At 43.6% G+C, this 116,233-nt stretch overlaps 2 protein-coding genes across 11 annotated transcripts; one reads left to right on the plus strand and one right to left on the minus strand.

The window, feature by feature from the left end:
• Window positions 1–22,113: 22,113 nt before the first annotated feature.
• BRCA1 (BRCA1 DNA repair associated) lies at window positions 22,114–77,128 on the minus strand. Of its 8 annotated transcripts, none has more exons than XM_019500302.2 (23): window positions 77,062–77,128; window positions 75,298–75,396; window positions 72,837–72,890; window positions 70,896–70,976; window positions 70,251–70,339; window positions 67,140–67,285; window positions 66,118–66,226; window positions 64,378–64,423; window positions 59,448–59,584; window positions 54,258–57,656; window positions 53,404–53,489; window positions 50,191–50,344; window positions 48,667–48,799; window positions 46,504–46,697; window positions 45,640–45,974; window positions 41,350–41,437; window positions 39,293–39,370; window positions 38,634–38,674; window positions 37,367–37,450; window positions 31,229–31,283; window positions 26,462–26,535; window positions 25,779–25,839; window positions 22,114–23,392 (listed from the first exon to the last, which is right to left on the minus strand). In XM_019500302.2, the coding sequence occupies exons 2-23, from the start codon at window positions 75,375–75,377 to the stop codon at window positions 23,283–23,285; spliced, it is 5,634 nt and encodes a 1,877-aa protein (XP_019355847.1). In that variant the 5' UTR covers window positions 75,378–75,396; window positions 77,062–77,128; the 3' UTR covers window positions 22,114–23,282. The 8 variants fall into 8 exon arrangements, with proteins under 8 accessions (XP_019355847.1, XP_019355852.1, XP_019355858.1 ...); XM_019500307.2 differs by having other exon boundaries at window positions 66,118–66,223; window positions 77,002–77,115; XM_019500313.2 differs by having other exon boundaries at window positions 50,191–50,341; window positions 77,002–77,115.
• A 116-nt stretch (window positions 77,129–77,244) lies between these two features.
• NBR1 (NBR1 autophagy cargo receptor) lies at window positions 77,245–113,252 on the plus strand. 3 transcript variants are annotated; one of them, XM_014609197.3, is made up of 23 exons: window positions 77,245–77,744; window positions 78,399–78,509; window positions 79,547–79,609; window positions 81,568–81,586; window positions 82,088–82,110; window positions 82,505–82,714; window positions 82,789–82,932; window positions 83,786–83,860; window positions 85,112–85,329; window positions 89,462–89,626; window positions 90,041–90,247; window positions 92,808–92,967; window positions 95,691–95,978; window positions 96,459–96,608; window positions 97,015–97,090; window positions 97,614–97,724; window positions 99,389–99,547; window positions 99,664–99,801; window positions 102,463–102,820; window positions 103,149–103,243; window positions 104,946–105,024; window positions 105,880–105,985; window positions 110,766–113,252. In XM_014609197.3, the coding sequence occupies exons 2-23, from the start codon at window positions 78,408–78,410 to the stop codon at window positions 110,940–110,942; spliced, it is 3,123 nt and encodes a 1,040-aa protein (XP_014464683.1). In that variant the 5' UTR covers window positions 77,245–77,744; window positions 78,399–78,407; the 3' UTR covers window positions 110,943–113,252. The 3 variants fall into 3 exon arrangements, with proteins under 3 accessions (XP_014464683.1, XP_019355887.1, XP_059582801.1); XM_019500342.2 differs by having other exon boundaries at window positions 77,551–77,724; XM_059726818.1 differs by lacking the exon at window positions 82,789–82,932 and having other exon boundaries at window positions 77,603–77,724.
• The last annotated feature ends 2,981 nt before the right edge of the window (window positions 113,253–116,233 follow it).

Consider the following 116,233-nt stretch of genomic DNA (forward strand, 5'->3'; position numbering starts at 1 on the left):
GGACTCAAGAAGATAAGCATGGTGCGATGGGAGGGTAGGCTGAAGGATAAAGGTGCCCAGGAGGACTGGAAGCTTCTAAAGTAGGAACTGACAACCCCCAGCATGCATGCCAGAGCAAGTGAGGCCATTTTGCTCAGCACGCCACAGATGGCCCAGGCTCTGAGTAGTTGCCGCTGGCCATGAGACCCAGGCTCTTTGCAGCAGGCCAGGAGACTGCAAGCTACAAGCAGCTCAGGCTCCAGGGCTGGCAGCAGCTGCCCAGAGCCTGGCCCAGCTGTGGCAGGCAGCTAGGAGGCTATAAACAGCTGCACGGGGTTCTGCAGCCAGCCCTGACACTGGCTCTGTGCGTGTGCCTCTGGATGCACAGCCAGGAAGGGACCTCAGGAAGTATAACCTGAGCCCCTCCTTGCTGTGTGCCTGGAGGCACGCATGCAGTGGCTGCCACCATGGAGCCAGTGCTGGGGCAGCAGAGGCCCATGCAGCTGTTTGCAGGCTGCTGGCCACCTGCTACAGGCAGAGACGACCCGATCAGGGTGCAGGGTTCCACACCTGGATGCAAGGAAACTGGCACCAGATTCGGGGGGCAGGGGTGCTGAGTGACCAGACATGCTGGATTCGGTGGCGGGGGGAAGGGAAGGGGGTGCTGAGCAGCCGGACATGAAGCCAGCTGCAGCGCAGTTGCTGTGGCTGCTCCACCCAGCTCTGCGGGGCACCCCAAAGCGTAGGACCCGGGGCAGTCACTTCGATTTGCCCCCTGTAGGGACAGTTCTGGCTACAGGGCTCAGCAGCCCTAGCCCTAGTTGTTCTCCTAGGTGAGGACTGGACTCTGGGCAGGAGAAGGATGGGGCAGGAGATCTCTGGCCTTGTGGCTCCTGGAAGAGGAGCTGTCCCAAAGCTGGGAGGGTCCAGCCCACTCTGCCCCCTGCCCTGAGGCTGCCAGGGCTGTGGACACACAGAGGACCTGGAGAACAGGTTGGTCCTTCCACTCCCTGCCACTTGCCCTGATGTTCCCCTTTCTGGAGCCAGTGAAGAGGGGTTTGGCCCAGACCTGGGGCTCCTTGCATGGGAGGGGGCAGTTGGATACATTCAGTCTGTCAACAAATGCACAAAAGCTGGGAAACAAGCAAGAAAAATTGGAAATCCTTGCTCAGTCAAGGAACTATGATGTGACTGGAATGAAACTTGGTGGGATAGCTCACATGGCTGGAGCACTGTCATGGGTGGGTACAAACTGTTAAGGAAGGAGAGGCAGGGGAGAAGAGGAGGAGGAGTTGCACTTTATGTAAAAGAGCTGTGTGGTTGCTCAGAGATCCAGTATGATAGGCCTACTCAAAGTCTGTGGGTTAAGGTTAAAGGGGAGAGCAACAAGGGTGATGTTGTGGTGGGTGTCTACTATAGACCACCACATCAGGAGGATGAGGAAGATGAGGCTTTCTTCAGACAACTGGCAGAAGTTTGCAGAACACAGGCGCTGGTTCTCATGTGGGACTTCAGTCACGCTGATATCTGCTCTCTATGTTAAGGAGCAATATATACATCTTCTATAATCAAGATGGGACCAGAGGAGGGGCAAATTGAGGTATTGTTGGTCAGAATACAAAGGGGTTGGGGGGAAAGGGACTTAGTAGTGGGGGTCTACCACAGACTGCCACACCAGGAGGATGAGCTTTATCTAGAATTCTCAAGCAGACTGGCCAAGTTCGCTGATGACACCAAACTTTGGGGTAAAGCATCCACACCTGAGGACAGGAGGGTGATCCAGGCAGATCTTGACAGGCTCATGAAATGGGCGGATGAGAACCTGATGGTGTTTAACACTGAAAAATGCAAGGTTCTCCACCTTGGGAGGAAAAACCTGCAGCATCCTTATAGGCTCGGCAGTGCTACACTGGTTAGCACTACGGATGAAAGGGACTCAGGGGTCATGATTGACCAAAAGATGAACATGAGCCTTCAATGTGATGCTGTGGCTAGTAAAGCTAGCAAAATGCTGGCTTGCATCCACAGATGCTTCTCAAGCAAATCCCAGGACATCATTCTCCTGTTGTACTCGGCCTTGGTGAGGCTGCAGCTGGAGTACTGGGTCCAGTTTTGGGCTCCACCATTCAAAAAGGATGTGGAGAAGCCACATGCATGATCAGAGGTCAGGAAAACAGACCTTACGATGACAGGCTGAGAGCCAAGGGACTCTTCAGCCTGGAAAAGCGCAGGCTCAGGGGCAATCTAGTGGCCATCTATAAATTTAACAGGAGTGTTCACCAGGATCTGGGGGAATGTCTGTTCACCAGAGCGCCCCAAGGGATGACAAGATCGAATGGTCACAAACTCCTCCATGACTGATTCAGGCTGGACATAAGGAAGAACTTCTTTACTGTCTGAGCCCCCAAGGTTTGGAATAGACTATTGCCGGAGGTGGTTCAAGCACCCACTTTGAATGCCTGCAAGACACATTTGGATGTTTATCTTGCTGGGATCCTATGATCCCTGCTGACTTCCTGCCCCTGGCGCAGGGGCTGGACTCAATGATCCTCCGGGGTCCCTTTGAGCCCTAATGTCTATGAAATCTATGAAATCTAAATCTAAGGCAGCTCTCAGAGGTCATACGGTCAAAGGACACGGTTGTCATTGGTGACTTAAACTACCCTGACATCTGCTGGGAGGAGCAGTCAGCCAGGTCTAACCATTCACATAGACTTCTAACATGCATACATACAGAACCTTCACCTAATGCAGGAGGTATACAGTCCCACTAGGGGAAATGCCTCACTGGACTTGGCGTTGGCTACAGGGGATGACCTGGTGGGGGATCTGCAGATACAAGGTAACCTAGGGGACAGCGACCATCAATTGATTGAATTTACGATCTAGTGAAGGGTGGGAAAGATAACCAGTAGGGCAGGAGTGCTAGACTTCAGAAAGGCCAATGTCAGCATGCTCAGGAGATTAGTTAGCGAGGAACTGATAATCAGGTGCATTGGTGAGATGGGAGTCCAGGAGGGGTGGTCGTTCCTAAAGGGAGTGAATCTTTGGGTGCAGAAGGAGACAATCCCATTGCACATGAAAGGGGGCAGAGGGGCCAAGAAACCCTCTTGACTGAACAAGGAAATCCAGGAAAGCCTAGGGGCGAAAAAAGAGGTATACAAGCTATGGAAGCAGCGAGTAGCTACCAAGGAGAAGTATACCTCCCTGACTGGCACTTGCAGGAAGTCAGTCAGAAAGGCCAAAGCTGCAATGGAACTCAGGCTGGCAACAAAAATTAAAGACCACAGAAAGTCCTTCTACAGGTATACAGAGAGCAAAAGGAAGGTGCAGGGTAACATAGGACACCTACAGGCAGACTAGGGCAATTAGTGACAGACAGGAGGGACAAAGCTGAGTTCCTCAATGAGTTTTTTGCTTCCATATTCCTGAACACGGATCAGGACAAATATCTCAATTGGATTCTAGATAAGCAGAGGAGGGAAACCAGCCCACCAACTGTTAGTGCCGACTTAGTGAAGGGACAGTTGGAGGGGCTGGATGTGTTTAAGTCAGCAGTCCCGGATGATCTTCTGGGGGATGTGAAGGGTTAACAAGAAAGGTTTCTACAAGTATGTCAGCAACAAAAGGAAGATCAGGGAAAGTGTGGGTCTCTTACTCAATGGGGGAGGCAAATTAGTGGCAGATGATGCAGAAAAGGGTGAAGTACTCAATGCCTTTTTATCTCAGTCTTCATGGGCAAGGTCAACTACCAGACTATTGCACTTGGCAGCACAGGCTGGGGAGAAGGTAAGTGGCAAATGAACAGGTTAGGGATTATTTGGAAAAAGTTGGACAAGTACAAGTCCATGGGGCTGGATGCAATGCACCCCAGGAGTGCTGAAGGAACTTGCCAATATGATTGCAGAGCCACTGGCCATTATCTTTTAAAACTTGTGGCAACTGGGAGAGGTGCCAAAAGACTGAAAAAGGGCAAATACAGTGCCCCTCTGTAAGAAAGGGAAGGAGCATCGGGGAACTACAGACTGTTCAGCCTCATCTCAGCCCCTGGCTAAATCATGAAGCAGGTCTTCAAGGAATCCATTTAAACACTTGGAAAAGAAAGTAATTGGGAACAGTCAGCATGGATTCACCAAGGGCAAGTTGTGCCTGACCATCCTGCCTGCCTTCTGCAATGAGATTATGACTGGCACTGTGGATGCGGAGAGAGCAGTGGGCATGATATACTGTGACTTTAGCAAGGCTTTTGATATGGTCTCCCACAACATTCTGGGCAAGCTAAGGCGTATAGGTTGGATAAATGGACTCTGAGGTGGATAGAAAACTGGTTGGATCTTCGGGCTCAGAGGGTAACAATCAATGGTTTAATGTCTAGTTAGCAGCTGGTATCGAGTGGAGTGCCCCTGGGGTCAGTCCTGGGGCTGGGTTTGTTCAGTATCTTCAACAACGATTTGGAAGATGGGATAGAGTGCACCCTCAGCAAGTTTGCAGATAACTCCAAGCTGGGGGGAAAAGTAGATATACTGGAGTGTGGGCTAGGATTCAGAGAGAACTCAACAAATTGGAGGATTAGACTAATAGAAATCTCATTAAGTTCAATAAGACAAGTGCAAGGTTCTGCACTGAGGATGGAGCAAATCCCATGCACCAGTATAGGCTGGGGACCAACTGGCTAAGCAGCTGCTCTGCAGAAAAGGATTTGGAGGCTACAGTGGACAATAAGATGGATTTACTGCTACCCTTCCCTTTCCTGCCACTTGAATTTTCCCAAAGGGGTCAAGGTGAGAACCTATGGATGTGTGGGTAATGCTGCCCATCTTTCTTGTATCTACCTGTCATTTCCTTCTACAGTCATCATCCATCAAGTCACTTCAGCCATTACCAGCTGATTCCACAAATATGCAGCATAGCAAGGATATCCAATCAATATCCTCATTTCCATAGTACAGAATAAAAACTTGATTCGCTGCCCTGACAAGGCGAAAAGATTCATCCCACTTAGAAAATAAAGTTGAAACCACAGTCTTAATTTATAACCCATTTAATGACCTGGGGTCATAAAGCCTACTTTACAGGCAAAAATATTGTAAAATGAAATTTGAAAGTAATAACCATCTGTGCAAATCTGCATGAACACCCATTGTTATGTTCTTATGGTTCATCTGCTTTCTACCTTTGACATTTACCTTGCAGTGCAACATTTCCCACAATAAAAGAGAAGATTTCAGATCCAGCTAACTATTAAATGAACTATTAATTCTGCCCCCTCAGTGGCTGCAGCTCTGCACATGTAGTTGGACACTGAACTTAACACGATATTGGCAGCTGACATGTGAGTAGATGTAAAAATCTAATTACAAAAAAAGCGACCACCAACAATTTATTGAAGGAAAAAAGAAAATGTGAGGCTGAATCCTGGCAGTTCATCAGGGTCCAGACAGACATTTCCTGCATGCAGGCAGTCAGCTGCTCCTGGAAGGAGACTACTTTCATCAGAAAAGTTGTACAAAAGAAGTCTTTCTGCCCCTTTGTGCCCTGCTTAGGAAGCAGAAGGGAACTTGGATTTATCTTAGCTTTCTGTTTGTGCAACATGTTTGGCTTTGTGTGCTGAACTGATGGACATTCCCACATCTGTGCCATGGTCTCTTCACCTCTGACACTTCTGCAGAAGCATCCGTATACAGAAACATTTCACACAGTTCCTTTTAACCCTGTGCACAGTAAGATGGACCTTTTGGTCTTCACAGGTGTCTACAGCAATGGTGTGAGCACCTGTATCTGATGTGGCAATCTATTTGGACAAGTCTTTTATTTGCCTAAAGACCTAATAGCAGAAAATAGAAGATGTTTTTGAAGTCTGTTGGCTGTTCAGTTGGTGTTAGACACCTGGATGAGACAAAGTGCGACCTCCTTTCCTCTGCAAACTCCTCTGCCAAAATGGTAACCATCCTGCCTGCAAAATGTTCATTCCCACACAAGCACAGGAGGTGATCACCTGAGATTATATCAGATCAAGTACACAAACATTTGCTCTTCTATTTTTGAAGTGATGTACATGCGACTGATCCACCCTGACAGTGACAACATCTCCGCAAAGTGGGCGTCATTGTTCAGTTCTGTCAATGGGAAAATGGAGGCAGAGAAGCTCTGCAGCCTGCTTAAGTGCCGTCTTAGTGCCTTTCAGGGTATTCTTCAGGGTGGGACAAGATACAATCTTAAAATAGGGTTCTGTCCAAACCTTGTTCCAGTCTAGGCAGAACATAATTAGCTTGTCTTTGTTCAGGTACCCAGTTGTAATGGCGATGGGCACTAATATAAGAACCTGGATAGGTAGGCAGGCATAGAGACTACCCTCTGATGTGCTGTGGAAGGGCTGGCTGAGGCATGAGGGTGTTACTGTGTGGGGCTACCCCTGCACTGAAACACCCTTGTGCCTCAGCCAGCTCTGTCAGTGTGTACACATGCATTGCTGTGAAGTAAATCACTCTGCCGTAAGATAATGTGTATTTACAAGTACTATCCTACAGTGGAGTTAATTGGTTTATTCCAGCCTAATAGAGCCACACATGTAGACATGAGACATTTAGTGCAAAGCTAATTAGTCTATTCCACAGTAAACACCCACTAACATGCAACTCCCTCATATAACACCAACCCTGAACTTTGATGTATGCATGGACAAATGCTCCTTGAATTGCTGGGACTGAAGCACTCATTGTATATACACAATGGAAACCTGCCCCTTCCCATACAAGGTTTATCATTAAGATTCATGTCACCCCTAGTCCTCCTCAGTTCAACTTATTTCACTTTTACCCTCACTCTTTGACCCCACAAGAGGGTACCAGACTATGCATTCCTAGGGACTGGAAGTTATGAGGTAGAGTATAGGCATCTGCTGAAGTCTGGGGGGTCATTCATTTCAAGAGGGTCATTTTATCAGCAAATAAACTGGCCTGCAATACAGTCTTCCCTGTGTTCAATTAGGAAGGCCAGCTTCTCTCTTGGCATTTACTGGTTGCATGCTGAGAGACAGCTGTAGAAATGTCACAGATTCAAGGTTTTGGCACTGGCCTTTAGACTCCATTGTTGAGTGATTCTTGGCCTTTCCTTTTTTCCAGTGAATAGTATTGTTGGCTGCTTTATCTTGAGGGGAATCTGTTATTGATTAGGCAAACACAACACATTTTCTAATATTAAAAAAACAAGCAAATGAGTGAGCCAGCCAGCTAGCCCCCAAAGTAAAGAACTCTAGCAAAAAGGTGCTGCAAGCACAACATTTACCCCCCTCTGTTCAGGCTTTCATGGTCACCAATAGGCAAAGCAACTCCATTTTTCCAGCTTGCATGTTTCCAGATGGTGGAGGCTGATGCATTACTTGCACACTTAACTGTACAACATAGTTGTAACACAACTCCAAGCTGTGCACCTTGTGCACAAGGTGCACAAGAAATAAAGAAATAAAGAAGCTTTATTTCACAAGGGTGCACCTTGTGAAATAAAGATTTCTTGGGCTGATACCAATGGCCGATTATTGAGCCATATCAGCCGATACTGATCTGATTGCAGATATGCAAGCCCGGCAGCATGGAGAGCAGTGTCCAGCTGGTAAGTCTGTTGGGGGAAGGGAGAGGGGGGAGGGAAGGGGCATGGGGGTGCGCAGATTGAGGCCGAGCACAGCCCTGGCCCAGCCCCCACCAGGAAGAGCCCGGTGCCACCCCTGGCCCTGAGCACGCAGCTGCAGCCCACCCTCACCCATGTAGAGATCCAGGGGGTACACATGCCTCCCCCGGGGGTGCATGCAGCAGCAGGAGCCATCCCCGGGGTGAGTCACTCACAGCTCCATCCCACACATGGATTTTTATTGGCAACATTATCAGCCACATGAGCCAAAAAACCCCGATTGCCGATAATCTCAATTTTCCTTTTATCGGTGCCAATACAATATGAACTGATGTATGAGTGCCCCTCTAAACACAATATTCCAGCAATGCATCTGAATCAAACTTTTGCTTACTTGCAAGCTGAAGCATTGGTTAGCCATCATGGATGTGTATGTCATATAATGAAAGTCAATAACAATGAATACAAACCCAATTATTTTATTTGCTCTCAGTACCTGAAGGGAAGCATGTAATTGCTTTTAAGTTGTGTTTGCCCAGTTTTGGACTAACATCCAAGAGTCTTGGTGGATTCATTGCAATTTAAAACATTAATAAAACAATACCAGGACTAGTTTAAATGTCTTCAAAAGCAGCATTTCTTTTGTTTCTTAATTGCTGCATTCCCATAGGTAATTCTTCATTATTCCTTTTTCTAATTTTAAAAAGAATGGTTGCAGCAGAGATTCAAGGATTTCCATAACAGTGAAAGACTTATAAAAGCCCTGAAATAAGCACAAGAGGGGACAGATGAAGTGATTACTGGGAGTCCCTAGTCACTGATCCACGTATAGGCAGCAGTTGTGTTGGTTGCTTCACCTTTGGAATGGGACAGGAGAGTGATTCGGCAGCTGCAATCATGACTGCGCAGTCCTTTTTAGAATTGCCTCTGCTTACTATACATGGGGAGGGGGCTAAAAAATGTTCTCCAAACATAGGCTGCCCCACCTTATTTTACCTGACTGGACAGCTACTTCTGGGGGAATCACTTAAATTGCAGTTGCAACACAAAAGTGTCCTTTGCATCCTGGAACATATGAACCCTGGTAGACGACCTGAACAGTGACAGACCTGAACATAGAACACCTATTGTCTCCCGAGAACTCTCGCAATACAACATTGATATCGCTGCTCTCCACAAGGCCAGATATGCAGACAAAGGCCATCTGATAGAGATAGGGGTTGGCTATATTTTCTTCTGGAAAGGGAAATCTGAAAAACGACAAGCAAACACACAGCATTGGTTTTGCCAAAAAAACACCAGATTATCAGCCAAATGACTGAATGCCCTGGTGGCATTAAAAAGTGCTTTTTGACTCTCTGCCTCCAACCAACAATTCATTTGCTACTATCACCACTCGATGCCATGGAAGAACAGAAAGAACAGTTTTATGCTGGCCTTGATGAAATCCTGACTACCATCCCGAAAGAGGATACAATCATCCTCCTTAGAGATTTCAAGGTGAGACTTGGCCAGGACTTTAACATATGGAAGGAGCACCACTGGAAAAGAAGGAGTAGGCAAAGCCAGTTCCAATGGCATCCTTTTACTCACTAAATGTGCAGAGCATGACCTTGTCATTATTAATACTATCTTCACACAACCTGACTGGTACAAAGCAACATAGCAACGCCCCTGCTCAAAACAACGGCACCTCCTTGACTGCATCATCATAAGAGTGTGTGAACTAAAACAGGGGTGGGTTCTCAACCTTTTTTTGCCTGAGGACTGGCCCGGTTCCCCCACCCTGCCCACACAGCCCTGGGTGCAGCGACTGGGGCTCAGTGGAGGAGAGCCCTGGGGCCCCACTCACCTGAGCAGCAGCAGCAGTGTGGACCCTCACCCATCTGCCTGCAGCACTGTGCACAAGATGGAGCCTGTGGGATCAGGCGGGGTAGGCCTGCCTGCCTCGGCCCCAAGGGCCAAGGTAGCTCCTCCCTGCGCTGGACTGGGCATGCTTCCAGTTGAGAACAGCTGATCTAAAAGACATTCTCATGCATGTTATGAGAAGAGCCAATGACTGCCGGATCGATCATCACTTAATGAGATCAAATCATGCCCATCAGAGTTGCATTGAAACATCAAAAGCAACCCAAATCAGTCTGAAGACAGTACAACAACAAATGCCTTCAGACCCCTAGACACCGCAAAGCTTTCCAAACACATCTCAGCAAGAAACTTGCCAATTTTAGGATTGAAAATTATAACACTTGTATTGAGGAAGATTGGCAAGCTCTAAAGAAGACCATCCATAAAGCTTGCATGGAATCAACTGGCTTCATCACCTGATGCCATCAGGACTGGTTTGGCAAAAACAACACAGAACAGGGGCTTTGATTGGAAGAGAAGAGCTTTCTGTGCTGGCAAAACCATCCTACGTCCAGTCAGAAGCAGGGAACTTTTTGACGGCTTAAAGCTGAAGACCAGAGGAAGATTCAAGAATTCAAAAACAAGTGGTGGGCAGAGAAGTTGAAAGAAATCCAACAATTTGTTGACAAATCATGACACGCAGAGCTTCTTCAGTGCAATCAAGGCTGTGTATGGACCAAGCTGTTGCAGAATCAACCTGCTTAGATCTGAAGATGGCAGTAGACTCCTCAAAGACAGCAAGTCCATCAAAAAATCACTAGAAGGAGCACTACTAAAAGTTCCTGAACCGAGACTTAACAGTGTTTGATAAAATCATAGAATACATTTCACAGCATCCAGTAAGGGAACTGCCTGCCAGTCCACCAACCTCTGAAGAAGTCTACCAGGTAATAAGACAAATGAAAAACAAAGCAGCTGAGGTCTTCAGTGTGATCACTGAAGGCCTCAGCTGCTTTGTTTTTCATCTGTCAGGACTTGAACAAAGCTCTTACTATATAAGGCTGAGGTAATCCCAACTCTTCTCTATGGCTGCAAAGCTTGGGTGACCTACAGGGACCACCTGAAAAGCCTAGAACACCATCCCCAGCACTACCTCTGGAAGACCCTTGGCATAAAGTGGGAGGATCATTGCACAAATGCCAGTGTCCTCACTGATGCCAACATGACCAGTATGGAAGCATCCATTATTCAACATCAGCTGCAATGGACAGGGCATTGAGTGCACATGCTTAATGTACATTTACCAAAACAACTGCTATACTCCCAACTCAGCCAAGGACAAAGGACATGTGGGGGCAAGAGGAAATGCTTCAAGGACACTCTCAAGGTGAACATTAAGTGTAGCGTTGACACCACAAATTGGGAAAACGTAGGCTGGGACAGGGCTACATGGTGACGTCTTGTGAAAGAAGGTACATATCTTACTTTGAGGAAAACAGCTTCTCCCTGGAGGCAGAAAATGACAGAAACAGAAGGAAAGGAAACAAGACCAAGAAATCCATGGTCTGACCCTCCCCTTAACTACCACCTGTGATGTTTGCCAGAGTCTGCAGCTCTAGGATTGGCCTTCTTAGCCATTAGCAAACTTATTTACAACCCTTTACTTGACCATTGGGAGCGATTATCCTCAACTGTGAGGAATCGCTGACAATGATATAAGCACAAGCTGAAGGTGCCATTTGGGAATACTTATCAAGTTGAGCCTCATTTCCAGCCTGATCTCTCTGAACTACTACACTGATATCTGGGGAACAGGACCTGCCCTCTGAGTTATCAGGAGATTTAGTCACTATGTATCTCCTTTTTTAAAACAAAAAATTAGCTGTGAACCAAATCATGGGGAAGTACTAAATGTTAAGCATTATCTTTGCGACAAATGTCAAGTGGAAAGGGTTTAAGAAGCTGGAGCTGGTGTTGGTAGTATCTGTGCCCAGGCAAAGCAAATTACAAATCACATAGCATGCCTCTATTCAGGCTTGAGGGACGCGAGATGTAGCATAAGCCAGACACCTCTGCAGCTGCTTCCAAATGCAAGAATGGGCAGGGACTTATCAAGTTGAGCCTCATTTCCAGCCTGATCTCTCTGAACTACTACACTAGCTGGTACTGCATATGAAAAAGACTTGGGGGTCACGATTGACCACAAGATGAACATGAGCCACCAATGCAACGCCACAGCCGGCAAAACAAACAAAACTCTGGCCTGCATCTTCCAATGCATCTCAAACAAGACTCAGGAAGTCATCCTCTCACTATACTCGGCCTTGGTGAGACCACAGCTGGAATACTGTGTCCAGTTCTGGGCTCCGCAGATCAGAAAGGATGCGGAGCAGCTTGAGAGAGTCCAGGGGAAAGCCACGTGAATGATTCAAGGACAAGAGGGCAGGCCTTATGAGGAGAGGCTGAGAGACAGCACTTTTCAGCCTGGAGAAGTGTAGGCTCAGGGATAACTTGGTGGCAGCCTATACGTATATAAGGGGCATGCACTAGGAACTGGGAGAACGTCTTTTCACCAGAGCGCTCCACAGGAAGACTAGGTCCAACGGTCACAAACTCCTGGAAGACCATTTTAGGCTGGACATGAGGAAAAACTTCTTTACTGTCCGAGTCCCCAGGGCCTGGAATAAGCTCCCCCCAGAGGTGATGCCAGGCACCTGCTCTGGATTCCTTTAAGAAACACTTGGAGGCTTATCTTGCTGGGATCATTTGACCCCTGCTGACTGCCTGCCCTTTGAGCAGGGGGCTGAACCCAATGATCTTGTGAGGTCCCTTCCAGCCCTAATGTCTATGAAATCTATGACTTGAGCATTATTGCATATTTTTGCACAGAGGATGCTGCGAGTTAGGTTAAATTGGGCCAAACTGGAATGTTCTCCTCCCTTGAGCTAATGTGTGTGTGAAGCTCTATGGACTCACTAGCACATTAGCAATCTGTCTACGATGTGTGCAAATAAGAATTAGTGAGGCAGGATTCAAGGCAAGCTTCACTCACAGCTCAGTTCCTTTTAGAAATTGATGCTTATGCTGATGAAAGGCACCTCAGTGCCCCTCTGCACCGGTTATGGCAAAGCAAGCTTCTCTATGCTGAATCAGTCTCTGGCTGCAGTACTTCTGTGACAAGATAAGAAGGAAACCTTCAGCTTTATGTTGGACTGACAGGGGAGCCAAGCTGGAAATGAACAGCCTGGAGTGCATACACCCTATGCCAAGGTGTTACAGCATCCAGTGAAGGATACAGATAAATTAAGACTGTAATATAGTGATCGAGGCACTTTGTTTCACTTTCACCTCACCTCTATCTCCAGTTAGCACTGACCACGGATCATTCTTTCTAATGTCAAACCCAGGGAGCAAGATGCTGGAAAATACTCAAGCTCCCATCGAATCCATTGAGAGGAACTGACCAAGTCCACTGAATTATGGCTTTTAAAGATCTTGAGAATACTCAGAACACAGGCCTTGATATCCTCCATGTAGCCATATCCAGTAAGATGGGCAGAACAGGATGGAAACAAAAAAAAAACCAGCTCTTGTGCTGTAACAAGAATGAAAATACCTCCCAACTCTGAAATTCCCAAGAGAAAAAGGAAGATGAATCATCTACAACCTGCTGCTTCACTTACTGAACAAGAAACTGTATGACACTAAAAAAAAGGGCAACTGGATTTAAATACACAGACACTTTTGAGTCATATTGCTGGTCTCTGGTAACAGACATTTTGGCTTAAGCTGAAATGCCAATGATGTTAAACAACCACATTTGGAGTAGCTGCTACGTTATGACTTGTTTAGGAGATGTGATTTATCCTAATTACCCCATCACCCTCCCATGGATTCTGACTGTTATGAAATATATATAACCTGCTCTAGTGCTGAACTGGAATACAAATTCCTAGCAGTTTCCAATGGCTTCTACAAGAAGCATGATAGCAGTCAACTTTTTTTTAATGCAGAACCAAAGAGGCTAAATTCAGAACTACTGTAAATAGAAGAAACCCCTCAGCAAAGACGTCTAGGCTAAAGGATAAGTTGGCCAGAGGACAGGGGGAGTGGTTTGTGTGAGCAGTATAATTCATTGGTTTAGTGGGCAGAGCAAATGCAACACACATCCCTTCCCTTTCTCAGAGGGATCTTGGGGCCATTGTCATGCATCAATGTTACATGCATATGATGGATGCACCAATCTCTGTTACCAGTGGCGTAACTAGGGTGGGGTGAAGAGGGCAACTGCACTGAGAGCTGACTTCAGGTGGGCAGGGGCAGGAAAAAACCAAAGGCTGCTATTGGCAGTTGTTGAGATTGCAGTGGCAATCATGGCAGCAACTGGAAGTTGCCACTGCCCAGCTGCATCCCTATGCTGATGGCCATTACAGAAGTTCACAAGATAACATGGAAGTACCTGTTTGCTGGAGGAAGTGTGCTTATGCAAGTTAATAACAAAACTCTACTCACATGGCCTCTCAATGGGGAGAGATTCAGAAGGACTCATACACACGCATTTGATGGCTTGCTGTTACACTGGCGATAATGAAGACAATCCTCTTGAGGCCTCACCAAGTCAAGCTGCATTGGCATTAAGAGCACATACATCCTGGAGATCTAAGCTTTCTGTCTGCAATAGGGAGATAGGAACACCGACGCTCAAATCTGGATGCTCAAAGTCTCCAGTAATGCTGCATGATAATAAAACAGACAGAGCAAGTTGTCTAAGGTCTGCATGCTTTTTTTAAACACCTGCGTAGAACCTCAGACCAAGTCATCTGTGCCCAACAGACACCATGACAACTTGTTGTTTTAGACGAGGGCTGTCCAACTGGTGGTCGGTGGGCCATGTAAGGCCTGCGAGGCATTAAATTGCAGGCCCCGGGCTTCCACCTGGCTGCAGCAGGGGCTCTCCCCACTCAGGCCTCCCCTTCCTGCCCTGAGCTTACTCATACCTTAGGGGCATGGCACAGCCTGCAGTGCCAGGAAAGGCTACAGCCTCAGGTGCCCAAGTGGCACAGTGCAACAAGGGAACTCATGGATGTGAAGCCAAGGGTGAGTCAAGGTGCCTGGGAGTGGGATGCAGCAGGGGGGCACTTGGGAGGATGATGCATTGGCAGCAGTGGAGGGGCTGCCAATACAGCAGGGGGGAGCAGAGGGGAGGGGGCACCTGGATGTGCAGTGTAATGGGGGCCATGGAGTGCAGCTGAGGGGTGCCTGGGCACAGGGTGCAGCAGAAAGGTACCTGGGAAACATGATATATTGGGGGGAAATGAGGGGTGGAAGAGGAGAACTACCTCCCATTTATGTGGCCCCTGCCAGCATGGCTCAAGGGGCATGTGGCCCCCTGCCATGTAAAATTTGGACAGCTCTATTTTAGGCCAGCGGAGTTCAACCTTTTCAAGTGGTGGACTGGATGCTTGTGACCCAGCTGCACCATGGGCCAACGCTCCCCTCTGGTACTAGAGGGGGGAAGAAAGATGGCTGCAACTGTCAGAGGGAGGGGAGGGGGTGAAGGAGAAAGGAAGAGAGCTTACCCTCCAGCTGCAGAGGGAATCAGTGGCAGAACAAGGCAGGGCAGGAAAGGGATGTACCAGGCTAAGACACTTGCTGCTGATTCCCCATGCTGCGGGCTGGATTCAGTCACTTTGGGGGCAAGATCGGGACCCTGGGCCATAGGTTGAGCATTGCTGTTCTGAATACACAACCCAGTTTTCTCTTGCATGTGCAATCAGGTTACCTCCTCAGGAAGTGCATACATGCACATGCTGCAGAAAAACCACATTCTCCAAATTCCTTATTCACCCTTCCCTAAAAAGACTACCATATTTCACAGTGTATAGGTTGACATGATATATATGTTGACCCCATTTTCTGATCCAGAAAGTTAGGAATTTCATAGATCTGGTGTAGTCAATCTAACTTTTTGGATCAGAAATATGGGGTCGACTTATACCAGTCCCTGCATGCCCTCACTGTGGGCCGAGCACCTGGGTGGGGTTGACACGTGTTGCAACACCACTCACAGAGGCTAAGGCTGGGCTTGGTGGGCATGGCCCCATCCCCTGCAAGTGGTGCTGCCTGGGCCATGCCAGCTGAGCGCCAAGCTTGGCCCCGTCTGTTACAAGTGGTGGTGTCAAATGCCAACCCTAGCCCCACTGCCCGTGAATACTGCTCGGAGAGGATGGGGCTGGATGCAGCGCTTGACGGGTGCGGCACAGACAGTGCCACTTACAGGGGATGGGACTGCACCAGCGGAGCACAGCCCTGTCCCCATTCCCTGCATCCCACCCAGGATCGGCTGCCATGACCCCATCCCCTGTGAGTGGCCCTGCTGAGCACCAAGTCCTGCCCCACCAGCTCAGTGCCAAGCCCAGCACTGCTCACAAGGGCTGGGGCTGGGCTCAGTGCTCAGCAGTGCCGCTCACAGCAGACAGAGCCAGGCTTCGCTGTTGCGCCCCCATCTCCTGCGAGTGGCATTGCCTGGGCCACACCAGTCAAGCCTGGCACTGCTCGCAGGGGATGGTGATACTGTGTGTAAGTTGAGGTTGAACTTTAAGAGTTAAAAATTGGGCTTCAAAACAACCTATACACCACAAAATACAGTATCTACTCAGCTCCTTAAATACAGTATTTGAACTCTAAGTCACCATTTTTCAGTAGGGATCCCACATGTATAATTCAAAGGTGATCAGATTTTTTTTTTCTTTTTAGAGGGGGAATGAATTTAAGACTTGGCAGAACACCACTCATCTTCCCAAACTACAAGAGCGCTGAAGATAAACACAGAATAAAAGGTAAAAAGAGATGGGGCAAAGAGCATGCTCTCCTAAGAGAACTCTATTTCGGGTCCCCTGATTTTTGCTTTGCTTCATTTTCTTGAGTTTATTTTATTTTATACAAAGTGTATCTGGAGTGAAGAAGCCCAAAATTAAACCTGGATAATTAAAGCAGTTTTATCAGCAGAGGTTGAACTCAGCTCAAGAGCTGACATGACATTTTGAGGTCTGAGGCCCCTTCCAGGCTCTGATAGCCATTAAGGCCTTGTAAAATGTTCTTGATTGCTAGAGGCAGCCAAGCAGTGCAACAGAGGCCAGATTCCTCGCAGGAAGTAATAACCTCATTAGAGGTAAAATCTGAAAGAGAATAGGTTTAAGATTGATTAGGTGGCATGGCTGTTGGTAGACTGTAGCAGGAGGGCAGAAGCTCTGCAGAACAGAAGGTACTAGAGGAAATTAAAGTCCAAGAATAAAAATGGTTATAAATGTTGCAATGAGAGAGGCAATCATGAGAAATAAAATGAAAATTAGAAGAAGTATGGTTTGGGCTTTCTGTGAAAGTCTAAGAACAAAGTGCACGAAAAGGGCAAAGTCACTGAAAAGCTCTAGCTTGGCAAAAATTCTGGTTCCTAATACGTCTAGAGCTCCTAAAGGGAAGGAGAGACCAAAAATGGCCCTACTCTCTTAGGGCCAGCATAGGATACCTAAGCAAATACCACATACAATCAAGGTATTTCAGTCTGGCCCTTTGATTATTAGTGCTGCAATGCAGGCTGAAGAATCTCTCAAGGTACTAGTAACCCACTTTGCTCCAGCATGTGCTTGTGTTCCCAAAAGAGACAAATAAAAGATTTACAAGCTGTAAACACCTGGGCATGTATCAATCAGATTGCATTAGCAAGCTGAAACACAAGCATAGACTATAACTTTGTTTCCTTCTAGTGGAAACTTTCTCTTCATTCTTTGCCTCAGGCATTTTGAGTTACTGTTTGTAGACTATACACATGCTTTTTGTGGCTTTGTGACAGTGCTGTGGTAGACAGCTCATTCTGAGAATGACAGGTGTGTGGGATGTTGGGTTAGGAAAGTTGTATGGCTGCACTCAGTAGACTTATGGCAGAACCTATTTCACCTTTGTACACGGAAGTGGCACTTTATATAGCCATGTAAACACATTTTTTGGCATTTATATGTAGTTTGGGATTCAGCATATTTATGCTTGCCCCACTTTTCGCTACTCAGTAGGCCACTGACGGTGTAGGTGCATGGGTGAAACAGAATTGCCCAACCAATTGCTAATTGCTGCTCATTCATTGGTGCTCATCAGGGAGCCACAGGTAGGCAACTTTTAGGCAATGTTTTTGGGCAGTGCCAAAACCATCTGCAACCCCTACTTGTAAGATGTTGGCATTAGGGGTGCACCAATAGAGATTTCGGGGGGTTGATACCGACAACCAATTTTTAAACAGCCACATCGGCTGATGCTGATCTGGTTTCCAATACAGCTGCGTCCAGCTGGTAAGTCTGTTGTGATGGAAGGGGAGAGGGGAGGGAAGGGGCAAAGGGGGAGGGCACATCAACATCCCCCCACAGTGGGGGGCAGAGTGGGGGTGGGGCTGGGGCTGCCCAGCCAGGGTGGGGCAGGGGACAGAGCTGTCCAGGGGGCGTGGGGAGGGGGAGCAGCTCCTGCTGCTGCACACACCTGGGCATGGGGGTGGGGGGGAAGTGCCCCCAAATCTGCATGGGTCAGGGCAGGGCGGGCAGCAGCTGCAGGCTGAGGCTGTGCCAAGCTGCACTTGGGGCAGATAGTGGTGGCGCTGGGAGGAGGGTTTAGGGGGGGATTACAGAGAAATTTGGGGTGGCTGCACCCCCACCCCCGTCACCCTCCCAGCACCACCACCTGCCATGAGCGCATGGCCCAGCCTCCCCACCCCACCTTCCCCCTCCATTCAACCCTGGCATCAGCCCACTCCACTCTTCCTACCTGCACCCCCTGGACGAGCCACCCCACTCTGCCTGGCTTAGCAGCGCTTACTCCAGTCCCAGTCCCACTTCTTCTCTTACTGGGGGGGGGGTGTGTGGTGGTGGTGGTGGTGCTGATCTTCCCTCCCTAATCCCCTTCCACCATATCAGATTTACCAGCTGCACACAGCTCTCCAAGCTGCCGGGCTGTGCTCCTCGCTGCCTGTGCACTGTGCTGCAGCTGTGCGCACACATGGGCATTTATCGGCCACATCAGGCCAATTTCCAATATGGTCAATTTTTTTTATATTGGCACCAATATGATATCAGCATGAGAGCGCTGGAGGGCAGGGGAGCCCCAAGGGGCCCAATCCTTGTTGCGGCAGTGCAGCCTGAGCCCCTTCCCCACCATGTGCTCCAAGGCATGTGGACCAGTGTGCCATGCTGTGGCACCTGCGCTGGGGGTGCCTACCTCTGTCTTAGGCTATGGGTACTAGTCCCCGTCACCCCTCCCCTCCACCTCCCTCCCTCCTGCCTGCCCTTCGGCCTTCTGATCCCTGCTGGGGCACCATGCAGCCTCCCTTCCCTGACTTCCTGACCAGACTGAGCCCACCCTGAGCTAAAGGATAACCTATAAGCTAAGTTAGCTAGCTATCACTGCGCTTAACGGTTAAATGATTAATTGTTTAACCTTTCACATCACTAATACAACCCTCATACTTTTCAGATCAATAACCCAGTGGTTAGAGTACTTACCTGAAGAATAGGAGACCCATGATCTAGATGTCCACCCCCCCCAGCAAAGGGAGAGTTTGAACATGTACCTGCCACTTCAGAGTAAAGTGCTCTAATGACCAGACATGGGCTGGGCATTAACAAGAGCACTCTCCAGCCTTCTTGCAAACAGCCCTGTAAGCATCCACAATAAAACATGCGACCAAGGAAGAGAGCCAGCCTGACAGAGGATGACTTAGTGAGATGGGAGGGGGCCCTGGGTTTTAGCTTGGGCCCGTGCACCCAGTGGGGCAGCAACTACCCCAGTGCTGTTTACCCATTTTATCCAACAAGTGTTAAATGTCAGATGCAGTTGACGAGCTTCAAAAGAGAACTGGAGGGTGCTCTGGTCAAAACTGGGCCCATGGGCTGGTGGTTCAAGTACTTTTGGTTAAGGAATGGCAGGGCTACTTTTCCCCCCTCCTTTCAGCCGCTGTGTACACAGCATCATCTGATTTGGCTGCTGGTGCAGATAGAATCCAAACAGTGCACAAGGGCCATTTTGGCTGTAACATGGCTACTAGCCATGTAAGTGCCACTTAGGCAAGTACAATTGAAATAGTTTATCCCTTGGACTAGGAACAGACATTACATTTGTCCCAGGACAAGTTGTGCCAGTTTGTTCTGGAACAGAAATATCCTGGGATTGGCCTGAACCCACATTGCCCTTCTAATCAGTGTTTTGTGAGCAACTGAATGCAGTGCCGCTTTTCTACCAGTGATTAAATGATGCAATGCTGGGATAACGGTTCAGACATACTTTGCAGTGGCCCAGGATAAACTGTTCATGCAAATGTGATATCTGTTTGTAGCCTTACAGGCCAGGGGATTCACACTCCCACACTTGCAATGCACTTCTCCCACAGGAGTTTTTCCTGAACTGTGAACACTTAAGTAGTGACAGCCATTTCAGAATTTCACAATTGGTTTGTGTTAAAATGAAGTTGAGGCCTGAAGAATCATAGTGAAGTAGGGCTGGAAGGGGACCTCTGCAGGTCATCTAGTACAACCCCTTGCCTTGGTGTGGGGAGGAGCAATGTTGTTTTCAAAAGCTTAAGTCCATTGACCATGTAACCTATTACAGTATAAAATAGTTTAAAATCTGACCAGTTTATACCTTCATTTCAATATTTTCTTTTGGTAATGATAACTAATTAAAATCCTTGGGAGGGGGTGAGCACAAATGTAATTAACTCCATATTCCTATTTTTTTTTTTTTAGTTTGTATCATTTCACTGGCATACAAACCAGCTGCTTTGCCAGTTGCTGTTAAGTGGAATTAGTTAGCTAGAAATCAGAGTCCCGGCCCAACAGTGCTCTGACCAAAATATAAATCAAACCTTTCTGATAAAGTTCCTCCCAGGAATAACATGTTTATCATTATAAACCCACTGGAAAAAGTTCAGCCCTGCAGCCAAACAGCATAAAGAGAGGAAAACCTCTCTGGGCTTCCCTAATTTTGCTCAGCATTTCAGTGCTAAGGGTAGAAGTATTTTAGAACTGGCCAAGATATTTTCACCCAATGTGTACACATCAGCATGAGAAGTTACAGGGGCAAACTATCCTGATAACTAATATTTAATCTCTGATTGTCCCAATGATGTTCCTAGTTCAGTGTCCTGCTGCAGAGCTCTGCTCTAGTCTGACAGCTATCTGCTCAGTTTAGTTATATGAATTTACTGTCCAAGGAGCTTGATTTTAGAAGCTGCTGCCTTTCAGGCCAGAATGCAACCCCCCTCCCACAGATAACAGTTTCAAGACACAGCATACTAGAGAACTGCAAGAAATGTGACCACACAGCAAATCTGGATCCAAGTTAAGGATGAATACCTCATGATGGGGAACACCGTGCCAAGTGCAAGTTATTGAAGCTATGCTATTTAACCGGATTTAAAGCTAGGTGAAGCAAGTTACTTTTTCTCCTTGGAGGCTCCTTCACATCTCTCTCAGTCTCATACCCTAACCTGGGAATCCTCAATCAGAATCAAAGTCCTGCATGATGTGGGGGCCCCCAATGCATGATGTGGCATTCCCCACTTTTAGAGGCTGCTCTCCCAGAACTCTCAGGACTAGACAAGCTGAGGACAGTGAGCATAGGGGAAACAGAACCAGCTCTCCTGCACAGCAGCTCAAGGTGCTGCCACCAGACTGACTTAACAGAATGAATTTATTGTTTCAATGACAAACAGAATCACGAGAAGAGAGAAAGCAATTTAAGTGAGTTTAAAGTTCTAAACCACCCAAAACGAGATAGTGTGCCCCAAAGAGCCACAGCAAAGCTACAGCTTCAGTTAAACTCTGTGGAAATGGAAATCAAACAATCCTTAACTAGATTCTTAAAATAATTGAACTTTTTCCACTTAAAGCTCAACTCAGATTACTATGCAAAGCTCACACACAGTACTGTGTTAGAAACAGGGTTTTCAGAGACCTGGTCATCCAATTAAGCAGCCTTTCAAGAAGGGAGTACAGCATTGTAGGTGTTGTGCCTATTGACAATCCTCTAGGATGAACTAGTACATTACCAGTTAGAAAGGACAGCTCTCGTATCCTTTCAGAGGGACAATTTCACAGTAGCAACTGCAAGAGAGGCTCAGCCTTTCCTTCTCATCTAACAGGCAACATTTAGCTCTGATAGCTCTAATCTTTGGAAGATAGATAAAAAAAGCCAATGTGGACTCTAGAGATAAGAGGAATGTCACCCTGAAGGTGAGGTTGTGCTGAGCAGCCTTGACAATTATGAAATACTGTTGGCACAAGCCTGGAAAAGAAAAAAAAGAAAAAAAAAAAAAGGCAGAGCAGTGATGTAAGCCAGCTGAGCAAATGCTCCCAGCACTCCTACTAGCAGCAACTCAAGTTAGACTACATCTGCCTTCATTTGGCAACTGTAAGACACTTGATAACACATCTGCTTCTCATTCTGACCGAGCTCACAATTGTGTCTATAGCTCAGAAATTCCAATTTACATTTATGAAATTTTCTTCAGCTGTCCCCCCTTTCCCTCCACATCGCCAAGAGATTAGACTTCAGAAACATTTCAATATGCATCTCAGTGTTGAGGCTGACTGGCTGATTCACACCAAGAAAGCTGCACAATTAAGTGGATACTTGCCAATCGTATTTATTTGCTTTAAGTATTCTAACATTTAGCAAAGACACTTTATACAAATATTCTAGGCCAACCTAACCTACTGCAGGCCATTGTATCAAACAGTTCTTCAAACTCAGTTATAAACTATTTTTGAAACTGCAACTTTATGAAAACAGTTTCTTTTTCTGTTCTGAAAGTACAAAATTGTTTATGAAGCTGGATTGTTTGCAACAAGCAGCAGCAATATATTATTTTGAATGAAAAGCAATATATTTTCTCTTGGTGGACTCTTATTCTGCAGACATGAAGTATTAGAATCAAAGAGAGGTTTTAGGATTTGTTTTAGGTAGCAGGGAAGTAAGAGCAAATCTATTTAATCAGCAGTGTCAGGATGCTATAAATACTCTACTGAACTAGGATTAACAGAGTAGTCACTAGCTTGAGGATGTTTTGTTGGGTTAAGGATGACTTGCTTTAATGTGTTGGTGACTTAGCCTAACTGGCTTTTTTTGGATGCTTACTTAGGGATGACAATTCAGGAGAGAAAAATATTCTGTGTTAAGTACCAACCTAGACCTCTTTAAATAGTTTTCAAACAGCTTTTTCAGAATTCAGGATTCAGAATTAAATAAGCTGAGATGTACTGAAATAATAGTTTTGTGATGGATGTGTTCATATAAGCAAATTCCTTTATACAGTGGGTATTTATGCAAACAAGAAAATCACTGAGAAACTGCACTTGTACAGCTGAGTTAATTCAAGCCCCAAGCTCCATATAACTCTTGTGAATGACTGTGGCTCCAAAAAGGTCCTGAGATAAATAGGCATGAATCAGCTGGGATGGTGAATAATGCACCAGCATTTCTATTTGGAGGTCTAGCTTTAAATCACATTAAATGTCAAATTTGTTTATTGCCTTTTTAAGATAAATTTTAAAGGACTATTTTAAAGCTGGAAGTTTTACATTTGTTAAAGAGTAACACTTAATTCTGCCTTTGCACAGTAAAAATGGTTTAAACAATTTTAAAGCTGATTTAAGTGAAACTGGATAATCTTGATATATTGATACAACATTATTAAAGATACATGGTACAAGGATTCTAAAAACCCCTGGTCCTTAAAATCCATGCTGAAATGCCTTCATTGACAGGGATGTCTGAGCAATGGGAACAGGACATCATCTTTATTCCTGGGACACAAGGTAGGCATCAAACTCCTGGCGCTCATAGCATGCAACACTGTCTAACACCCACTCTCTGGTCACCACAGTAGCACTGCACTTCTGCTGAATTGCTGAAAAACAAAACATGAATGATAAAACTAAAACACCTGCAGATGAATGTAACATTGAGACTGCGAGCTGTTGGTAAAGGCATCACCGTGATTCTTAGCAATGATTTCTTTCAGCATTAAAGGTCTTTAAAAATGATGTTCCAAACAATTACATGCTGGCTGCTACTCTACCTATTTTGACCGTGCACAAAAATTCAGGACCACTTAAATAGCTGGTATCTATGCAGAGCTTTACAAATGCCATGCAAGAGAAAAAACACAGCTAAAGAGAGCTTTTAGCAGTTTTTGATAAGCATTACTTAGGAGCCCCTGGGTCACAGAGCTTTAGTTCCTCTCTGCACACCCATTCAGTGCATGGCTGATTTTCTTAGACACAATGAAATTCAGAGAGAAGGATGATACTAAAGGACATTTGCAGCATTAAAAGACTCTGATTACATCTATTTTTCACTGTTTACAAAGGCTGAGGAGGAAGAACTTAGAGAGGTCTTATCCAAATCACTACCCAGCCTTCTAATGAATTCAATCCCTTTTTCTTTATAGTATCTTCCTATAACATGCAAACAGCTGTTATATTTGTACCTGTCTCCCATGCCACAACTGCGCTACTGGCTTCCACTGGTCTAACCAGCCCTCACCCTTGCCTCAACTCCCATAATCATCACTTAACAAAAAAGGAAGTCTAGAGCACTTGGTACATTCAAAGTTACCAGCTCTTCTGGACTACTTTAGTCCAATGACAACCTAGCTTCAGGGAATCACTAGTTCTGCCTTCCCACCAACTACAGGTAGATTGATGATTTTCGGAAGTGAGTTGGGGTAAAGACAAAAACTCATGCACATTTGAAAAAGCACCTAGCATGCTGGAGGTAGATGCCACTAGCATCAAATTAATTATTCTAATGAAAACAGAGGCGCTTGTGTGGTTCCCCAAGAACAGCTGAATTCTGGTCAGAAAGAAGTCACTGTAAAAAAGCGCAACAAATTTAGACTATCCTTCCCAGGGATCTTCAAAGGAAAGCATATCCAAGATGGCTAGGGCTGTGGAACCCCACAAGGGTCTTCTTGGCTTTAATGTAAAACAGTAGTTCTCAACCTTTCTTGACTCCAGGGACCCATTGGAAAATGATCTCTCAGCTTTTATTAATTTTTTTATTATGGAAAAATAACAGAGCATTTCTTCTGTTACAAAGAACTATAGAAAGATCACAACAGGTTAACACTGATTCCTATTTGAAAGCTCTAGGCTTCGCTTGTGAGTCATGTCTAGGTGTTTGTACACATTAAGGTGCTAGTAGTACTGTATGCAGGGGTTTGGGTTGTAGCCGTGTTGGTCTAAGGACATAGGCAGACAAAGTTTCTTGGGTGAATTTGATATCTTTTATTAGACCAACCCAAATGGTTGGAGAAGAGTTATTAAGCAAGCTTTCGGGTTCAAAAACCCTTCGTCAGGCTAAGGAAGCTTCAGCAGTTGGTGTGTGCTCTTCCTGGATGGAATGAAAAGTTTTCATTCCATCCAGGAAGAGCACACACCAACTGCTGAAGCTTCTTTAGCCTGACGAAGGGTTTTTGAACCCAAAAGCTTGCTTAATAACTATTCTCCAACCATTTGGGTTGGTCTAATAAAAGATATCAAATTCACCCAAGGAACCTTGTCTGCCAGTAGTACTGTATGGCATCCTAGCTGAGAAGTACAGTGGAAGACAATGGGCAAACATATCTCTTGGGAGAGACAACAGCATGCTGGTGGGTAAAAGAACACAGCAGAGATCAACTGGTAGAAGGGCTGTGTCCACTGAAAATGTGCTCATTACAAATGCAGAGGACAGACAGATAAACATCTTTTTCATATATTATTTTGGGGCTAGTGCTGATGCTTCAGAAAGGATAAAGTATCAATTAACTTATTGTAGCTGGATGTCTGCTGTTAACTAAAAGGTTCTTGCCCCACCTGATTTTTTTTTGCTAGATCTCATAAGCCTCTAAAATGCCAAGTCTTTAAATTTGATAAAGTAGCCTCATGTCAAAAAAGTTCAGCTAAATCTAACCCTGGAAACATGCAGAATACACAGCTAATAAAGTATGCATTATTGTATGATTACATTTATATCCTATTGCACCTTTTTTCCATGAGACTGTCTGGCAGACAGCTTCTCAGGACTGTAATGTTTACTCTCAAAATGGTTAAAGGTGAAGTCTGAAATGAAGAACTACATCTACTTTGAAATCTAAGAGCATCCCTCAATCCCCTTGTAACAGGATTTTATTAGAATTCCATTAGGAAAGTTCACTAGTATTTATTACCCAAACAAGTAGAACTGCAAGTCATGTGCCTTGTGTACTATAAATAACAAATAAAGTAGTCCAAAATTCTGTATAAACTTACTTCTGTAGCCTGTGTCTTCCACCCAAGCATCTGGCTGCACAATGACTACTGCAGTATGTTTCTAGGATTTTAAGACAGGAAATAAGAGGAAAAAGCTACTCTTTCACATATTGCATAAAAATCACTCTCTCTTATCATCCTTCAAATAGCAATAACTAGATAATTCTTTGCTTCACTGAATAGATCCAGGAAGGGAAGTAAGAGGAGAAGAAACAAGAAATGTGTTAAGTTTTGTAAGATTATTTTACAATAGGTTTCTGTCAAGGAAGGCCTGCTGACTGTAAGTTAATGTGCCTTTTCATTGTAAAAAGCTAGGCTGACCTTTATCATCAAAAGAAATGAGGCAGGTGGCCTGGCTTGTACACGTTGCCGTCCGAAATCTTAATACATCACTTAAAGCTAGCATGCCTCTTGGCACAATTAGCAGGAGGGGCCAAGATATGGAATAGGAGGATTAGGGCTACTTAAAACCAGCAGAGCCTCAGACATGCAAACAGCACCTCCTCTCTCTACATCCGCGTACATCAGTGTTTCACACGCATGTGCACCCCCCACCCCCAGATTGCTTACTATATTAAAAGGGACTAGGTTATGAAGGGGTTGGGGGGAGAGGTAGAGAGGAGGGGGGAGAGAAAAAAAAATCAATTTTACATTGAACCTTCCATCCTTCACTAAATACTTACTGCCTTATGAGTGAATAGATGAAGCTGAGTCACCACAGAGGCACCACAAAGCTCTACCATCCACTCTAAATTTTCTGAATAAAAATTAGAAAAAAAACCAGTACATTACAACAATACACCACCATGGGGATCTACAATTTACTAGTGTTGCTGTTCCAAAAAACATTAGGCATAAACAGAGGAGCCTCTATCTTCTTGGCTTGGTGAGGGAAAGGTGATTATTTAGCCGGAAGAACAATGGCTGTGATAGGGTCTTTCAAGCATTGCAGGTAAAGAAGGGAACAATTGGAATCTCAGGATTCCAGACAGACAAGACATACCCTTCAATACTTCATGAAGAAAAACAGCTATAAAGTCAGTTCATCTTAAAGAGAAAACCATCAATTAAAATTGGACTCAAGACTTAGCACAGAAATAGACATCGCATTTGGACTACCATAACATTTTTATGGTAGCACAAATACTGAGCAAATAGATGTCACTACAGTGTTGTGCCACATTAGTGGCATGACAAAAGGTGTGCTGCTTTATTGTGGCACATGTCTATTTGGTCTGTGGTGGTGGAGTGTGGGCAGCCCAGAGCTGCTCACACTTTCCTGCTAACCTGGGCAGGTGCTCCAAGGGCTGAAGAGGGCCCATCCTGTGCACCTTGGGTAGGATGCATCCTAGGGGTGCATCTCTACAAGTGGAGAAAGCCTGCACAGGTCCCAACATGAAGGCACAGAACCCAGGGAATCCCAGGCACCCTATGCCTCCACACAACCTGGGTGACTACAGGCCTCATGTAGAGGCATGGGTCTAAGTGGGCAGGGATGGTGTGCAGAAGCCAGGTAGTCGCTAGTACTTTGTGCCTCTATGCCAGGCTCGCACAGATTAGTGACTCTGTGTGAAGCATGGGTTACTGTGGGTCCTGGGAGACTGAACACTTAGGATTCCCCAGCTCCCATGCTGCCCTGTGCCAGAATCTGCACTGACGCATGCCTCCATGTAAGGGTATCACCACAGGTTCTGGCAAGGAGATGCAAAACAGCATAGGAGCCAGGGAATCCCCATGTACCCTGTGCTTCCATGCTAGGATTTGTGCTGACCCATGCCTCCAAGGTGGCCTGGGACTCAGTGCAGGGCCCAGGAAAGAGGCATGTGAGTCAGGAATTCCCCAGCTCCCACACTATCCTACATCTCCTTGCTGGAGACCTGCACCAACCTGCACTTCAGGCAGAAACAGAGTGCCGCAGGAGTCAGGGAATCCCTAGCACCGTCTCCTTACGCTGGGATGTGCACCGACCCATGCCTCCACCTGAAGCATGAGTAAGCACAGGTCCTGGTGTGGGGCTGCATGGCAGCTGGGGAATCTCTGGACATGTTCCACCACAGCTGATCTGCTTCAGTTTGGCAAAATCTATTTCTAACTTTAGAGATATAAAATAATCTCTAATTAACATAAAGTAGTCAAAGTATTTAATTTCAAGTCATTTGCTGAACTGTTGGTGAAGAGACATGAAAAAAACCTCTTAAGTGAAGAATTTGTAATCATCACTGCACTAGGAATGAGCACTGCACACTTTGTGGTAATTACTGTAAATGTCAAGAGATATGGGAATAATTCATCCAGTCAAAAATAAATGTGATTCTAGACAAATTAGAGCCTGGGGCAGAAATGAATGAAGAGAAGCAATGGGAAAAATATGTGCAACCTCTACTGAAAAGTTTCAGTACTTAAATGTTTAAGCAACTCCATATACCTGTAGGTTTAAAACTAATGAGAAGACTACAATCCACTTCATTTATCTATCCTGTGTATAACTGCAGGCTTTAATATTTGAGTGTTTTTCACAACTGCTCTTTTGCAAGATTAAGAGGAGATAAAATTACACCGTGGTCATCTCAATTGCTAAAAAGGTAATGGGTAGGAACAGTGCTAAGGCAGAAAAATACTTCAATTAACTGTATATTTTTGACAGTTAGTATATAAAAGCCTTTCTAGAGAAGTGCAGTACTTACTGCATCTTTCCTTTTTAAAAGTAAAGAGAAAAATCCCAGAAAAATTAAATGGAAGGAAGATCATTTTAAAAACAATTTCATATGATCAATGTAGGCACTGACAGAACCTGGAGACATCATACAACTTGTTTTGACAAGTCGTGGAAAAGAATCAGAAATGCCTAATTTCATGATGAAGTAGGTTCTTCTAAAATCCCCATAATGAAGAATAAGCCCTAAGCAGTCTGCTGCAGGCACCTGGACAAAAGAGACCAAGAAAGCCTAGATTTCGTCTCAGATTAGACCTTCTATTATGAGTTGAACTCTTTCAACCTCATTTGAACTGGCTCTGCAGGTAGTATCATTTTCCTCAGTGGACCTATATGCAGAATAAAGAGGTGCTTAGTTTAAGGGCAAGATAATTTAGCCCTAGATGATTCCTGAAAAGTTATAGGAATGACACCTGTTAAGTTCAATATTAAACACCACCCACACCTGATCTGTCAAGATATACTCCCCTCACCCCAAATAAAGTACGGCTGCCCCAACCCTATTCCTGCATTGCACTCTAATTAGGGGACTCCAGCAATGGAGTTTATTACTTACTGTTAAAAATGTTAATGATTACAGTTGGGTTTTCTAGGAGTTGGAATTTATCTAAAAGGGTACAGTATTTTCCTTAAAAAGTTCTACTGTTTTTTTCTTTTATTCAAATGTACTTTTAGGAACATCTATAGCAGAGGTGGGCAATTAATTCAACTGGAGGGATGCTTAATGACTTTTAGTGAGCTATCAAAGGCTACAAGGGTAGCCTCATCCCTTGACAGGTGCCCCACCTCCCAATCGCCATCTTGGGACCAGAAGTCCCACCCCACTAAACCATGACTGTTGCCACTGGTAGTCCCTCCCCATGCCCCCGGAAGTCCCCCTTTTGGGAGACGGGGAAGGCCAACCTGGAATTGGAGAAAAGACAAATCGTATACTAAAAATCAAACATCGACTATAACATATTTTAATTTTATTTTTAAAAAAAAATTGTCCTGATTTATGTGCGCTTGCATAGTGTATATAGAGGTCATTGCATAGTGGTTCGAAATAAAATCTTTTGTATATTGTGTGTGGGGGTGTGTGGTTGGGGTGTGTATGTATGTATGGGATTTCTGGGGGAGGTGTGGGGTTTGTGGGGGGCGGGGCATGTAGATGCAGCCATTAAGAAGGGAATTGTAAATAAAATGGAAAAGTATCATTATGCCCCTTTATAAATCCATAGTGCATTCACATTTGACTATGTTCTGGTCCCCACACCTCAAAAAAAGAACTGGAGAAGGTATAGAGAAGGGCAAAAAGAGCAATTAGTGATATGGAGGGGATTCAATCTGGGGAAAGACTGAAAAGGCTAGGCCTATTCAGTTAAAAAAAAAAAAAAGACACACTTGAGGGAGAACTTGATAAGGGTTTTATAAATTACTAAATAGTGAAAAGAATCTAAATAGGAATTTCTTATTTACTTTCTCTCATAATACAAGAACTAGGGGGTCACAAAATTAAACTAGTAGGTAGTAAGTTTAAAACCACCAAAAGGGAGTTCTTTTTCCACACAGTGTGCAATCTCTCGGATGTGGACAGGCTTGAGAGTCCAAAGGAGAGCTACTTGCATGATCAAAGGCCAAGAAAGCAAGCTTTATGAGAGCAGGCTAAGAGACATGGGACTCTTCAGCCTGGAGAAGAGAAGGCTGAGGTGGGACTTGCTGGCAGCCTATAAGTATATAAGGGGGGTGCACCAGGATCTGGGAGAACAGTTGTTCACCAGCGTTCCCCTAGGGATAACAAGATCTAATGGCCACAAACTTCTGGAAAGCTGATTTAGACTGGACATAAGACTATAAAAAAAGTTTTTTTCCCCCTTGAGTGTCCAGGGTCTGGAACAGACTCCCCCCCTGAGATGGTACAAACACCTACTCTGGACTCTTTCAAAAAGCATTTGGAATGGTTATCGTGCTGGGATCATTTGACCCTGGAAGACTTCCTGCCTAAGGCAGGGGGGCGGACTTGATCTTGCGAGGTCCCCTCCAGCCCCTAATGTCTATGAATCTAAAAAAGTATGGAACTTTGCCACAAGACGCTGCAGACGCTGACAGTTCAGAAAATGTTTGACAAATCCTTGGAGGAAAGGTGCATCAGTAGCTATTGAGCAGGGGAATTAGGAATACAGCTGCTGAATCAGAACGTCCTAAACCTTAAATACTGGAGGCTGCAAGTGAGAGGAACAGTGGGGAAAAACAAAGCCAGTCATAGCCAGTTCACTCACTCACAGCATCCATTCTCTGCCACTGTGTGACACTGGGCAAGATGGGCCTGTGGGCTGACCCAGTAAGTGGCTGTTCTTATGTTCTAACGCTACCATTAATTACCTTATTAACAACATAAACACACTGGCAGCATCGTGATGTGAATTTCTGTGCTATGCGCAACACTCAGGGGCAACAAATTGGAAGGGTTCTACAAAGCCAAAATCTCTTCTATTTTTTTTTGCTATTGCCATGCATCCAAAACTTTTCTACCTCCAAAAAGCAAACAATGTATAATAGTGTGATGAGCTTTCAGAACTGTCCCTCAAAGAAGTATATCTGAGCTTTTAAGAGACTAGCTGTTTTTTTTGTTGTTTTTTTTTTAGGAGTTGCACTTTGCTTAGAAGCAAACTGCATATTGAAATTCACAATGCAAATACAAATGTTTCCTGTGGTTTCTAGGAATTAGAATACACTTATTTCATCCAAAATCTCATACCTGTGTTCATATCCATGAAAGGCCCATAGCAGCAGATCTCAAAGTCTTTGAAGAGCTGAAAAACAAGGTACACGTTAACAGCTGAAAAACAAGGTGTACAGTGCCATTCTGGAACAGACACTCAATAAAAATGCAGTCGTGTAGAGCGGTACCTCTATGATTGTGGTTCCAAGCTATTTTCTGTAAATTAGTTATATGGCCTGAGGCTCATTCCAGTAGCCTACCATATTAAATGCTTTGAGAAATCAAGCAGAAGAGAATAGCAGGGCTAGAAGGTACTCTTTCTTTCATGAAAAGGGCTGATAAATGAAAGCACTGGAGACTCGCCCTATAGAACACAGGTGTTCTTAAGGAAATGTTGGCTGTTGGTACATGACTTATGCAAATGCCAACAAAAACTTACCTTGGACAAGAGTGGAAAAAGAACATCTGCTTCCATCCCCACTCCCACAAAGTCTGTCTATTGTGCATGCAGCTTGAAAACAAATGCATTTCCTAATCAGCTAGATTTTTAATTTAAAAATTGACATTTTATTTTACAATACCTAATGATACTAGATACTTATCATGTCTACAGCAATTCTACCAGCTCCCAGAAAAGCTATTTCAAAAATGGTTTGAGACACAAAGAAATTCTCATTTACAAAGCATCTGTCAATCAACCTCACGGACCCATAAACAGAGTATAAAGTTCCTTCCTTCCAGTGGAAGTGATTTATTAGGTCTGAGGAGGCAGCTATTTTGCAGTTAACATTTGTTCCATGACCCACTTGCTTAATCACTAAATTAAAGTCTGCAACTTGCACAACAGCAGCTTAAAATTTTTCTTTTCAGTTCCAACATAAATCTTAAAATCAGAAGAGGCTGCAGTTGCCCAATATTAACAATCCCTATATTTTTTTATTATCATGCTCGGAGCAAATGAAACCAAGAATGTGCAACACAGTATCATTCCAATTATAAGATGACCCTACATTTAAATCTAATCTACATTTTCACGAATCTACATTTTCAATCAGTTGAATTGAGGAAAAGCAGCATCTTCCCCTGAATATTAATTGATAGTTAGTGATAAAATCCTTAAACTATTATTCCCCTTGCAAAATCCAACGGGAAAAATCAAGGAACCCAGGGAAGGACCCAACAGGTTAAATGCACACAAAAAAAATACCAAAGTAAGTTTTAAAAAAGCATAATGGGTAGGGACCTACCTAATACACAGGGGCTGGACCCTTGTTTGGGGGGGGGGGGGGGGGGAGGGAGGACCGCAGGCATGGGCACTCATTTCGCAAGCAGTGCAGTGGCCCTCCCACACCTCTGATTGGCCGAGAGGCCCTAATGTCCCCACCCTTCGCTACTTATTGGCTGTGAGGGCTGCCTGTCATCTTGCCCTGCCCCTTGCTGCTGATTTTCTGCAAGAGCTCCCCTGCCCCTCTGCACCAATCAGTGGACAGGGCTGCATGACAGACAGCCCTTGCAGCCAATCAGCAGTGAGGGGTGGGTAAGTGGAAAACAGCGCTATTGCTCACTCTGAGGAACCAGAATTTTTTTTTGGTAAGTGTTCATCCCCCCCCCGCATATTTTGCAGACACTGCGAAATCTGGCATTTCCCATGAAACCCAGGTAGAATCCACAAAATAGTGAATTTGGTAGGTCCCTAACAATGGGTGCAGCTACACATGCAATTAATGTGAAGCAATAAACTGCAGAGCAGTTCAAGCCAGAGTAAACTGCTCCTTGGTGCAGCACCTACATGTGTGCCTGAGACAGCAGCATTTGAGCTGCGGTGGATCAGGCCTGCAGCTTGCTGGGCTGACTGGGAGCAATTTATGCTCCTGGTCAGCATTTATACACGTATTTCAGTGCAGTTAATTACTCCGCCATAAGATCCCCAACACTATCTTACAGTGGAGTTAATTAGTTTACTGCGCCCTAATACCAGCACGTGTAGACAGTGACACTTTACTGCGGAGCTAATTAGTCTGAAATTCAGAATGCAAACTTCATATGACAACATGTAAAGCCAAAACTCCAGATTCAAACATCTCTGGGTTTTAGCGGTTCAAATTTCAAATGTTCTTAATTTTTTTTTGAGGGTAGTGCAAAAGGAGGAAGAGGGTAGATGGACGAAACGTTTTCCGATAATTATTTTATTTAGCTAGAAAATGTTACTTTTGCTGAATCCAAAATGTTTCACTACCGGTTTTGACCAACTTCCAGTGAAGCACAGGGAAGGGTCCAACAGGACTCTGCCTGGTTTCCTGGCAGCTCACCTTGTAGCTCTTCCCTGGCTCTATGGCTTCAGTGGTGACCTACCACTTGGATTACCTCAGGTCTGGAAGCCTCATCTTGGCAAAGGTCTCTTGGGGCTTCCAAGTCTTCTTTAGGAAAAGTTAATGCCTGCCTTCCCCTCTAGTGGAGCACGCCAGGGAGATCCCCAGTAACTGTGGAGCAGTGGCATTATGAGTCACCCAGATGTTTGGCCCTTGCCTGTATGAGCTGAGCCTGACATTACACTAGAAAAGATGATCTTACATAGCATCCTTAAGGACCAATCAGTGTGGGTCTTCTGGTCAGGTACAATGGCAGCACAACAGATCACCATGTGGCACCCTACTCATGGTGTGAACATAGTTATTCTCAAGGCAAGAAAGAACAGGCCAGATTATTACACTTTCAGCTATCAAGTCTTGGTGTTACAGAAGTAGGTTAACAACAGTATGTAGTCCTGAAGTCAATACTGAAGTAAAACCCAAGCATGTTAGACACACCAGGCTTCTGGAAATGCTATTTATGGAAGGAAACAGAGCCAAGATTATGACCACTTCCAATCAGTAAAATAGCATCTTCTGCAAGAGCTATTCTATCTAATTTCCAGAATAGGTAATTAAATGTTCTGCCTAAGACTCTTATGCAGTTTCAGTTGATACAGTATTCTTATCCTATGTTACTATAAAATGCTGCTGCACACTGTTAAACAACTAGGGCAGAATTTTATTTCACTTTATGCGCCTAAATAGTATTATCCAGTCCATTCTACAGGCTTCCTCTTCAAAGGTGAGCCACTGCCCCTTGCATTTAATTATTAGATAAAACAGATAGAGAACAATGGGAAAGTTTCTGCCCAGTTTGAGCAGTGATCCAGACCTGAACCAAGGGCCCTCTCCCTTCCAGACCACAATCCATCTTCAATGAACCACATCCACTTCAGCTTATTCAACTGCTCCTGGCCCAATACAACTCCCTGCATTGAGTGCCCAGACTCCAGTTTCCAAGGAACAATGGAAAGGGAACTCGATAATGCTTAACCTGCAGCCTGGCAATTAAAACACTGTATTGGGAAGTTGGAGAGATGCAGATTCAAACCACCTCTGGGTGAGAAGTGCTTAGAACCAGTCTCCTGCTTCCTGGGCGAATATCCTAGCCACTGAACAATCGGGCAAAAGCCATGGAAAGACCTTCCCTGGAATTTCAGGAATTATGCTCAGATACATACTTATGGAACTGTATACCCTGCTCAACCAGAGCGCAGCCTATTTAGTATGCTCAGCAGTTGTGTGGACATTGAGTCAACACTGTATATGGCATACGATCAATAGCTTTGTGCAGGTGCCAAAAAAGTGCAGGTATGTGGGTGGGTTAAATGCCAGTTGGGCATGTAAAGTGAAATAGGGTTGAATTCCACCATAGTGATTGCAACATTTTTAATGAAAATTTTCCCACTGCTCTCCATCCATTTTATTTAATGATTAAATGCAAGTGCCAGTGGCTCAGCTTTAAAAGGAAGGGGAGATAGATCTCATTACCCCGCAGGTTATGCTGAGAAATTTTATTCACAGATATTTGTAAAACATGACTTTAAAATTCTTAGACAAAAGAGGCAATAGAAAAAGAAAAATACTATTCCCATTAAGTCACCTCCTACAGGAGCTTAAAAATCAATTTGGCTGCTTTCAAAGACTGAATAGTAAACTACCCCCCCCATAAACGTACCATATACTTTCTTGCTTTTTATGTATTTTTCTTCTCCTTCTGCTTTCTCAGAAGTGTCAACGTGCTATAGAAAGACTGACACTTTACAAACAAAACAAGATGTAGCCAAAATATCTTTAGGCTCAGCACAAGGGTTTGACCATTACTAATGGAAAGTAGGAAGATGCTGTTTGAAGCATCTTGCTAGACTGGTCCATTACATCGGCGTTCAACTTTTTTGCCTCATGGGCTGGGTGGGTGATACCCAGCCCATCTGTGGGCTAGATACTGTCACTGGACCTGATCTGGCCACGCGGGAGAGAAGGGGAGTGGCTGGGCCGTGATCTGGCTGCACACGGCTTGGGGATTTGTGGTGGTAGTATTAATTGTCACTGTAAAACTTCCTCAACCCATGGTGAACCCCATGGTCCAAATACAATGGCACAACAGGCTGAATTGCCCCTCTCATATACGGTAGGGCACGGTTGAAGAGAGAACTCTGGCCTAGTTCTGTAGGCCACTGGTTACTTACATTTGCAGATAAAAGCATATTTCCCCCAAAATCAATTGGAGGGGATAGTACCATACTGGTGAATGGAGAGACTTGAGGGGAAAAAATCTATGTAGTTCCAGGTAAAAGGGCAAAGTTTCCCCCAAATTTAGAAGACTGATCCCAACTGATGGCACAAGCCATATGATGAAAGGGTGAGAGAACCAAGTACAACGTCAGTTTAGACACAACGGAAACTGAAGTTGCCATAAAGAACAGAACAGTATTTCTTCCTCTTCTCCTTTACTACAGAAGGCAGGATGTAAACAATGGGTTTAAACTGCAGCAAAGCCGGTTGAATTGCAGGAAATACATACCCTTACTGTAAAGAAGAGTCAGACAGTGAAACTAGCTGCCCAGGGAAGTGCTAGAAATCTCCTTTCACTGGAAGTTTAAGAGGCAGCTTGACAGTCTTGGATAGTACAGGAATAAGTATGTCCTACATCCAAGCAGGACTCAAAGTCCCTTCCAACCCTGTGGTTCTATGCTATCATGCTAACAAACTATGCCTGCGAGTTTTTAAGGCCACAGAGTATTTTCACAAGCCCAAAAAAGAATAAAATCTAATGAATGAAAGCCATCACCACCAACCAAGTTTCACCACTTTAAAGGTTCTGAGTAAACCCATTTTCTTTCCTACTTGTGGTAAGACATCATGACAATGGAGTATATTTTAAAGATTCATCACATTGAAAACTTCTCTAGCGATTTAGTTAAAAGGGCCATGTACACAGAATATTAATATCTATCTAAAAACAAACAAACCTAATTAATGGGAACAGAATATCATTTAGAGAAAATGTTGAAGTCAAACATTAAGTTAAGACATCACAGGCAGGCAACTGGTGATAACAGTCCATGTGACTTCACATAAGAAATAGCATAAATCAAGGATAATCAACCCCTGGCCCATTGATCAGATCTGTCCTGCAGAGCTGTTATCTGGCCTGCTGGGCTCCTTGTGGTCCAAAAATTTGGCAGCACAGGAGCAGTGGTACCATTCATTGCCATTCCCATGTTGCCAGATTTCTGGACCTCTGGGAACCTGGCAGGCTGGCTAGTGTGGTCCTATGTGTTAGATCAAACAGAGGGCTGGGCTGGTATTGGACCTGCTCTGGGTGCCAGCTCAACTATAGGTTGGTTGTACCTTTTTCCTTCCATTCAAGCATCCATTTCCCCCAAGTTGGAAGCTCCATCCCCCAAAACGACCCTATTTACAAAAGATGCCTTCTATCCGATTCCTTCAAGAAAATTACACATTTTATAGGGCTATCCCATCATCACAAAATCTTATTTAGACACAGATACTGCAACTAGCTCCCCAGGAACTGCCTCCCAACGGAACATTAACCCAGCCCACTTCCATGTTATACAAGATGTAATTCATTCTTGGTATGTAAAGACACTGAATATTTCTGTTGCAGTGTTGGCAAGCCCTACTAGCAGCAGTGCAGAGAGAGTTACCTGTACCCTTCACACATTCAATTTTGTACATGTGATTTCATCAAAAGATCAGACGAGTATTTCAGCTATTTAACTGGCACAGTAAATATAAGTTAAAGCAGAATGGAAACCTTTTATAGCTATGAATGCCTTTCATGCTGATGTGCTTATACCTTTCCAGCCTGGGACTGTCTAGCTCTCTTAGGACCTTGGTGGTTTCTCCCATTGATTACATCTCCTCTCACTTCAAAGTCTGACTGGAAGATAATCAGAAAGGCAAAAATTAGAGATGGGTTAGGCCTGCTCTGTCAGCACTTGGGACAAAGCAGGCAAGAGTACTCAGATTTCAGAAACCTGAAACCTTACAATTAATGCACACATAAGACTGGCTAAAAGGTATTACTCTCTAGTTCACACTTTCTTGCAAAGTAAACAAAATCCTGTGGCTTTATCAGGCCAATGTTTCTTTAAAAGGAAACAAATTTTACAGAATAGAGCGAACTGAAAAAAAATTGTAGAGGAAACTCATTCAAGAGAAATTAACAGTATATAACCTAGAACTTAATTTTTTTCATCATTTATTTCATTTTAAAGCATTCACTTAACATTTAGATTATCAAGGACAGCACTGTATTTGCTGTTAATTTAAGGCATGTATCGGTCTCTAAAATCAATTGCTTATTCTTCAATAAAACCATATCAGATTTCTATGCAGAATCAGCAGGGAATTTTAAAGAGAGACGTAGATGTTTTCATTAAGAGGGAGGCAATGTCTGTTCTCTCACATTTTTCTGAGCAGAAGATGCTTAAAGCTAACGGGAAACAATAGATTGCCTACACCATTGACCAAAGACATTAAAATATGAGAAGCTTCCAAAAGGGTATGGTGGGGCAGAGATGGAAAATGAAAGTCTGCCAGAGTCTTTCTGGGGACTGGAACAATTTATAAGGATTTTTTTTTTTTTTATAAAGGCTTTTTGCATATTGGCGTCTCCTTTTTGATTGGAGAATCCAACAGTATAGTGACATCAAGACACTTCTCCATTAGAATTCTGAAATTTTGCAGTAGGCCAAATTTGCCAAAATTTTGGGGGACAAATGCTTGAAGCAAAGAATATGAGAATTACCCATAGGAAAATGGATGGAATAAATAGACTATTCAGAAAGTCTATTCCATCCAGGAAGAGCATACACAAACTGCAGATGCTTGCTCAGCCTGACAAAGGGTATTTATATCCAAAAGCTTGCTAAGAAGAATTTTTCCAACTATTTGAGTTGGTCTAATAAAAGTATTACATTCACGCAAAGTACCTTGTCTGCCTATGTCCTTAGACCAACACGGCTACAACCTATACCACTAATAAACCTAGCACTATAACAACTGTGCACTAGCAAGATTCATACCTTTGGCATTTCACTCTTTAAAGAGACCAGACCTACCTCATAAAGTATTCTTCTTTCCTTAAAAGATTGAATAACCCCTAGAAAAAGAACAGTGAAAGAGGGCACAGGTCACATTATAATCAGCCAGATCCTTCTTTTCAGTACCAACAGGATAAATTTGGCTACCACCTCAAGCCCTCTAGATTATCTACTGATGCACAAAACAAACGATTCAACATTTAAATAAAATTGTTTGTTGATTTATATAAATATTATTCAATGCCTGAAAGTGCTTCTAGCATATTTCAGGTTAGTGCTTCTTTTTTAAACAATGCTAACTCTGTAGTAACTCATTAATAGGTTTTTAGGAGCTGCATTCCATTTAAATTATAAAGAAAAAGCTAGCATCTTTGGGCTTAAACATTTATTGTTAGTTATGAAGCAATATGTACAGTACTTAAAAAGAAAAAAGACCAAGTATTAAGGCTCAATACTTGCATGGAACTCTGCAAAGTATCATAGGCTAATGTGTTAGCCTGTTATTTTGTAGAATTACATGTAAATATTGAGCCTTACAGATTTCCATGTAAATGCATAAAAATTTCATGCATGACACATGAAATGTTAATCGTACAGTGTCAAGAAGCATGGGGCAGGGGGAAGAAGAGGGAGGGGACAGGGGGAAAGCATGGAGCTTCAGAGGAAAGTATACTTACACTGATAGCTAACCACCCATTTTCTTCCTGCGATGCCCAAAAAGTACTTTAGTGTACGCTCACACACTAGATCCATATCTGCAGATTAAATAAAAATATATAGAGTTCACTCTAATATTCATTCTCATATTGACTCTACATAAAGTGACTTTGAAACACTAGCCCATAGGAGACACACAATATCCCATAACTGAGATACATAAGTATCAGTGTCCCAACCTAAAAGGATGTGACTGTGTATAGTCACATCCTTTTAGGTTGGTATGCTGACTACCTCATGCCATCCAGCCCATTTTAAATATTGAACAGAGAGACAAGGAAAGGCCTGAAGAGTTGCCAAAAATACAACACCATGTTTGCACGCAAGTGGCATATGTTAACTCTTCAGGTTCTCCAACTGTAGTTGTCCCACTAAGTTTCTTAAGGAGAAGGAAAAAAAACTACACTAAAGTGACAAAGATTTCCTCCCCCTGCCTTCCTAATATAAAGGGACAGGAAAGCCAATGTGAGAAGTCACATCTGATCTTTAAGCACCTCAAAATGTTTTGGCAAAGCAAGATAAACAGAGTTATTTAGTATAACTAACTAGATTCTGAATTTTTTATTTATTAGATTTATATGCTGCCCTTTCCCAAAGAAAGACTCAGGGTGGCTTATAAATACAGATTAACTGCCTGCAGCAGCCCATAAAATACATTTTAATATGTAAAGCTTTTTTGTTTAACAGCTGCTAGTAGATTTAGCAAGGAGCTTAAACCTCACCTCTGCCAAGCAATTTTAATTTTGAGTATAATAAAAGTTCTGAACAGAGAGGTTTTTATACTTCCCAGTTAATAATATGCTAAACATTTTAAGAATTTAATTTACATTTGGAAAATTTGAAGCTGTTCTGTGTACTTAAGTTTTTGTTTCTTCAAGTCTCTAATAAAGAGATTCATAAGGTCCTACTGCCGTATTTACGATCAAATACATCTTTCCCCCCAAAATCAGTGCTCTAAAATTAGGTTGTATCTTAAGCAGAAGAGCTCATTTTTTGCACTAAAATTGAAGCACAGGGATAGTACAACAGCTACATGGGGGGAGGCAGACACAGGGGAACAAAGTATAGTCTCCAGTCACAGTTTTAACCCTTTCACAGTTGCTGCCAAATCGTCAGTCATTTTTGGTTGCCAATTAGGCAGTGGCAGCAAAAAGGTTAACATTTTGGCTTATGCCTGAACAGCAACTAAAAATTGGGATTCAGCCCTGTGGTCAGGATTTAGCCATGCCTCTGGAAAAAATTCTGTTTTCTCATTCTCCCTACCAAAAATATGGTGTTATTTTTATTTGAGGTTTTACAGTGTACAACAAAATATAGTAAGTACACAAGACAGTTTCAGTTGCAACTAAAAAAAAGGTGAAAACCCCTCATATAGTTGTTTTCTAAAGTTAATCTGTTCTAGAAAGTATGCCTGAACCAGGTTGCCAGTTATGCTGTTATTTTGTTCTTATGAAGTATTAGCTACATGCATTCTTTCCTAGAATTAATTCTTGTTTTTTTATATAAACTACAGACTTTTTTTGAGAATGAATTTAAGTGACATTCCAAAGCCTGAGGCTCTCTCTCTCAAAAACACATACTGCAGTTTCCTTCAGGGCACAAGCATTCACAAAGAGAAACAAGGCTCTTCCTCTGGCTGGTTTTGAGTTATCCTTTGTCATTCTGCTACTGACACCTTTTCTAAACTGCAGTCAGCAAGCCTGAAAAGTGACATCCATTGCTCATCTTAATAGGGTGTTAAAATCAAAATCATATCAATGAAACCTTATAAACAAGTAAATGCAATGCCAATTCATCTGGACTCCATATATTGGAATAAGACACAGATGGGTTTATGTGTTTCTGGGCCTAACAAAAACAACCACTGAAACAGAATAGAGTAGTAGGTCATAAATCCCATGTCTTAAACTTCATCATGCCGAATGACTTAGCCTGGAGCAAGCATTTTCACTTAGCCTGGAGTAAGCATTGTGTACGGCATTAAATGCATGGTTTGTTCATAGCAATCCCAACACACCTGTTTTCATTATGACATGGGTTGTTCCTTCAGTGATTTGATTAGATAAAGTGCTCTGGGTTTTCCAGGCAAACTTCTGCACCAGTAACTGAAAACAAGAAAATACTGAATTAGAAATAATTGATTTAATCAAAGCCTTAGGTATCTGACTTTGAACAGGAGTTTTTCATATTATAAATATTTGGTCTCCAACACAGCTGAAGAATTAAAACATGCACTAGTTGAAGGACATATGAGAGATTACTCTTAAACAAAAAAAAACAAATGCAAACATTGTATGTCAGATCCAGAAATTCAACCATTATTTAAAAAACTAGGTTAATTTTGCCTTTAAAAGAAAAATCTCACTACCATAAATAGATCAAAGTGAAGCAACACTGTATTTCCTTACATATTACAAACCTCCAAGTAAAACCAGCACCTTGTTTTTGGGAAGGCGGAATGAAGAAATTGATTTTTCCAGAGTTATGGTCAATTGTGTGATAGTCAGCCCTCCTGGAAACACAGTATCCAAGAAGTGTGGCATCCCAGGAGACAGTTTGTGTGAGGCAACAGGAACTTCCTAGTGTGGCAGGACGGCAACAAGGCTAGGGCAGAAGTGTTATTTCTTTACTCTAAGTAATTCTTTCTGTAAGTTCCTGTAAATAATAAAGTCTTTTTCTGTACCACAAGCCTCATCAAGATACTACAGAGTGCATGCAGCAGCACATTTGCCCTAAGCCAGCTCAATTTCTCCTAGTGCTTAGCCAAAAGCTAAAGCTATGAGAAGGACACCATGCTTGCTTGCTGGGCCAAAGACAAATACCAGCCATGTTGACAGGTATTAAAGCACAGTGTTTCTATGTTTGCTCTACTGAAGGAGGAAAAGTCAGCTTCTCTGCTTACAACAGGCACAATTTTGGAAGGCTGCTTTTGGGGTGGGGGTGGGGGAAGGGGGAAATGGTGCTTGTGGTATATGGGTAAATACACTATGCTATACCGATTCGGTTTGAATCGGTCTCTGAATGAACACCACCATTGAAAAGTTTACAGCAACTGAGGTATTAAAAACAAACAAACCAGAAAAAACACCCCAACCCCCCCAAAAAACAAAAACCAAATTTCTGGTGACTACAAAACAGGAAGTTAAGATGTAAAAGGTCAGTGATATTACTTTCCATTATAGACTGCTTACGAAGAAGGATTGTGAAAAGCATGTTCATTGCAGTAAAAAAAAAAAAAAAAAAAAATTAAGAAGTAACTAGCTAACAGAAGAAGTTAGCCAGATACATTATTTCTCTATATCTCAGAGATGTCAAACTTTCAGCCTATAGAGCCATGCCATTTGGCCCACATGGGGCCCTAGAGGGGCCAGGAATTCAGAAGCAGAGACCTACTGAAGATGTCAAGAGTGGTGGTGAGGGGGAGTAGGAAGTGATAGCTTTGTTAACCCCTGTGGCACCCTCACCCTATCACATTTGGTTCTGGCCCAGGAGACCAGGGGAAGATCAACACCCTTGCTTTAGTATCATCATCAGTTGTAACTGGTTGATAAATAATTAATGTTTCTTGATAACAAGGGTTTATCAGCAAAAAACACCAAAAACAGTATTTTCATGTTGATAAAATAGTTTATCAAATAATCCCATCCACTCTCAAGAATCCAAATCACTAAGACCTAGCTGCATAAATTTATGGAATTTATAGAATACTCTCATGGACCCAGAGGGACAGCCTTCCATCTTCAGTTCCCTTTGTGCAAAAACGAAGCTTATTTCCTACCTATGGGGACTTTTTACCATGTTGTACCATCTACGCTTTCCTCAGAGCCTGACAAAGGGACTTTGATCCTGAAAGCTTGCAGAAAAGGACAATTTTCTTGCCATTTTCCAGTTGGTCTAATAAAAGGTATAATTTTGGAACCAAGAGTTCTAGTTTTTTGTATATAAATTTATGGAAGGTACATACGGGTTGAACAGGGATTTCTGAATCGATCCGCAGGGTACAAGACATAGAATCATGTATTTGCAATCCCCATGTTTAGGTATAAAAGGTAACTCTCTACTGTGGAAGGTGTCTAGTAATCCCATTTTTCAGGACTTTTGCTAGTCATCAGCAGGGACCAGGAAGAAATCCTTCCCCTCCCCTCATGAATGCTACTGGCTTCTGGGATCTCCCTCCACCCCACTAAAATTTTGAATGTTGGTCACGGATAAGGCTGGAGTTCTTCCTCAGAGGTACTGGGTGTCGGCTGCAGCCAAGGCTGCGGATTTTGATTGGGGTGCGCCAGTGCTTCTGCCAGAAAATCCTGGAGAGCAGGTCTACCCCTCTGCTCATGGTCAGACCAATTGTCATATTTGGCATCAGGAAGGAATTGTACCCCATGGTCAGATTGTTTTGAACTGTGGGGATTTTAGTCTTCCTCTGTAGCATGGGGTGTGACCCTCTTCCTGGGGTCTCTTGAGCATATATTAACAACCTTGACAAAAGCAGGATGTTGGCCGCCATGGCCCCCCTGCTTAACCTGTGGCAATTTAGGGTGTTATGTCTTGTGTTGCACCTGGGTTGACTCTGTAGTTTTGCTAAAGATATTAGACAATGGATTTGTATAGGGTGGTTTGGATACAGATGATCCTGCCTCAGGTAACAGATTGGACTAGATGATGACCTATGGAGATCGCTTCCAGCCCTACTCTTCTATAATTCTATATTTCTGAGTGGCAGCTGGAAAACAGCCAATACAAAAACATAAACTTTTTCTTCCAGATACACTAATTGAAGGTACTGTGCAAGGCCAAAGGAAAGCTTAGATCAGACCACTGTGTCCTAAAAATGAAGATCATGAAGAGGATACAGATTACTCAGGCTCATGAGATTATACCCCAAGCCAAGTTAACTGAAGGAGAAAGGACTGAAAGCACAAACTGACCAACACTACCACCACCAGTTCATAGCAGAAGTTGCAACCATCACATGGTACTCTCTGTGGAGAAACGCATTCTAACAGGCACTATTGGACATCATACTGCAGTCAGCCTTTTTAAAACAAAAATATATTTGCTAAGTTATTTTAATTAAGCAGCTACAAAGCACATGACAAGTGACACATTAGCTTAAAACTCTTTGCAGTGCAAGAAATCAAAATCTTTATAACCAGCTGTAGACCACATTCTAATTTCAAGTGGGACTTACCTACATTATAAATTCATTGTGGTTTAACAAGCTTGGAGCAGAACTGATCAAGACCCAGTTCAGGAAAGCATTCTTATCAGGACTTGCTTACATTTTAAGCATGCACTTCAGTCCCACTGAAGCCTATAGAACTTAAACATGTACTTAGGCTCCAGTTTTAGAAATTACTTAAGTCTGTTCAACTGGCAGCCTGCAGGCCAATGGGTTAAGCTGCAGCCCCCAGGCCCCTGACTAGCCACCAGTATGCCCATAACTCTGGAGACAACAGCCAGAGTTTCTGGGCTCCCCCTCCCTCCTCTGGCTTCCACTTTCTGTGGCTGTTCCAAGGGATGGGGCAATGCAGTGTGGTGCAGGGAGCTGAGGATCAGCTTGGGGGTACACAGTGCAACGGTAGAGCACTGCCATGAGCACAGTAAAGCAGTGAGGAGACTCATAGCTCATCCTAATGCAGCCCATGGGTATGCTGCCCCCACCAAAGCAGCTCACGCAACATTCATTCCCTGGCTACTTAGAAGCTGGACAGCCTGAACTTATGAAATGTATACAAGTAGCAAGGACTTCTGTAGTTTAGAAATGAAATATTTTAAAGAGCTCTGATGATGGGCAGGTGAGAGCAGAGGGCAGGTCTAGAATACCAGGGGTATAGTGAGGCCAGAGTTACACTAAGACAGGGAGGGAAGGGCACAGTTACTCATTGTTTTATGCATTGTGCCTGGCTCTACCTCCTGCTATCAGCTTGCATAACTTGAACAGCATATCTTCTCAAATGTAAAAGTAGTTATGTGCATAAGCATTACATTATTGTATAGGTTTGTACAGATGCACTCTCCTTTACTCAGGAACAGTGCACTATTCTACCTGCTGATGAAGATGCCATTCCTAGCCATTTAAAAACTCTAAACAGTATTAACAGTGTAATTTCTATCAACCAGTATCCAAAGTCCTTAACACTGACAAATTAGGTTATATGTAACTTTAATACTGATAATACTAGAACATTTAATCTATAATTCAAATGTATAGATTGCTTCATGTAGAGGTTAAAAATGTTCTTAGGACACAGGGGTCAGTATGCATTTATTAGAAGGGGACCAACAAAAGAAAATGAAATACACTTACAAATTCATGCTGGTTGAGACCCGATGCTACAATTGACATTTTTTTCCTGCTGAGCACAACTGGGCTTTTGGCATTTTCTTTTCCAGCTCTATGGTGTGGAACATGTGCAGAGGCAAATACTCTCCTCTCCAGTTCACATCCCTGAGTATTCTTCCTATCATCAATATTGCAAGGTATGGCAGAACCATTTGTTGCTTCTGCAGTTTGGCTTTGGGAAAGCCTTTTAAGAAACTTCAAGGGGGAGCTGTTTGGAATCCTGCTCATGTTTCCACAAGGACTGGAGAGGATAGCAGCACTGTTTAGTTTTGTTTCAGACTTCTGCTCTGTTGCATTTTCTGAAGGAAAGAGGAATCAGTCACTGAACCAGTCTTAGTCTTTAAATTAGTTTCATGCTTGTTCCAGTCATGTTGGAAAAGGTTGTTTTATCTTTTAAGTTTATAGGCTTACAGTCACTTTCTCTACTTATTTATTCACTACTTCACTTCTATTTTATTCATTATATTAAATAATCAGGAATCATTATCCTCCTGATTGAAAGAAAAAAGGTACTGGAAACATCCATTAAACCTTGTAGAATAAATTTCATAATATTCTTGGGAAATGTCAATTTGAGACCAAAACATTAAGAATCATTAGTACCTTAGAGTGCTTAACCAATTCCTCATGGCAAGCAGTACCTTTCAAGAGAAAAGAATTCATAGACTACGTTTCAAAAAGTTAACTATATATTTTATTAATAAGACTTTTCAGCTCTTTTCTTATTGATATATAAACTACATTAGTGGTACTATGGCAATCCCTTCCATAGTACCAACAAATTCCAGTCAATTTCATATGATGGGTTTGTGCTGTCTGAAATGTTACCTGGTTCTTTCCTGTACTGATTACACTGTTCCTCTGCCTCTTGTACTAGCAGCAGTGCCACATCACCTTGTTGGGACTTTCCTTCTTGAGAAGGAGTGTTGGGTTCCAGTGCAAGAGTCTTTGGAAAGCTATGTTGCCGAGCTTCCTTATTCAATAAGTGAGATTTAGAGGTGGAAAGAAGTGAAGCTGAAGACCTCAAAGTAAGAAAAAAAATAATTATGAATTATTTATGCACTCAATTCTTTCTTTAGTGATCAGACCCTTTGTATAACAATAGTGAAATTATATGTTCAGGAATGATTAGCAACAAAACTGCTATGAAGGCAGAACAACAACATATCTGAACATATAAAAGACTGCGTATGTCAATATGCCAAACTGTCAGGCAAATTTTCTCAAATTGACCCCGAGTGATAAATGCTATTAAGATTGCTCTTAATGGCATATTAGCAGTGTTTCACTGCATTATTTGGTCTCTGAAACTAGAATGTTAATTCTAGTCTTTCATCCCCCTAGCTCTCAAACTTCACTAGAACCTGGGTCACTCAACACAAAAATCTTCTCTGATTCCACTGGACCAATTTATATCCACTCTGCTTCCTCCAACTAATTCTTCAAGGGCAAGATTGATCTCCCAAATGTCTTCTGACTGACACATGCAGGAAAAAAAACACAAGTGACCATAAAAACAGCACTTAAATAAAGGTAACTAACTCTTCCCTTCAAAGAAGAATTAAATATACCTACAACATCCATGACAGATGTTTGTTTAATCAGTTCTTAATCTCAAATGAGGGGGATTCCAAAGCCTCTTTAACTAGCCTATTCTAATACTCCACTAATTTTATAATTAAAAAGACTGATTTAATATCCAACCTAAATAATCCTTGTTAAAATTATGCTGATTTCTTTTGCCTTTCCCTCAGTGGTCATTGATCAGAATCCTCTTTACATTTTTTCTCTTTTTTAACATCTTGGAAAGCTGTTAGGTTCCCTCTATAGGCTTCTCTTTTCTCGGGAAAACAAACCCAATTCCTTATCACTAATTAGGTTAATCTTTACTATGCTTACATATTATTACAAAAATTAGATGCTTTTTTTTTTTAAATGCATAAAAAAAATTATTGCTGGAAAAGACTTACAGGTCCAGCTCCAAAGGACCATGCAAACTCTCCCCACAGTTTATTTTCTAGTATTTTATATAGTCCAATTTTAAGGGATCCTGGTGATGGGGTTTTGTTATTCTGGTCCAAGAGATCTTGTTGCTGGGAGAAATTTCTTAGATCATCCCAAACTATTCCCTACATTCCTTGAGGTTTACTCTTTGCTTATTTGTACAGTGTTCTCCTACTGGTCCACCCACTCTTCATTGAACATTTTTAAACCAGCACCTCCATTTTTACTACTGTCCTTGGTCCTGAACAACTTGAAGACACAGCACAGCAGGAATGCTGTGTAACAAAACGAGTTTTCCTTCTGTGAAGTAGTACACTTATGATAAAATCATGAACCCCCCCGACCCCCCTGCACTGAAGTCAACAGTTGATTTAAGCAGTGCTCAGATTTTACCACTGGTGCTAAACTAGTTAAAGTAGTGGCCCATCAAAACTGCAGAATGATTTTAGCAGACAGAAAAAAGCCACTATTTCACTGGCCAGAATAAAAGCAACCCCGCCCAATATTTTATAAGTGCAGATTTCTTATATAGTTATGTTCAATGCAGCTAATTTCCAACTCCAAAAGAGGTAGTATGTCCATTTTTTTTCCAGTGACATAGTGTCTTGGAGTCACAATTGTGGACCAGGCCCCGCTCTGCTAGGTGCTGTACAAGCACAGACCACAGAAACATCTTCTGCCTCAAAGTGCAAGGCAAGAATCAAGAGATGTACACAGACTGACTGAGGAGAACGTTGCTTCTGGTCTGCAGAACAGGCTACACCTAACAGCTAACTGTCATGGGATGACAGAACAAGCTACATAAAATCTAAGCAGAAAGACACCTCCCTCAACTCCCACCCTCACCACCACAAAATAGAAAAAACTAAAAGATTTTGGTTAGAGGTAGAATCTCAAATCACATTTTTATTCAAACATGACATTTGTTTCACAAGGCTAATTTTCCCAAAGAAAGCAATAAAAAAGCAAAAAGAAAGCAGAATTTACCTTTCCTCTTCTAGTCCTTTGCTGTTACTGTTGAAACAATGATTTGGCATTCCATGGAATTCATCACGTGGAAGTCCTACTGAACTACAGATTTTGCGATTGTTGAGATCTGCTTCTGAAGTTAACATTGCTCCTTCAAAAATCCAAGCAAAATAAAAACACATTCTTAAATGTACTGTCAGTGTGAGATTCAAGTATTTATTTGAAACATCAATCCAGAAACATAATCAGATTTGCTTTAAAAGGAAAAATATATTCCCAATTAAAAAAGCAAGTGTAATGCATCAAGTAAAGCAATAGGCATACATAACTGTCAACATCAAGAGAAAAACCTCAAATAAAATCTTCTAGGAAAAGTACTCTCAGAAATATAACCATATATTGTTTGAGTAAACCATTAGTGCCACTGAAATTTCTACTGCTGAAATGAGATTAGTTTAAACAACTTTCAGTAGTCTGCTGATTTATAATATAGCACTAACCCTGAAAAAATACAGCCATATTAATTTCCAATTCCTATAAAAGTTCTCTCAGACTGTAAAATCCCAATGTCCCCCAAATCAACCTACACAAGATGCTAAGTATTCAAACACAGCAAACACCTACATTTTATTTTACATACTAAATAATTTATACCTGATGAATTAGGTGGACATAATATTGAAAAAAGTAGAAATATCAAATAGACCCAAAGCAGAGTCCTGCTATTTTATACATTTCTGTTATCATGTTTTTGAGGATTTATCTCTCTGTTCACCCGTAAGTGGTTAGAAAGGCAAACACCTAATTGCTTGGAGATGCTTGCAATTTTTATCAAATCATCAATAACTGTAATTATTTTTAAGCTTTTACAAGGAAGCCTGAAATGCATATTCTAGCATGACAATGTACACAAGGACTATATTAATTAATTTGTTTTAAGTCATTTTCTAGCCTGAAGGAAACTAATAATTGATTTCCTAGCTTAATCCTCAAACATGCTGTTTACAGTTATCTTATGAATTTAGTCTATTGGATGCAGAAATGTCACACACAAGGTAGGGTAGCAACTTAAAAACTATCTGGTTCAGAGGCGCATGAGCTTTGGTAGGTGCTACGAAAAAATGTCACAAATTCTCAGTTCAAAGCTAGCTCCATCAGGGATAGCATTTCTACTCAATTCTACTCAATTCTAGATCCATCCATAGTCCAGGGGTGGAAGGCAAATTGGAATAACTTCCAAGAAAACTGCAACATATGGCTCAGTATCACCTATTTAAACTCTTTCAATATATGTTGACTAATGAGAGTACTCTAGAACAAAGAATTATGCATTTTGTAGCCTAAGAAACATAATATGGAAATCACAAATACAAAGAGAGCTATTGCTGTAGTCTGTGTATTTCACCAAACTGATTTTAAGCAAAAATATATTAAGAGTAAGCAAGCTCAAACCAAATATAAGCTCTTTGAGGGAAAAATAATTAGTGAAGTTCCCACCTAGTAGTTTAATACATAAATCATTTTCATTGCTTCTCTGCTTACCTCTTGCTGTTATCATCAGTCCCGTTGCAGTTGCTCCTTCCACACTGGAACATGGCAATTCAGAGCCCTGACTTCCATGCTGTTCTAGCACTGCTTCAAGCACAGCCATTTCCTGCTGAAGTTTTTTTAAGTTGTTTTGCATGTCATTTTTCTGCTGCGATGGAAAAAACAACGTTGTGCCACCAGTAGCCAGTGTGACTGCTAAACAGTAAAAATTAATTTCTGTAACAAAATACTTGTGAATGGAACAGTAGAAGGATTCTGACTGAAACCATGGGGCCTAATTCATGTATACACTTTTTCTCAGGTAACTGGGAATTGTTATTGCAAAAATCTCATGTCAAAAGAAAAAAAAAAAGCTTTGCTAGTTCAGAATACTGACACAGATTCCAAGTTGTCAGAACCTCATTAAACAGGAGCAAGGGTGGGTGTTGGTTCCTGCAGAAAGATTACTTTCATATAAAGTTACAGAAGAATATTACTTCTTTCAATTGTTCTGGCCTGTGGAATGCCCCATAAGAGGCATGTTTAACAAAGTGGCCCTTGCATACCACATTTATCTTAGTCTGCACATACCAGTACATTCCAGCCATGTTGGGATTCATACACGAGTGTGGACCTACCTAATTCAGTGGGTACCTTTGAATTTTGCAGTCCCAGCATGACATCCAGCACTACTTCTGAGGTGGAGTATAGTGTCCCCACCTCCCACACCTCTGGCAGAGGGGCCCTGGAAGTCCCCTCCCCAGAGATTGACAGGTAGCCACCTGTCAATCTCCAGGGAGGAGCAGGAGTTCTAGGACCCCTCAGACGATCCCCCCTTCCCCTCCCCCGGTTTGCTCTGACATGAAAATCTTTCCCCGCCTTCCCGCTTCAGGATGCCAGGGCTTCCCGCCTTTGTTTGCAGCTCCCCCCCATTTCCCTGTTTTTTCACAGTCCCTGTGTTTTTGGGGGCTTTTGCAGGGACCAGGTTTTTTCCACACAGGACCTACTAAATTCATGGTTTTCACAAAAATCATGTAATCATGAATTTGGTAGGTCCCTCCCTATACATGAGTATTAAACAACTCATATTTTGAAATAGGTAGTACAGAAATTAATATGCTTACTTTGCAACATTACTAGGAACCCTTATAGATCATTTTCCAATAGAAAAATATCCCATCCTTCCTAATATTGTTTTTGATTCTTGAAAACTGTGCATACTCTCTTGAAATCATGCTGCATAGCTTCTCAGACTATGAAGAATTTATGTTTTCAGAGAACAGACAAGGTTCCTTGGGTGAATTTGATATCTTTTATTAGACCAACCCAAATAGTTGGAGAATAGTTATTAAGCAAGCTTTCGGGTTCAAAAACCCTTCGTCAGGCTAAGGAAGTTTCAGCAGTTGGTGTGTGCTCTTCCTAGATGGAATGAAAAGTAAAGAAGCCAGGGGCTGGGCTGGGGAGTCAGTTGTCAGGCAGATTATAAATGTGTCAAAAATCCAATGTCTATATTTAGTCCATGATTTTTAGTATGTCCTTAGACCAACACGGTTACAACCTACACCCCTGGTTTCAGAGAATGCTTTTATAAACTTACAAAATGTTTTCCATGCTTGACAAAGGTGGTTTCTAAAACAGTTAACAAGACTTTTTCAGTTTCACCACTGCCATCATGTGGAACACTCTCATTACTAAATCACTTACTAGCCTTCTTCTTCACTTTTTTAGAATTTTTTCAACAACAAACCCAGTCCATAGGCATTAAGGTTTGCCTACTCTGGGCTTTTTATTCACCACTGAAGCTGCAGCATTGCAAAGCCAAAGCATAGCTGTGCTTCACTAGGATAAAGAATGACTTGTACTACCTGCAACATATTCTGGATTGAAAATGGAAAAACCATTCAAGAATGAAGCTCAGTTCTCCTTGAACTGGGCTGAGATTGTCAATAGTGTCCTAATTGTAAGAAAAGCCTTGGAAAAAGATCAGCAAGACAACTCATCAACAGGAACTAGACTGAGGTCAACCAACCAGTATATATTTTAAATTCAGGTAATTGGTTTGTTTTGGAACGCTGCTCGAGAAGGCAAGGAATGCATTCCTCTAATAAATCACTGGAGCAAACCATTAATCCAAGACAACAAGGCTTTCAGGTCATAATGCTATTCCCTAGTGGTATAGGATCATAGGAAAGTAGGGCTAGACAAAATGGTGGATCTGGCTGGTGGCCAGACTCCATTTCCCAGAAGCCCCTGCCCACCACACTACAGCAAGTTTCTATGGAAACCCCAGGAGCAGCAGGGCTGTGACAGTGGGGGGGCCAGGGTTTCCATGGAGACTGGCTCCAGCAGTGCGGGCAGGGCACGTCGCTGTGCAGGAAGCTGTTCTAGGACCGCGGCTGGGATCTTTTGGCAGTGACAGCGTGATCCAGAGCCAGGTCTGAGCCACAACCTGCTGCCTGCATGCCCCTGCCTGGGATGTGCAGGCAGCAGGATTGAAGTTCTGCCCTGGCTCCGGACCACACTGTCACCGCTGCAAGATCCCAGTCCCCGAGCAGCCCCCCACCCTACCGCCTACAGCAGCCCCCCCACCCTACTAGTGCTGCTGGGGCTGGTCTTCATGGAAGCCCTGGCCCCATGCTGTCATAGCCCCGCCACTCCTGGGGTCTCAATGGAAACCAGCCACAGAGATGTGGGCAGGGGCTGCTGGGAAATTGAGTCTGCCGCAGTTCTGATCCAGCCCGTGAGCCAGACTTTACCTGCCCCTGGGCTAGAAGGAATCTTATGAAGTCATCTGGTCCAGTCTTCTACTCAAGACAGGATAATAAGCCCAGATAAGTGTTTTAAAGCAAATCCAGTATCACTCCTTATCAATGCAATCTTTGGGTATTGGATGCCCAGGTTTCCCAAACTAATCAAGTATAGAAGTGGATTTTATTAACAGACATCAACAAAAACTAAGCGTCAAAAATCAGTGCTGTGATGAGCAATTGTAGCAGAATGTCCTTATAATGCAAAAAAAGACAAAAGGTGACAAATAATGGCATAAATGCAGCTCTGTGATCCTGAATAGTAAAGTATTTGAACTAAATTTCTAACGTCATTCTTTCCGTATAGCAACATGGATTTAATAAATTTTGCAATTGCCTATATTCTAGAACTTACACTAACCAGCTGCGGCTAGTAAGTTCATTAAGTGCTTTTCAATGATCTTTGAGTGAACTTGCATACCTGTGTAGTAAGAATCTCGCTCTGAGAGGATAATCCATATGAATCTCCTAGATGACTGGCTTCACTATCATATCCAGATGGCTCACCTATAAAAAGAAGTTATGATTCATATTTTAAAAGGTACTGTTAAAAGCTTGTCTCATTCACAACAGGTCCTCATTACTGTAAGTCCGCCATAATGGAATTGAGGGCAACATTTTCAAAAGCATCTGAGTACCTTAGGAGTTCATGTTCCTTTCAACATGGCTCATGTCCTAACTCATTTGAGCATTTTTTGAAAATCCTATCCTAAGGACCTTGGAAGTTAATGGCACTAAAAGCTATTGACCTTTTTACCTTAAGAATGCATCCCAAACAATAACTTATTGAAGGATTTGAAAGACTGTATTTTTCTTAAGGAAAAATATGCAACTATTCTGTGAATTTAAAAAACTTCTGTTTGAGTTGAAGAAAGTCCTAAACAGTTGAACAGGAAGGGGAAAATCACTTCTACTTCATTTACATTTAGTCTGGAGACACAACCTTAGAAGTAACACTGAAGCTTTGCTGCTAGATCCAAGTATTATATTCTAATAAGAAACGTATGCCCTTTAAACGGGAGTTGAGCCGTCTTACAATATGAATTAACCTGCACCTAGTACCTGCTATAGAAAATTTTATTTTCAAGAACGAAAAACCACGAGGAAGTAAATTATGGTTTTAACTTGACGGCAAGCTCCTGGGGGCAGGGACTGTTTGTTCTGTGTTCGTAAGATACACAATACAAGTTAGTCCTAGTATAGAAGTAGGACCTTTTAAGCAGTTTGGTAGTACACACAATGAATTGCAGCAAAGATGTAAATCTTGCTTTGTACCTATATTTAATTCCAAATTTGGGTCTCCCTGGTGTTCATCTTGCAAAGATTTTTTTCTTCCTTTCAGCTCTTCATTTTCATGTGGACTAGCTTCTTTGCCTTCACTGAAGTTTTTCTTCTCTTTGGTACTAGGGACTAGCCTCAAGTCTTCTGGTCTGTTAGCTGAATCTTCTGACATGTTGGACTGGGAAGAAAATAAGCTAACAGAGCATTCAGATTCTTGGCTTGGAGAAACACACACCTCTTTTAAGGTGGCCTCAGGCATCTTCTGTACAACTTTGTCACTGCCACTGCTGCTACTTTGCAGTGCTAACATCTGTGCTGAGGGATTTGAACATCTTCTCACAGACATCTTCTGTTTTTGGGATTGAGTGTGTGTGCTTGATGACTTGCCAAATATTAATGCCTGAAAACATGGTAGGTCTTCATCCTCATTAGAATCCTCTTCAGAGGACTGTAGTTTCTGCACCACTCTTTGAGATCTCTGAACAAAGCTCTGAGACCTAGACTTAGAGCTACTGCTGTCACTATTGATGCCTCTTACCAGGGCATTCTCATCTGCTTTAACAAACACAGCAGAAATGTCTTTCCTGTCAGCATCACAAAAGCTGTTATTACCTTTAAGGTCTTCAGCAGAAAACACTAAGTCATCAGGGGTCTCAGATAGTGCTGGAAAACCACTGGTGTCCTCAATGGGTTGCTCCAGAGCCTCTTCTGAAATTAAACACTCAGGTACCCCTATGTTGGCAACTTGGTTTATTTGTTCTTTATCACTCTTTACTTGTTTGCCCTCCCCCTCACTACATTTCTTTTCTGAGACTTTGCAACTAAATTCAGCAGGACTTTGTTGACAAACTGCTAGACAATTCAGCATAGATTCAGGCTGAACATTTAATACTGGCTGTTTGTTTTCAGCTACTTCAGTTTTTTCTGCTTGATTGCTTTCTGAACTGGAGCCTGTTTCGTTAATTATGCTTAAACCAGTTCCTTGGAAAATGGGCTCTTCTGTATTATTCCGATCACTTAGACTTCTATTATATTGGTTTAGGTCCAAATTTAACTCACTTTCTCTCACTAGTTTGGAGGACACTGTCTTTTCAGCTGGCTGTTTTCTTTTTTGCAGTCTGCTCTTATCTTTAATTTTGGCACCAAATAACCTCGCTGAAGACAAAAGTTGTTCTTGACTTTGTACTTGTGAAGCATTTGAACCATGCTCCCTAATGTGTCTGCATTCAGTATCATTTCCAGAGACATCTTTAGCTGTTTGGCAGGTTTTAGACTCTCTCTCATCGACTCCAGTCAGACCTACAGATGGTTTTTTTAAATGCATAGGATCATTTTTTAAATCTCTGCTGTTATATCTGTATTCTATCTGGTTAGTACTCATCTTCCCTTCAGCTTCAGAAGCAGTGTTTTCTATTGCAGATTCCTTCACTAGACCAGAATGAAGAGTAAATGACAATCGTTTTGTATGTCTAAACATATTACGGAGGTACTGTACATCTAACTCACTATCTTCAGTTTCTGTGTTCAACTCTAAAATGCTTTTCGCTTCAGTCATCTTTTGTTTTTTGAAGTTTTCTGGATCATATCTTGTATAACATCCATTGTCCTTGGGTGAACAAGCATGTAACTTGCTCTTGTTGGGTTCTGTAGCTGTGCACTGCTTAGTTTCAGATGAATTTAGTACTGGGCCAGCAGTTTGCTCAACATTCATGGAACATGGCTGCAGGAGTGAATGGCTGTCTTGAGTGTCTGCACTGGCCAACAGAGAACAAGCATTTGCTTCCTGAAGTTGTAGTAGTGGGGGATTTGAGGAATCTTTTTCAATTTCCATAATGGTAAAAGAGGTTTCAGGACTACCGTGTACCTTGTTTGCTTCAAGGTTAGTACCTTTCAAATTATAGTCTGACAAAGGTACCCTATGGTTCAATATATCCTGCAGTTCAGCCTGGTCTTTGCATTTAGGGGCATGGACCAAGACAGTTCTCTGGAATCCAGAAGAAAAACTATCATTTTTATCGGCTTGCCTTCTTGATGTTTCATTTGGCTCATCTCTTCTCCTGGTTTCTTTCGTCATTTCCCCAGTCAGTAACTGAAGCCTTCTGCTGCGCCTAACTTGTCTCTGTTCAGAATCTTTTTTTGATTCTTCACTACTTGGGTAGCTATCAATCTGCAGCTCAGTCTGATGAGGAGAACTTGAGTTTCTGTTCACTACCAGCTGTAGAGTATGCTTGGTTCTGGCTGAATGTCTGTTTCTCTCCATTAGAGAGCTACATCTTTTTTTAGCATTCCTTTGGTCACAGTCCTTTAATTCTGGCTCTCCATCAGTGCAGTCACCAATTACCTTCTCAACATCATTTTTAAAGATGAATTCTCCTTTCTCGAGAGGCAGTTCTGCTGAGGTATTTTCCCTTTTTTTCTCACAAACTGGATCTCCCCCAACAACAGAAGAATCACCAGCTTTTCCCCTCGCAGGAACAAGGCAATCATGCTCATCTACAACCTTTGCATCTCTTTTCTTGATGAAGTCTCCAGGTTGCAGACCACAGACAGTCTTTCTTTTTCGCTTTAATCTGTCATTTCTGGAATTATCCAAGTGCTGCACATCAGAAGTAACATCTTCCACTTCTGTAATCTGGGGTACTACTCCAAGATTAACATGCCGATTTGACTTTCTATCTCTCTGATAAGTTTTCCCAAATATTTTATTTTCAATGCTATGCACACTGGGTTTTGACAAACTCTTTTCATTTTCACATTCCACTGCAACTTCCAAGCAGTTTACCATTATGTCAGTCTTCCCCGAAATAGAGGAATCTCTGTCTGACAAACATGAACCTTCCTCTTCTATGTCAGCTGCCCCAGCATCCTGAGGGGAACAAGAGAGCACTTCACTGCTTTTTGAAAACCAATCATTGACTTTTTGAATGCTTTTCTTCAGTCTTTTCTTAGAAACTTGGCTCAAAGTATCAGTGGGCATAGCTTCAGGCTGCAGTAACTGCTCCAGAGAAGAAATGTCTTCATGTAAGGAGTCACACTTTTGTTCACATGTTTCAGAAGTTTTTACATGCTGTACAGCACTAGTTGTTTCCTTGTTTTTATTCAATTGGCTTTTAGGGCTGTGCTGTGAACCAGGCTCTTCACTTTTACTGATGCACAGAGCTCCCACTGAACTCATTTCTTCTCCACTGCTGAATAAACTACTGTCCTTTTTCTGTGGAGATGTAGCATTGGCTGTTCTGTCACATGGCTCTGCATGCACGTTTGAGGCAGAAATGCAGAGATTATTCTTTAAATGCTCTTCAGCCAAATTCACTTGAGCAGCTTGGAAGTCTTCACTGATATTTTGAATGATTTCACTGCTTCCTAAGCCTTCCTCTGAGAAATCACATTCACCTGAAAATACAAAGATAAATTATTAAGCATTTCATGTTTTGCATATGCAAGGCTAATGGAGCTCTTAACAGGTATTTTGTTTGTAAATAAAAATGTTATTAAAATACCAGTTATAGCTAAAAATCAGCATAAATATGAGCTTGATACCCCTAACACACTCATTAGCTATTTCCTGTTTAGTTATTCTAGACTTACCTTGTCTCTCATTCTCCCATAAGATTTACTTTCAGAGTTTTCATTACTCCCACTACACTATCCTATTCCCTCTTCAACCTTCAAAAGCTAATTAATACCAAGTCAATTCATTTCTCTGGGTTTCCAGGTGAGCATGTTACTCAGATTTAATGTTAATTCTATGCAGTGTTATTTCATTATACTACAATAATTCTTTCATTTGCTGACTCTTCAAAATTTATTTTTGGACATGAAGCTACGAAAAAATACGAATAAACTAAAAAAAGACAACTTAGATTGAGCATGTGGAATGAATAGAAAGTTTATCAGATGAAGATGGCAGAATAGCTTGTAAGAGGCTTTGACTACAGAGTCAGGAAAAAACATCATTATTTAACAGTTAATTCTAGAAACATCTATCCATCTATCAGGTATGTAGTTTAAATCAAGTTGAAGGTCTTGGTCCTTGTTGTCATGGTGTTCAGTAGCCTAGGCCCAGGATACCTAAGAAGATGACTGAAATTTCCAAGGCACAAACTACAGAGAAAAATGCTGCTCCTCTGGCAAAACAGAAATGTATAAAAAGGCAGAGCTCATGTGTGCAGGAGAGAATGCAAACATGAGCAAGGGTAGACAAGTAATTTCTTGAAGGTTGGTTCAAGACTGGGGCAAAGCTCCCACAGGAAGTAAAGGACACAAAACCCTTGCACTTGGAATGGGAGATAATGTTGACTCTGTGACCTTCCTTCAATTTACAAATAAAACCAACAAAATGCTATGCTGCTCATACAATTTTCCCTCTGAAAAAGGATAAGAGAAGGAATGGACAGTGTTTAAACAGACATTTATTAAGCTGTTTATTGTACAATTGGCAAGTACGCCAACACTACAGTGATGACAGACTACATAAGAACCTGTAGACAATTTAAAAAATTCAATTTACATTATATTTTTCTCAGTTCCAGTACACAAATGCACCTAATTTTTCACCTTAACTTGCAAACAGATAGTTAACACTCTAGCCAAGATTATCAATAAAATACCACTAAATTTGGTATAGCAATGCAAGCAAATGTACTCATTTTTAAACTTCTCCCCTGTCCATAAATACTACTGGCGGGACGAGCCCAGTGCAGCCCTGGCCCCAGCCCACAGTGGCAGCCTGCCTTGCCCAGATCCGGGGGTACATACCCCCCATGCCCTCCCAGGCTGCGCGTAGCTGCAGGAGCTGCCCCCCGCCCCTCCCACACCTACTGGATGAGTTGCAGCTCTGTCCCATGCCCTGCCCTGCCCCGGTTGGGGAGTGCCTGCTCCTGCCCCAGCCCCTCCCTCACCATAGGGGTTTTGATCTGCCCCCCACTTTCCTCCCCCTTCTTCCCTCCCCTTCCATCACAACAGACTCACCAGCCGGACACAGCTCTCCAAGCTGCCAGGCTATGCTCCTCACTGCCTTCGTGCTGTGCTGCACCTGCATGCATGCACAGAGCATTTATCGGTCACATCAGCCAAAAGAAGCTGATTTCCGATAAATCAATAAGTCAATTTTCTTTATATCTTGGACCGATGTATCGATGCACATCTAATAAGTACTATTGCCCACAAAAATATAATACATACCTCTGAAGTCTGAAAGAAGTATTTCTCTTCCACCTAGGTTGGTAACTTGCATGTTGTGTGGACTTTCATTCTCAGCATACTTCAGTTCTTCTTCAAGCTTTTCAGGTGGAGTCTGAAACATTTCTTTGTCTTGAACCCTGTTGAGAAGCATCGTGAAGAAACAAAAAATACAGGCAGACAGGTATGAAAATGTTCTGAGACTGCTTTCAAGAGCAAAAAGGAAGTTAGTTAATGGCTTAATTCTGCTTCTTTCAATGTAACACCCTGTAGGATTTGCATTCATCAATTCAGCTCCCCCATAGAATTTGGAGAAACCTTTCTTGATGAACTTTCCTCATATATATTGTATGATCATAACAAAGTACATGCGCATATGCATGTATGTGTGCACACACCCCACTTCTCTCAGAGAGATCCATCTTGAATTGGCTTCTCTTCCTATAACTCTGCTCCCTGTGGAACTGAAGATGACCAGAACTTTCAGAGGGCAGCTTTGCTAGCTGCCAGGAGGAGCACACAACAGAGGGGGTGAAGCTCTGCCATTCTAGCTTCTCATTGCTGCCCTCCCTGTCAAAAATAGTCATTCAAGAGCTTGGAGAATTCTGCTAGTCTCACAGTGAGGATCTAAGGCCTGTAAGTGAGAATCCTACACAACATAACCACTAAATGACAACAGAGCCAGATAACAGTTGAGTCTATGTTTCCCTTCAAAGAAAAAAAGAAAAAAAAAATCAGACTTCATGAAAGTGGCAGGATGAAACACACAACTCTGCTGTGAAATTCCATAATAAGTGTCGGCCAAATGTGTCTGTTATGCATTTAATCACTGTTACAGATGCTTCAGCATCTACTGGAGGCTTTTATGGCACTAACACATGCGATATACACCAAGAGTAACCTATTGTGATTGTAACAGATTTACTACATCAATGGTTCTCAGTTGGGGTGCTGCAGCAGCAGCCAAGTAAAAAACTGCTCTGCATTTCTCTAATCAGCCTAAAGCAGGCAGCATACCATACAGCTGTCTGGTGCATCCTCCTCTAAGCTCTTTCAGGACAAGCACAGATGGAATTTTCCTGTCTACTTCTGCTCCAGAAGCACTGGGGGCACTATACCAGAAAGAGCTGGCATCACGAGGCAGCTCCTTCCTGCTTTAGGCTGATCAGAGCCCTAATGCAAGAGCAGTACTGTAGTTTAGTTGCTGTAGCATGTAGCATAGTGGTTCTCAACCTTTTTAGGGTCAAGGCACCCCACCACCACTTCTGAATGAGGCAGTATCCCCAGCTGAGAACCCCTAGTGGTACTGCCTTAGCTAACCTTAGATTAGTTCATGACATAGCAGTACCCAGGCTGGCTGTGCCACTGGGGCAGTTTCATAAGACTTTCACAGTCCTTCCCATAAGCAGAGCCCAGTGAGAAGCACTCAGGTTAGCTTAGGCAGTACCACTAGGGGTTCTCAGCTGGGGATACTGCCTCATTCAGAAGTGGTGGTGGGGTGCCTTGACCCTAAAAAGGTTGAGAACCACTATGCTACATGCTACAGCAACTAAGTACAGGCAACCCCTGCTTAGCGTTCTTAATTGGTTCCGGAAAAACCAAGTGCTAAGCAAAACAGCGTTAAGCTAAACCAATTCTCCCATAGGAATGAATGTAAGTAGAGATAATTCATTCCCGAAGCTCCTCGCTCGTACTATGAAATTGCTGAAATCCCCCACTAGTACTACAAAATCAATTAATTCAAACATCTAAATGCATGTAAATACTTTATTTAATATTTTAAACTTTGAAACAATGTATAAAATTACAAAATAAAGTAATGAACGGTATCCACAGATGCACTTTCAGTTTTACTTTTTGCTCTTTCGGCTTCCTTCAGCACCCCAAACCAGAGCTGTCAGGGTTAGTGTCAGTTTCAGGGGATTTTGAAGTGCTTGGCTGAGGATTTTTTTGAGGGCTGGCTGCAGCGGTTGAAGCTGGAGTTGTGCACTTCCTGAAGAAGGAATCCATTGATAGCTGCACTTTGGGCTTCTTCTTTTCACCTTAAAGCAGCCTGTAACAACTGACTTCATTGTTAACTTTTCTTGCAACTGCAGAACTGTGATGCATGTCAGGGTCATTCTCAACAAAGTAGGAAAAAAAAGCTTCAAGAAGTTTGAAAGCTTCAGCCATGCCTTTGCTGGTTAAAGCCCTTGCTGGTTGAACATTTTCCTCAGCATCTTCCTCCTCTTCATGGCTTCTCTGCTGCTCTATTTGAATGAGGTCCTCATTGCTCAATTCCTCCCTGTTGGAATTGATCAACTCCTGAATATCTTCAGGTTCAAGTTCATCATATCCAATTTTCCTTCCAAGCTCAACGATATTGTCCTGAATTTTCACCACTGGTTCCTCAACCTCGTAGGAATCCTGGACACAGTCTGCCCAAAGCTTTTGCCAGACACCATTCATTGTTTTGGAGGCAACTTCATCCCAGGCACTTGAAATGTTATTTATTGCCTTGCGGATATTCTAGCCCTGCCAAAATTCTTTTAGGGTTGGAGCATCTTCTCCTTCTGCAGCCCTGACTGCCTGAGTGAATGTTTTCCTTATGTAATAAGCCTTAAAGCAGGGGTGGGCAAAATGCAGCCCATGGGCCAAATGAGGCCCACCAGGCCATTCAATCTGGCCCGTGGGGTCCCTAAAAAATTTAGAAAATTAATATTAATCTGCCCAGGCCTACCATGCGGCCCTTGATGGCTTGCCAAAACTCAGTAAGCGGCCCTCCACCCGAAATAATTACCCGCCCCTGCCTTAAAGGCAGCGATGACACCCTCGTCCATCGGCTGTATGATGGAGGTGGTATTTGGGGGCAGGAAAACAACTTTTACATTATCACTGCGGTCAACAAGTGTGGTAGGATATCCTGGTGCATTGTCTAAAATGAGAAGTGCCTTGTGGGACAGATTGTTCTCAGCACAGCATTTATCAACTGCAGGACAAAAATAATCCCTGAACCAACTCTGAAAGACTTACACTGTCACCCAGGCCTTCTTGTTAGACTTCCAAATGACTGGCAGACTGCTTTTAAGATACCCCTTGAGAGTCCTGGGGTTTTCTGAGTGGTATACAAGCATTGGTTTCAATTTAAAACCCCCTACAGCATTACCACCAAGCAATAAAGTAAGTCAATCCTTGGACACCTTGAAACCTGGCACCAACTTCTCCTCCCTGGAAATGTAGGTCCTAGAAGGCATTCTCTTCCAGAAGACGCCCGTCTCATCAGCATTGAAGACTTGTTGAGGCATATAAACCCTCTCCTCAATAATTTCCACAAGCTTATTTTTATAGCTGGAAGATGCTTGAGTGTCAGCACTAGCAGCCTCCCCCTGAATAGAAACATTATGCAAGTTGCTGCATGTCTTAAATCTTTTGAACCACCCCTTACTTGCATAAAAAGGCTCAGAAGCAGACCCCTCAGGCAAATTTTTCTCTAAACCATCATACAGGCTCTTAGGTTTCTTCTGAATAAGCAGCATGCTTAAGGGCATATGGCATTGAGTTGTATCCTCAATCCACACACTTAACAGCCTCTCCATTTCTAACATAATTGGAACCCTACTCCTACTGAGTTTCAAAGCATTCAAAGGAGTTACAATTCTACCATATTCTTTTATTTTGTCTTTATTCTTCAACATGGTCCTAACAGTTGACCCAGCCAAATTTAGCACTCTACAGACCTCATTCTGGCATTTCCCTGCTTCAGTTTGCTTCAGGACATCCAATTTAAGCTCCACCATTACGCTTTTTTGCTGTTTTTTCTCAACACTTACACTCTCAGAGTCAGTTGAACATTTCTGACTTACGGTGCAACTCAAAAAATGAAGCAAGGCAGTGGCACAAGCACGAAAGAGCACAGAGCACCAAAGATCACAGTACACGAAAATTTTTGATGAGGCAAGATGGCGATGAGGCTGTGTGCTGCCAATGCTCCCTGCCTGATACCCATGAGCATTATAGCGAAGCCCATGAGCGCTAAGTAAAACCAGGTATCACAGTGAAATGAGCGCTAAGCAAAACAGCATTAAGTGGGGGGTGCTTGTAATGCAGGACAACAATGGTACGAAGGAAGCAAAAATAGCATTTTTTACAAGTATTTTATTTAACTGTTGAAAGGAGCATCTGTGCATGTACCCTTGACAGACTTCTATCATAGTGCTTCAATTCAGGAATCTGCATATATGGAGATAGGAGGATGACCATTTGGATATTTAGACTTTGTGGGAGAGTCCAGAAGCTGCACAGCTTCCTGGGACTAGAAGATGACATTGCATATTTGGATTTAATTAAGTATATACCTACATAGTGTAATCCTCAATAAATAGTTGGAAGGGATATAAATGTTAGTTAAGAAATTATCTTTTTAACCTCCTCCAATTATATCAGTTAAATGGTTAACTGATAGCTCATACCTAGTTTAGTGACCCCCAGCAGGAACAGATCTGGCCCTAGCCCCTTGTCTTCACCATGCACCAGGCAGTGTACTGCCCCTTAGTGGCTCAGCTGCACCTACTGCCTCCCACCTGCGGCTCCCTTGCCAGCACCCTGGGACCCACGCAGCACCAGGAGCCTGGTAAAGATATAAGGGGCTGGAGCTGTCCCTGCCACAGGTTACTAAATGGTAAATAGTAAGTGGTAAACGGTATAAATATAATTGCCGTTTAACTGTCTACATTCCTAACAGCTAGCCTTCTCACAGGAAGCAGACATTTTATAGGTAATGTTCACTGGCAACTGAAGTCCATTTAGTAAATTCTTTCAAAGATGTCTAGCACTGTTTTATGCCCCTCTTCACAACACTGCAGCTCATCTGATTCTTTAAAACCAACAAAAGAATGAGCCAAGATGAGCCAAGCTAGAAAAGACCACATTTTCAACATCGTTTTCCTTGACTTACCTGCTACCACCTGCCTTTTTAAAGAGATCTTCAGAAGAATCAGAACCTGAAACAAACCAAATCAGATATTAGCACTTTGGCTGAGAGGACACAAAGGCAAACCTGAACTTGCTATGGTTTCAGTGTACTCTATCAACACAAGCATATATGAACTATTTTCTCAGGATTATGTGGTTTAATTAATAATAGATAAAATCCAGCTTGATTATACAACCACTTTACAGTGGGTATAATGATTTCTCTCTACACACACAGTTTCTCCAACATAAAACCATGAACTAGGCTTTTAATACAGTCACTTAGACAAAGAAAACATTCCCAATAGAATTTCTAATTTTTGGCCAAAATAGGAGATATTGGCTAGTGGTTAGAGTACTGAATTAAAGTCAGATCTGTCTATATTCCTATCTCTAGCACAGAATTCTTGGGACACCTGGGGAAAAGGCATTAAGTACTCTTTGACTCAGTTTCTCTATTTATAGAAAGGATTATTTATTTCTCCAAGTGCCAAGAGTCTAACTTAATAAGAACCACATGTACGGCCATAAGGGGACAACTACCAGTACCAAGTACTTCAGATGTAGGTGTAAGAACTAGGGATGTAAGTACCATTTAAATGTATACACACATATACGTGTATATATTCATTTAACCTCCTCTAATTATATCAGTTAAATGAATAACTGATAACACAGAAGCTCGGACACAGCTGCTGCTGGGAGCCTGTTGACCGGGGGGGGGGGGGGGGGGGGGGGAGGGAGGCAGCAACCCCAGCAGCCAAACAACAAAGCCCACATGAAGCCCTGTCCTGGGAGGGAGGGAACACCTGTTAATTGCTTAACTGGCCAATAATTAGGCTGCTGGCTGTTTTCCTGTTAGGCTATAGGTACTAGTCCCTCTTCCCCCCTCCCCGCCTGCCCCCAACACTGCTGCCTTCTGATTCCTTGTGGCTTCCTTCCCCACTGCCCCAGACTAGGCCCAAACTAAAGGATAAATCAGTAAGCTAACCAGTGATCACTGCACTTATGCATTAAATGATAAATTGTTTAAAGTTTTACATCCCTAGTAAGATCCCCAGTAGCCATATATAGAATATTATTCTTCCCATACTAGATCTAATTCTTCTCTCTCATAATTAGAGAATGGCTTATGCCAGGGCCATTCGACTGGTGGCCCATGAGAGTTTAACATGTGTCTCATGGGTTCCTGCCCAGATGGGGTCTCTAGGGAAGAGCAGCATGTCAAGAAGGGACCTGGTGATCTTGCTGCCTGCATGGCTAGGCAGGGGTGGAGCTCATGCTTCCTACATGTTGGCCCCTCGAGCATGCAGCCCAGAGCATGGTACTAGTGCAGTGTGCAGCCCCCAAGCACTCAAGTTGGAGAGTTCTGGCTTAAGTCATGAAGACTGAAATATTTTAGCATCAACAACTCTGGATTTTCCTCCCATCTGCAAAAAGATCCCCACCCCCGCCTTTTTTTTTTAATATTCTTAAATTTTCAGCTTTATAGATTTCTTGTCACAATTGGTTCCATGGATTAATTACATGCTGTGGGAAAAAAACTACTTCCATTTATCAATTCTGTGTTCCTTGCCTTGTAATTCCATTGCTTGTCCTCTTGCTCATGCGTTATTAAAAAAAGAGTTATTGCATGTAAAGCTTTTTTTGAACCAGTGATGAGAGGACCAATACAAGTTTTATTATACTTCAAATCAACAGAGTTATAAACCGTTGCTCTTACCAAATTCAATGTACATTATTTTATCAGATTCCAGTTTTCTCCTTTTGTTTCTTGGGGAACTCCACTTCACCATGTTGCCTGAAAGCTGTACACCAGTGATAGTTCCCTGCTGGTAAAAGAATATATAGGAAGTGGTTATGTATTTTGGGGGGGAGAAGGGAGGGAGTGCAGTCAGTATTACACAGGACATAGAATGTTCTCTTTATTAGGGGGTAAAAAGAAGAATAATTTGCCTTCAAGTTCTGGAAGGAATTTTAAAGTATGTGATTCAGTATATTTATTTAGGTTAAATTGCTTGAGGAACATTGTGCAATTAAGAAAATATATTCTAGTGCAATAGACACTATTTGTATGCATTTAATTTTGCAAACCATTCAGTTATACCTCTGCTATATTTTGCATTGAAAAAAAGCATTTCAAAAGATACTATGAACAAGCTCAACATAATCAGTACCTATTACAAAATGTCTTTCGGTTACAAATAGACAATGATATATTTAAATTCAATACAAAACACGATGACAAAAACAAACAAACAAAACACCTAACCACAGTGGCTGCTATTCATCAAGGACCTAAAACAAAATTTTTACCTCTACTGAAAAAAAGAAAAAAAAAATCAATTATTCTTCAGACACTATTACTGTATCAAGTAATTTTATACATTTGTTTTGTTTTAAAAAAAGAAAAACCAGTCACTGGTGTTCCTTTAACAGTTATGCTTTTCAGTTTCCCTGTTATACATGAGTAGGAAAAGCCTCAGAGTTGTAAATCCAGTGACAACTAAAATATAACCTTTAACATTTAAAGGCAATTAAGCTATCTTATTCAGGCAACTTCTTTCAAGTAAGTTATCCTAAGGGGAAAATCATATAGGAAGGTCATAAAATTGGAGTCAAACTGTAATAAAACAAAACAACCTGCTGTTGGCCACTTTACATTTTCCTCACAGTAATGTAAAAATGGTAGCTTATATTCCAAGTGGTAGAGGGAAGAAAGCAGGGGGAGAGAGAGAAAGTTACCAGGGTAAGATTTTCTTGTCCATTTTCTTTAACTTTTTTTTGTCTGTTTCTGTAGCCCTTACTTTGGATGACACAACTTTCTTTATGGAGGGTGTCAGCAGAATTGGTTTCTATGGGTTTTTTAGAAAAATCCTGATGGTTTAAAACTGAAAATAAACAACAGTGGGAAGGGGTGGAAAGGAACACTGTTATTGTTGTGGTAATAAGAAAATGTTTCTTGCCTATTTATAAAATGGCCATTAATAACAGACAACGATAACAAATCTTTTAATGGTATCAGTGGTATCTGCTATAAACACAACAGGCCCTTATCTATTAAGGTTAGTAATGATCAAAACTACCTGAATTATCACTGCACTACAGAAGTGTCCCAAATCAAATTTGTTAAGAATTTCTTTAAAAAGTTAATAAAATTAACAAAGGTCTCAATCTTGCAAACCAATCTGAGCGTGTGGATCAGCTGGCAGGATCCAGCCCTAAAACTAGTATCATCATAACACCCTAAAAACAAATGCAATGTTGAGAAATTGTCCTGCTTTTCATATCAAACCATCCTCCCATAAAACACACCCCACTCTCTTGAAATACAAATAAACATGACTCCAAGTCATGTACTAAGAAAATGAAATTTCATATCAGAATGATGTGTTTGAAGGTGACAATTCAGATGCAACCACTGCAGTGCCTCACAGCCTTGTCTCCTAAGTTCTATAACAGGGGTCGGCAACCCCTGGCACACATGCCAAGCGTGGCACACGAGGCCATTTTGCTTGGCGTGCCGCGGCACAGCTGTTTGAAGCCTTCTGGCTACAGCTGGCCCCAGCTCCCGGTAGCTGCTGCCAGCGATGGAGCCTGGGCTGCTCCCAGAAGGGCTTGTAGCATCGCAGCTGCCTGCTGGGAGCAGCCCGGGATCTTGGCTGGCAGCAGCTCCCCAGAGCCAGGGCCGGCTGCAGCCGGGAGGCTCCAAACAGCTGCGCCGGGCTCCGGCATCAGCTCCGCAACAGTGCGTGCAGGTGCGCCTCGGAGCAGGCGGTAGGGGAGGGGCCTGAGGCAAGGCAGCCCTGGTCTCTCCCCAGCTCCCAGCACAGAGGTGATGAGCCCAGCACAGCTGTTTGTAGCCGGCCCGGACTCTGGGCAGCTGCAGCTAGCAGAGTGCAAACAGCTCCGCCGGGCTGCACAGCTCCAGCATCAGCTCCATGCTGGGGGCAACTGCACGGGCACCGCTGTCCACCCCAAGGTGCACACGCAGTTGCTGCCAGCACAGAGCTGATGCCGGAGCTGTGCAGCCCGGTGGAGCTGTTTGCACTCTGCCCGCTGCTTGCTGCAGCTGCCCAAAGCCCGGGCTCGCTCCAAACAGCTGAGCTGGGCTTGTCACCCCCATGCTGGGAGCTGGGGAGAGACTGGGGCTGCACTGCCTCAGGCCCCTGCCCCACCACTCGCTCCAAGGCACACCTGCACGCGCCGGTGCGGAGCTGATGCAGGAGCCCGGCACAGCTGTTTGGAGCCTCCCGGCTGTAGCCGGGATCCTGGGCTGCTCCCAGCAGGCCACCGGGATGCTGCAAGCCCTGCTGGGAGCAGCCTGGGCTCCAGCAGCTACCCAGAGCCAGGGTAGCTGCTGGCAGCCACAGAGCCCAGGCTGTGGGGCAGGGGCTTTGGGTGAGGGGCACGGGGCAGTAGGGCTGGGGGACAGGGGCTTTGGGTGGGAGGCAAGGGGCACAAGCAGGGCATCCTGCCATGTACCCCTTGCCCTCATTTTGTTTTTCTGCCATGCCGGCACTCTGGCACCTTCCGAGTTAGTCACTGTGGTGTTTTTTGGCACTCCGGCCAAAAAACGTTGCCTATCCCTGTTCTATAAGCAACTATAACAGGAAGAAAAAAAAAAAAGACTGTCAGTAAGGCAGCTTAGGGGCAGTCATCAAAAAAAAGGAAGCAGAAACAGACTTTTGCCATACACTTACAGAATTAAAATTAGTAGACAACATATGTTAAACCATCTCTCAGATAAAAAGTAAAAATATGGTAGTCAGCACATATAGAAAACAATATCTAAGAAACTGTTCGGTGGGATTTTTGTCAAGCGGCTTTCAATCAAACTTCTGCCAATGAGTCATTTGTGTACCTTTAATACTACCTGCACTGATGTTTTGCACCTTAAGACTGATAGAAGTCCTGTAAGTTTATGATGAATGAAAGTGTTTGAAAAAAAATACCACGTGAAGAACTGCTTCAGTACAGAAGAAAAACACCCACAAATCGCACACCCCTGGTTATGATGTATCACCCCTCCCTTGAACCTGTATGGAAAATCCTCAAAAAATTGCAACCCATATTAGAAAGAGACGCTATTCTTAAAAAGATCTTCCCAGAGCCACCCATCCTAGCCTTCAAACAAGCACCGAACCTTGCCAACCTCATCACCAGAAGCAAACTTCCTCAAGCCCAGAACACACCGAAAGGATCCAGCCCGTGCCAGGACAAGAAATGAAAACCTGCCAACATATCTCCACCACCCCCACTATTACTACACCCCACAACAGAGCCATCAGCATCCCTGGATCTTACAGCTGCACCTCCAAAAATGTGATATACCTCATCCAATGCACCAAATGCCCTGATGGAAGATATGTAGGAGAGACCAAACAACAATTGCGCACCAGAATGAACGCACACCAGAAATCCATCAAAGACAGAAACACCCAATTACCGGTGGGGGCACATTTCTCACAGGAGGGCCACTCTCTCTCCAACCTCTCAGTCCTGATCCTCAAGGGAAATTTACACAACACTTCCCAGAGACGAGCCTATGAGCTCCATTTCATCAACCTGCTGGATACTAGAGATCGTGAACTAAACACAGACATTGGATTTTTGATACATTATAATCTGCCGGGCAACTGACTCCCCAGCCCAGCCCAGCCCAGCCCCTGGCTCGTTTACTTTTTATTCCATCCAGAAAGAGCGCACACCAACTGCTGAAACTTCCTTAGCCTGACGAAGGGTTTTTGAACCCGAAAGTTTGCTTAATAACTGTTCTCCAACCATGTGGGTTGGTCTAATAAAAGATATAAAATTCACCCAAGGAACCTTGTCTGAAAAAAATAATGCACTTACATTTCACTCCAGAGTCAAGTTCAAAAGCATGGATCGTTTTCAACAGTCCTTCAATTAGTTGCTTAAATCTGGAATTTTCCTGCAGACTTCTGAAAAAATACCACCACAAGAGATGCATTTCCGAGATAAAGGTATGGGTAGGTTACCAATAATTCCTTTAGAATTTGGGCTAAACAAAAAAGACAGGGAGCTCTACTCTGCGGAAAGCAAAGCTGTAATGCAAATTGAGTGGGGACTGTTCCCCAAGATGTTGTAGCCATCATCACTAGTTAAAGCATCATTCATTTTGGAATAACCCAAGATGTAGTGCTCACCATATTTTTATACTTCATTAATTGAATGCAACTTTAGGGGTCTGTGTAAAATCTCTGTTAGCAATATTGTTCATCACAAACATTTGCTATGAACTATGCAACAATTTAGAGATCGTCACAGACAAAGAGAATTGCCACTAACGAATTGCCAATATTTCTGGAAACTCTTATGAGCATTTCAGATAGAGACAATACTTCCAAAGTTTCCACTTTTCATTATTTTGTTTCTTATTTGTAAATATATTTGCATTAGACACTGGATCTTCTCTCTTAAAAAAGAACTCTGTCAGCTTCTTCTGTACCCAATGCCACAGTCCCCAGTATACATTACCTTTTGGTAACTTCAGTTTTACACAGTGGACACTGTACCAGACTTTTTTTCTTTTTGCTGAGAAGTTTAAACATACATAATCTATAAAGAAAGAAGGAAACGTCATGCCTGGTAACTTCTTTTAACGGAAGGGTTTATTTTTCTAAGAAAAACTGCACCCATTTTGATGGGTACTCTTTCACAGAAATAACCTTAAACCTGTATAAACATGTTTGCAAGCTGAACATTTGTTTTATTCTAACAGAGCTGGAAATGAACAACTTGCTTCTGAAATTGTCTATGAAAGAGCCACTAGCTGTCAGTTAGAATAGATTGGACAGAAAACTGGCTGAAGCATTGGGCTCAGAAAGTAGTAATCAATGGCTTGATGTCTAGCTGGCAGCTGGTATCAAGTGAAGTGCCCCAGAGGTTGGTCCTGTGGCCGGTTTTGATCAATATCTTCATCAACTACCTGGAAGATGGCATAGACTGCACCCTCAGCAAGTTTTCAGATGACACCAAGCTGGGGGCAGTAGTAGATACACTGGAGGGTAGGGCTAGGATTCAGAGTGACCCAGACAAATTGGAGGATTGGGCCAAAAGAAATCTTATGAGGTTCAACAAGGACAAATGCAAATCCTGCATTTAGGATGGGACAATCCCATGCACTGGTACAGGCTGGGGCCTGACTGGCTGGGCAGCAGCTCTGCGGAAAAGGACCTGGGGGTTACAGTGGACAATAAGCTGAATATATGAGCCAACAGTGTGCCACTGTTGCCAAAAAGGCTAGTGGCATACTGGGCTGTATTGGAAGGTGTGTTGCCAGCAGGGCAAGGGAAGTGATTATTTCCCTCTACTCAGCACTGGTGAGGCTACAGCTGGAGTACTGCATTCAGTTTTGGACCCCCCACTACAGAAAGGATATGAACAAATTGTACAGCAGAGGGCAACAATGGGGATGGGGCGCATGACTTATGAGGAGAGGCTGAGGAAACTTATTTAGCTTAGACAAAAGAAGACTGAGTGGGGGTTTAATAACAGCCTTAAACTACCTGAATGGGGGTTCCAATGAAGATGGAGCTACTGTTCTCAGTGGTGGCAGATGACAGAACAAGGAGCAATGGTCTCAAGTTGCAGCAAGGGAAGTTCAGGTTAGATATTAGGAAGAATTTTCTCACTAGGAGGGTAGTACAACAGTGGAACAGGTTACCCAGAGCGGTTGTGTAACATCCATCCTTGGAGGTTTCTAAGACGCAGCTAGACAAAGCCTTGGCTGGGATGACCTAGTGGGGGATGGTCCTGGTTTGAACAAGGGGATGAACTAGATGATGTCTTGAGGTTCCTTCCAACCCTAGCTTTCTAGGATTCTATGATTTCCTCCTTTTGATATAGCTAACTATGAATTAACAAGGAGTGCATCTACAAAGCAAAGACAGAGTAAACTGCTTCTGTGCATGGCATCTACGCGTGCACCTGAAAAAGCAGCAATCTGAGCCAGGATGGAGCAAGCCTGGCTTGGCAGCAGGCATGGGGACTCAGCTCTGGGCACCAGGTGGCAGCACTGGAAGAGCTGGCTGGGGCACAATGGTGTTGCAAGTGCAGAGCCATGTGGCTAGGCAGCAGGCAGGAGTCTGTCTCCCTGTTGCCTGGGCTGACTGGGTGTAAATTGCGCCCACGGTCAGTGGCTATGCATGAGTTTCAGCACAGTAAATTACTCAGCTGTAGGATAGTACTGTCCCTGACAGTACTATCTTATGGTGGAGTTAATTAGTTTACTGTGCCCTAATACTGGTACACGTGTAGATGGTGATGTTTTACTATGGAGCCAATTAGTCTACTCCTCAGTGAAGTGCATGTGTAAATGCACCAAAGGAATCTATTCCCTTAGGAGTAATGGGAGAAAGTTTATATAGTATAGTGGAACCATTACTCATGTGGACTGAAGAAATCCTGAAGGCATACCTGCAGAATATGTGGTCACATTTTGTTGAGACTGGCTCTTTTATCACTTCCAAACTGGAAAAAACAAAAACAAACACAACCTCAATTCACTTACTTGAAACAAAAACAAAGCGAAAATATATAATTCATAAATACAGAAACTTTATTCAACTAAAATTAAATAAACAATTTTGCCAAGAAAAACACAAATTATGTTATTTCAGTTAAGAGCCAAGCAAAGTATCTGCCTTTGCCTGCAGTGTACACTATTTGCCCCCCACACAACTCTCTCTCTTTCCTTCTGTCAATAAGGTACATTTTCTGAAGATTCCAATTCGGCATGACAAGGGACAAGTTTTTCTTCAGCAAAGTCTTCATCTTTAACCCTGACTTCTCATGCACAAGCTGGGAAGACAAGTCTTTAATACATGTTCCATTGAGGACCTTACAAAATCCTGATCCCTGCAGTAAGAACACTTTCCCTGTATGATGAAGTGATATTAGCATCTGTCAAGTGCATATCTTTTTCTCTTCTTCTCACTAAGGAAGAGCTGGGAGGCTTTCCTTGTTTATATAATTTAATATAAAAACATTCTGCTGTGTACTTTGTTTAGCAAAAACAAAGACAAAAGGTGTGCACCATACACCTGGAACAAAGGATAGAGAGGTCTGTGGTGGTTCTTAATGCCAGTGAGAGGCTGCTCCCCAGTCCTGCGTGAGCCCTCAAGGAAGTTCAGATCTCCTGCACAAATAAGTTTTATCCTTTCCGTGAACAGTTCCATTATAACAGAGAAGCAGGACTTTCATCTGCAGTCATTGTCTCAAATAAATGTACAGGGATTATCTTAGGTATCCTGCATTCAAAATATTCAGTGCCTTAGGAAAAAGATTGAGACCTTGAATTTAAGCCATCTTTTTATGGGCAGACAGTGTAGCGAGTACAGGACAAGTTAGATGTGCTTGCAATAACCTGAATTACTGAGGGGATAAGATAGGCTTTCACATTCCATAATAATTGGTTTGGATGAAATGGCTTGGATGAAAAAAAATGGCTCAAATAAACTCAGTAATTTCTGCTACAAGGCAGTCTAAATAATAATAATTCATAGCAAAGTATACAATATACAGTAACAATAGCCAAAGTTAGTTACCAGCATTAACTTCTATTCCTGGAACCTTAGCTTTTATGCTGTTAACTAACTTTTTTAATTGATATCTTAAACTGCTGTAGTAAGAGAACATTACACTTTTATGACTGTTTTCCATAAAAATGCAAGCCAAACAGCTGAACCTCAAAAGTATCCATAGGTTTGTCTGTTCACATTATATAATTGCCATCACCACTGTACAGCACCTGCTAATCTATTCCAGAAGTACTGCCATCTACTGCTTCTCTAGTTTGGTGGATCTTAAATTAAACTACGCTTTTCCCCCCCCTTTAGTTATTGCTGACCAAATATCCTGTTAGCTTTAAGACTCTTGAATCCATGTTGCCTTTCAGAATTCCTTAATTAAACAGAAAGCATCAGTAAAATTGGGACAAATTTCTCTCAGATATTCTGCATTCCCTTAAATTCTATGCACACAGAGAGCAGAATATGGTGGGAACTATCTAGCAGGCAGATTTGACAGCAGTACCTTGTTCACTGAACTTGACTGCATTTTTCCTGCAAGCCACAATGATACTTTCATTTCTGTTGTGCCACCATTTATTGCCATTATAACTTGTCTTAATGACAATCCAGTGACCAAAGTAGCGTCAGTGCAACACACTTAAGCTGCTCCAGAATCTACTGACATGACATTATACTGATCTACTGGAAAGAATACTGGCTTATCTACACTGTGACGGTAATAGAAATTATCTCCACTGCAGCTGATTCAGATGAATTTTTAATTGATTAAGGAGATAATTTTTAAAATGAACAAACACTAAAAAACTAAGCTCATTTAAAAAAAAAAATCTTAGAATCATAGCTTTCATCCCTGAATCATTTGTTAACACATGTAAAATATACTAGATACACATTTCTCAGGAATTACAAGTTTGCCTGAAGATCAGCAGGGATCTTAAATTTTGGAGCTCCAATTCATTGTTAGTTTTAAATGATTATGAGCCTCACTTAAATTAGACAGACAAAGAAGGTGAGCTCATAAACACACTGCAGTGATTTTCTTACTGAGGAGTTAAGAGGTTAGGAGGTTCATATGTCACTATCACAGGCAGAATTTGTTAGAACTTATTTGCTGCCTGTATTGAAGTGTTTTCTCTGGCACTTCATGCTTAGATCTGACCAGGAAAACATTATTTCACTATTTTCTGAGATGCAAAGGGATTAATTTTCCAAATGGCCCAACATTCTGGGCATTTTACCAATTGTATCTATAACAAAGTGTTTGAATACAAGAATAAAAAACTCACAAGTTTAGAAAGTGTTATGTTGTAACCCACTGTAAAATCCAGGTCATTTCCTTGACATACCATATTGGGCATTCCAAATTCTTCTGCATAGCTGAAAGTACGTTTTGCACATCTCCAAGAGTAACCACAGAGAAGTCCATCCTTCAGCTCCAAAATACCCTACCCAAAAGAAAAGGCATTACAATTTATTTTTGCACAGTATCTGATGCATCTCGGCCTTGAATATGGACATTATTACATTAAAACAGACCACATGCCAGGCTCCTCAGAGCCTGAGGAGCTTACAATCCAGAACAGATGCTTGAAATAATGAACACAAAAAAGACAAGGCCAGTATAGCACTGAAAATGCAGCATTGTTAACTTTCATGATTTTTGGCATTGCTCTTAAACTATACACTTTGAGAATGTGAAAAACTTAGCTTTTTTTTATATATATTTACATATATATATTTTTTCACAAGAGCTAAGTTTTTCCACAGTCCTAAAGCACAGTCTTTAAGAACAACACCAAAAATCATGAGTGTTGGCAATACTGAAACAGTTATAAAAATTGATTCAATAAGATCTTTTTGTGCTCACATATAGGCCTTACTGAAAGAGTTCTCCTTTCTCCCCCCACACCTGCCAATGAAGTGTTAATTTAATAGATGAACTAGATTGTTTGAGGCTTTAGGTTAGAGAAATCTGAATAAGGCAAGGGCTTTCTAGCTACATAAAGCAAAATAGAAAACAGTGTTTATGCAAGAAGTCCAAGGGGTATCAATGTTAAATTTTTGTTAACAGGGTAGATGGGACATGAAAATAGATCATACTGGAGATTTAGGGTGTGTACAGAAGTTTTACAGCGCTGTAATTTAGAGCACTTTTTATAAATTTATAAATTTATAAAAAGTTATAGAGCTCTTAAACACAACAGAAGTACAGTGTTTGGTGGGAGAGGTACGGGGAGGGGTGTGCTGTGAGCCTCCCTGCAATTTCCAAACTTGGAGACAGAGGATGCTCCACAGACTCCTAAGGCTTCTCCACTGGTCAGAAGTTATTTGAAGCCCTGTAGGCTGCTGAAGTGCTGTAAATTACAGCTGTAAATTACAGCACTTCAAGTATAATACCTCATTCAACAAGGGTTTATTTAAAGCACTGTACCCATTTTTGAAGGGCTGTAAAGCCATGCACTTTTGTTAAGTCATGGCAATAAAATGCTTTAAATGGCAAAAAACCCCAGCTTCTGTGCCCACGCCTACAGGCAGAACCTGGCTCATGAACAGATCTAAAGGTAGAGATACAAAGTTTGACTATGCAAAGCAAAGGGAGACGAGTACAGAGCCTGAGAGACAAAAGGAACCACAGCAGCAAGCTGGGAAGTTCTTGTGGGAGTGCCAGCGGGCGAGTGAGAGGCGAGGGCTACCTCAGGGAAAGGATGGCAGCAAACAAGAGCACACGCTGCAAGCTACTGAACTGCAGAGACGCAGCCCCGGGCTCCACTGACTCCCAGGGCTAGGAGCAGGGGCGCCCTTCCCAGCGTCAACAATACCCACGTCTCTCAGGTCAAAAGAATCAAACGCTTCATATCATTTACAAGGAAGGCGAGAAGCGCGCGGAGCCAGGCCGGGCCAGCATTGCCCTCCCGACGACCGCGGGGCACCTGGACTCGAAGCTCCGCAAAGCCGGAACACGAGTCTCAGCGGGGAAGGCCCGGGCTGGGGCGCGAACGGACTGCGCGAGCAAGCAGACGGAAGCGGCGCCGCGGAGCCGTCGGACGGACCTGGTCCCCCCACGCCTTCGCAGCTGGGTCGGGTCGACCTCGGCCCCGACGCGTCCTCACCAGTTCCTCACACTCCGCTTGGCGCTGACAGCCATTCGCGCCTTTTCCCCGGCTCGGCGCCCGCCCCCCAGGAGCCCGCCCCCCACGGCCGCCAATCACACGGCGGAGTCGCAGTCACGTGCCGACAACAGCTCTTGTATGGGCTCTTGCGTCCGCGCGGCGCCCTGCACCGGGAAACGAGGGCACTGATTGACTCTACTTGCTCAGCTGTTCCATGTGATCCTCCGCGGGTGTTTGTTCCGTCACGTGAGATGGGGGGCAGAATAGCCTGTTGTCTGGAGGGAGAGGGGAGGTCAGGGGACCAGGCCTAAGTGGGACGTACCCGCGGGTCACGACCCCGTCGGCGCGGCGCGGGAGTTGCGGCTCTAGTTGAGCAACTGTGAGTTCAGAGCCGGCGGGGGTGGGAGTGACGCGGGGCACGCCGGGACATGTAGTCCCGCCCGGGGTCGCTCTATCCGGCTCTAGCTTCCTCTCTTCTGTTTATTGTTTTGGTTCTCGGGCTGTTCGCTCCGCCCCCTTCGCTGCGGCCAACCAGCAAGCAGAGGGGGAAGATTGGCCGTCGCTCTGACCAATCGGCTGACGGCAGCGGCGAGGGGCCGGGTGAGGTCAATCCGCCATGTTAGGATCGCCATAACCGAGCGGAGGAGCCGCGGGCGCGTCCGGGTACGGAGCAGCCGCGGGCGGTGAGAGCAAGCTCGTGGGCCCGGGTGGGCGGCGCCGAGGGAATGAGCGCGCCCCTGGGGCGGTGGTGGTGGCGGCGGCGACGGCGACGGCGACGACCAGCTCCCTCCGAGTTGGAGGAGGGTGGGAGGCCCCGGCCGAGCGCGGCTGCGGAGCGCCTCAGGCCCCGCGGGGACTCCGGGGCTGTCACGGCCTCTGGGTGCTTGGGCTCGGCCTCGGTCTCGGCCTGCCAGTCCTGCGGGAGTCGGGAAGCCCCGTCGCTCCCGGCCCCGCAGGCGCAGCCAGCTTTGTGGCTGCCTCTTGCCCGACGCGTCGGCCCGGCCGGCGCTGTGAGGCCGAGTGGGGCTGGGGCCGGGGCCGGGGCTGGGGCTGGGGCCTGGGCCCTGCTGCCTCCTCCTCGTCCATCTTGTCCTGCATGACTCCTAGCTTGGGAATTGCTGCCTGTCACCTGGCCGCAGGTGGCAGTGCAGCACCTAATGGCTGGGCTGGTAGAGCCTCTGCTCCCGTCCTGCTTTGTCCAACAAGTTCCTGGTTCAGGCTGCAAATATTTAAAGTAAATTCTGGCTGTGTTAAGGGTCGCGCATTTGCGATCCCTGCAGAGCTTGTTCTGCCATGTCCTGACTGGTTTGTGAGTGACAGACGTTCTGCTTTGACAGCCCCACAGGATGGAGCCCCAGGTAAACCTCAGCGTGAGCTTTAGAGGAGAGACCCAGAGCTTCCTGGTTTCAGATTCATCAAACACTACGTGGGCAGATGTGGAGGCCATGGTGAGTGGAGCTGCTTGCAGGGGCAGGTTTTCTAGATGTGCATTCACTGTTGCTGTGTCCTAGTGCAGTGCTTTGCTTCTGACTCGTAAACAAAATGGCAGCTAAAGACCTGGCAGAGAGGAGCATTTTGTGTCAAGAGTACTTTGCAGGATGTTCTTTGGTCAATCCTTGGAGGAAAGCTGCTTGTACTGTTCTGATGTAATTTGTTGAATAGATTTAGTAGGGAACAACTTGCTTCTTGGATGCCAATGATATGGAAGTCCATTTTCATTGCATTTCCAGCTCTACTTATTTGTTTCCTGCTAGATCCACAGTAGCCAAAACCTGACCCCTGTGTAACAATTTCTAAAGACAAGTAAAAAATGTTACCAGTCACCTGAAATAGGCAAGCCTTTTCATGCTTAGATTTATATAGGTATATGTGCCTTGGAAACTGTTCTGCAGGGAAACACCTGGCTTTGCTTACAGTTAATTTCAAGCAATTAGCAGCTAGAGAATGGCTGCACTGAATCTGAAACACTTGAAGATGTCACTTAGTTATATAGCACATCAGGTAGTAGTGAAATACTTTGTGTCTTTTGATACTTGTGTTACTCCAGCCTTTGGCAACCCAAGGAAGGTAGGTATGTGAAATAAAGGCTGGTCACATGAGTGTATTGTTTCCTGATTGTCTGTTTGTTTAAAGGTTTCTGTGCTTAAGAGCACTGGCTTCAAGTCTCTCCTTATTGCAGTGTATTTACATAGTGAGCAATTACAGTAATTAACACGGAGTAAGTCCAGTGCCGGTTCAGTGGAAAGATTACTAAATGCATCTTTAGTTTTTGGTACTTTTTAACTAGAGAAGAAGGGATCGGGGAAATATTGGGTTTTGTTATTGGATGATTAAACTGTATAATGGCTGAAGGAGAGGCAGTGACATTGGTGGGCTGCAGAAAAATGGACTTCATAAAACTTCATTGATCTATAAATGAGCGAGGAGAGGGAAAGGACTGACTAGTTAAGAACTGTCAAGTGTCAATCTTTGTTTCTTCTTTCAGGTGAAAGTTTCATTCGACCTGAACAACATTCAAATTAAGTATATGGATGAGGATAATGATGAGGTACTTGTATTGGTGATTTTTCGTACTGCGTATCCCCAGTTGTGGCTATTTTAGTGTTAGATCATTAGCTAGCAGTTGGCTTGTGACTGATTACTTTATTTTTGGAAAGGTGAGAGGCAACTTGTAGCCCCCTCTGAAGGTAGTGTGTATATCTCTGCAATTTTCTTCTTTATATAGGCATGAGCAGAGGGCATGGTGGGGGGGCATAGATCTGTGCTGAGCACGGGTGAGGTGGGGTGGGGTGGGCTGCGCCAGGCTGGGACTGGAGCTGCACTGGGCTCTTCATGGCATTGGGGGGGGGCAGGTGTGGGGGGGTGCGCTTGGAGTAGCTGGCAGCAGCGCTGGGAGGGGGAGCTGTTGGGGGGGCTACAGCAAAATTTGCAGTGGCTGTAACCCCCCTCCGTAGCCCCTCTCCCAGTGCAGTCCAGCCCAGTCCCCGCTGGGAAGAGCCCCTGGCCCCAGTCCGCAGCTGCAGCCTGCTCTGCCCCCTGCAGATCTAGGGACACGCCCCCCCTGCCCTGTGCCCTCTGGGGGTGTTCACAGAAGTGGGAGCCACCTCCCCCATCCCTGCACCCTCCAGACAAGCTGCCCGAGCCTCGCTCCCTCCCTCACCATGGGGGGCATTCATCTGCCCCCCACATTCCCCTTTCCTCCCCCCTCCCCTTCCACCAGAACAGACATACCAGCTGGATGCAGCTATATCAGAAATTGGACCTGTATCAGCCATATACGCCTCCTTAAAAATTGGCTATTGATATTGGCCCCCAAAATCTCTATTGGTACACCCCTATTATTTACTTGATCTGAGATGATTAAATCTTTTGCGAATATAATTCAGATGTCATTGTCTCCATAGGAATTAATGACTGAATGAGAAATTGCTTGGTTCTATATCTACCTATCAAGTAACTAACTGCCTGGCATAACTTCTCTGCCTCACTACTTATAGGGTTCTATAGATGAGAGAGAAGCTTTTATAAAACTTGAATGCTGCAGTACAGATTTTTTTTTTAACCCCTAAAACATAAACATGTCTGAAAGTCTTTGTTAGAGTATCTTTCTAGACCTTTCCTTCTTAAAAAGATCACTACATTTGCTGTCTCCAAGAAAATTCATAAGGAAGAAATCACCCTTTTCACTTGAAGCCATGCCTGTGTAAATAGGTTCTGTTCTTGTTTGTTAATCTTATGGCATTTTGGAATGTAGTTTAATCATTCGCTAGAAACAGCATTACTACTAGTGATTAAATAACTTATTTTTACAGCAGCAGGTTAGTCACTGAATGCTGCGTATGGTGAATAAATAGACAAACTTTGGATGATGGCCTGGTTTCTATCTTCATAGATTTCATAGACATTAGGGCTGGAAGGGACCTCGGAAGATCATCGAGTCCAGCCCCCTGCCCAAAGGGCAGGAAGTCAGCTTGGGGTCCTTTTAGGCATAATGTTTTCAGTACTAATGAGAGCAAGATTTGACCATGTTTGCATGTATAGAAAGTAGAGGGAATCTTTAGTAACTTGCTTCCCAAAGATGCAGCTGTGTTGTTTGCTTGTATTCCAGTGATTCTTAAATGGCAGAGACCCCAGTCAAGTATCAGTGTACAGGCAAAGAGACAGCTGTCCCAAGGAGTTTATGCTCTAGGCATAGACATCGTTTAATGGGTCTCTGCTTTCTTTTGTTTGTTCATTCTAGTCATCATTTTAATGTTTTGATTTTCTTGCTGTAAGGGTACCCTGAGTGTTTGTTGGGAAGAAGGCCTATAAATTGCATACCTAAATAAATAGGTTAAAATAAGAGGCAATAGCATGAAATGATAAGTGAGTTAGGGGGTATAGGAAAACAGTTATTTCTTACCCAGAATCTCTATCCTACTGCTACTTGAAAATTTAATTGCAAATATGTAAATCGTTTTATGTCAAATGATGGTGACTCTTGCTCGTTATTATTTCTCTTCACAGGTCTCTGTCAATAGTGAAGGTGAGTTATTTGTTTTTTCATGTTTAGATTGTACTGTTTTCCATAAAGCCATAATCTCATGGCAAGCAATGTCAGAGCTTCTTACTTGACAACAGGAAGGATCTGCTTGTAAAAGGAAAATTTGTAGCAGGCTATTCTTAAAAGTCCTTTCAATCTTTTTATTATTGTCTCACTACTTTAGTAGTTTGGTTAGGAGCTAAAGAAAGCCCTAAAAATACAAACAACTTTTATAATGACTAAAATCTTATAGGTTAGGTTCAGTGTTCAGAGGAATTACAAGAGGTGGGTGCAAATGAAGGGAAGAACGTTGCACGTCTGGGTGGTGAGCGCAGTTGTGTGTAGTCTTCTGTGTCACTTCAGTGGCATATAAATGCTGCTGAATCCCCTGGGGAGTATGTGAGCTTCACTTCCTGATACGTGAGATCCTAAATACAGTATACTAAAATTACATGCTTGTTTCTGGAATGTGGAAACATTCACGCTTCGCTTTTTTTCTTTTAGAGGAATATGAAGAAGCTTTGAAGGTAATTCTTTTTTGACTTTTCCTAATGCGTTTGTAACTAAATGGATGTAACTCAAATATTCTTGAATAAAAGAAAAGTTAAGTGGTTTCCCTGGTTGCATCTGCACTAAATTCCTTTGTATTGATTCAGTTTATCAGTGCAGATAAACTGCTTAGTTGTGAATTCAGCAAAACCTACACAACAGCTGTCTTGTGTCCTAGCCATTTGTAACATAACTTTTATATTGACTGTATTGGGTGGCAAAGAGCTCAGCTGACTGCAGTTTGGCATGTCACTTACTGTGTTGGTTTTGCAGCCATAACAGTGCAGTATAATGCAATCTCTTTAAGGGAGTTTACATGCTGCTTCTGAAGTGAAATGAATGGGAGGTGATTATCATGCACTTTATATTTAGATTGCAGCTAAACTAGGAAATCAACTTCAGATGAACGTATATGAAGAAAATCTTCCTCCAAAGGAAACATTAAATTCCTGTTCAATGCAAGTGTGTGAAAAAGTGGGGTCAGAAAGAATGGCCATACTAAAGGATGGAAAGAAACCTCTCTCTCACTATTCCCTGCTGGCTCGGGCCATAGGGGAGAGCATGAAGAAGACCACAACACAGGTAAGACTGTTTCCTTCAGTACAACTAAATCAGAATAATTTGACTTAAAAATATAAGAAAATCTTCCTCCAAAGGAAACGTTAAATTCCTGTTCAACGCAAGTATGTGAAAAAGCGGGGTCAGAAAGAACGACCATACTAAAGGATGGAAAGAAACCTCTCTCTCACTATTCCCTGCTGGCTCAGACCATAGGGGAGGACATGAAGACCACAACACAGGTAAGACTGTTTACATCTAAATCAGAATCTCTTCACTTTACAATAAAGTATTTCAGTATGGTCATCATCTTTACTTCATGGTAGAGGTTCTGAGTCAAAATTTCTGCCTCTGATTGTTCAAATTCATTCAAGTCAGTAAAGCTATTTGAATGTCTCTAAAAGGAAACTTTTTATATCAAGGAAGGAGTCGTAAACATTTGAGGTTGTTAGATATGGTTAGATGTCCAAAATCTTTGGGCCAGATTCTCTTTTACCAATCAGACATTTAAGTGTGATTCGATTCTACCCTACTTGAGTTCATGGCAAATGGTAAACATAAAGGTGAATGGGTTTTCCTGCTTGCTGTTTTTTGACTTAAAGGCTAAGATGACTCTGTTACTGAAGTAGGCATATTAATGTTTTTTTCAGGGGCTTGAGCAGGATGAAATAAGATGTCACTTGGACATCTGAGTCCACTTAAGTGCCTAATAGGTGGAATAGGATCTAGCATTTTGTTTTCATAATTCTCTTCTGTGCTTCAGCTGCGTGAAATGTTATGCTCTTTTCTTTTAACTTCAGTGTGTAGTTCTACATGAAATACTGGAAGATTCCTGTTTTGTTAGCAAATTCATGGTCTGATTACTTCAGATGCATGTACTAGCTTACTGTGTGTCTCTACTGTTTTTCTGTGAATGAGTAACTGCTTACAATGACAGCATTTTTGAGAGAAGTATCCTGAACACTGCTCCCAGTTTACAAGAAGGGGGGGATGTACTTGAAAGTGGTATATTTTGCTGCTTAATTTCTAATTCATTAGAGATTGTTATTTTAGTAAATAGCATCTATAATGCTTGCAATTTTTTTTGCTCTACAGCAAAAGCTAAATCAAGGTGAGGCAGGAAGGACCAGTAAAAAGCCTCCAGAGTGGTTTACAAGCTACTTGGAAACGGTAAGCGTCTTCTGACTTTGTCTTTTCAAAAGGTTATGTAAAATATTGTAGGAAGGGAGGATAATTGCAATCACATTTGGCTTTTTATTCATTCCATGCTAGAATCTAGGTTGTATTCTGAACAGCCACTAGGACTTCGTGGTGGTTGTCATCTCATCAAGTATGCACATAATATGGTGCTGCTTTTAGAAAATTCTGTTAGACCAGTTCTAGTGGTATAATTTTGAGAACTTCCTGAGACTTGATCCATAGCACAATTAAGAAGTGCAAAGGCACTGAAGGTAACACTTCTAAGAAATCTGGTATACCGTAGGTGTTTGTTTTGTTTTGAGGAGCTTGTCACCATGCAAACTCGCAGGAGAAGAAACTACCGGAGAATTATAAGGATTAATCAGCTACTAGTTTCTGAAGCTGAAGTCATAAAAATGCCTAGAAACACAGAAATTTGTAATTTTTTCCCTAGAAGAATGTATTATAATTCTACAAAAATATATTCTTCTAAAAAGAAAAACTTACATATTCTAGGGGCTAGATAATTTTCTTTCTTTGATTGACTGACAAACCTGTGAAGGCTCTATACACAAAATAAGCTGCCTCCATATATGAAAAAGGGAGGGAAAATCATGACTTGAAGACAAATGGGGACCTTATGCTTGCTGGTCAGGCAGGTCAGTGCAGGTACTAAGTTAATAGGGTAATATTAAACTTGTGTAACTTTCTCAGCCAACTTGCTTGGGAAACTGGAGTATTGCTAATAATAAGAAAAGTAAATTTGTCAAATACAGAGCCGTGTGTTGTGAAGTCCCAAATGAGTATCTGAGAAGTGAGATATTCACTTGAGGCACTTTTACACGTGCTCCAGGAGTAGGGGGGAGGGCACTTTAGATTAGCTCCAAGAATGGCTCTAATTAAAGTGCTCACAGCATCTCATGTATTTGCCTCCCTGTGCTTCAAAATGGCCATGGAGCCCTTTAACTAAAGCTTATTGAGCTTTAGTTAAAAGTGCCCTCACCACCACTTTGAAGTGTGGGGACACTCGCTACACAAGATGCCAAGGCTGCTGCGGTGTGCTAATTAGCAGGAATCTTGTGTGTCTACAAGCACTCTTGGTTTAGTCTGGAAGATACAGGCAGAGAAAAATGAGTTAGTTCTGAACATGTCTGGCTTATGAATTGGGGATGATGGGAATCTGCAGACTGACTCCTAAAGCTGCCCATAAAGAAGTGTTTGTGACCAGCTTCTTATCTTCAGTTCAGGGAACAAATAGTTAAGGAAACCGTTGAGAAACTTGAGCAGAAGCTAAGCGAGAAGCTTGTTCTTCACAACCAGCCCCTGCATTCCTCCAGCAGCTCTCTTGCTACAGCACATTCAACTCTGGAGATGCATTCAGCTGAAGGCCACCAGTGTGACTGGCTAATCTCCTGCAGCAACTGTCAGACCCGAATTGTAGGGATCCGCTACCAATGCAGGTAAAGTCTGATGGCAGGATATTTAGGAAGAATGGTGTTTCAGTGTTGATGGAATATGGATGAGAGTGAATATTATTTTAGTAGTAAAGATCACCATTCATGGGGCATAATTCTTATCCTAAATGCTCCAGTGCATACCATGTATAATCAGCAACAGCATCCATTTTTTGTATTATTAAATAGAGGTGCACCAATATATCAGTCGTTTACTGGATCGGCATTGATAAAAGGAAAATTTAATATCAGCTTTTTTCTGTAGCTAATTAATGTCACCAGTAAATGCTGTATGCATGATCGAGATGCTCACGGTGAAGGAGGGAGTGCGGCTGGGATTGGGGCAGGAGCAGGCACTTCCCAGCCAGGGCAGTGAATTGAGACCCCAGGGCCAGGAGCAAGATGGAGCCAGGGGTGGCTCTGGGCTGCTGCATGTACCCCTGGGGGGAGGGGCATATGCCATCCCCACATTTGTGTGCAGGGTGAGGGCAGGCTGTTCGCTGTGGGCTCAGAGCTAGGGGCTGTGACGGCCTCTTCCTGGTGTGGGGCTGGGAGCAGGGTGGGCTCAGCTGAGCAGGTGGGTGGCGGTGCTGGGAGGGGTGGCTATGGGAGGAGCTACATGGAATTTTGGGGTGGCTATAGCCCCCCAAGTGTGTGCTGCCTGCCTGCCTGCCTGCCTGCCCGCCCCACAGCACAGGGTTCCCAAGGGAAAGGCAGCAGAGCGGAGTGCCTGAAGCAGGGGCAGTGCTAGAGGGGGCTTTGGAGGATTATGGCCACTCAAATTCCCTGCTTCCCCCCCCCCCCCCCCATAGTTGCCTCGCACAGCTGAGCCCCACCCTACCCCTAGCCACCTCACTGGGAAAGAGCCAGGGCAGCCTCTGACCCCAAGCCCACAGTGGGCAGCCCACCCTTGCTCCACGCACAAATCCAGGGGACAACACGCCCCCTGTGCCTCCCCCGGGGGTGCACACAACAGTGGGGAGCTGCTCCCCCTGGATGAGCTGTCTGTGGCTTCATCCCACTCCTGGCCCTGGGGTCCCATTCACTGCCCTAGCTGGGCAGCCCTTGCCCCACTTCCTCCCTCACTGTGGGTGCCTCGATCTACCCCTTTCCACCCTCTCCCCACCCAACTTATTGGCAGGATACTGCTCTCCTAACTGCCAGGCTCCATTCCTGTAAATCAGCTTTCAGATTAGTATCAGCTGATATGGCTGGCTCACAATTTTTAGCCAAGAAAATCTTTATCAGTGCAACCCTATTATTAAATCTTCTTTGCTGTACAGGAATATAAATGAGCAAAACAATTTTGAGAAATAGTAAATTTGCTGAAAAGTGCAGTTTTAGGACCACCATAAATTAGGGGCTGTCATAAATTTGGGTTTACAAGGATCTTGCTAATAGGTGGCAAGTGCTCAATGGTAACATAAATCCTATGTACTGGCAGACTAAGTGCTATTTGAGTTCCTGTAGATTTTGGTCTTAAGACCTAAACTGCAGCTGTAACAGTTGATCAGGTACTTTTTCCTGTGATTCTATATCGGGGTTAGCACCCCCTGGCACACATGCCAGAATGTGGCAGGTGAAGCCATTTTGCTCAACATGCCACAGCTGGCTCAGCCTCTAGGCAGGCCCCTGCCACTGGCCACAGAACCGGGGCTGCTCGCAGCAGGCAACAGGGAGGCTGCAAGCAGTTGCACTGGGGTCCATGGAGTCCTAGCTGAGCTCGTTGCTGGCAGCGGGTTCATACACCTTGTGGGGATGGCGTGGAAGGGACTGGGGCTGTACTACCACAAAAAAGATTAGAACCCCTTGCAGCTCTCCTGCCATCCACCCCCGGCACACCAACATCTTATAGGTTGACATTGAGAGTTTTTTTGGCACTCTGCCCAAAAACATAGACCCCTGTTCTGTATGATCTATTTATCTTTCCTGGCCACTAGGAGCAGCCAGGCTGTGACTCCACTAATTTTATTGCATCTGCCCTTAATAGTTTTGGAAGGCTGGTGACAGCTTTGGTTTTCCTATTTCCTAAAGCAGGGGTGTCCAACCTTTTTTGAATATGGGGCTGGATCATGAACTTTTTATCTCCCAGTGGGCTGGCCAGCCATATTCAAAAACCTCACAGGAAGTGTTATCACATCAGGAAGTGATGTCACATGACCTTTGACACCAATGGAGTTGCAGGAAGTGACAATGAAATGGGTCTGGAAATGTGGTTTAAAATCCAAAATAAAAACAATATAAAAGCAACAATGAAATGATACCAAACACTTGACTAAAATAAACACTTGGGTTACAGCAGCAAACTATTTTGGCATTCCTCCCTTGTTGGCCTGGCAGCTTTGCAGGGAAAGGGGCCAGGCCTTGGGTGCTGCTTAGTGCCCTGGCCACATTTTGCCCAATCCCATCCTCCCAGACGCTCATTGTTTGGAAAGAAATAGGCTGGAATCAGGGGCTCAGCAGGCCATACCCAACCCCCTTCTGGCTGCCTTGGCCTGAGTTCCTCAGAGTTTTGCATCCTATTATTATTTTTTAAAGGTGGAGGTGGCAAAGACCTCTTGCCCGTACCACACAAGGCGTCTGAGACAGAAGGGTGCCCGTTCTTCTGCCCTGGTGGCTGTGGACACTGCCTTGGAGGGGGAGGCGAAAGGTCAGGGATGTCCCTGACTTCCCTGCATTGTTCTCTAGCCTCCTCCAACTGAGTCTTCTCTATTGCAACCTTGTATTAATTTTTATTTTTTACTTCTTGGGCCCCTGTGCTTGCTCGGCCGTGCCCGTACAGGCTGGCAGAGAGATGGCCTCCACCCATGGTGTTTGGTGGCTCTGGGCCAGGGGTACAGCTGCAAGGCAGCCGAGTTGGTGCAGGGTGACCCACAGTCCTGTGGGCGCAGAGCTGTCTGCTCAGGGGCAGCTGGAGGGTTTTAGTTTTCTCTTCCTGGATACAAGCCTGGCTCAGGTGGTCCTTGACCAGTGGCAGCTGGCAGGCTCTGGGGCTGGGGGCTGTTAGCCGGGGCCCAGCCGCCCGGGCCTTTCAGTGGCACACGGTGCTTTTGGCCTCATGGCTGCAAGGAGCAGCCAGGACTGGGAGCAGCTGGCGGGGCAGGGCAGAAGCGCAGCAGTCCCAGGGCCCCTGGCCCCACCCACAGCAGCCAGCTCCTGCCCCGGGCTGAGACAAGGCCGCTGGAGGAAGCGGCAATAGGTCCTGCCTGGGCTGTGCAGCACTGGGCTCTTCTCCAGCAGCAGGCGCTGCAGCCACTGCCCCACATGCCGGCACTGGGCGGCCCTTCTGCAGCCAGGAACCAGGTAACGCTGTGCCACCCCCTGTGTAGAGCACCTCTGGGCCAGGCTCCTCCTGCCTCCCGCCCAGCCCAGCTCTGGCAACTGTGCGCCCCCAGCTCCGCACAGGAGCTTACCTCGTGCCTCGCAGGCAGGGCGCCGGGCCATGCTGCAGCTCCCCCGGCTGCACGCTGGGGCTAAGGGGCGGAGCCAGAAAAGAAGCTGCATGCGTTCTCTCCAGCTCGTTTAATCGGGCGTGGCTGGAGCAGCTCCGCGCCGCGCAGCCCTCGGGGCAGCGGTGGCAGGACCTGGCTCACTGATAAGCCCAGCCCCGCAGGGGTAAGCAGCTCCCCTCCCCTTGCTGCCAGCTGGGGCCCCGTGGGCCAGCCCTGCCCACCTCACCTCGCCGCTGCCCTGCCACCGTCGCCACCATGGAGTGCGGAGCAGGTGCCTCGGGCCAGATAAAATGGCTTTGCGGGCTGCATGGTGGCCCACAGGCCATATATTGGACAAGCCTGTCCTACAGTGTATCACAGTATGCACAACACTGCACTACAGTGGATTTGTACTATCACAAAACAATCTACAAAGTTAGTGGGTTATGGGTTAGAGAAAAGCCAGGGTTAGAGGTGAGATTTCTAAATAGGAAGTGACTCTGTCTTTTGAAGTTGAGTTGGAAGGGAGGTTCCAGCCAATTGGTATACAAAGTCTTGAGTCCTCTTTGGTTATGCCTTAAGGAAGGCTTCAATATATGATTGTTTGTTTCTTTGGAGAAATGGGGAGGCTATCTGTTTGTGGGATCTCCTTTTCTTCCTATTACTTCTGTCTAGCAGGGTAACCTATTGCCTTTCCTCCTTTGCAGTTTGTGCCCAGCCTACAATATTTGCGAACTGTGTGAAGCAGGGACATACTCTCATGATCCTAATCATGTATTGTTAAAGTTGCGGAAACCTGTACTCTGTACACCTGAGCATTACAGCCTTGGCCAGTTCTCCCCTCGTCTCCCTGCTACTCTGGAGCAAGTTAGGTAAGTCTTTAGCTGCCTCAGTTACTGTGTCTTCTGGCCCACAAAGTAAAAAATGCCTGTGTTCAGGTTTCTTTTTTAGGTTTTTATGATTTGAAATTATGAAAGAGAGCAAGAAATTGATAAATAATATCTCCAGAATATGAGGTAGATGAGTGAGCACAGAAACCAGCCATGTATAGGTCTAGAATCTATAGTAGCTGGGTTTTGCATCATCCCTTTACTTGCAGAAGACATTAACTTTTGTGATAGTAAAGTGTACTTTCTATCAGCTACTATAGGTTTCCTTCCCTTTGGAGGGAACACTGCTGTGTTCCATGAAGACTCCCTTTAGCTTCAACCAAAAACAGAATTCTAGTCCAAGTTCTAGTTCAGCTGGTAACTGTATTGTGAAGACCTGGCTTCCTTTCTTTGCAGGCTCCAGAAACAGATGGACAAAAGATTTCTAAAGGCAGAAAAGCAAAGATTAAGAGCAGAGAAAAAACAGCGAAAGGCAGAGGTCCGAGAGCTGAAGAAACAGCTCAAGCTACACAGAAAGATTCACTTGTGGAACTCAGTACATGCACTGGAGACACCCAGTTCACCTGCCGTCAAGCCTGAGAGCCTGAAACCCAATGGTCTCATGTAAGGGTTGCTAGTACCCAGATTTATTTATTTACTTATTTTTATCTAACAGTTAGACGCCATGAGAGATCTGCCTTAGTAAAACCCTTGGAAATTAATTTTGTTTGTCAAATCTTCCCTGGTTCCAAGTTCTTAATAGTTATATAAAGCATGTGTATCTGGGAATAGCTCTCTCTCCTCTGACATACATAGTATTTGTTGCATTATATAGCTATGTTTAGTGTGACAAAAAGAGTCCACATATTCGCGCTGTTCGTCATGCCGAAAAATGGCAGATCTGCATAAAGCTGCAATTTCAAACCGAAAATAATGTCACGGGGAAAACATTTTTCTATGACCAATTTAACTTGTGGGCAGGTCTTTCTCACTCGCAGCATCCCACAATGATCTGCTCTTTGTCTCCTCTTCCCCACTTTCAGGAAACTGTTGGGCAATCCCGCAGGGACCCTACTACCAATTCCATGCCTTGCAGAGTGCTGGGTCTTGCTTATGCTTTTGGCAGCTGTAGCAGCACAATGAAAATCACCACCACTGCCAGGACCCTGAGAAAAACTGGGGTTCTGGCAAGGGTTGAAGTGATAAAGTGGGCAGCCTGTCATCCATTGCCATGACAGGGTTGCAGTGCTGGCAAGGACTGATTGGGTGGCAGGGACTGCCTAGTGGCCTCTGCTGCTGTAAGTGGCTTGCAAGCAGATTTGGCTTATGGGGCTATAGTGGCAGCAAGGGCCTATTTGGGGCAGTGGAGACTGATGATCAGCTCTTGCCACTGTGGGATGTGGGCAGCTTGTGTGGCAGCAACAGCTGATAAGGATGAGTCTCTCCGTAAGCAGGCTGAAGGCTTCACTGAGGGAAGCCCCCCTCATACACTAAAGCCCCTAAGGAGTAGACCCTGTCAGTCCCTGGCTGAGTGTGCCTTTGTAGCAGCTTTGTCATATGCCAGCCATGTGTATATTGTGTTCTTGTAGCATTACAGAAATAACATGTCAAAGTCTTCTGTGCGTCTATGGTATAAATTGGCATCATCTTTTTTTAACACATTTTTAAAAGAGGGAATCTTTCTTCCCATTATCTTACTTGGCCCCTATTGGCCTCTGTTTTGGGTTCTTTGTGCACACCTTTTTGCATGGGACCTATTTCATGAGATTAAACTTGACTCTTCATGCAAGAAACCTGTTGTGAAGGTACAGGCTTAAACACACATTTTCTCAGATTTTCATTCCCTTAAACATACAGAAGTGTATTTCTGCCTTTTTATGCATAGTCCAGATCCAATTTTTAAAGCAAGAGCTATAGGGAAGCCCCCCTCACACTTTGCACTGTGCATGCAGGCTTTCTCCCAGCTGCATTGCATATGCAGGCACTCCCACCCCTATTGCACTATGCACTTGGCACTCCCCCTCCCTACACTGTATAAGGTGCCCTCTGCACCAGGTACATGGGTAACCTTCTCTTCACACTGCATATGCTGGTGGTCCCCCACCTCTTCTTCCTGGCTGTGGGCCTCACTGGGCTGTAGGCTTCTCCATTGTTGTGGGATGTGCTGTCCCACCCCTTGAGATGTTGGCAAGTAGTAAATGCTTGTGTGGGGAAGAAAACCTGGGAGGAACTGTAGCTGGGTAGGAGCCCAGGGGCTGCAGTTTAGCTCCTTGCAGGCTCTGGCCCAGGTTACTAGTTAAATAGCCCTTGCTCACTATAATTGGTTACTTAAGTGTAGAGGGAGGGGAAGAAACATACCTAATTTTTAAATTCTCTTAGATCAATTAAATGTTATATTTTAATGTCAGATGCTTTTCTTAATCTTTCTTTGTTCACAGAGTGGTAGTGTGCAGTTGTTTGAGCCTCCTACAAGGAGAAAGTATGGCACTTCATTGAAAAGCAATGATGCTTTTAAGCCCAGCTGTTCAGTAGTCCCATACAGGCTGTTGCTCAGTCTCTGATTCAGCATCAGGAGGATAAAGTCCCTTTACTCTCTGTGGAATGAAGACAAGCACCTAACATAATTATCCTATCTAAAAATAGGATAAAGGGAATGCTGTTACTCCTTCAAGTAGTTTCTGACCTTTTTGAGCCAACGTTAAAAATAAGACACTGGTTTGTTTTTGTTTTTTTAAGGAATCCTTTGAAATCTAATGCATGGCCTGAAACTTCTTAAATTGATCTGTAGCTGAGCCCATTGGCAACTTCTGTAGTTTTAAATAGTTTTGGCCTTTGCAAATAGTCTCTAATGGGAAGCTAAGAAATTAAGGTGATACATTTTTAATTGGAGCACTTGTATCTAAGTGCTTTGAAGTTAGGCCAGAGTGCTGTTAAACAGAAGCAGATCAACTGAAATATTGAGAAATCACACACAATTTAGCTTGGTATGTGTTTCTGTGTTGTTAAAACTAGTGGAAGAAACTTGCAGTCAAAGTGTCTTATTTAGAGCGCCTTTTAAGCAAAGAGAAACAAATAGCTTAAATAGTGGGGTTTTAAAATTAACTACAAACTGAGAAGGATCCCAGAAATGCATCTGCCTAGTTAATTCAGTCCAGTAACCTCATGTACTTTGCTGTGTGCTTAGGACTCCTGTACAGCCCTGCCCAACGGTTGTCCCTACTCTGAGTGCAGCATTTGTTGATGAGAATTTGCCAGATGGGACTCATCTGCAACCTGGGACAAGATTCATCAAGCACTGGCAGATGAAGAACACTGGCAGTGTGGAATGGAGCTTGGACACGAAGGTGCCTCCCTTTTTTGTTATTAGTTTAGTTTATACTGAATATAAACTTAAACTCCAATAGCTTAATTGGGGAAAAGTCTTGGAAAGGGAATGGTGGTTTTTAGGGGTGCGCCAATAGAGATTTTTGGGGCTGATAATGATAGCCAATTTTTAAAGAGGCATATCGGCCAATACTGATCCAATTTCAGATACACAGCCCAGAGAGTTGCATGCAGCTGGTAAGTCTGTTGTGGTGGAAGGGGTGTGGGGGGGACAGATCAAGGCCCCGGTGAGGAAGGTAGTGGGGCTGAGGCTGGGACAGGTGCTGCCCAGCTGGGGCAGGGAGTAGGGCCCAGGACAGAGCTGTAGCTTGTCTGGGTGCAGGGGGTGGGGCACAGGACAGAGCTGCAGCTTGAGTGGGGGTGGCTCCCACTGCTGCACACAGCCCCAGAGGGCATGGGGGGGCTTTTGCCCCCAGATCTGCATGGGGCAGGGCAGGCTGCCACTGGTTGGGGCTGGGACTGCACTGGTCTCTTCACAGCCTGGTCCAGTCCCCTGCCAGGGTCGGGGTGGGTGGTGGTGCTCAGAGGGGGCTATAGGAGGGGCTGCAGGCACTCCAAAATTTGCTGTAGGCGCCTGCCCCCTTCCCCCGGCCCAGTGCCACCACTGCCTGTTCCAGCACAGCTTGGCCCAGCCTTTTGCTGGAAAGAGCCTGGCACCACCCCAGCAGCAGCCTGCCCTGCCCTGTGCAGAGGGGAAGTATCACCTCCTTGGATCTGTTCGTCATGCATCTGCTGATACATGATAAAGTGCCATTAGCTTTTCTGATGACTTCATCACGCTGACGACTCGTGTTCATCTTGGAGTCCACTAGGACTCCAAGATCCCTTTCCGCTTCCGTTCCACCAAGCAGGTCATTCCCTAGGCAGTAGGTATGCTGGACATTTTTCCTCCCTAGGTGCAGCACTTTGCATTTCTCCTTGTTGAATTGCATTCTGTTTTCCGCCCATGTGTCCAATCTGTCCAGGTCTGCTTGTAGTTGTTCCCTGCCCTCCGGTGTGTCCACTTCTCCCCACAGTTTTGTGTCATCCGCAAACTTGGACAGAGTACGCTTCACTTCCTCATCCAAGTCACTGATGAAGACATTGAAGAGTATCGGTCCAAGGACCGAGCCCTGCAGGACCCCACTGCCCACACCCTTCCAGGTCGATATCGACCCATCCACTACGACTCTCTGGGTACGACCCTCTAGCCAATTCGCCACCCACCAGACTGTGTAGTCATCCAAGTCACAGCCTCTTAACTTGTTCACCAGTATGGTGTGGGATACCGTATCGAAGGCCTTCCTGAAGTCTAAGTATACGATATCAACCCCTACTCCTGTGTCCAGGCGTTTTGTAACCTGGTCATAAAAAGAGACTAGATTAGTTTAGTCAGGCATGACCTACCTGCTACGAACCCGTGCTGGTTTCCCCTCAGCATAATTTGTCCTGCCGGGCTCTCGCAAATGTGAGCCTTGATAATTTTTTCAAAGACTTTGCCTAGGATAGAGTTGAGACTGACTGGCCTATAGTTGCCTGGGTCCTCCTTCCTCCCCTTCTTGAAAATGGGGACCACTTTGGCCCTTTTCCAGTCCTCTGGGACCTGGCCCGTGCGCCACGAGCATTCAAATATTACCACCAGTGGCTGTGCAATGGCATCAGCCAGTGCTTTCAGTACCCTCAGATGCAGCTCATCCGGGCCTGCCAACTTAAAGGCATCCAGTTCCTCCAAGTGCCTCTGCACCATCTCAGGGTCTATGCATGGCAGTCTGGTGCCTTGCTGCTGCCTCTCTACAATCCCAGTGAGAGCCTTGTCCTGTCCCTCACTTAGGAACACTGAGGCCAAGTACTCGTTGAGGAGTTCAGCCTTGTCCCCCCTGTCCGTCACCAATTGCTTCTGTCCATTTAGTAGGGGTCCTATTCCACCCTGGGCCTTCCTTTTACTCCCTATATATCTAAAAAACAATTTTTTGTTATCCTTAACTTGGGATGCCATCCTCAGCTCCATGGTAGCTTTGGCCCGTCTAACTGCCTCCCTGATGAGTTTCTCCATAAGCAGGCTGAAGGCTTCACTGAGGGTGGAGAGCTGTACTGTGGCTGCACATGCATGGGACATTTATCGGCTACACCAAGCAAAAAAAAAAAAGCTGTTTTCCGATGCACTCTATTTTCTTTATATTGGTACCAGTCCAGTATTGGATCAATGCACCTCTAGTGGTTTCAGTTGTGGCTGTGGTCAAAAACACACTTTCAGGTCCTGGCTAGCTTTCCTAATTTAATAAAGAGGTGTTTTGCAGGGAGTTCTGTATCTAGGTGCCCCTCATCACACAAACAAGGGCCATATAATTTAAAGAAATAACTAACTAAGGAAGATCTTGTAGCATAGTTCTTCATTCAGATGTAGTTCAAGCCTATAGCATACGTTTTTCCTGATGTCAGATAATCTCATCTATCAGTGATCTGGGTTTGAATTTCAAACTAAAAGATCAATATTACTTTTTTCACTTTTGCAATAGTCCTCATCTACTTAGAGAGATAGTAAAGCTTCTGGTTGTGGCAAACTGAGGGAGGCTGAGAGCACTTTGAGCTTCTGTGCTGAAAGGTCCTATAGAGATGCTGAGCATGGGGGTAGTTGACTGATTGCAAGTAAAATGACTTGTTTGATTTGTTTTGTTATGTGTTTTCTTCCATCTAAATCCTCCAGCTGAAATTTATGTGGGGAAATCTGACCTTGGCATCCTCTGAAAAAAAAGACGTGTTGGTGCCATCTCTTGCAGCAGGGCAAGTGGGGACTGTTTCAGTTGAGTTCATTGCTCCTGCTCTAGAAGGGACCTACACTTCTCACTGGCGGCTGTCACACAAGGGAGAGCAATTTGGGCCCAGAATCTGGTGCAGTATTGTTGTGGATTCCTTCCCAGCCACTGCTTGTCTCGAAAGTAATCGAAAGATTTTTAGTCCCAGTCAAAAGGATAAAGTTTGCTGTAAAAAAGAGGCAAGTATCCCAAACTGCTGTTTTGACCTTTTTATCTGGTATTTTCCTGAGCCCTTTAAAAGGCGCTCAGGAAAATACCTTTATTGGTATTAAAAATACATTTTATTCAGAAAAATCTTTTGATTTCAGTGGTTTGTTGGTAGTAGCTTTCATTGAGGATTCTTTCAATTATCTGCCCTCCTACCTGTTTCTGATTCTTAAAGTGCAGTAACATGCACTGAAATTTCACTTGCACTGATTCTCATTTCAGTAAAATGTAATCAGTGAACTTAAACCTTGCAGGACAATTCTTGTAATATTTTCATCTACTATTATAACTTCAGAGTGGGAGGGAGGAGGCCTTTTAATATTATTTTTGCTGCCCCCTGTACAACACAAGTATATGAAATACAGTCAGAATGCTTCTCAGACTTCTGCTAGTATCCAAGGTACATATATTAAAGGCACATATTTCTTTTTTTTTTTTTTTGGTTTCTGCAGATGGTTTCCTCATCAGAAGCAGATGCCCAGCAGGCTGTTGAGGTGATGGAACTGGCAGATTTACCAGTACCAGCTATTCCTTTGAAGATTAAAAATCCACACAGTGAGAGAGAGTTTTACATTCCTTCAGTTGATCTCCTTACTGCTCAGGTAAAATACTAGATTTTGAGTGAATAAAGGGCATTGTTTGATTCAGTAAGAGTATTTTCCTGAATCGGCCAGTTATGGCAACTTGCTGCTGCTGCTGCAGCAGCAGCCATGGGAATGTCTGACACCTCCCCTTGTCATATTACACTATAAAAACTGTTTTCCTTGATGTATGTAGGCCTCTTTGTAGCATTTTCTTGCCAGCTAACAAGAGGGGTAGTTAGGTTATCTTTATCTGACCAGACGCGAATTTAAGATTGCCACCTTCTGCTATCTGAAACCAAACTAAGTACTTAGAAGAATGGAGTGGACTTAGTTACAGTATAATAGCCTACTAACATTACATCCTGTGTGTAGGTGTACATCACAGGGCTAACTAATGGATATCATTTGGGATTGCCTTCTTTAGGATTTGCTGTCTTTTGAACTGTTGGACATTAACATTGTGCAGGAACTGGAACGAGTGCCCCACAATACACCTGTTGGTAAGGATCGTCTCATATCCTAGTGTACAGATGCCACCGTTCTAGCCGATACTTGAACAAAAGAGCCTAAAAGCTAGTTATCCTGTTGGGTTTGGGTCATTGACAATGGAAGAGCCATTGGGCAATCTGCTCCTAGAGGCTCTGGCTTTCAAGGCACACGGCTAGAGTAATGCTGTCTTCTCAGGTCCAAATCTTTTCTGTATTTTACTAATCTGTCTATCTTTTGCTATGGCCCAAGAGAGAGAATTTGAAAAGTTGCTTCTACTTTCATGTTTGGCATACTTTTTTCACCTGCGCTTCACTATGAAAAAAAGTAAAGGATTTTTGACAAAGGTTGCTTTCCTTACCAAAGTTTCTTCTGAGATATATTTGTACTGCACAGACTTTGAGAGCAGATAACTTTAGACTGTTGTTTATCCCTAAAAATGGCTAGCTGCTTGAGAACCTTGCATTTGTGAGGCAAGAAATTTGTTTTCTCCTTTAATTTAAATCTTTGTTCCTTCCCCGCCCCCTCCTCTTCCAGATATGACTCCATGCATGTCACCTCTGCCACATGACAGCCCCCTGATAGAGAAACCTGGCTTGGGTCAGATAGAGGAGGAAAATGAAGGGAGTGGATTTAAACCACTGCTTGGTAAGCAATGACCCTGGGAGTGCCCAGGAACGTGCCAACTTTCTTTAGACTGATGCAAGCTTCAGTTTGTGTGAATGGAAACTGAATTCCATCCTGCTGCCACCATCAGATGCAGCAATATGTATCTTCAGGTACAGGCTGAGTAGCCTTTTTGTTGTCTTAAAATGCAGTGATGGTCTAAAATAGCTTGGAGGGGAAAGCACCAATGCTTTTTCTCTAATATCTTCAGGTCCAGTCCACTTTAGTGATTTTTATATATATATATATATATATATATATATATATATATATATATATATAAAAATGTTTACTTAATCCTCTTATGGAAAAGCAGACAAAAATGTCTGATTCAACCTGTCATTACTGTTCCACTCCCAGTTGTAGATGGTTTGCTTCTTGGAGGTAAAAGACCATATTTTCAATGGATCTAAAATAACGTGAACAACCATGAGAGAATCCTGTCGTGACAGGAGGTGCACCGATACATGGATCCATATCGTATTGGCACCGATAAAAGGAAAATTGACATTATTGGCCATTGGCTTTTTTTTTAGCTAATGTGGCCAATAATGTTGCCAATAAATGCCGCGTGCATGCACGTGGCCAGCCCGGCAGCTTGGAGGGCAGTATCCACCTGGTAAGTCTGTTTGGGGGAGTGGGGGAAGGGGCATGTGGGAGGGGGGCAGGTGGAGGCCTCTGCAGTGAGGGAGGGATTGGGGTGGGGCATGGGATGGAGCTGGGAGCAGCTCATCTGGGGGGGCAGGGGGAGGATGGATCCCACTGCTGCACGCATCCCTGGGGGGTGTACCCCCAAATCTTTGTGCGGGGTGAGGGTGGGCTGCCTGCTGTGGGCCAGGGGCTGCGCCAGCCTCTTCCTGGCAGGGGGGCACTGGGGCTGTGCTAGGGGGGTTACGGTGAATTTTGGGGTGACAGCCCCCACCCTGTAGCCACCCCTCCCAGCACTGCTGTTGCCTGCCCCAAACACAGCGCCTGGCCCCAGCCTGCCCTTGCCCTGTGTACACATCCAGGGAACACATGCCCCCCACGGTTCCCCTGGGGGTGTGTGCAGCAACAGGAGCCGCCCCCCACTCCCCGCATCCCCTGGGCGAGCTGCTCACCGCTCCCTCCCGCACCATACCTTGGCTGGGCAGTGCCTGCCCCAACCCCATTCCCTCCCTCACCATCAGGGCTTCAGTCTGTCCTCCCCATGCCCCTTCCCTCCCCACCTGCTCCCCACAACAGACTTTGCCAGCTGGATGCTGTTCTCCAAGCTGCCAGGTTTCATATTGGCAATCGGATTGGTATCGGCTGATATGACTCATTAATAATTGGCCATCAGTATCAGCCCAAAAAATGTCAGTGCACCCCTACTCATGACCTCTCCTATATTTGCTAAGGGAATTCATCCAGAACTCAGAACCTCCTTGCCACATCTGTGCACTGGATTATGCTTATGTACAGCAGTTTCTTTCCCAAAACTGTTCATTCACATTTAAGGGAAGTGAATTCTGGAAACTATCTATTTTGAGAAAAATGTGTGCAACCTGTCCAGGGAACATTTCGTGCATTGTATAGGTAAATGTTCTCATGTAGCCTTATTAACATACCATGGGGTCCATCACTTGTAGCTTACAAAGTTGTCATTGAAATCTGCTGTCCTGCAGATGCTCACATGAAACTAAAGGCTGAACATCCAGTGAGCCAGGAGGAGGGGGAGGAAGATATGAGCGGGACTCAGTTTGTCTGTGAAACTGTTATTCGCTCTCTCACGTTGGATGCTGCACCTGACCATCAGCCCCTACAAAGGAAGAAATCTCTGCAGAGTGAGTACTTTATTCTGGCTTCTGGAGCTTTAATGTTGTGCGACTGAGCATTGGTAGCAAAATGCCTCACACTGAAAATGGCTATGAACTTTTAATTGTCCTGTTTCTTTTATTAGACTCTTTGCAAATGCTACAAGAAGCCTTCAGTTACAATGTCAAAAACGAAGAACCTGTTAGGAAAAAAAGTAGTCCCGCTTCCAAACCCCAGGAAACAAAGAGCTATCAGCCAGAAGCAATGGAAGGAAATGAGTTTGGTGAGTGAAGGTTGGGGGTCAGATTTCTGTCTCAGTAACTAACCCTGTGATGAGTTCTGTGAGAAGGACTATGAATGTAGGTTTAACAAGAGGTTTGGGATGAATGCTGGTCCAGAATTTTTATAGAATTGTATGGAAGTTGATCAGCATCACCAAAAAGTCAGTGTGTCATTAATAAATCTGTACTGTTGTTCTGAACAAATATTTGAAACCAATTTCTGTCTTTAATAATGAAACCAAGATGAGAGGTGTGGGGAGTGATATTAGTGAACATTTGAATTCCCTGTTCAAGTTGTGGTCTGCACTGGGTAGAGCTGGTGCTTACGTTGATGAGCCCATCTAGAAGGCAGCACGTCTTGGCATTGTGTGAGCAGCTGAGAATTGTGTCAAGATACATGTTGATCTTAAATTTGAAAATGGGATTAGTTATTGAGTCCTTGCTGTAGTGAGTGCACCTGGTTTTGGGGTTATCTATATATAGTATCATCTATCTAATTCTTGCATCTCCTCACTTTTTTTTCTCTGGGCTAAGGTGCTTTTTTTTTTTTAATTCTTAAGAGTGAGTTGCAGGCTCTATCTGATCTTTGTTTCCTTGAAGTTACAGTAACTCAGTCACTTTTGGGATGTCTTTCCTCTATAATACCTAGGAGTTAATTAGCTTGCGACCTCTGCCCTTCAAGGTTCACTTACAAACCAGGGGCAGGCAATTTATTTCAGATGGAGGGCTGCTTAATGAGGTGGTGAGCTTTTGAGGGCTGCATGGGTAGCCCTGCCCCTTGACAGTTGTCCCACTCCCTGGTTACCATCTTGGGAGTGGAAGTCCCACCCCTAGCCCCTGACCTTTGCCACTGGAAGTCCCTCTCCTTGCCTCTGGAAATACTCCTTTAAGAGTGGGGGTTGCCATCTGAAAACCAGAAATAAACCATATCATACACTAAAAGTCAAACATCTACTATAACATTTTAATTTTATTACAAAAATATTTTTATCATGATTTGTTTGTGAACTGTATATAGAGATGATTGCATAATAACTCAAATATATTCTTAGTCTTGTACATTGGGTGTGGGGGGGTTAAGGGGTGTGGCTGTGTGGGGGCACAGGGTATGTAGGGGTGTGAGGGTGGGTGGGGGGACCCCCCGCATGCACCCCATGGCACAGAAGCAGGCCCAGGGTGCTTGTAGCTGGTGCTGGTGCCTGGCAGAGCCAGTGCTGCACATTGTGGTGAGGAATGCAGCCCGTGCCAGGTGGTCTCTATAGAGGGCACTCTCAGTCCCCGCACCCATGCGACAGGGGAGGGAAGTCCCACATGCTGGAGCTGGCTGCCTTCACTGCCCCAGCTGGCTCCAGCACATGGGGCTTCCCTCCTGTGATGCGCGTGTGCAGTGGGGACTGTCTGTGATAGAAACCTGCCCGGAGGGGGCTGTGTTGCTCACCGCGATGTTCAGTGCTGGCCAAAGCCGTGCACAAGTGCCCCGAGCACCGCTGCCTGCTCCTGCTGGTGCCGCTGCTGTCTGTCCAACCGAGCTCTGTGCTGCTACTGCACCCCTGCACTCCTGGACACGAGCTCCACGCTGTCGCCAGCTCCATGCTCCGACCCATCTGCAACTCTGCTTCCCCCCACAACTCTGCCCCTGCCACTTCCCCTACCTGCTGCCCAGAGCCAATGGGACACTGGGGAATCAGAGCAGGGCCCTGGTGGCAACAGCAGCCCCGCTCAGAAGCTGTGTGCTGGTTGAGCCCTTCCTTAAGGGTAGAAGCAAGGTGCAATAGGGCGTGTTGGGGGTGGGGGTATATATCTGGGCATCTCGCTCTCACCCTTATAGGTAGAAGGACTGGGCAGAGTACAGTTCGTTGATGGGCACTGTGGGCTGGATGAAAGTGTCTGGTGGGCTGGATGTGGCCCACGAGCTGTATTTTGCCCGCGTCTGCTGTAAACAGAGCCAGATCTACATATGGGTTGCTAGGCAAGCAGCAAGAACAAAGTTGCACATTCATTCTCAAGCTGTAGAGCAGTGGTCTCCAACTTTTTAAAGTAGATCAATTCTGGAATTTTAAAAGCAACCCAAGATGTACTGCAGTGTCATTGTCATTGTTCTCCCCCCACCCCCTGTGTGCCTAGCAGGTAAGGAGGGATGGGGGGGGAGGGTAGATTGAGGCAGAAGGAGAAAAAAATATTTGCTGCCGCCCCGTGCGCAGGTAAGTCTTTGGGGGAAGGGGCAAGGGGAAGAGAAAGGGCTGTTTTGGGCAGATCAAGACCCTAGCCCCACTCCCTCTCTCACCATGGGATTCTCAATTTGGCCTTCACCCCTTCCCTTCCCCAGACTGACCAGCTGGGCTGGGGTGGGGCTGGGTGCATGCGCATGTACCCCCAGCCCAGGATCGACTAAAAGAGGTTCCCCGGTCAAAACGACTCCCTCATCAAAAGAGGCTCCCCAATCAACTGGTTGGGGACCACTGCCATAGAGTATTCCAAAAAGGTAGTTTTTCTTGCTAATTGATAATCTGGCATATTTATTCTCTTGTGCACATGTGGTAAAATTGGATGATATCCTGCACTTGTTTCTCTCTGAGTTTGTAGGTGAATGCTAACTTTGGCAGGCAGGTCATCCAGAGTTAATGGCAAAATTCTAGATACATTTTTTTTTTTTTCTCTATTAGAAAAATGTGACGTATCTGAAGGGTTAAATATCAGTGAGGAAACCAATGATTGTGAGGATGAAGAGGAGGATGTGAAAGATGAAGTTCAAAGCCAGGGGTCTTCTGCTTCAGAGGATTATATCATTATCCTTCCTGAGTGCTTTGATACCAGTCGTCCACTAGGGGAGTCTATGTACAGCTCTGCTCTCTCTCAGCCCAGTATGGAAAAAGCATTAGAGATTGATATGGAGGTTCTGGTTCCTGAAGGTGAAGGCCAGCCACAGGTCCAAAATATCAATGATATTTTAACAACTTCACAAACCCTGGACACAGTACCATTGACTCCAGAAGTGGTCAGCACTGTACCTCAACAGCAAAGGTATGGAGGGAGAAATCTTTCAGTGATGTGAACCAAATTATGTTAAACTGTATTTACTTGATTTTAAGCGTTCTGTGGAAGGTCCTGGCCAGTGGAACTGAGTGCTGGGTGCAAACTAACATAGTTTGCAACTGCCATAAAAATTTTAAAAGCAAGCATTTTGGTATGAATGCCCCAGTGATATCCACAGTTGAGTACCCCTTTGAAAGCCTGTGATAACTATCAAGCAGAAGTTGCAGATGAGGAGAGGGAAGGGAAGGTTTTGCCTGGTTTTTGTTTTTATTTTTATAGGGTTTCTCTTCCTTTTCCACCCCCGCCCCCTCCACAGGGATCCATCCTCTCTTCAGATTCACAACATTCAAGAAACAAGCTTGTCAGCTGCTGAAGAAATCATTTCAACTGCTGTTGATCAAATAAGAGAAGGTATTTACTGGTATATGCAGTAACTTCCATATGAGATTGCTTCTTCGATTTCTTGCACGCAGCAAATTTTAGAAACCACTGTCATAGGAAAAAAATAGAGTGCTAAACCAAGTACCAAATGCTAAAGATTAGCCCATGCAGTTAATGTTACTTGTTAAAAGTAATCTGCTCCAAAAACTTTAAATACTTTTTACAAAGAAAAGGCAGGAAGGCAGTATGATAGCTCACAAGCAGAATGACACTTTGAAAAGCAGACAGGTCATTTATATATAAATCTTACAAAGCTAATGACTATCTTCTGTTAAGCATAGAAATGTGCCTGAAACATTGAGCAAAGAAGTGTGCCTTAGGGGAGGGTCTTAATTAAGCAGAAGTATAATGGTTTGGTGCATCACCTCAAAACGAGATCTATTTACAAAAAGTTGAATGGAAGATGTGAAGAAAACTTTAGGAGAAAGTGGCAAATGAAGCATTGAGCTTGGCTAAGCTGGGTGAGCAGAGAGGGTGTAAGGCACTGAGGTAAGACTGAACAAAATCAGCTGTAGTGAGGGCTAGAATTTTTTTTTTAGGGCCTTGGAGATCAGAAGAAGCTTTAACAATTTCGTAAGCCTGTGTGGCACCTGCATAACTGCATTTTTGGCACTTCAGGTGCAGTTTGGATTCCACCTAGCTATGCTTGCCCTGCATTTCATAGTTTCATAGATGTTGGGGTCAGAAGGGACCTATTAGATCATCGAGTCTGACCCACTGCTCCAGGCAGAAATGAGTTCCTTTCTTGAACATGTCCAGTAGTCTGCACCACTGACTGTGTATGTGCCAAAGGAAACTGAATTACCCAGCTATATGCAGAATGCTGGTAAATGTGAAGTCATTTAAAAACAAAAAACCAAACAAACCTCAAACTGACTAGTGGGTGTTCTGACACTGAAGGAGGAATACCATCCTATTTTTTGTATGGTCTGGTAGAGATGGCATTTGTTCCTGAAGCAGGCCTACTGGGCAGCCACAAGGAGAAGGTGTGTGGGCCCAAGAAGGAAGGAAGGAAGGGATGTCTTGGTGAAGTGGACATAGCCCTAGAAAGAAGACCTTGGGTTCCAGCTTGGGGCTCTGTTCCCAGTGAGTTAGAAACTTTCCCAGGGCTGCTTCTCTATTTTAATTGATGAATATTAAATACAACATGTAGTGCCCAGCTGTCCTAGCCAGTAGTCTGGCTTAAAAGGTGAAAAGGCTACCCTTTTCTTTCCCAGCCACCACCACATTGGTGCTAGTGAAATCCAACCTCTGGACAAATGCCAAAAATTGCTGTTACATGGATACACAGGTCTGATTTAGGCATGTGAAGGTGAATTAGAATAGTCTCCTAGAGCACTTAATTCAGTGTAGTAGGATTAATAAGGCTGGTTGAATATGTGACTTGTTTTGTTCCTAAGAGACTTAACTGTAAGCCCTGCATTCATTGCTTTCATTTTCCTTTGATTATGATCTATATAGCTGTATTACCATTTACCAGGTATCTTGACTTTTGTTTTCTGTACGTTAAACTTCAGGAGAGGCTGTTTCATGGTGCTTACGAACACATATACTAGTTACACATGAACTCTAGGAATGTTGTTTACTCATTTCTGTTCACCTTCACCTATTGCATCTCTCTAGCATGACTATTAGATGCACCTGTTCACTTGGTTTTTTATTTCTCTTCTAGAGCCCAGAACTGAAGATTTTCTTGAAACGGAGCCTTCAGAAAACGTAAATAATAAATCAAAGTTCCCAGAATACTCAAGGTAATGAAACAGAGATCCATCATGGTTTCAGAAATGTGCCTTTACTTCCTTTTGAGCTAAGAACTGCTACATTCATTTGAGCGAGTACAAAAGGGCAGATTTTTAAAAAAATAAATTTTAAGCTCTCCTTGTAGCCTGTGGAGATGGAGGTGAAACATGTATTATCAAAGTTCTGATCCATGTTTTGGCAATTGTTGATCAATTACTTAGGACTAGGCTTTCAAAATAGCTCAGTTAATACTTGGATACCTAAATTTAAGTGTCCAGAGTTGCTAAGAAATGAAAATCTTGCTCTCTTGCTTATGTTCTTCTATTGGAGCTGAATTCTCTTGGAAATCCGGTTTGTTTCCTAAGAGTTTGGTAAAGACCAGTAGATCTTAAAGATTTAAAATAAGACCTGGTGAGAATGAATACGCTCAGCTTAGGAGCTAGAGTGGCACAATCTAAATGCAGTACAGGCATTCTGTTGGGTAGAATTGTTTGTTGAGTAAAAGAGAACCAGTAAGACCAGAAATATTGGTCAGTCTGGGTGTTCTTTTGTAGTTGTTTGATAGGCAGCGCTATGTGCTGCTGTATATCTACATATAACTCTTACAAATCTCTCTGGGTGGGTACACTTACTGCTCTGCATATAGTGGTTACATTTTTGGGAAGGTGAGTTTTGGAAAAATTAAATGAATTTTCATAAAAACTCATTCTTGATATAGTGTCCTTGAAGAAATAGGCTGAACTTCAGAACTATTTAATTTCTTCACATAGTGCCATATCTTTCTCCATTTATTACTAAAACATTTCGTATATCTACCTATTGGGTGAAATGCATGCTTGACTGACACCAAAAACATTTTTCCACAGACATCCCCAGGGAAACAGCATTGCAGGAGGGCTTGTTAAAGGGGCTTTGTCTGTTGCTGCTTCTGCCTACAAAGCACTGTTTGCTGGACCACCCATTGTAGAACAGGCAAGTCTCTGCCTCAAAATTAAACATACTGTGAAATCTGTGAATTTGTTAAAATTCTGCATAGGGCTTATTTTCAATGCAAAAACTCTAACTTTTGTAGCAGCAGAATACTAAATGGTAACTCTTTCAACTGCAGCTTTAGTCACCACTTCATTGTTTACATCTTTTGGAAAGCCAAGTAATTTTAGCAGATCATTAGACTCCAGTTCTAACAGTGAAGGGATCTGTTTCCCAGCCATTGCTTAGAACAGTTTCTGTCATGTTGTGAAGAGGTCTGATTTAATGGTAGCAAATTTTGGTGGGCATCCAGATCTCATTGGGACCTTTCTGTTAATTGAAATCAAAGGTCTTAGGTCAATGAAAACCATGTAAAGATCTCAGTGTTGCTCATGGCACTTTTTGTAGCTATCTAGCAAAAAAATCAGATCCATCGTATCTCTGAGAGGCATGCATCCCATCCAGGAAGAGCACACACCAACTGCTGAAACCTTCCTTAGCCTGACGAAGGGTTTTTGAACCCGAAAGCTTGCTTAATAACTATTCTCCAACTATTTGGGTTGGTCTAATAAAAGATATCAAATTCACCCAAGGAACCTTGTCTGCCTACAGCTACATTGGCACTTGAGTAGAATCTCAACAGATTGGAAAAAGTCTGTTAAGGAGAATGCAGGCAAGGATCTTCCCAGCTATAGACAGGAGTGTCATACCACAATAATTGCTGTAATCCAATCTGTGCTCTTTTTGAATATGGTTACAGTTCTAGCATGTCTCAAGTCACTGGGAATCTATTCATGTTTCTGTTTTTTCCTAATAACATATAGTTGGGGTGAGAGCTTTTTTCCACCTTGCTTATCAGTTTCAGTTAGTATTCCATCAGGACCACAATTTTTTTTAATTCTTAATCTGCTTAATGGTTTTCAAAGTCTCTTCAGAAGTTAGTGGATCTGAAAGGTAGTTCTTAATGAGGCATTGTGGAATGGCTTTGATGATACTGTCTTCAACATTAGAATCTCGGTTCAGAAACTCTTGAAAGTGCTTCTTCCACCTTCATTGATGGTGCTGCCTTTTAAAGACTGTTGCCTTTTTAAAACTGCCTGGTAAAGACTATGTTCCATTCTTGGACCTCAGAGGGACAGCTATTTGTATGCTTGGCCTATAGATAGCTTTGGTTGTGCTAAAGAAACTGTGCATGTCATGGCTGTCAGCAAACTTCTTGTATTTCTTTTGTTTTCTCTTCCCATCACTTGTTCTTTCACTCTTGAATTTTCCTCTGGGTCTAGGCTTTAATGTAATAAATTCCTTACTTTTGCTTGGAGTTGATGTCTTTCTGCCATGCTTTGAAGATGCTCATTTTTCTGTCAAAGAAACCTTGAATTTCCCTATTCTTCTCATTGAATCAGAGTCTTCACACACCTTGTCTTCCCAGTGATCAAAGGTGTCAAGATCATCAGCAAGGCCAGAGTTTGTCACTAAGGCATTGCTGTAGACTCACTTTTAGCAGGGTCTTTCAAGCACTCCATAATGAAATTCTTCCTTGGCTGCTGCTTTTGTTTGTCATTTTGGAGCAGCATGAATGCACATGATGGAACATATCAAATGATCTGTCCAGCTGTCTGTCCTCTGTGCTGGTCATATTTCTGGTGATATGGATGTTATGAAAATTTTGGGCACCTACTATGACATAACCAGGTGCTAGTGTTTTGAGCAGAGGTGTATCTATGATGTCTTTCATTTGTTGTTTTGGTGGAATAAGGCATTTCTAATGATGAGATCATGATCTAAACACTTGCTCAGGAGAAAAATTCCATTTGAATTGACATTTCCCACGCCTTCCTCTCCAAGTGTTCCATTCTGTAGCTCAGAGTCTTTGTCCACGCTAGCATTGCAATCCCCAAGAAAAAATATCCATTTTTGGAACAGATGATAGATCTTGGTCAAGTTTAGAATAGTGTTCTTTTGTTTCATCTTCATCACGAGTTGGGGTGTATATAATGGTAACTGTTGCATATTGTCTGTTGGTCAGTTGAAAACAAAGGGCCACGAGCTGCTCACTGAGTAACAATCTTGGTTTTGAAAGCAAAACCAGTGCTATAGATGTATCTGTCTTTCACCCTTTCCTTTACAAAAAAAATGGTGTACCCATTGCCATGTTCCGTCAGGTGTCCCACTCCTGCATATCATGATCTCACTAAGTGTAGCAATGTCAGTATCAAATCATGCAAGTCTCTGGCCACAAGTGCTGTTCTTTGTTCCAGTTGATCACTGTTAGGGTTGTCTATCAGGGTGTGGATGTTCTAGGTTGCAAACTTCATTATTTGATTTAGACTGCAGATAGTGATCCTACTGGATGCATTTTTCCAGTCAGGTGAAATGACTGACAGACTGTTTTAGGGCACCTTTTCTAGCCCTCTCCCGATACAGGGTGAGCAGAGTGGATCCTAAATAGTCCTGTTCAGTCATGATCGCAGCTGTCAAATTGTACACGTATCTCAGTTCTGTGTACAAAAACAACCATCATAGTCATCATCTGTGTATGTCTGGCTAGGGGTTTCAAGTAATCAGTAGCACCTGCCCCCATTGCTGCTCATCCATCACCATAGGACTTGCTATTGAAGGAAGATTCCTGCACAGTCTTCATTTTAAGATGGGGATGCTGTTTGTTGCACATCAGCAACCATATGATACTGTTTTTTATAGCAAAGGAAACCTTAATCTGATAGCAAGGAAAATCTAGACAACTGGAGGTTTCACTGCAGCCTTCTTCCACCTTTACAGCCACTGTGAAGTATTCTTGCTTCATCTGCCTGTTCTACTGTTGAAGAGCCTTTTAAGTTATTTTTATATATGGGTCACTTAGTCTGGAAACCTTGCTTTTGACCTTGCTGCCATGGGTGATCTTACCAGGAGTTCAGAACTCCAGGTGGCATTGCTTAGGGTTATTGGTAGCACACAGGCCTCTCCTTGGAGAGGTAGTGTCCTTGGAGATGCATTTTAAAAGCTATCACATTTTTCAGCCTGGTCAGCATAGCAATTTTCAGCCTTGTCAGCATAGCAGTGAGGGTGGAGTGGGGGTGGGGAAAGAATATCATACCTTTATTTGATAAAGTTATTCTGGCATGTATTCCATTACTGGGTAGACCAGTGGTCCTCAACCTTCTAGCCCCTTGGGTAGGATGTGGTGCTGGGCCAGTCTTGTGAACTCTTCCAACCCCATGCGCAGGGCTGTGTCATCAGATCTGCAGGGCTCTGCGCAGGTTGGGAAATTTTGCAGTGGAGGAGCAGTGGCAGTATTTAGTTGTTGTGGCTTACAGAGCACTGTTGGCCTGAGGTTGAGCACTGTAGCTGTAGACGCAACTTATACTCCCAAAAGCTTTTACTACTAGAAGCTGCATCTCTGCTAAGGAGGTCTGCTGATCTATTTGTATTAGTTCAGTTGTGCCAGTGGTTCTTTCTAGTCAGGGTACCTCCTGTAACTTTTTTTTTAATTTGACAGTGCTCCAATTGAGAACCACTGTAATGCTGAGTCGGGTCCTATAGAGTGTCATTCAGTTACCAAGCCAAGTCCAAAGGCATATATCACAGCACCTTTGAAACCAGAGGCAACATTTTTTTTTATATCGTTTTACAGTAGGGCTCTGAGGCTCTGTGTTATTACTAAAAAGAATTTGTAAAACATAGGATCATGTTTGTAAATTCTATAGCTATAGATTTTGCACTGAAATTTCAAAGCTGCATTGCCAGTCCTAGCCAATGTCATTTAGATATTTTTATAGTCCTCAAGTACTCTAATCAAAATCATTTTGTGGTAAAGTGATTGCACACACCAATAACCAAACTCTTCATATAATGGGTTTCTCCCATAGAGAACTGTTTTAAAAAAATATTAAAAGGGGAGGTATCCTGTCTCTTATTTTGCCCATCCCCCAAGCTACCTAAATTTGTGGTTCTTAATTTGGGTGCTGTTTCCACCACTGCAGCCATGTGGAACTGTACCATACGTCTCCTGCAGAACCAGATCAGGAAATAGTTATAGTAAGAGTGCCTGTCATCTGTCTCATGTACCTCTTTCCAGGAGAACAGTGTATGGGGTCAGACTGGGAAGGACTGCAGTGAGAGTGGGCACTCCTGCCATACCTATTTCCTGATTTGGCTCTCTAGGAAGCATGTGACACCCTTGAAAGGGTTTTGTATTACTCTGGTTGAAAAACATTGAGCTATGCCAACAAAGCCCTTTTACCTAGAATAATAGAAAAGTAGGGCTGAAAGGGACCTCATGAAGTCACCTAATCCAACCCCCTACACAAGGCAGGAATATCCCTACCCAAACTGTCCCATACAAGTGTTTGTGTAGCCCAGTGGTTCTCAACCTTTTTGGACCTTAGGTGCTCTTCCTTATTTCTTGTGAATTTATTGGCATGCAATTTCAAAAACCTAACTTATAGGTTACTGTGCTTACTTGCCATGCCCCTCTGCAAAGATTTGGGATGGGGGAATCATCCAGGCAGCTGTAAGCCTGAGCCTGCACTTAACCTGCTTAATTTATCTCCTAACCTCACCCTGGTTGAGAATCACTAGTCTAACCTATTCATTACAATGCTGTCATACACCTACCATAGCCTAAAGACATCAAGAACACCATAATCTGTCACAGATAAATTAGGAGGGCACTGTCAGTGTTCTGAGTAGTCCTGAGCCAGGAAACTTAAAATCAGTTAAAGTATTTTGAATTGAAGAAGTGTTTTTTTTCTTTCTCTCTTTTTTTCATCTTTCTCCTTTTAAGGAGCCTACAGCTACAGAAGAGCAGACTGCCACTCTCTTAGCCAATCTGTGTGAAATGGGATTCTGTGACAGGCAGCTAAATCTGAGACTGCTGAAGAAATACAACTATAACATGGTGCAAGTAGTAACTGAATTGCTGCAGATCAATAACAGTGACTGGTATGGCAGCAGATACTGAATCTTCCTGGTGGCAGAAGCACCCGTACTTGAGCAGACTCTTATTAAACACCACAGCAGCAGCAGGCTATTCCTCGGTTTCCTTCTGTTTTGGGGCTGTTTGGGTAGAAGCATTTAAGTTTAATTTGTCATACACTCTTTGATTCCTTTACTGAAATCTTAAATGCAGCACTTGTCACAGCAGTTCTATGAACCAGACCAGAATTTTAACTTTACTTTAGACACCAGATAGGTAGGAGAAGAGTTTTAAAGTCTGATTTGATACTAAATCCCTTTGTACCTGGGAGTCAAGTAGAATGATTTTAAATTTCAGGACAAATGAGAACTTCCCCTTTTTTACTGTGTGCAAGATACTTTTAAACAGGTGGAAGCTTTATGTTGTTGACCATAATGTGAACAAACATAGGGAGAGAAGCCGGACATTGCTGCAAAATCTCACCTTATCTGTAAGATTTGTCCACAGCTAGCAGAATGTCACTTGTAGTGACAGTTTAAGTAACTGATTTTTTTTCTAATGCATGATGGTACTGTAACAATAGACTATATACATGCATAAAAAGCATTCTAAACACTTCTTTAAAAAATGTTCACACAAGACAAACCATGACAGATTTTTTTTTTTTTTCAAATGCTGAAACCTAATGTTAATTTAAACTTAATTAAGGCATTAAAATAATGCAGTGGAATGAACTATGGACATTAATTCACCAGCAGCTCTTGCATATTGCTAGTAATGATTGTACAAGATTTATCTTCAGCAAAAATACAGTCAATATAAAATATTGTTAAGAATGGAATATAAGGCTATACATACATTTTAAGAATCCTTAGGACTTTCTGCAGAGTGAAGGTTTGAGGTGTTTTCTCTAAATTATTGCCGTGCAAATCTTTTGATTGTTTGATATTATAGAGAAAACTTGAATGTATAAAGCCTGTACTGGGGTGGGGGAAGGTGAACTCGACTAATAATTAGGAATGAGGGAGGGAGCATTAGAGGTGGGATTTTAGTTAAGTTTGTGTACAAAAAGGCAGTAAACTCCAGCAGCATCAACTGTTCAGTCTCCCATCATGGACTGACCAGGATATCAATATATTTCTGGAAATCTGGCCCACTTTCTCTTGTGGGTACCATTCTGGTTTGGATAGTATTTGATACAGCTGGAAAATTCCCTTTTAAATGCAAAGCAGGGTTTGATTCCTGTAATCCTCAAGAAACCATTAACATATACTACTCTGCAATGGTATGCCAACAGATCATACCTTGAAGCCTGGATCTGGCAGTAGTGTTGGCTACATTAGTTGAGGAGGAGAAATGCACCAACTGCAGCACAATTAAAACCACTGGTAATTTAAAATGTTTTAAATCCTGATCACTGCTGGTTCAAAGTAAGGTGTTGCTATTTTGACAGGGTTTTGCTAAGTCTGTATCAGTATTGTGATTGATTAAATGATCATTAACTGTAAAATAAACGGAAAAAATCTGTAATGTAGTCCTTTAAAAGATGCATATTTTCTTCAATTACTTTAATGGTATAATACAGTTTTGTTTTAATTTTTAATAGACGTGCAAGACAACGTTCTGTTTAAATGGGTTTTTTTTTTAATACTTTACAGAAAATACTCCTTCCCAGTATACTTTTCTCTGCATTGGACCAGATAATTAGATAATTCCATTACTTGGCATATTTTGTTTGTCTTAACACTTCTCCATTACATACAGCACTTGTCCTGACCTATGCAAAACCTGTCCCTAAGCACTGTTGCTTTCACTGACAGAAGAATAAGGAGGATGACCTGTAATATCTGGCAAACCATCTTGCCAGGGAGGCATCTTATTTGACTAGGATTGCCCAGCAAGCAATTCTTTCTGTTTTATGTACCTTTACACTTACTTTGTTTTTTTTTTCCATTTGAGCTGCTTCACATAATAAAACACTAAAGTATTTGTAATAAATGGATTTGTTGCAGTTATAAATGTCAGTATTTCAAAGGCTCTTTAGTTTTACCCACAGCCAAATGCTTGGGTTACCTTTACCATTACAAATCTAAGCTCTTCTCTTGTAGCCTGGTGATTTATTTTATATATATATATTTTTTTAGGTTAAAAAAATGCTAAAATTCAAGGTATGTTTCTGTTGGCTTTGTATATTTTGTTAATGAATGCATGATATATTTATAATACTCTATAGTGCAAATAAAGTCTCTGTATATTATTTAGAATAAGCACTTTAAAGTCTTCAAATGTGATGGGAAGAGGAGGAGGAAAATCTCTCAATCATAATAATAAAAATGTTTTTTTCTTTTTCCCTTCTTCCTGTCTGCTTGTCCAACCTGTTTGGTAGTTAACATGGGGGGTAGGATCCTTCCTATCTTAAGTACAGTATTGGTATTTTGGCATTAGAGAGTCTTAATTTTCATTGAATTTAGTATATCCTTTTAACAAGAAGGCACCAAGCTAACAAAAAGTATTTATCAGGCCCTCTAGTCTTGTAACGGTCCCTTGGTTAACTTGCATAACCTTATTCTACTTCTCTGTGTATAAAATTGGACATGACTTCTCTGCCCCAGGACAAGAATAATTTAGCTAGCTCAGACTGTCAAACTCACTTTGTGCCCTAGGGCCAGATCTGGACTGTGGGGTGCTCTCACCTGGATCCAGCCTGGAGCATGGGGTGGTTTCAGCCTGAGGCACATAGTGACAACAGCTCCAGCTCTGATGCAGGCAGCTCTGGCATTGGGCAGGTGGCAGGGCCAGCACCTGAGGAGGTAGGGTCACAGCAGTAGCAATATACAAAGCATGCAGAGAGCAACGGGGGCTCTACCAGCCCTAACTTGGCCTCCTGCTGCCAGTGACCATGTCCACAACTCCAGATTCTGTAGCAGGCCACTTCTCCTGCTCCACCCTGACCAAACCCCCACAACTTCTAGTAGTCCAGTAAGCTTAACACCATGGTTCTGCAAGATGGATCTGGCCTATGGACCAAATGTCTTTGACTTGTCAGTTCTGTTAAAAGATTAGCTAATTCATCTCTTGCCTTAACCTGTTTTGGGTTTGTTGGGTTGTTTGTTTTGTTTTTTAATATCCAGTAGAATTGTAAGTCGGGAATCTTACTTTTCCTTCTCTAATAATAACTATTTACTTGATTCTAAGACAAGGATACCCCCCCCCCCCTTTTTAACATGGGGAAGCCCTTAATCTTAAAATTGCATAGGCAGGAAAGGGTGTGGGGCAGGTGGCTGCTATGGCTCAGGCACCAGCTCTATCTGAGGTTAGGGCTGTAACTGCAGCTACTGCCTACCCCACCCTGCCATCTGCCCCTGCTGCCTCTTCCCCCTCCATCTCATCCCTTGCAAGCAACCTCTGCTCTCCTGCTTGCCCCTTTCCTCCCCTCCCCCCACCATTACCCTTGCTCTGTGCCAACAGGCTTCATCCATGCTTCAGTCTTGGGAACGGCCCCAGCCACACCATAGTAACAGCAGCACTCGGTGCCCAGGCCAGACTAGGGATGGAGCCTGGCAGCAGGTTACAAGGGCAAAAGGAGAGCGGGACAAAGGACCTGAGAGCTATAGAAGAGGGCAGGCCCAAGCAGGGGGAAAGTTGCTTATACAGTTAATCTCTCCTTTTTTTCATACAAAAACTCCCATTCATTTTTCACTCACCCCTTGCCCATCTCTCTCTCACGCCCAGGGCATACAAAGTGTATTCACTTGTGTCAAGCTGGAAGCATTACAGAACAGAGTCAAGCAGCTACTTTCTAGAAGACAGAAATCAAACAATTAAATTTGTGCTACGTTATTTAAAGGTTTAACTAAATGCTACACCCATACCACCCATTCCTGTGCCTTACGGTTGCCTGTGTAGCAGTGCGGGGGGCAGGCTGCCCCCCTTCAGCAGTGGTGGGGCATGAATCGGAGATGGCCAACATTTATAGATTTTTTTTTTCCATATAGAGCATCTAATTATTGGGGGGGGAGGGTGTCTTCAACTTAAGTAAATATGGTAGCTTCTGTTTGATTTACAATTATGACCTTAGCCAGTTAAGTAAAAAAGTGCCATGAAAGCTTCCTGCTGCTGAGTAACTCTTTTTACATAAGTTTGCAGCTAGCACAGCAGGAAAAAAAAAAAAAAAGATGCATTCTGTAGCCCTTTGAGTAGTCCACAGAAGTGGGTAGGGTGCTGTACCTAGAGGCAATGCAACAGTAGACAATTAAAAGCTCTGATGTAGCCAATGTAAAACATGAGCCAGAACAGGGGTGGTCCACTTATGGCATGTTTGCCATGAGGCAGATAGGGGAGGGAGCACAGTAGCACAGCGCAATGCAACAGATTGGGTAAAGGAAGCGGGGCAGAGTGCAGAGCTTCCCTTGTGGCACGTCTGCCAAAAAGGTTAGAGAATAAGAATATGGGCACAGTAGAATTACACCTATGGATGCCACTGTCATGGGTCCTTTATACAGCTCTTCCTTTCCCTACACCAGTGAGTCTCAACCAGGATGTGTGGCACACTGACTGGGGGTGCTGTGAGGTCCTTAACAAGGGTGCCCACTGTGCAATGTTAGCACTGCTCAGTGGGCAAATGATAAACAGATTGAAAAAAAGAAATCCAATGTCAAAACCACTCTTCTCTCTTGTGGGTCTTCTAACTCGTTTGCTACAGAAGACTTGTTCTTGTATTTTTCTGTAGTCAAAGAACCTAGAGAAAGCTAATAGCTGGCATTTGGAGACATGCCTGTAGCTTTGTCTTGGTAAAGTCCATTTCTTCCCTCACAACTAAGGTGGCCACCATAGAGGACAGTCCAGTTTTCTGCTACTCTGTCCTCTGTTAATACGAAACCTGATGCCTTTATGTCCTCTGTTTTTCTCTTCGAGTAGGGTGGCCATCATAGAAAACAGTCTGGTTGTCCTCTGTCCTATATTGATATGAAACTGGATGTCTTTATTTTTTTTAAAGACATTTTTCATGTTCCCAGCCAAATCGTGTCCAAATCTGCAAGTCAGTCCAGAACCATAAGTGGCCCCACACCCAGCAAGCATCCTCCACCCCCACCAGGGGCTTCACATATTTCCAAAGTCGTTTGCCAGGCATCCTACGTGCAGGCCCAAGCCCAGAGGTTTGGGGTTTGGCTGCCCCCAAGTTTTGCCTGCCCTCCACCATATGGCCGCAGAAGCAAGCCAGAGAGGAGCCCCCCATTTCCATGAAGCGGGCTTTAAGCCCCAAACCCTGGTCGGGTACTGAACCACGCCAGAAGAACAGCTCCCCCCGGGAACGAGTAAGGAAACTGCCTCATGGC

This window comes from Alligator mississippiensis, chromosome 4 (genome assembly GCF_030867095.1).
Source record: "Alligator mississippiensis isolate rAllMis1 chromosome 4, rAllMis1, whole genome shotgun sequence".
Classification (NCBI taxonomy): domain Eukaryota; kingdom Metazoa; phylum Chordata; order Crocodylia; family Alligatoridae; genus Alligator; species Alligator mississippiensis.

Bases quoted from the DNA above. Each gene is read 5' to 3' on its own strand.
- BRCA1 (XM_019500302.2), bottom strand. From the start codon at position 75,377: ATGGACTTCTCTGTGGTTACTCTTGGAGATGTGCAAAACGTACTTTCA. The intron at 48,800-50,190 runs GTAAGCAGAGAA...GGATTTTTGAAG, and splicing joins ACTGATGATAACAGCAAGAG to GAGCAATGTTAACTTCAGAA. The intron at 31,284-37,366 runs GTATAAGCACAT...CTTGTTTTTCAG, and splicing joins GACAGTCCCAGGCTGGAAAG to CTCTTCAAAGACTTTGAGAT.
- NBR1 (XM_014609197.3), top strand. From the start codon at position 78,408: ATGGAGCCCCAGGTAAACCTCAGCGTGAGCTTTAGAGGAGAGACCCAG. The intron at 92,968-95,690 runs GTGCCTCCCTTT...TAAATCCTCCAG, and splicing joins AATGGAGCTTGGACACGAAG to CTGAAATTTATGTGGGGAAA. The intron at 97,725-99,388 runs GTAAGCAATGAC...GCTGTCCTGCAG, and splicing joins TGGATTTAAACCACTGCTTG to ATGCTCACATGAAACTAAAG.